Here is a 144,179-nt window from a genome sequence, read left to right as displayed (position 1 = left end):
ACACTTGTATTAAATTCAGCGATAACACTGAATGCATTTTTTCCTTACACAAACACAAAATATTAAACATGGAACATTAATATGGAAATAACGTATAAAGTTGCAAAGGAAGTATTTTCTGCAATGTGTAAAAAATCAAAATGTGCTATAAAATATCAATGATAATGAGCTTTACATTTGGGTCGAGATCGTCTTGTAATCTAACTTGTTTCGGTTTTTGTACTAAATTCATAAATTCAGCTATTTATATAACCTAAGCACTTAAAATTGCTTCTGATATAACAGCGTCTTTGGAGGATTTTATAATTTTATTATTTCATGAAACAGGAAAGCCATCAGCATAAAGCTCCATGTAAATGTTTTCGTCTGGCATTATTATTCAAAGAACGCAAAGGATAAATTTCACTCTTCCGTGTCACTCATGCGCTTCATTCAACAAAACAAAACCATAAGAACCTAAATGTCATTACGGCAAGAGAAAATGATGTCATTGGAAAATATACCTAATCATAAGTACGAATTTTTCCCATGCTTGTGGCGCGGTACGGAAAGGCTTATATGCTGTCCGGAATCATACATCACGTGTTCAGGTGAATTATTCAATTTAAAACTAACAAATTAGGTACTAAGATCATCCTGAGCGGGGACTTGGTGGGTGGAGGTTCACCGTCTGAGATTGTGCTTGCTTCCGATCTGTCTCTGCGAGTACGTCCGTTCAACGTGGTTTGCCTGTGCGAACACGTGCCTTGCTTATCTGACTGCATCAGCATTTTTTTAATGCTATTTTGTGGTTTGTATGATTTGTGAAATGCTGAAACGCTTTCACTAATTTTTTATTTTCGATTATTTTTTGGCCTTTTGAGTTTTATTATGAAATTTAATACCGCGTGTCTCGCCAAATAGCCTAATTGCTGGTTACTTGTTTTCTGCCATTTTACGTTATATTACGCTTTACTGCGCGATTTAAAATAATCAGATAAATTTTTCTCTGTTCTGCACGACTTTTTTGGATTTTATAACGCATGTAGTTACCCCCAAGCTTTCACTTCAGGTGACTGTCAGGGGCCTCGTGTGTTCTCCGTCTACACATCCGTCTGTGGAGAAGGCTGTCGAGCCAGGGCTCCATTCCGGGGTGTAGGACTACTGCCTTATGGGTGCTGGATTTCTGGATTTCTCTGCGTTTTGCTTTGGCTTAGCGCGACCATGGAGAGGCTCGTAGAAAGTTACAAATTACAAATACTTGAGTTGGAACAACTCAAATTGGATAAAGGTGAACTAACAGAAATTGAAACGAAATTCTTAAATTTTTTGTTAAGCTCACTAGAAATTGTCAATGCACTACTTATTCAAAGTAAAACTGAGTTTTAAATCATGATAAAACACAACCTCAAATTCCAACCACAAGTAAAAATTATGAGGAAAATGAGAGGGCACGTAGCCCAATTAGTATACATGATAGCACAATTGTAACTGATGATGAAAAAACACTTGATAAAGATTCTAGCTCTGAGGACGACTATCCACAACGTTTTGGAGACAAAACAGTCCGAACAAGAAATCCCAGACAGGGTATTAAGAAGATCAAATTAGACAATTTTACACAAATCATTTCACCAGTTATAACTCATAAAGATAACAATGGTACTAATGTACCGCAGGAAAATTCATAGAGTACTAGTCAGGAATCTGTCATTCCTGAACAACACACTACCTCTGATAACAATGAAATGGACACCACTAATGCTGAAGATCAGCAAAATATCACAAATGATAACAACGCACAGGTTAAAACACCTAAAAAGAACAAACTACCTCCGATAATTCTCAAAGAAACTAAATTCAAATATAAAGCGTTAACAGGGTTATTCCATCAACACAAATATAAGTTCATAGGACTATTAAGGATGGTGTTAAAATTATTACTACTGATCCTGAAAGTTATAAGAGAATTGTTAGGATCTTAAAAGAGATGAAAGTGGAGCATCATTCGTACATTTTGCCAGAGGATAAGAATCTCAAGGTAGTAATTAATGGACTACTTCTCACAACTGAAATTGAGGAAATTAAGGATAATTTAACAGAATTAAATTATCAGATAATTGAAATAAAACAAATGTCACGACGCAGAGGCGGTGAAGTTCAGAAACTTCCACTTTTCCTGGTTACCCTACCTAAAAATGAAAACTCTAAACAAATATATCATGAACGCTATTTATGCGACCTCAGAGTCAAAATCGTAGTAGAGGCCGACAGGGACCATTACAATGTTTTCGATGCCAGGGTTTTGGCCACACTCAGGCGGGTTGTAATTATGAACCGAAATGTGTCAGGTGTAGTAAAAATCATTATGTAAAAGACTGTCCGGACAAAAATAAGAAAGATGTTCCCTTAGTCTGTGTAAATTGCGGTGTCAACCACACATCTAGTTTCAAAGGATGTGAAAAATTCCCGAAAAATAAAACAGAAAAGCCTAAAACTTTTTCTAACAGAATAGTTGAAGGTAAATCTTTCACAGCTGCTCTTTCAACAGGTATCAACACAGATACAATTACTGAGGCCAAAAAAGTCTTCACTGATCTCGCTGAACTGGTTTCAGCAATAAAATCCGCTGGTTTTTTCCAGCTCACACAAGTTAAGGACTTGAACAGAAATCATCAAGAAAGCAATCAACGCAACAATACTGATAATGGGCCCGCACAGAATTAATAGAGCTCCTATCCAAATCATGATTTGGAATGCTCATAGCATCTTAAATAAAATCCAGGAATTTCATAATTTCTTATTGATCTATGATATTGATGTTGCTCTAGTCACCGAAACGTTTGCGACACCATGTTTGAATATTAAGATCGCAAATTACAACTGTTACAGGTGTGACAGACTGAGTCACCGTGGTGGGGGGGGCCGCTATCTACGTAAAGCACTCCTTGCAATAATGCTTGATTAGCGAAGATAGAGGAAACGGCTACGAAGCTGTTACAGCTTCTGTTTTGTTACCAAATTATGGCATAATTTATTTTGTTGCATTGTATAACCCTCCACACACTCCTATAGATGAGCATAAACTCGCACAGTTACTGCCCAATTCGGAACATATCATCTTAGCTGGCGATCTCAACGCGAAGAATGTAGAATGGGGATGCAGACGCACCAACAGAAATGGAGAACTTTTACTTGAATTCATTAATAATTATCCTATATATTTTTATGCTCCAGCTGACTATTCCTATCTTCCTGATGACCCTAGAAAAGGAGACATCCTGGATGTTATTCTTACCACCACTTCTATCCCGATTTATCTCGATGTGAAAGTTGAATTAACTTCGGATCACGTGCCTGTTTTAGCTACGCTAGTTACGAATAAAAACACTGATGAAAGGTTTAAAATCTCTACAGACTGGAATAAATATTATAATTACCTCATTGAAAACCCTCCGGCTATTAAGCACCTTAAAACAAAATTTGATATTGATTACGCAATTGATGTTCTCAATAATAGCATACTTAGTGCATATAACAGGGCTACTAAGAAAATTCCCGCTGATAAGTACAGTGCTAGATTGCCTAATAACATTAGAAACCTGATATCACAAAGAAACAAACTACGCAAAAGATGGCATATTGCCTGGGATCCTAGAATCAAAAAAGTAAACTCAACAGAGAAATAAAGAAAAGCATTTATAAACATAGAGATGAGTCGTGGAACGCAAAAACTGAAACATTCAATGAGCCGAATAATGCATTCTGGTCTTTTGCAAGGAATTTTCGCGGCAAAAAGCCGAACAATAAACCAATTTACGGAGATAATACTATAGCCGTCACCAATAAGGACAAAGCCAATGTAATGATTATTTAGAAAAGCAACTTGTTCCTAACCAAGATCCGAGCGACCCTTTATTTTATCCGAGCGACCTGTATTTTATGACACAAGGTATTTTATTCAAGACTGGATTAACGGCCCGGGACCCAAAAACAAGACTAATTATACTTCACCTAATGAAGTTAAGGAGATTATCAAAAGAATGAAGAATAGAAAAGCTCCCGGTTTTGATAACATCACCAACGTCGCTATCAAAAACATGCCTATTAATGTTATCACGAAATATGTCAGCATTTTAATTGCCTGTCTTGAGAGAATTATTTCCCCGATAAATGGAAAAATGCTAAAGTTATTTTATTACCCAAGCCTGGTAAAAATGCTACCTCCCCGGAGGGTTACAGACCAATTAGTTTACTGCCCGGTCTGGGCAAAATCTACGAACGAGTTATCTATAAGAGAATCGAGCCTTACATGGATAAGATACCTCCTGAACAGTTTGGCTTCCGCAAGAATTTGTCTACGACCAAGCAGCTTGTCCGACTGTGTGAATACATCGGTTCTGCACTTTTCAAACATCAGAGTGTCGCCTTACTCATGCTAGACGTGGCGAAAGCTTTCGACCGCGTCTGGCATGAGGGGCTTATTCTCAAGCTTATTTCCTTGGATTTTGACAGAGACCTGATCTTACTTATTTATTCTTTTATTAAAAACAGAAAATTCTTTGTCAATATTGGTAACGACAACTCTGATCCCAGAAGACTCAACGCTGGTGTAGCACAAGGATCAATTTTAGGACCTATTCTTTTTATATTTTATGTTGCTGATTTCCCTAAAATATGCACTGACCCAAATTTTTACTTAGGATGTTACGCCGATGACACGGCGCTTGCATATACGTCTCACAACCAAGAACTTGCCATTTTTAAATTGCAGGATAAAATTCCAGAAATTGAGCAATGGTGCACGAAATGGCGCATAGCCATCAATGCACAAAAATCCCAGCTTATAATCATAGGAAAAAGGCACTCTAGAAGTCCTTTTGTAAATAAACTTAAAATCTTTAATGTCGAAGTTCCGCTTGTGAACAAAGCTACCTACCTTGGTGTTGTGTTAAACAATAAATTCACATGGAAAGACCATATCCAAAAAGTCAGAGGCAAAACAGTTGCGGCTATCAGAGATCTTATTCCATTAATCGGAAAAAATTCAAAACTCGACTTACGAAGAAAGAGGCATATTTATACTGCCATTATTCGGCCTATCTTTTCTTACGCGTCTCCAGCCTGGGCGACTTATTCGAAAAATGACCTCAAGAAATTACAGATCACACAAAACAAATTTTTAAGACAAATCACGAATGCTCATTTTTATGTTTCTAATGAAACTCTTCATAGAGATTTAAAAATAGAGAATATCGAGAATTTCCTCAATAATGCAAATCGGAAATTTTTTGATAAGGCGAGAAACTGCTCGCACATGAAATACTTTAAAGTTTTCGACTATACCGTGTTTCCTGAAAATGTCAAAATCAGACCTTTAGCGGCCTTCCTCACCAGGGACACTAATTTTCCTACTTAATCAGTCTTTTCATGCAACATCATCTTTTCTGTATATATTGTACATAAACTTTCGTATTGCAACTCGAACTCTTTTGTATTTTGTATTGTATATGCTCATTTATTGTATTTATTTTATGTAATAAAATTGTATTTGCTAATATATCATGTTTTTTCTTAGCATACCTATCATGAACAACTTTAACTCTGACACTCCACACCTTGCTGCCTCTCCTGGTCTTGGGCTTTAAGTTCGATTCTCTGCTTGTGGCGTCCTGTGGTCACCCCCTCTTTATCTCATTTCCTATTGCCTCCTATCACTCGGTCCAGACACTTTTATGTCATGTGCCCCTCGGGCATACTTGTCATGAGCCGGACACGTTGCATCAAATGCAATATTTCGGCATAAATTGTAATGAATGAATGAATGAAGGTACTAAGATAATCATATTCGGCCAAACGTTCAAAGTGGGCCAAAGCGGCAGATCTGGGACATTGTAAGTTCCAAGGTCTACTAACCTTGGTAAGTTGCACAAAACACACCCCAGGGCTTATCACCAGAAACGATTCGATAATGAAGAGAGTGCGAGAAATTCAGACTTCAAATCATAGGCTCCGCAGTGGATGGCGTTGGGCCAATACCTGTTTATATATTTTAGTCATCAGGTGTGCCCGTCTTTCTTTACTTGTCACTTGCATACTTATCGCTTGTTCTAAATTTAACTTTAAATTAATAATTGAAAGTTAATTTAACCATACAACGACATTACGCAGAAAAGAGCGGAAAGACGGAAAATAAGATGGAGATAAACTTTAAACCTTGAATTGAAAAGCAAATGCAAATTAGCTAAACCAAGTACAAAAAAAAAATTGTACAAAATGTAATAGATTTAAGTGTTATTTTACTGTTTCCTTCTCTTCTAGCATGCGCGCAGAATGAAAAGAATTGTACAAGCTCCTTTTGTAGGTTAGTTCTTAGTTCATGCAAGAAAATATTTTCCTCTCTACCTTTTAGATACTTTATACATAACAGTAAAAAGTATATTACTTCCTTTGGGAGAGGATCAGAGGGCAACAAAACAACTTTTTCGGTAAGCGAAAAGACTTTTTGCTTATCTCTAAATGCCATGCAGGTATCCTGAGGCGGAGAAGGGGCAATTATGAACAAATAGAACTTGTAGAGAAATGCGCGATTCCTGTTTTCAATTTATAATGCTCCAATCAGAAGCTACTTCATTAACTGAAAATACTCCATAGAATATACGTGATCCTATTTCTTCACATTTTCGTGATCAGATTTTGCATTCTTGTTTCATTCTTAGCCTTTATATTTTGGTTACTGTATTATTATTACTTTGCTTCTGTACTTCCAAAATGGGTAGGCGTAAAGATGAAAGTAGTCGTCGGAGAGTTCATCCACTGCATTCTTTACATCATCAGATGTTTATGGGTGTATGTGATTATGGCAAAGCCTTGAGGGCTATCTGCCTAAGGGATGGGATGCTTTCGTGGAGGGCTTTTTAAGGGAAACTGGATCGTGTACACGTTACACACTGGGGAAAACCACGAAAACATTCATGCAGTTAGCACGTTAGCGAGATTCAAACATCGGACTGTACTACCAATGTTCAGCGATTTTACCGCTCATTCGCTGATGGGTTCATCAAATGTTTAATTTTGCATTTAAGAAATAGTTCTGTATTATCAGCATAGTGTTCTGTAATAGGTAGTTTTGAAATCAAATATAATAATAATGATATTTTAAAAGGATGGAGTTAAAATTTTTCTCCAGAAATAAAGGAAGATTTTTTAAATTTATTTTCCTCTGTCATTTTTACATTCTTTAATGTCATTTGATTATACCAAGAGGAGTGAGAAGTTCAAAGGCTGCCCAGGCAAACAAACTCAGAACCAGCCCCGGGCGATGAATGTTCTAGTTATGTCATTGCTCAGATATGACATATATATCATCTTCAATCTCTGATTTTTCATTTAAATTGAATAAATTTACAGAATAGAATATAGATTTTCTAAGACAATCTTCTACAATTCCAAAATTTCGTTTTCTATGAAGACGATAGCCTAAAAAGAAATGATATTCAATACCAATGTTTCATGTATATTTTTAGAAAGACTGGTCATTTTCAGAAATGGTTTTTTTAAAGGAATAAACAAAAACAAAAGGTTTAGTAACAAAAAGTTTGAGTAATACGATTCAGGTACATTTTTATTTTACCTCTCTTACTACTTTTAATTTGGTAAAATTTTATAATATTCGATGCTTAATAGACAAATCAAAATTCCTAAATAAGACAAATATTAGAATATTACCAGTACAACACATTTGCTTTCTAAAGGGACCTCCTTCCCCCCCCCCTAAAAAAAAAGAAAAAAAAGCTTTGATAATTAATAATTGTTATCCTGGAGTTTTTAATCCTATGGAAAAGCGAAGTATTGCAAATGAAAGTTATTAAATTTACAGAAGGCAATGAAGAGCAGAAGGTATTAATTCATTATAGCGCTTAACATTACACAAGTAGTAATATTTTCTGTGACTATGCCCGAAATTATTTTCTTTCTACTTTGAAAAAAGCCTATAGACCGGTATTCGTAGGTCCAAGTTCCGCTATTTTTGCTGGAATATCACACTATTTGTGCGACGTTGTCCAGCCAAAGAACATCCATACATATGCTTTGGCCCATCTCAGTTGATGTAGTGCCCTGGGGCGCATGACTAACAGTGTTTTCTGGAAGTGGTTCTCCAAGGAGAGAGGCAATGATGGGTAAATGAGAGGACAGGCCTGGGAAGTAGTATTCATTGCTTCAGGCGTTGCGTTATTTAAATCTTATGCGGTGTTGCTATGGTTACCCGAGTCATTAGCTTCAACTCTCTTTGGCAAAAAATTCCAAGCACCTGGCCCCAGCCGAAGAATATGTATTGTGTACGTGGATATTCTTTGCCCAAGCTCTTGTGATGTCATGCAGGGACGAACCGAATTTCCGGCGGCATTTTTGCGCGCGAAAAACGTGAGCCGAGGCCATTTTACAGCTGAAACGGGCGAAACAATGGACCACGATAGAATAATTTGCCATATTTTTGAAAAAAAAAAATCAATAAAAATAAAAATCAGCTTCAGAAACGTATTATTCATATATATGGTATTATAAAAAAAAAAGGTGTAATTCGAAATAGTATCAGAATTAAACATCCATAAAAATCACTCTTGCAATGACACAATCATTTATAAACTTAAAAAAAAAAAAAATCTCTCTTGTAATGAGAAATGCATAATTGCATGTAGAATATGTTGTTTCTTTGCATATAATTGTACTTGTTTCGATTACACAATTTCCAATACCATGTGCAGACATACATGCTGCTGTCATCTCAGAAAATCAGCAGTGTAATTACACTGACACATTTTAATACTTCTGCAACAAGTATTCCATTAGAAGTAAATAAAAATAATTCAGTTTCTTTCGATAAAGTCATTGATGAGTACAACTCAATATATATTCAATCAACAGTATATTCAAAATTAAATTCTGCACATGTTAATAGTATGTCAGCTCAAAAAATGATGGAAAATCTAAATGCTATTGAATATTTATTGCAGATTGGCCAACTCCCAAATACACAGGATTAAACTTCAAATAAGAACAATTTAGAACCTGCAAATAAACTTTTAACTAAGCAAAAATGCTTTTTTTTTATTTATGATACAAAACCAAACAAAAAAGATGAAAGTTCAAATCCCATTAATTCTGAAACCATAAAATTGAAAAAAAAAAAAAAAATTCATGAGCCAGCCACTTGTGATTGCTTGATTACTGATCCTTATAATGATCATTTATAATTTAAAAGGGAGGCTACAGATTGGAAATTAAACTTTAAATGTACCCTAGTCTTTATAGTTTCTACATATAATTACTGACATTTGTATGATTTTGCTTTTTGTATGCAATTATTTTAATGGGTGATAATATGTGATATCCTATTAATTCACAAGTATGGTAGATAATTATATATGCATCATGGTGAAAAGTTAACATTAATGTTTCTATCTCTATGTCCCAAGTTTGTTTTGTTATTTTTATGTCATTAGTTTGTTTTATTTTTATATAGCATTTGTTTAAAGTAGTTTCAATGATTATAAATTATATATATATTTTTTCCATTTGCTTGATAGTAAATGGAAGTATATTGTGTAATATTGAAATTCTAAAAGTAGTGGTTAAATCTTTGATAGAAGCAGCAAAGAAATTTTAAAATAATGAAGTTTTATTTTTGTAAGCTATCTCTAATCATCTAACTGAGTTATCTGACTTTGAGTGAATATTTTTGGATAATATTCTATTTTTTTATATGAATAACTATAAGTCTTTCTGAATTATGTATTGAATAATGTTCTTGTTATCATTTCAATTATCTGAAATCAGTTTATAAGTGACTGAAATGTAATTTTTACTCATTAATATGCATGGTTATCTTCAATTTTTCCATAAACTAATAAGTACTGAGAAAGAGTAGCAAATTGCTTGAGTTTAAAAACTATAAATAAAACTGATAGTTTAAGAAAATATCAGAATTTACTATTCAAAGTAATTGCGAAACATCATGTGAATGTAGTTCACTTTATATTCACCATACAAAAGGTGTGATTCATCTTTATGACCTCAATATTATAACAGCTATTCTAGAAATATCTGCCTTGGGCAGCAATATTTTTAGAATTTTGAGAAGCACTAAGTAGCAAAATTTTCAGGAGGAGACAATGGGCTGCAGAATTTAGGATTGCATTGGGCAACAGAATTTAAAACTGGCAGCAAAATGCCTAGTTCCAGCCCATTTTACAACTAATGTAGTTACTAAGGGTACTGGGTTTCATATATGCCAGATGAATAATGCATGTCTTATAAATACTGTTTTAATAATGGAATAAATCGCATACAACATTATTAAAATAATTAAAATCTAATTTCATATTAAAAAATTCATATTATTAAAATCTAAATTCATTACTGAAATTAAACTGAAGATTTCATTCAACTTTCAGTCTTCTACTGAAACATTTTGAAGTGTTGAGAATATTTCATCATGCTATCCTTTAGCTTTTCTGATATCTAACTTTAGAGAACATTGTAAATATAAACATCCACTTTCTAATAAAGAAATGTCCTATTTTGATTGTTCTTTCCTAGAATTCAGCAACAGAAAGTATCCTGGTCTTGCCTCAGGGAGTTCATGTAACTATACAAATAAAAGACCATTTGACATAGGTAAAAAAAAATTAATGCTCCATTTTTACTTAACATGTCATTTTTTCCAGAGTTGCAGTTTTCAAATTATAGAGGCATTTTTTAATCTACACTAACAAAGGCTGATACTAAAATTCCTATAGTGAAATATTGTGAAAACATTAGCATATTCAGTAAGCATTGGAAATGTGAATTTTTAAATGTTGGGCATTAACTTCATAAGCTTACGTGAAAAATAGGCATAATAAAATTTTAAACTTAATCAGCATGCAATTTTCATAATAGAAAAGGAAAATTATATTCAATTTCATAAGTTATTTTACCTTTTATTTATTTAACAGTAACTTTTCTCCAAATAAGTTATACATTAAAGAGACTATTAAATTTCTCACAATTCTAATTGCACAATTTTTTTTTTGGCAAGAATTCAATATTGTAAAAATCTTCATTAAGAGGAAAAATTAATCAAATAATAATAAAATTTCATTTTACATTTATTCATCTTATGTATGAATTTTACTTACATGGTGATAGCTTCATATCCACAGATTCAGTATGACTGGGGGGGAGGGGATTACTAAATGGTTTCATAAATTACAAGTTTCAAAATGTTATCAGAGTAACAATTCATACCATAGCTGAAGTACAGAACTTCAGACATGTACACTACTGTCTTCCCATACATCCGCATAATTTTTTGGGACTGATGTAGCTAAAATATAGGAAGTTAACATGTTCACTGCCAAACTGTGAGGAGTTGACTGTGAGGAGTGACAATTTGATGAAGAGCTTGTTGATGAAATCGATTAAAATGGGAAAAGCAGTTGTAAACTTACTGACTTGTTTCCTATTCAAGCACCAAAGCTCTATCTTCGAAGCCATGATGATGACTTTGAAGATAGAGCTTAGACATCGCCTTACACAAAAAAATAGTAATGGTGGCTATCCACATTATTGGTCATGTGAACAGTACATCACTGAGATATGTATCCAATGGCATTCTATACTAGCAAACCAGATGCTGGGCCCATATGACAAATGCAAGCTATCTACGTTCATTCTCCTCAGTGCTTCCATGTACCATCATGATGCTGTATGCATAACTGTGATTTATCTGACAAGACGATGTGGTACAACTCCTGTATCCAGCGTTGTCATTCATCATACCATTGCAGATGAACATGTGTCTGCTGTAAGCATCAAGGTAAGCAACAGCAATGGTTGCTGTGCTGACAGTCCCTGATGCTTCAGATTTCAGCGTGAACACTTGTCATCCTACATAGAAACCACATTCCTTTCCTAGGAAACATGATGTTGCTGTACAATCCTGAAATGCTAAGATGATATATCTGTTCTCATGGGTGCTAGTGGATTGGAGCCACTGAAATCCTGCATGACATTTAGTCTAGCCCTCCTGGACCCATCAATTCCATATTAGCTTAATAATCATAGCATCTCAACCAGTACTATCATGGAACAATAAACCACAATTCTGTGGCAGTTGAAATTTAACAGATGCTGATAGAAGTTTCTTCTTTTTACGTGAGGCATAACATAACCTTAACACAAACCACCAACATTAAAATGAAATTTCTGAATGAGAAACTCACCATGCAGTCTTTCTATTCATACATAATTCCCCCACAAGTCTTTCTATTCATACACACAATGTAGATTACTCATACCTACTTTATGTACATGCGCTGGAATGCTTATCATTTGCACCTCCCAGCATACAGTATTTTTCATGCAAATCTCTCATTGGTACATGCAACCTTCATGGTGCAGCAATCTTAATGGCCGCTGTGTATGTGTGTGTGTATATAGAATATATATAAGTAATTCAAAATGTTCAAATCAGACATAAAATTCATAATTTGCACTAATGCTGCAAATTAGCTAAATAACATATTTATAATGATTAAAAATAATATTAAAGAAAATTATCTCTGAGGAATTAAAGAAAATGAGAATCTTATTTAATATATATAAGCAAAATACATAAAATACATCAATTGTTATTACAATATTATATAATACTGACAATTATTTATTCATTCATTCTTTCATAACAGTGACAACTTTTTTGGCTAATCTTTATTGTACGGCACTCCCTGGTTTTTCTTAAAAAATCGCCAAGGGTTTGGTTTTTTACCAAATCTGGAAGCTTTGCTGTACCAAACATGTTTTTGGAAGCCCTAATGTTGATAATGCTGTGTTAATTTGTTCTGGGTACCATCATTTGAGTATGTGTGCTAATGTTAAGTATGGCTGAAGTAAGTACAAGGATGAATGTTGACGGGTTATAGTATGATGAAATTGTAAATTTGAGATTTTTGTATAGGTTAGATGATGGATGACAGACATTTTATTTTTGCATGAAAGCTGGTTTAATTGCTGAGAGATATGAATGTCCTATGTGTAGCATGATATGAAATTATGTGAAAGGAAATATGTTGTTTGAGTTATCGAAACGAAATTTACAGCGCTGTTCCTAGGCCATTGGCTGTGCACTTTCCTAAGATTGTCGCCCCTCAAATTAAAAAAGTGCTCAATACTTAATAAAATTTTAGAGTCCAGCTGCCCGTCAGGAACGGCCCAGAAAATTTATGTTACAAAAATTAAAATTGTTATTTTATTATCATTCAAAATTTATATTTTTGGTTATTTATTCCTCTCTATCTGTTAAGACAGCATTTTGATGCAATCTTGGATTTGGCAAGTTTTTTTAAAAAATTGCCAAGGGTACAGTACAAGTATAACACTTTTTTTGGAGGAGGTATTTTATAAGCATCATTGCCAAAACAAGTTTATTATTGGTGCCTTTCATTCTAGGTCACACAAAACTAAACTTGATTTAGCAAATTTCTGAAAATGATTCAACCTTGAAAGATCATTAGAAATAAATACAGACATTTCCTCTGCACTTTTGCACTTTTCTTTATACAATTCAGAACTCCTTTTTTTTTTGCTAATATTTAATTTATATGTGAATTCCTTGTAAAATACATTTTAAAGAGATGCTTTAAAATTATCATCAAATGTTCAATCTTATCAGAACAGTCATTACCAACAGAAAGATCTGCTTATCATAAATAGTCATACTGTGGTTTAGAGAAATAGTTGATCATCAAACATGTTACAAATAAGTGAATCATAGCAATATTGGAAAAAAAATACTACACGGTAAATAGCATTTACCTAACTTAAAATATGCAAGCTGTCTGTATATCCAGTCATATATATTCCAAAATATATAATTAATGTAGATACACTGAAAAAACACACAAAAATGTTTGTCTTCTTAACTTTCAGCATTCATTTCTTGTTTATAACTCTGCTTGAAAAGGAAACATTCAATTTTATTTCTGAGAAGCATAACAGAATGAGAAAAAATTAATATGCAGAATTCAAAATATTCATTTACTTATTTACATTTGACAGAAAATTGCAAATACGTGTCGAAACTGGCTAATATTCAGTCTTTTCATTTTTATTTATTTCCTAAATTATTATTATTAAATCAAACATTAATTATCTATCAGGAAGCAAATTTAAAATAATAAATGCTAGAACAAAAGCATAATAAAATCATTTAAATTATAGTTTAGCTTTACAGATGATGAAAGAAAAATTTCTTATATTATATTGATGGAGGGTGTACAATGTGGTGTGCATTACTCTAATGTAAGTATACCTAACCTAATTTAATTATGCAATATCAAATTTCAATCAAATATAGATTTTTGCAATCTAGATTAAAAACAACTGCTGAACAACAGACTGAGTTAGTACATTGCAAACCTACACAGCAGTAATAAAATAAAACATTACCCTCTATATCAGGGGCCTCCAAACTACAGCCCATGGTCCGAATTTGGCCCACGAGCCTTATCAATTCAGCCAACCAATTTGTAAATAGTTTTATAAAATTTAAAAGAAGCAAGATACCATACACAATAACTATTTCATATAACAAATAATCAATAAATATATTTACAGTCATGCATGTTCTTTCTAAAGCATATTATAAATATTATACTACTGTTTCTAAATTTACAATGAGTAAAATACAGCCAACACTCTATTATAAAATTTGTCATATTTTTTTATGAGAAAAAAGGTTCCATACCCACTTTCATAGTAGTATTCTAGATTTGTTCATAAAATTTTTTAGCAACAATTTTGTTTAAATATTCAAAAATTTTTTTAATGTATATGTTAAAATTTATCATCACATTTTGAGCCCCCCACAAATATGAAATGCCTATGAGTGAGTTTTCATCTGATCAAAATGTGATGCTAAATTGTTACAACAAGCAAGAAAATCCACTTATAAGTAAAATTACATCGCAAACCAAAGAAATCTTTGATATGCTGCGACAAGATTGTTTTTGCAAACGTTTAAACAATTTTAAGAAATTCATGTTAGGTGAAACAACATGAAAGTCTAAAAACCCCATTTCTTCGGATTATCATAGCAATATAGATTCAAATTCATTACATTACATCACCACGGAGTGATGAATTAACTACGTATTGGCCGTCAAAAGATAGTAAAAGAGGTAATATGTCCTACAGGCTAAAGAAGTTTGGAGACCCCTGCTATATATGAAGCAAATTCATAACATATAGAATGCTTTCATATTATGTAAAAAATACTAAACTGACAGTGCTGATTAATGATAGCTTTCATTTTAATTTTAAATGCTATTTCTGAAAACAAATGTATATTGTGTGCATAGAATAAACACATTTTATAAGAAATAAAAGTTAACAAAAGAACAAATAAAAAAAATCATGATTTCTCTAATTGATAAAGGTAAAATAAACTATGTTATTAAGTGCTTTAAAAATATCGCATCAGTTTACCTAATTTTTAACTATAAATGAACAGAAATTAATGCCTACACATAGCAAGTAAAAATTAATTTGATTATCAAATAATACTGATTACAAGCAATCACTACATAACAAAGAATTAACAAATAGAAAGAAATATTGTCCAGTTAACAAACAGTTTATGAATAACTAGCTTTTACATTTACATCGCTTTTAAACAGCATTTTTGTAAAACAAACTGCTAGTTTACGAAAACTGCTGGAGACAAGATAATTCTTAAATGCTATAATGATAAAACTTAAATATTCAACAGATAGCATTAACTTCTTGCATGCTAAGAAGCAAATCTTGTTTAATGTCTCCTCCTGTCTCCTTTCAAAATATTCGGTAACTGAAATGTTTCAACCAAAAATTAAATAACACGTCTAAATATCAGTATAGCGTGAGCACTTTAACTACTAATTGCATTGAACACACATGCTAGGCCAAACGATCTTTACTCACCATAAAAGTTTTATTTATTCCAATTAATATGATTAAAAAATTTTGATGAAAAGTACGTAATATGGACAATATAAAAATACTACCCCCGAATAAAAAGAACCCTTACTTACCAGAATGCTTTTCTTATACTGTCACGTTTGTTTTACTTGCAAATATTTTGTTACGTTGCACAAATTCATAATAAAAATATCTTGGATCTTGGATCATATCTTTACTGCTGGCTTTAGCTACTAGGAGCTCTTACCAGTATATTATCATTTTACCATAGGCCATAAAGTTAAAAATTTAAGAGGTGTATTTAAAATACACCGCGCCCGAAGGCGAGATCAATAAATGAGAGAACTCATAAAATAAGTTTTGCTAAGTTGCATATCATGGCATAGAATGGGTGATTATATACGTAAATGGTGGCGAGAAGCGAAATGAAATTCTAAGCTTCTGCGTGAGTCAAGAAGAGCAGGAGCACGTGATCAGCGTCCGGCATTTAGATTGGTCGAGGAGTCAGAGTTCGAAAAATGAAGTTTTTGTAGTTTTTGGAAATAAATAAAGTTCGAACATAGTAAAAGCAACATCTATTTGTGAATTTGAGTCTTATGTCTTTTGAAACACTTGAAAATCTTCTAAACTTGCGATATAATCATTAAATGAATAGGAAACTGTAAAAGGTGAAAATGAGGTCATGTAGCTCACTAGGGCTAATGAGTGAGAGTAAGCACTTGGTGTTACCACGAACTTTGATTTTAAAACACACGATACGAAATATTAAAAATAAAAAGTAAACATCTTGGTTAAATAAGTAGTAAAACGAAGAATTCATCGATGAAAAATAAAGTCCTAATTTTGCAAAGTTCATCTTTCTTGAATAGTAACTGCAAAGGAATAGTAATTTTTTTTTTTTTTTTTTAAATAATATACATTATATACACTACCACCACTTAGAATTGTGGTGGATCGTTCGAGGTCTTTTCACTACGTTCTCAATAGTAGGATCATAGTCTGTAAGCGATTTAATAGCTTCATAGGGAGAATTTCTCATATCTTCAAAGAAGTTGTGTGCAGAAATTAGGATTTGGTCGTGAATTGGATTGATATCCAGGTCTTTGTGAATTTGAGAATTTCGCACGAACCAGGGTGCGTTCACTATGCTACGTAAGATTTTGTTTTGGAGTACATTTAATTTTTGTCTGTCTATTTTTCGGGCAGTAGCCCAGGCTGGAACTGCATAGAGGATTATTGGTCGAATAAGTGAGATGTAGATATTTTTCTTGGTACGGAGGCTTAACTTAGAGTTTCTTCCAATTAATGAGTAGAGAGCAATGAAAGTAGCGTTAGCCTTATTTGTAACATATTGAATATGATCTTTGAAATTTAGGGTTTTGTCAATATAGACACCTAAATATTTATAGGAGTTGGCAACAGGAATATCTTGGTTATTGAGTCGGATATTTATATTCACTGGGATATTTTTTCTGTATCTGCGAAAGAGAACTACGCAGCATTTATCAGTATTTAGTTTGATTTTCCAGTCTTGACAAAATTTGTTAATGATGTTGACTTGGAGCTGAAGTTTCTCTAAAGCATTATTTGGACTTCGTGAACTGGTGAATAAAAATATGGCGCCAAGAGCTTGTATTTTAACATGAGCGAAAATTTCGCCAAAGATAGCAACACATAATTCTGACGTCAGAAATCCAGGGCAACAGTCAGCGCCATCTATTGTCAAAAGGTAGCATTCCTAATTCTCAAAACTTACTCTTAAAGGCTTTAATGTTATGCACATGCATTTAGATTTCGAACTATTTCTTAATGATTTTCTGTACGTAGTAAATTACGGATATCATCTTCATAACTTTAAAACAAAAAACTAAAAATAGCGAAGTATTTCATTATAAATTTTACATATTTTTGTGCAAAATACATGCACGGAACAGCTTAAAAACACGTATGTTTCACTGCCGTAATGCAATGTTTTGAAGTTACAAACATGGACGCCGCTTGTTCGGTGGAGTTTCATTCCCCGATAGTGGAGGAAACTGCGAACCCTCCATCCTTATATTCTAACCTCCTTGGAATTTCCCCTGCGTATTCTTCGCATCTGACGTATGCATAACACGATTATCAAGGTTCAAGGAACCTTTTATTTTTCTAGTCTAAATTATTATGGCTGCCCCTATCTGGCCCTTTTTCGGCGCAAAATTAAGACCTTCTGAGTTTTTTGCCTTTTTTTGACTCAGTGTGAAGGCACTTATTTCAAGTCATTCGGCTTTAATATACTACTTGTATCTATAAGGCAAGAATATACAGACTTCTGGTAATATAAAAAAATATTCTGAAGAACAATGGGAGCTGTCGAACTCTGAATCTCTATCATTGGGAAAAAAGATTTAAACATACGGTGCATCACAGCTCATCGTGCTGCGCATAAGTAAGAGGAATTTTTGCGGTTTGCAGAAGGCATGGTAACTATGAAGTTTGAGTATTTTCGATACCTATGAGTTATTGTAATCTTCAACCGTGACATGTATTAATTTACATTATATCCAAATACTTTATTTTACTGGTCTTCAAGGAGTAATTTTTTTTATTTAGGGACATACGTTTTAGGAGTACCTACCTATCCAGACCATATTTATTTTGCACGTCAAAGATACGAAAAGCCCATGCAATAATTTAACAAGCCTTTCTACAGTGAAGTTATAAATGTCAGTGGTTTTGATATTTCAATCAGTGGTTAGCATCTAAACTAATTTCTATATTCAGAAGTGTGTACAAGCCCTGTTTTAGTGGCTTTAGAATATCCAAGTGTTGATGAGATCAGATTTCTAAATCAAATAAAAATGAGTTGAACACAGTCCTACACCACTGTAAAACTGAATAAACTTGAAAGAAATATGATATTGTATACCTTGTTTCTGTGCAGATTACAAAAAAAAAAAAAATTCTGATATCCGTAGGCAATACTTTTCTCTATTGTTTTAAATTCATATTATTAACTGCCAGTGTCAAATGCAATATTTGATATACACTGATGGAAAATAAAATCCCATTGTCAAGAAGAAATAGAATTAGAGGAATGAAATATGGGTATTGGCAATATATTTAGTTGATTAAAGTTTTAAGGTCAGAGGTTAAAATATGTGTGAGAAGGAAGAGCCGTTTTAAATGTAAGTTGATGTTACTAACTGCTGTATACGTCACAGTGTTGAATATAAGCATGTAAACATGAATGCATTATGCTGCGCAGGTGTCGTATGTCATTTTGTGGGATAGACTGTTGCATTTAGTCAAATTAACAGTAGCTTAATTACAAGGTCTTGTTTGAACTCAGTAACTGTTGATACTGCCGTCTTTATCTCCTTAAAGGCTTTCCTGACTCAGATCTCATTCATAACACCCTTCCAGAAGATAAATAAAGCATATGAAATTAACATCACATACTTAAATCAAACACGATTTGTGAATTCATAGTGGCACTATTAATGCCACACTTGTGCAAAATTTAAATAGGCACATCTTTCAAATATGCAAGTATCAAATTCTGTTTATCCAGCACAACTGCTTCTTGGTTTTGGGATTTGATTTTCTATCAGTATCTTTAAAAAATGTTTTTAAGTTACAACCTTAGTTAAATGAATTAAAAAGTAAAGAAAGGAAGAAAAGGCCTTTTTAAAAAAATTCCTGTCTCAGTATTTTTGGTCTTATATGACTAAATGTAAAATCATGGATTATAAATACATGAATTGGTGTTCTGTGTTTGGATGGCATGTTTAAGTCAGAAATCAGTACATGCATAAAGTCAATTTTAGTTCTTTGTTTTTATTTGAGTTAATGATGAAAACTCTGTGGCACACAAAATTCCTTAACAGCATCCAAAAACTTTCTTCAAATCATGTTCCCTTTCTAATGAAATGGTGAGCATTTGAATCTTTCTTACGACACACCAAGCCATCTGAACGATCTTTAAGTTCAACTATACTCATTTCCTTCATACAAACAAGACACTTAATTGTGTTGAATTATAGCCAACAAAGTTTCTTTTCTTCTGTCATCAACCACTTAAAAGAACATCTGCTTTCTCGTTCAATACCACCAAACAACCACTTTACCACCGGCAGCCATTTTACGATGCAAAACACACAATATGCGACATATTTTCTAACTGACATCCAACAAACATTTTCCCATCAGTCACATTCACAGCAATCCCACAACCAATCACATCATAATAAGGTTTCCATAACATGCAACTACTCAGGTTACCATAAAGAAACAACAACTTGGCGATAATCCAAGGGGCCCCTTAAAATATAGGCTAACCCTATTTGTTACTTTCAAAGTTGCAACTGAAACTATCAAGAACTCATGAAAATTAGTTTCAGATTGTGACCTCGGAGTTTCAAGATGCTAATAACCAAAAATATTTGACAAAAATCCATGTACACAGTGATCTGTTTTAACTTAAAAAACATCAGAGAATTGCACAATCTCTGCAGCGTAGGAATCTAAGAATTATGCACACCTCGCTAAAATAAACTAACATAACAACAATAAATTTCAAACAATACCATGTACACACTGTTTTAACTTTAAAAAAAGTCAGTGAATTGCACAGCTTCGGCATTGCGCACAAATCAACAAAATAAACTAAAATAAGTAACAGACAATTAAAAAAAAAAAAAAAAAAGACAGAAATTCATAGCAAAAAAACAATGAACATAACATTCTACAAAATAAGAACAACAATAAAATAAAGTGCACTTTCCATTGTGAATGCTTCTTCAAACAACAGAAATATCAATTTCAAACATCAGCAAAATTCACCAATTTCCACCACTTTATCCTTTCCCCCTATCTTCTGAGACATAGAGCATACAAAGTCCAGCATACATTCGTGAATAAAATTTTCCCAGTCACACAACATCTGTGAACAATAGAGCCATATTTTTTATATATCACACGTCTTTCTCTGATTCAAAATTTTGAAAGAAACGATTTTATCTTTTGCACACAATCCAAAATACGCGACTGGAATTTTTCCATCACGTCTTTCATTGTAACATAAGCCATTTCAAAACGCCCACCAAACCAACCAACCAGCAAATAAAACCACTCCAACAAAATTAAGTTTCAACGTCAAGAGGGTTGCCATACAAACAACATAGTGCCAAAAACCATCGCAGAACGCACAATTGTGCCAAAAACCAGCACAGAACACATATTGCCACATTTGGCGACGCCATACATCTGAAGGTATATATAAGAGTAGTATCAAAATACATATACAGTACAAAGTCCGTAATCTGGACATCTATTATCCGGAATGATCTATAATCCGGACCTCAAAGCCACAAACTTATGCATGCACACTTTCGATAGTGAAGAAAGTGACAGAGAGGTTATTGAAAACGAAACAATTTCGATTGACAAGTTAGTCGGTATTCTCGACACCGCAATTACAGGACTTGAACAGTGGAACTTTGTAACTGAACAAAAAATTATGCCTGTTTATAAAATTAAAGAGAAAGTATTAGCACAAAAAATGAAGCAACTTAAACAACTTACATTGAAAGAAATGTTTAATAAAGTAAACAAATAAATATTAAGCTTTTTTTTTTGGTAAATTTTGATAACTGTAATTTATGAAATAAAGATCAATTATGATTTGATCATAATTGCTCTTTATTTCATAAATTACAGTTTCATATTTTTAATTGCATAATTTCTGCATGCCATCTTACCAGATTTAAATTGATGATCTATAATCTGGAAAAACCCCTAATCAGGAATCGCCGAAGTCTCGACGAGTCCAGATTACGGACTTTGTACTGTATTTGTAATAGCCCTTTACGTCTCCTACTTAATTTGGTTATTTCCTATTTTTGTTATAAAAAGAGTAACATGCTTATAACAAATCTGTTGAAACTCAGCCATTTCAAAATTAATCCCTGTCATTATTACTTACATAGTGCTTCAGCCAGTAGTAATATTAAAAACCAGTAGTAAATACTAATATTAAAATTTTCAAACCAAAATCCTAATTTACCACTAGGAATAAAATAAAAGTATAACTGCATTATATTTAACTTTATCTATAAATTATAATCTGCACATTTCTTCTTTGCTTCTCTCTATTGCTAACATATTCCTTCTTGTATCAAATATATTACTGTAAAGATGCAAAAAAGGTCTAAATATAATTGTTTTAAAATATGGGCACTGGCTTAGCTGTGTATATCTTTATGCACTAGCTTACCATGTTGTATGTCAACCATCAAGTATACCAGTGGTTCTCAATCTTGTTTGTCCCATGCACCCCTTTTACCATTGCTAGACAATCGTTGCACAGCTGCCTTTCCAAAACTCGAAAGTACATATACATTTATTTAAATTTAGATTATTTTTAATATGCTTTATAATGTAAAGAAAAAAGTATAGGAAGTGTTGATAAGTACCAAAACTTGAATAAAAGTAGTTTTTTATAATCAAACTAAAACTAAATATTGAACAGATAAATACAAATTTATATACAGTAGACGTTCGTTTTTACGAACCTCTTTTTTACGAACACTCTCGATTTGACGAACTAGCGGATGGTCCCGAATATACTCCCATAGATGTAATGTAATTTTGCACTCTTATTTACGAACTACAAATCAGGAAAATCTCTTTTTTGCGAACTCAGTTTTCATACTTCTGCGTGTTTCATTGGGACGAAGTGTAAAGGTCAAATAAAATCTCCAACTATTTTGAGGCAGCAAGTGCGAAACATTCGAAGAAGTACAGTAAGGAAGGAGGGGGCGGAGAAGAGGGGGAATTAGGACAAATTTATGGTGTTGCTTGTTGTGGGAGGCTCTCAGAAGAGCATCAGCCTGATGTTGTTGGGTGGGGGTGAGACCATTTGTGTTAAAGGGGTTTGGGTTGCTTCTAAAAGAGAGTTGTTGTCATAGTCATTTGATCTGGACAACTCAATCAGTGAAGTCTCATTAGTCGAGAGGGAGATTGGGCCAGTTTTTGTTAAGTAAGATTCTTAGAGCTATGTCGCAAATGAAGAAACGAATTTGTTTAGCGGTTGAAATAAAGAAGAAGATTTTAAAAGAAGTTGACGAAAAAATATTAAGCAAGACACAAATTGCTCAGAAATATGGAATTCCTAAAAATAGTTTATCAACGATTTTAAAGGCAAGAGAGAAGATCTTTGGAGCTAAAAATGGAAACGATGAATGTGGACCCTCCTCTCGAAAATATTTTCGAGAATCAAAACACCCAAATTTGGAAAGGGCTTTGCTTGTTTGGTTTCGAAAGATGAGAAGCTTAAACATTCCTATTGATGGAAATGTACTTAAAGAACAAGCACACTTTTTTGCTTCCAAATTAAACATCAAAGATTTTAAAGCATCGGATGGTTGGTTACAGAAATTTAAATTTCGGAATGGTTTGAGTTTCCGGAAAGTATGTGGTGAAAGTGCAGCAGTAGACACGTCATCAGCAAATGAATGGAAAGAAGAAAAGTTGAAATTGCTTCTTTCTGAATACGCTGCAGATGATGTTTTTAATGCGGATGAAATGGCTTTGTTTTTTAAGATTTTGCCAGAAAGAACATTAGCTTACAAAGGAGAAAAATGTGTTGGAGGTAATAAAGCTAAAGAGAGACTTACAGTTTTGATTGCAGCCAACATGTCTGGGTCACAAAAATTGCCTCTGCTCTTTATTGGATAATATCTGAAACCAAGGTGTTTCAAAAATGTTCAGAAGATTCCTGCTGCATATTATGCTAATAATAAGGCCTGGATGACTGGCAACATCTACGAAAAATGGTTGAGAGATTTAGATAACCGTTTTTCAGCAGAGAAGCGCAAAGTTCTCCTAATCGTGGATAATTGTACTGCACACATGGAAGTCACTGGGCTTCAGGCAATCCGTGTGGAATATCTCCCACCAAATGCAACTGCAGTTTTAAAGCCAATGGATCAGGGGATAATCAATAGTTTCAAGCGAAAATATAAGACAGTGCTCTTGCAAAGAGTAATCTTTGGTTTGGAAAGGGAACAACCTTATCAGATTGATATTCTTGGTGCAATGCATTTATCAATCAGTGCATGGAATGATGTTTTAGATGAAACAATTTCTAAAGCCTTTCGACATGCAGGTTTTATTAAAGAAACAGATGTAACTGAAGAAATCCATGACAATAGATCTCACGAAGATGAGGTTCTCATGCATGAACTTCGCCATAGAAATCCACAGTTGCCAGAACTTTCATTCGAGGATTTTTTAAATGTGGATTCTAATGTCATCTGCACGGAGGAAATATTTGATCACAATATTATTAGCAGCATAATCAACGAGAATGAGAGACTTTCAGATCCAGAAGAAGAAAATGAAGTAACACCAAGACCGACTTTAAAACAAGCTGCTGAATACTTGTCAGAACTTAGACGATTTTTTGAGGCCAGTGATAATTGTGAAATGCTAACAAATATAGAGAAAATGGAGTCTTGCATTATGCAATCTGTTATTTTAAACAGACAAAGATAAGTGATTATTTTGTTGCTCGATGACTTAATAAAGGTACGTTTTACAAATATTTTATATTTCTTGTTTGTTTAATAGAATGGAAAATGTAAAAATGAGCGTATACTGTATTTTATATTATTCAAAATATTGCTTCATCACTTGCTGAGTGCATTGAAATCCCCCCTTCCCTGGTTGTGAACCCCCTGATATATACATAGTGTATAACATTACTATGCTTCAAAGATTTGCTTTATAAAGAAAATGAGTATACAGTTTTGCATTATTATTATTATTATTATTAGCTTGCATACATTTCAAGTATTTCTTTATAAAGTATAAAAATTATATTAATTGTAGTAATGTGCCTTTTAATTTTGTTAAATATAAAGAAAATATTGACAAATTGTTTTCTCTTTTTAGCAAATTTGAAAGTGCTTAATGGAGCGAAATCTGGGTTTTCTACAAACTTGCAGAATTGATCCATCTCGACCTAGCGTAACAGAACGCTATTTCAAATCAAAAATTATTCCAGAAACTAATCAATGCATTCTTGTTCATTCCAATCGCCTTTCTATTATTACTCTGTCTCCAAATCATCCAATACTGACTGAAAATCTGGATTTATTATCTATAAATTTTGATACAGTGGGTAATATTAATCGCTTATCAAATAAAGTCTCTGGAAAATTTAAGAAAGGTGGTCAAAAGCTAAAAGAAAAGTCAGTTTTATGTTCTGTAAAATGTAGTAATAACTGTGAATATACCCTTTATAGCTGTGTTTCTGGAACTCTTATAGAAGTAAATGAAAGACTTATAAGAGAGCCCAATATTCTGAAGAAAAAACCATGGAGTGAAGGTTATATTGCCATTATTTTACCCCCTTTTCAGTCTGCTGAAAAATTATTAAAAAAAAATATGTGCTAATAAAAATAGATTGTTAATTAAAGGATTTGTATATTGAGTAAAATCTCAGATTTCTATGAATCGTTAAAAATTGTTTTCCAAATTTGTCTCTAAATTTTGATCTAAGATGAACACAATATTTTACAAAGTACATCAATATTGATATTGTATGACGAGTTAATTTGAAACAATTAAATTGAAGAAATAGTTTTCATTATTCTAATAAAAGTATTCTGTATTAATTTTATAGTAAAGTTATTTTATACATTTTTTTTTTTACTATCTTTAGAAAGATCTGTGAATTTCAGAATGTTACAAGGATAATATATTTAATAAAGTCATTGAGACTTGTAATTTTTTTGGTCCTCTTCCTTGTATAAAGGGTCAGTGAATGCAATCATAACACTTTTAATTATATCACTATGTTAAATTTTAATTTCATGTTTTTCTTATTTATTATATATTATTAGATTGCACACATTAATCATTTTCCAATCATGGTATAGCTTATGTTATTTAAGAGTTCAGGAGATGTTCTGTAATAATCTTCATGGTTTAAGGTCAGAAGCAATAGGAAAACTGTGTAGAAATATTTAGACCAGAGCTACAAAGCCTGCAAATTTTTTAGATACCAGTTGTAACCTTCCATTTATTTCTTTCAAATGCAGTACTATTTCCTTTTTATAACAAAATCTTCATGTTTTTTCTTCTCATATTCACAAAACATAATTATTTATTTAAATAAATTTTTTATGTGCAGCTAAACAATATCTTGCTTTATGAAATATGGCCTTCAAATTTAGAGGTTGCCCTGTCTTTGTCTAGAACTGCAACCTCAAAACAGATTGCATCATTAAATCTATGTAGATACTTTTTAAAACTGGAAATAAGAGTTTTCATTTGCAAAGAAACTTAATATATATATAGAGCACCTGCTGCTTATTAAAATCATTTGTGTTCCAAAAAGTATTTAACTTTATTAAGCGACTGAATTTAATAAACTGAGACTTGTACATTACAAACTGTGATATCAGTTTTACACTCTTTAAGTAAAATAACTCGCAAATAATTCATTAATTAATCCAAAAATAATAATTAAAAATTAATACTAAAATTAAAATATGCAGTTTTAAAATTCATTTAAAATTTTTTTTATAATTATATTCTTGATGAAATTTTCCTTCTCACAAACAACATATCAATTATTCAGTTTTATTTCATGTTGTTCAAAGACAGCTCTTCAGTTATATTCTTTATTTTATAAAACTGTGATCAGCATCTTTTAGTTCAAGAATTTTTTTTAGAATTTGCGGTGCTTTTCAAAATTTAAATGATTATGGCATGTCGTCAGTTTTTTTTCTATATCACTTTCACTGTAAGTTTCTGCAGTTCTTTTTACACTTCCTTAGTCAGTTTTTATATGTTTGTGAATTCGTACAACATACACTGGCATGCAAAAATTAAGGACGAAGTCAAAAAATTAGCATATCAGCTGAACGAAGAGGCAGAGCGGACAGAAAGACCAATCAGGAGATTAAGTAAGGTGATGTACGGTAGCACATGCACAGCTATGTAGGTAGACGTAATGGGGGAGTGTCAGAGTAGTATAAAGCATGTTGTCGGTGTAAGATCAGTATTTCTGGCAAAGAGATTGCACGCAGTATAGCAGTTAAAATCACATTAAGTTGCTGCCTCAGCAAGAAATGGCGAATAATCAATCTGTTAGACGACACCTGGATGCTTTTACCTGAGGTCGAATCATTGGGAAGTTGGAGGAAGGCCGCAGTGTGACAAGTGCGGCTGCAGAGTTCGCAATTACTCACAGCATCGTTTCACGACTTTGGAGACAATTTCAAACTACAGAAACAGCCATCCGGGGGTTCAGTAGTGGTCGTCCACGAGGAACCACACCCGCAGATGACCGGTATATTGCCTTACAGGCCAGAAGAAACAGGCGGCAGACAGCGGGAGAAATTGCTAGACACACGACACAGGCGACTGGACGACCGATATCGCATTTTAACGTGGCCAGAAGACTGCACGGTGGTGGTCTGTTTGCACGACGCCCTGTACGGTGTGTACCTCTAACGCCTGCCCATCGGAGAAGGCGTTCTCTGTGGTGCCGGGAACACCGGAATTGGAGAGACAATGAATGGGGACGAGTACTCTTTACAGATGAGAGCAGATTCAGTCTGAGTAGCGATTCTCATCGCATACTCATCTGGTTAGAACGGGGAAGCCGCAATCATCCCTCGAACATCATTGAAAGGGACAGGTATGGAGGTGGCGGTGTTCTCATTTGGGGAGGCATCATACTTGGTAGTCGTACAGACCTTCACATCTTCGACGCAGGTTCAGTCAATTATTGTAACGAGATTCTTCTTCCATATGTGCGTCTTTTTAGAGGCGCTATGGGTCTGCAGTTCCTTTTCATGGACGACAATGCACCATGTCATCGCACAGTAGCTGCCGAACAGCTCTTAGAGAGTGAGGATATTGAATGTATGGACTGGCCGGCACGATCTCCGAGCATGTATGGGATTTTATAGGCAGACGCTTGGCAGCTCGTACCTTACCACCAGTAACGATTCCAGAGCTTTGATTGGCGCTGCAAGATGAATGGGCAGCAATGCCTCAACAACTCATTGACACCCTCATTCTCAGCGTGGGCAGACGTTGTGAAACCTGCCTAGCAGTCAGGGGAGATCATATCCCCTATTAAAGACCGGATGTTTCTTGCTGGACACCCATCACAGGGATGTTTCGGCCTTTAGTCGCATTGCGCTCCATGCTACTTTTTCAATAAAGCTTCTTTTTATCCCTCTGATTTCTCTTTTAGTAAGTGTTGCTTACATTACTCATGTCCTTACGTATTGGGGATCTTACGGTATTAAATGTGTTGATTTGGAAAGCTTTTGTACAAAGTTATATTGAAAAAAACCGTCTCATCCTTAATTTTTGCACACCAGTGTATTCTAAAAATGAATCCTCATAACTCCGCTGATGCCTGAAACATTAGCTATAGTTTGTAATTCCTCTGAAGCTTCTTCTCCATAAAAGCCACATATTTTAAAACATGTTTAATTGGTATTAGAGATTTACTGAACATCTTTCTGTAATGACACTTGAAAGCTTTTAATAAAGACCCCAAAATTAAAGGTTGAACATTGCAAATTGTACAGTTAAAAGTCTTTAATCCGTACGTCCACAATCAGGACCTTAAAGCTACAAACTTTCTGCGCATGCATAAACGCATAATGCGTATATGCATGCGCGTTTAAGTTATAACGGATGGTATAAGCTAAGCTAAAATGATCTAATTATCTATTTCAGTTAATGTTGCAGATTGCGTTGTTCCTTAATCTTCCAATTGGATCCAGCTTATTATATTTTGCAAACTGTTAGAGCAATTTTACAAAGCTTGAACTTTCGATTATGTCAAAAAAAGTTTCCGATTCTGGAGCTGCCAAAGGATCTACAAAGCGAAAGCGTGTTTCGATGTCCATCAAAAAGTGGAATTGCTGCAAAAAATGGATAAAAGTGTATCCTTTGTTTCTCTAACCATTCCGAAATCTGTTTATCAAATTTCACGCTGCTCTGCGGGGGAAGGGGGGGTACGTTGTGCGTGCAATGAACTGGAAGTTGATCTGTCAGTACTATCCTCATCTTCAGGGCAGATGTTTTTATTTTATTCGGCTTATAATTCCTCACTAAATGTAGTGTTTCATCTTGATGTACTCCAGTATAATTTAAATCAATTTCCTCATCATTAAAAATATCACAAATACACATCAAATAGTTTTCTGGTTGCAATTTTCTAATTTCAACTATGTGTAATGTATGCTTTACGCATGAAAGTAAACAAATAAATATTAAGTTTTTTTTAAATTTTTTGATACCCTTTAGATCATAATTGCTCTTTATTTCATAAATTACGGTTTCATATTTTTAATTTTATAATTTCTGCATGCCATCTTACCAGATTTAAACTGATGATCTTTAAGTCCAGATGAGTTTGGATTAAAGACTTTTGACTGTATTATCATTTAAAATAAAAAGTGTAGTTGTTTGATAATCTGTGTTAAAGGTGAAGAGAAGAAAATGAAGAAGCTATAAAATTCATTGGACTTAATGGAATTCAAATCAGAGATGAAAATATGTCAGGATAATTTAAAAAATGACAAATAGTTTCAACATGAAAACCATATTCAGTTTACAACAGTGTTATTACAATGTACATAGGATTATTAGTATAAATTAAGAGTTGTTTCGGATTTTGAGCATTAAGAAATTAACTGAGACTTTTTATATCAGAAACTATAGCTTGTATTAAAAAAAAAGGGGGGATTTTATATTACCGGAAAACACATAATGCATAATTTCTACAGATATACATACCAGTGTTATTGCCTATTTGCCATCGATAAATTGTGTTATTCCTCTTGTAACAGTGTTCTTATTTATTAAGTAATTAACATGAATATGTGATAAGCATCACGAATAAACGCTGTTAAAAAATTGTATCTACAAATAAACAAAGAAGACCGGTTATTAAAACATTTGGCATCAAATGATTTATTGCAGTAGGATGATAATAATACTGCTTTTAAGCAAATCAATTAAAATATTTTATGTATGTAATCTGCATAGAATTTAATGCCACATGAAAAAGTCTTAGAATCAAAAACTGTTACTGTTTACAAATCCACATTCTCACTAGAAAGACTGTTTTTCATTAAAGCAAATAGGAGAAAATATTTTCAGAAGTATTCTTGAGAAATATAAAAATTTAGCTTTAGAGATAAATATATCAACAGAATTTATACCAAAATGAAAAACGTTAATAAATCAGATTGCCAAGGGATCAATGGATAAGAAAACAGATATTAAAAAAAAAAAAAATCATAGTAGAAATTAAAGAAATGTTGGACATTTTAGTCTCACAACTGAAATGAAGACATAAAAATTCAGTGAAGTATGTTCCTATTTTCTATTTGCTAATGGGTGAAAATTAATATCAATGTATTTAAGTAATTTAAAAACAACAGCCTTTGACTTAGCACTTATATATCCAAACGATATAAATAATGCAGATTCAATCAGAAACACCTAGTTTAAAAATTACACTATTTCAATAATTCAGACACTAGAACAGTTACTAGCTTAGATCTTTTAAAAATAATTCACAAATATAGTTTAGTTTGAATCAGATCAAAATTTGGAACAGTTAAGAATATTTTTAAAGTTGCCAGTTAAACTTAAAATAATGAGAAAAAATTATATAAAAATCTTCACTTGGTCAAGAAAAATTTTCAAATATGGTCATTTTTCTTATAACACGTAAATTAATCAAGCAGATTTTGAAAATATTATTGATGATTTTTGCTTCATTTAATAAGGTTATTAAAAATCCTTGAAGAATTATAATTTTTTTAATATAAAAGGGAAAAAACTTTTTAATGCTTTTATTCCAGTACTGTAATTTTTTGTATTATTTTTCTGAATATATAAAGCTATGATTAAATATTATTGTGAGAGTTATGGTATTATGGTTTGAAATAGTTATCTTTAATGAATATAAAAGTGTGCAGATATAGTTAACTTCTACTGGATTAGATGTATATTTCTTTTCTATTTTAATTATTTATTATTGCTGTCTTATTTATTTATTGTTATCAAATTTTTGCACACTTTGCACTGCATATAGAGGCTCACATTTACCTCTTTGTTTCAGACGAAAAGTACAAAATTGTATATTTTTTGGATTGATTATGCAGCAAAATATAAGATATTGTTTGAAAAAAAAATAAGAGAGAGAAAGGAAAATCAACTGAAAGTTATTGATCTAAATATTCAATGTCAACCCCTTTCTTCAGAAAAATTATGTTTGACTTGTTTTAACAAATCTAAATGAAATATTTAATGCTATTTTAACTCCTAAAACACATCTTTTAGTAGATAAAAGCTTGCTCAATGATTAGGATAGAAATAATATGAACAGATGAAAAAAGTGAGATTTAAGGTCTTAAGTTTTATGATCTGTAAATTGAAATGCAGTTATGTATGGTCACTTATTATTTATACAAGGAAAGGTACACTGTTGGTTCAATGATCTTTGCATGTCTTCACAAAATCATTTTACAGTCTGAGATAAAAAAGATGTCTCTTTATTTCCAACTATCCACATTAAATAATTGGTTGATGTTAAGGGAAATGAAACAAAGAAGAAACCAAAGTTTGTACTATAGTAAAAGAATACAATGGGAGGAGTAAACAGAGTTGATTGTGTGGTGATGGCGATAAGGAGCGCGCCTTGCGCCCTCCGATAAGTGTGGCAACCCTAGAGGAGAAGTTTCTTACGAGTAGCGAGCAGAGCGAAACAGGCAGGCTGTCGGGGAGTATGCGCGATGTTCCTAAATAAAGCTTAATTTTTATTGTGCACTATGTCTTGTTAATATTCATATTAATGCAGTAAGAACATAATCTGTGATATGGAATTCGAGGATTGGTGGTAAAAACATAACCGGAAATTTCCATAATGGTAACCCGGACTGTGTTAAATCGTATGAACAGTTCTCAAGCACTTTCGGTTTTGACTACAAGCCATCACTCAAGATCTCCAAACCAGAAGTAATGGATTACATCGGTTTTCATCCTCCGGATCACAGATGAGTAGTAATTATAGATCATTTTATAATTACGTTTTCTACTTATCATTTAATTTAATTTTCTTTAGTTAAATTTTTGCTTTTATTTTGGCTTAAAAACCTTGCACAATGTCTGATGTTCATGCCGTCCAAATTCCGGTTTATAACCGATCAGACCCATCTTTATGGTTTATTATGTGTGAAAGTACCTTTGCTCTTGCCACCCCCAAACCTATCACAGAATCCATTACTAAATATAATTATGTAGTTTCTCATCTTCCTCCAGATATCGCATCACTAGTACGGGATTTACTTATGAAACCAGACCCTATTGATCCATATGCAAAGCTTAAAACTGAGTTAATAAATCGTTCAGGAGAATCTTCTCAGCAAGAAATTCGCCAATTATTATCTGGAGAAGAATTAGGTTCTCGAAAACCTTCCGATTTGCTTAGAAATATGAAACGTCGAGCAGAATCTTTAAATGTTCCTGATAACTTAATGTTAGAATTATTCCTTCAACGTTTGCCTTCGACTGTTCGGTCTATTTTGGCAGCGGTGTCCAATTTAACTGTAGATAAAGCTGCAGAAATTGCCGACAGAATTTTAGAAGTAAATCCAACCCCAGGGACTTGTGCCGTTTCTCGCACAGTCGATCAGTCTCTTGAGGATAAATTATTTAAACAAATAGAAAAATTAAACAAACGTATTGATCGCATTTCTCTTTCTCGTGGTCGCTCGCCAAATCGCGGAGATCGCAATAAGGAAAGAAGCAATTCCAAAAGGAGAGATTATTCTGTTTGCTGGTATCATAGACGTTTTGGGAAAAAGTGTAGAGATGACAAATGTACAAAACCTTGTTCATGGCAGGGAAACGAAACCAGCAAAGAATAGAGGCGACTTATTCTTTGCCTCAAGTTTCACGTCGCCTGTTCGTTCGTGACCGTAGAACAAACCTTTCATTCTTGGTCGATACCGGCTCTGACGTGTCCTTACTTCCAGCAAATAATTCTCAAAAACGGAATTCGTCCCAACAAACACTTTTCGCTGCTAATTCTTCTACTATTCATGTTTATGGTCAAAAAACACTTTCTTTGGATTTCAAATTAAGACGACAGTTTACATGGACTTTTCTTATAGCAAATGTTAGTACACCCATTCTTGGAGCAGATTTTCTCCATTTCTTTGAATTGGTGCCTGATCTCAGAAACAAATGTCTCAAAGATTTAAAAACGCATTTTAAAACCGTCGGTTGCGTGAAAAATGCAAGCATTTATTCAGTAAAAACTGTATTTAGTGATACACCATATCACAAAATTTTAAAAGAATTTCCTTCAGTTACTAGATTACCAGATCCTAACCAACCTGTTAAACACAACACCGTTCATTATATCATAACTAAAGGTCCACCTGTGGTTGCAAAACCTCGTCGGTTAGCTCCAGATCGCTTAAAAATAGCAAAACAAGAATTTCAAACTATGATGCAATTGGGGCATTTGAGACCTTCGAGCAGCAATTACGCATCCCCACTTCACATGGTTCCAAAAAAGGGCAGTCTGGAATGGAGACCTGTTGGAGATTATCGAGCATTGAACGCTCAAACAATAAAAGACAAATATCCTATTCCATGCTTAGCCGATTTTACTGCTGCATTGCACGGTACTAAAATTTTTAGTCATGTCGACCTGATTAAGGCATACCATCAAATACCAATTAACCCAGCCGACATCCACAAAACCGCCATATGCACACCATTCGGTTTATTCGAAAGTACCCGTATGCAATTCGACTTTTCAACGTTTTATAGATGAAGTCACGCGGGATTTAGAAGGTGTTTACGCTTTTGTCGATGACTTGCTCATAGCCTCTAAAGATTCTGAGGAACATTGCAGGCATTTGAAAGCTTTATTTTCCAAACTTCAGGAATATGGACTTTGCATAAATGTTTCAAAATGCACCTTTGGTCAAACATCTATTGATTTCTTAGGTTTTCACCTTAGTGAAAACGGAATTGAACCTCTTCCTGACAAAGTCAAATGTATTTTAGATTTTCCTCAACCTACCACTCTCACTCAGCTTCGCCGATTTTTAGGCATGTTTAACTTTTATAGATGTTTCATACCTAAAGCAGCACATATTCTTTCTCCTTTAATAAAATTGTTAGAAGGCTATATTAATAAAAAGAAATCTCGTTCTCGTGTTCAGGATTCATCCCCACAAATAAATTGGAACGAGAATGCTGAACAAGCCTTTATTGCTGCCAAAAATGCCATTGCTCAGGCTACCCTTTTGAGACACCCTATTCCCGGAGCCCAGCTAAGCATCTGGGTAGATGCCTCAGACGTCGCAATCGGCGGCACACTTATGCAGTTGTCTCAACAAACATGGGAACCTATAGCATTTTTCTCTATGAAACTCAGTAAAAGTCAACAGAAATGGTCCGCGTACGATAGGGAATTATTTTCTATTTATTCTGCAATTAAGAAATTCCGACACATGTTAGAGAGCAGAAATTTTATAATTTATACGGATCAAAAACCGTTAATATACGCTTTTAAACAGAACCCTCATAAATGTTCACCTCGACAATTGCGCCATTTAGATTTTATTTCTCAGTACTCTACTGATATTAGGCATGTGCAAGGTTCAAAAAACGTCGTTGCTGACGCTCTTTCAAGAATCGAAATTGATTCCATAACAAAATCTCCATTTTTGGATTTTAAAAAATTTTCGGAAGCTCAACGGCATGATCCGGAGGTACAAGACCTTCTCAAAAACAACACATCATCTTTGAAACTGGAATTTAAACCGTGCCAATATTCTGATGGTAATATTCTTTGTGACATATCAACAGACATTCCTCGTCCATTTGTTCCGAATTCCTTTCGCAGACTCATCTTTAATCATCTGCATAATCTGTCACATCCAGGAATTGCAGCTACTACGAAGCTTATTTGTTCTCGTTATGTATGGCCCGATATGAAACGTCATATCAAAAATTGGGTGAAATCCTGTGAATCTTGCCAAAAATCGAAAATTACTAGGCATACTAAAGCACCACTGGGCACATTCTCTCTTCCTGATGCACGTTTTTCAGAAATCCATATGGATATCGTCGGACCGTTACCTCCATCAGAAGGCAACGTGTACCTTTTGACTCTAATAGATAGATTGATTCTCCAGATGGCCTGAAGCCATTCCCATCCCGGATATGAAAACGGAAACCATTTGCAGAGCCATCTTCAACTGTTGGATATCTCGTTTTGGCTGCCCATCGATCATAACAACAGACCAAGGTTCTCAAATGAGATCCGCACTTTTTGCAGAATTTACGCGCATTTTAGGTACGAACAGAATCACAACAACAGCCTATCATCCAATGTCCAACGGCATTGTTGAACGATTTCATCGACATTTAAAATCTTCTCTCAAGGCTCACGAGACCAATAACTGGACTGAAACATTACCAGTTGTTATGCTTGGTATTCGGACAGCCGTAAAGGAGGATCTACAGTCATCTTGTGCTGAACTGGTGTACGGCACAACTCTCAAGCTGCCTAGTGATATGATAACGTCATCTAAGATATCTCCGTATGACACACAATTTATCACGAATCTTCGGCATAGAATGCAACAGTTGAATCCAATAGCAACATCTGCACATTGCCAAGAAAAATGTTACGTAAGTGCTACCTTAAAGTCGTGTACGCATGTATACTTACGTGTCGATCGAGTAAAGCCACCTCTGTGCCAACCATATACAGGTCCGCATAAAGTCCTTTCTAGAACAGACAAAACTTTCACAATTGATGTTAACGGTCTGAAATCTACTGTGTCTATAGACCGTGTGAAACCAGCCTATTTGCTTTCGGACTCTAATTTGCCTGAACTGAAAACAAATAAAGACTTAAAGACAGTTCAGCAGAATAAATCTGCAAACGAACTCTCTAAGACACAAACTGTCACCAGATCGGGAAGACATGTTCACTTCCGTAAGAAACTTGCTTCTTACGTGACAATTTAAAACATTTCTTTTAAAATTCATAACTTAACATATTTCTTGTTATTTCATGTTTATTATATGTGTCAATACCTTGTTATATATTGAATTGCATTTTGATCTTTTCTAATTTTATATTCTAATTTTGTAATCATGTAAAAAATACCCGACAGTACGGATCCTCTAAGATAATTTCATAGCCTATGTCGTTCCTTTGAATAGTCATTAAAGGAACTGGGGGGAAACTCTGTGGTGATGGCGATAAGGAGCGCGCCTTGCGCCCTCCGATAAGTGTGGCAACCCTAGAGGAGAAGTTTCTTACGAGTAGCGAGCAGAGCGAAACAGGCAGGCTGTCGGGGAGTATGCGCGATGTTCCTAAATAAAGCTTAATTTTTATTGTGCACTATGTCTTGTTAATATTCATATTAATGCAGTAAGAACATAATCTGTGATATGGAATTCGAGGATTGGTGGTAAAAACATAATAGGAAATTTCCATAATTGACAGTTAATTAATTATCTTACAGTTAAAATTACAAAAATATATACTTTTATCTCTTTGATTGAATAGTGTGGAATTTGGATATTATGTACACAAAAACAGGAGGCATAAAATTACAATTTAGAACAGAATTGACTTAATTGAAGTACAAAAGCCTTTACTGAAAGGTTCATCTAGGTAATGAACTAAATTCAGTGTAGTTAACAGATTGCCATTTCTTAGAACATACACCTCCTACTGAAAAAAGAAAACCAGCAAGTTGGTGTGTAGTATGCTGTTCTAAGAAAAATGAACACGGCAAAAAGAAACAAGCTATTATTGCCAGAAGTGCAATGCGATGTAGGATTCTGAAGCATTCCTTGTTTTAATATATCAAATTGAGCTGAAGTATTAACTTCTTAAAAATTTTCACAAGTGTAATAATATGAAATGTAAAGCTAAGTAAAATAAATTGGTACTCTTCTGTCGTCAGGACCAAATTCAGAAATGGTACATACATATGTACACTGCGGGCGGAGGTAGTTCTATATCTCCCGTTCTACTGGGCCGATTGACAAAATTCAAATTGCATTTTTAATGTCTGGAAAGCATGACTTTTGATATATATTAGATTTATATATAGCAGATTTATTTATATATAACGATTTTTTCAATCTAAATTTCAGTATTATTTTCTCCCTTTATAATAATATTTTGATTTTCAAATGCTTTTTTTTTTTTTTCGTTTTCTTTTGTTATTTTTTCCATCTATTAAGACTCATTGTGGATATTCAACTTATCCCTGAATAAATAGCTATTGTTCAGATTCCAAAACAGATGAAGACCACCCTTTTGGGAATTGGAGTGGGTGAGGGGGGTGAAGTGTAAATGTATGCCTAGTCTCATTTCCCAGTAAGCTTTGGAATTCTGATAAGGTTTAAGGACATCTAGACCTGTCTGGTCACCTTGTCACAGAACAAGTGCCCTTTGTTAGAGGAACAGGGGGAGATGGAGGTGGGGTGTTGTTAAGTGACGTACTGAAAAGTGAGTTCAAAGGTTGTTTTATAGTCTTTAACGATTTTGAGTTCTACGCGAAACATTTGGTTTAAACTTTTCTTTCTTTCACGCGATATTGTTCCCTAAGATGGCAGGGCGAAAGCAACTATCTTTTCGAGATAAACTGAACGTTATCAATGATATTGATGAGGGAATGAAGCAGATTGATGCGGCTAAGAAACATGGATTATCGCAATCTACAGTTGCAACGTTCCTAAAGAAGAGAAAGCAAATCGAAGATGCTGTAACTTCAAATGAAATTAACCCAGAGCGAAAACGACTGAAAGTTGCGACAAATGAAAATATTGATGCTGCTGTTTTAAAATGGTTTCAAGAGATGAGAGCAACAAATGTCCCAATAAATGGACCTTTATTATGTACAAAAGCACGGAAATTTGCAGCAATGCTAAGGAACGAAACTTTCAAAGCTAGCAATGGTTGGTTAATGCGTTTTCGAGATCATCATGATCCAAGAAGTTCACGGAGAGAAAAAGTCAGCCCCGATAAACGACGCAAATGAATGGCAGCAAAACAAGATGAAAGAAATCTTAGAAAAGTATGCTCCAGAAGACATTTATAATGCAGATGAAGCTGGGCTGTTTTTCCAACTCCTACCCGATCGAACATTGGCATTCAAGGGTGAAAAGTGTTATGGAGGGAAGAAATCAAAGCAGAGACTGACTGTTCTTCTGTGTACAAATAGCACGCATAGAATACAACCTCTCGTCATTGGTAAATCATTGAAGCCAAGGTGCTTTAAGAACATGAAAAGTCTTCCCGTGGAGTATAAAGCAAATAAGAAGGCTTGGATGACGTCTAAATTTTTTTCTGAATGGTTACAGAAGTTAGACAATGAAATGAAGAAGAGAAAGAAAAAAATCGTTTTGTTGATAGATAACTGCGGTGCTCACACGTCATTTCCAAAGCTACAAAATATCGAAATCGCTTTTTTCCCTGCCAACTGCACTTCAATTTTACAGCCTCTTGATATGGGCATAATTAAGTGCTTCAAAGGATATTACAGAAAACGGTTGGTGGACTCCATACTTATAAACTTTGAAAATAAAGACCCTTTCAAAGCTGTAAATGTCAAGGAAGCGTGTGACCATATTGCTGGAAGTTGGTGGGAAGTAACAGAAAAAACCATTTGGAATTGCTGGAAAAAGGCCGGTCTTTGTGTTATGGAAGATAAGAAATCTGATAATGATGAAAATTCCATAGACAATGATCTCTCAGATGATCAAGAATGTGTTTTGCACATCAAAAAATTCGTATCCCAACTTGAGGAAACAAGCGGTAAAAAGTTTGGAATTAGTATAGAAGACTATTTAACAGCAGATGATGATCTTATGGTTTTCGCAGAGGGTTACTGATGAAGATATTCTCTCTGAAATTACTGATGAGATAGGAAACAATGATGAAGATGATGATGATAATACAGGTCTATCGCAGTCCTTATTGTCATCCCAGGAAGCTCTTCAATCTGTGAATTCTCTACGGACATTTTTTTCAAGCCTTCCATCGACAAATGAAGAACATTTTCGTGCACTAGACTCAATGCATACAGTATTGGTGAACTTAACAGTTAAAAAAATCAATAAACAAACAAAAATATTGGATTATTTTCAATAAAAAGTGTTTTCAGATATTTGAATATTTCTGTGCTTATTTTCTGAATTTATCTTATTTATTTATTTTTTTAGTATTTAAACCACTATTATTAGTATTTTACAAATTAATTTCTTCTAAATATAGACTTAAAAGTAGTATGTTATGCACCTTAAACTAATAATAATAATAAAAAAAAAACCTCTTATTAAATGCTCAAAATATGTGGGCCCTGGATATAACAATATGCCTCTCTACAACAATATATTTATTTGGTCCCTAAAATATTGTTGCAAGGAGGTTTTACTGTATATCAAATTCAATTAACATTGAGAAGCTAAAATTTTGAGAGCTAATTTTTTTAATGAATGGAGGAAAGTGGACAGGGAGTGAGAAATTATTTTTGTGTTCACTCATTGTTAGAGGTTACAGTGTCAAAAGTGGTTATACTAACACAAATAATATACACATTTTTATTGAAATACTCATATCTTTTATTAATATGGGTTATTTAAATATAAAATTGTATACTGTACTTCTTAAAAGTATAATAGTTACAAAGTGTTATTTAAAAACCACTTTTAATAGTATAAAGGTTCTATCAAAATTTCATAGTCTCTAAGCATTTTGTCTTTCTTACTAACCATAGCTACATAACCTGTGCCAAAGTGAAATATATCTTGAATGCTTCAGTGCTATCAAAACTTAATCATATTTTACACAAATAGGAGCATGAAAAATTAACATATTTAGAGATAAAGAAGTTAACTTTGACTGACAGGAGTCATGGAACCTCCAAATATCGTTTGATATATGGAGGCAATGCATATTTGAACAGTGCCATCTTTTGGTATATGCCATTAGATAATGTTGCACTTAACACTTCATGTAGATCTTCCAAATATAGGCTTGATAAAGAAGAAAATTTAAAGCTTTATTACAGTTCTAAATGCATGTATGAGCAATAACAGTAATTATAAATAAGTAAACAATTACAGATAGCTCCATCAGAATGGAAAGGTTATCATTCTAATCTTTCTTAACCAGAGCCATAGGTAGGGAGCACCTGGGGACACCTGAAGATTTTGTGCCCTCTCCTGTTTGCCGAGAACGAAAAGTACTTCATTTTAAAATTTTGTAACATCAGTTTGGTGCCCCTTGGATACTGCACCTGGAGATAGATAGTTCCCCTTGCCTCTCCCTAGCTATGCCACTACACTTAACACAAGTAGAAATATTACAGGTTCTTCATACGGACTCTCCACAATTAAGTATCTTTCCTCTGACCATTTCAATGACTTTCATTAATTCCAGGCAAGACAATTTTCATCTTAATTCTCTGAGAACCATGACAGACTTTATACCAGTTAATGAGTTTGTTTGGGGGCACTTGGTATATATTAAGGTTATAATTTAAGATATTTTACTTTCTTTAAGAATATTAATGCAATCTTTATAAATGTAAGTTTAAGAAAATAAGAGACTAAAAAAGTAAATATACAAATTTAGCTAATAAAGGCTGTTTAAATACAGGTCTTCGAAGGATCTAAAAACCTGTGTCACTCAGAGGGTTAAACCACAGTAGAACACATAATGGTTTTTCTACTATATTTGCACTAGGTACAGGAATAGCAAAGAACTGTATGGAAAAAAATGACACTTTTCAAAAATTTATTGAGACCTTTTATGAAATGGTCCTGCATTAGTTTGGTCTTGTACATTCATAACACTTTGTGTTCGATTGTCCCAAAGTGTGACATTGAATATGTCACACTTTGGGACTGTCATATTTTGAGGCAGTTGCTGTTAAGGATTTTTACTGCTCCAATAGCACAAACAACTCCTATGTAAAGTGCCCCGGCAATGCATTTTTGGACAGTGCCATCTTTTGATATTTCTGCATCACCTCGTCACTGACATTTGTACCATAACATACGGATTAGAAGCCATTGGGCTAATCATACAATATACTGATTGTTACATATTATTATTTGTTAGCACATATGTTGTTATGGTACAAATATCAGTGAATATCTTATGCTTTTAAATAAAATATCTTTAAATGCATTACAGATGATCTTAATCTTTGATTTTATTTTCTATAATTTGAAAAATATTGCAGAATATATCGTTTTAGTCACTTGATTAAAATCAGTGATGCGAATAATTATTTATTCAGCAAAAGTATTTCAAATGACAGCTTTTCATTAGTTTTCAGTGATATACAGGTGATTATTAAGGCTTGGATTATTTGATGCTTCACTAAATTTATATTTACTTGGCATAAGTTATTAAATGAAAAACTTTAACCAGAACAGTTTCTGGATTTGATATATCTAAATTTAGTTCTACTGATTTTCAGCAAAATAATACAGTGTGTACCAACTCATCAAAGATCCACGAAATATGTAACTTTTAACCGATTTTTCTTCAAAACTATGACATAAGAACTTAAAATTTTAAATGCTTAAACTCTGATTAAGTCATTTTGTTCATATTTTGAAGATAAGTGCTAGAGTAGCAAGAAAAGAATAGCCCAATTCTTAAGTACATGTTTAGTTACTGGATGCAGTAACTGCTTATGCCTTTTTTTTTTTTTTTTTTTTTTTTAATTTGTTTAATTTGGTTAGCTGATAACAGAAGGAATAGCTTTTAGTAAATAGATTTTAGCACACATGTAGAAAATAAGGCAAAATTTTTCTTTTTTTAGTCAAACTTTTGTTTTTGATTTTTACTTTTTTAATATGTATGCTATCATTCACAAAACTGAAAATAACTTTAAGGATATTAGAAAAAGGGAATTACTATTACTGGAAAAGTATTATACAAGAGTTTTGTGACTTAAGCATGGGCAACAATCTAAAACCAAGACAATCATACTATTAATGTCAAAAAAGCTTTTAATCACCCTCTCCCATTACATCCACTCTGTTGTGTTGCTATGATTCCTCACAAAATATTTTATTTCTGATTGCACAAATCAATCAGCATCTATTCAAAGTGCACTTAACTTATTTTTTATCAGTTTAACAAGTAGAACTATCTTTATAAAGTAAATCATCCTGCCATGAAAACATTCCTAGAAAAGTACTTGAAAAAAATTCATTACAGGTGAAAGTACCCCTGGAAAAAATTATCCAACACCTATCTATGATAAAACAGTGTCAAGTTAAGTCATTATTGAAGATTATTCAATATATGAGGTGTGTTCAAAAAGAAATTGAACTTTTGAAATAGTGCTTCAATCGGCAGAGGGAACGTGCTGTCATTACTGAACGCACATAGCAGCAGGTTTAAACACAAACTGCCATTTGTTGAATGTCACTCTGATCATTTGTTGGCAATCTACAGCCACTGAAGTGAGCACATAAACAAGCCATTCATCGGATTAATGCCAAAGTGATAATGAAAGAGCTTGAACAAATCTGCATGTGAAATTTTGCTACAAACAAGCGATGAGACTTGGGTTTATGGCTATGATACTGAAACGAAGGATAAATATTAAGAAAGCACAGAAGAAACACAAAATCTGAAATAGACTCATTGAAGAAATTTCCAGGCTGCAAAAAATTATTTATGATGGTGTTGGAGAATGAATGGGATAGGATGAAAATCGTTAGTCTGATTCCCATTTTGATGCTGATATTGTATCAGTGAATAATTGTATCAGTGAAATGATACAACTATTTTAAATGATAAAATGTAAAATGATACAACTATTTTAAATGATAAAATGTGAAATAATACAACCCCATTCTGATGATAAAATAGTTGTATCAGTGAAAGAGATGAATGAAAAAGTGATGATGAAGCGATGGAAAACAGAAAAAATAAAATGGGGTTCACAGTAAAGGACTAAATGTTGCTGAAGGAATACTATGCTACTTAGAGGTGCAGGGTTTATCTGCTGCAGATATTTTGTTTCTCTGTTGCCTGTGAGTTGAGGCTGACAAAGGTGAAGTGAGTGTGAGACACAGTCAAGCATCTAGATATTTTTTCCTACAAAGAAACACCTAGTTTTTCTTCATCTTTGTGCATGTACATTTTTCAAACTTTTTGCAATTATTTTAGGGTATGTTGTACTTCTCTGTGTCCTGTATTGTACTAGAATAATTATAACAGCAATATACAGTGAAATTTTACGAGATGTAAATAACCCAATTCTTATTCTGTAAAACTTCGGTAACTTGCTACAGCCTCATTCCATATTAAGTCCAGTTTGCGAGATTCTACTGTATGCACCTTCAGTTAAAGTGGAATGCTATTCTCTCAATACAAGTGCACATTCTCTCCAAACAGGTAGAGCTTAACAGTGTCTCATACTAAAGTACTAAATAGGATTACATTAATTCTTTTTTAATGATTCATTGTCAGGAAATGTAACATTTTTGGCCTGATCTGCAACATGTAACCATAAGAAATGATAGCGAAATGTGTATGCTTGTAGAGACATTAGGTATTTTTTTCAAGCAGGAGAGATGAAAAATGAGCAAAGCTTTCACTGGGAATCGAAATATGGACCTCTGGAATACATGCCCAGAATGCAGACCCCTACACCACGAAGGCACGCAAAGAAAGCGAGAGAGATATCTTATATACTCTCCCTTTTTTAAAGAGCGACTGCTGTTTTAGGGGACCCAATCGCCAAATCCTAGGTGTGGAGAATCACTATCCACCACCTTTTAGTTTGGGTGCCACTTGTAGAGACATTAGCTATTTTTTGGAAGCAGAAGAGATGAAAAATGAAGGAATCGCCAGGAATCGAACCTCTGGAATATGCGCCCAGCATGCAGACCATTATACCATGCTAACAAGGCAGGAGAAATGCCTTATAAATTCATTACTGACCAATAAATTGATACTTATGATGGAGCCATCCAAAGTTGTGAAAGTTTACTAAAATTGGCCAAGCAGACAGTATTATTACAGATGCAAAAAGAAAGATTTTCTCACTTCTGTTTCAATCAAAATACATAGTCAGTTAGTATACACTAGTAAAAGTACTTTTATTTTAAAAGAATAGAATGTACATTGAAAAATGGGTACTTACATATCATTCTGTTTATTGTGAAGCTGTTACCAAGTAGTATGATCTAGCATCAGTTATGGACAAACTCTTAATATCTTCACTTTCATTTGATTTCATTTTCATTTTGTAACCCCAATAGATTCTCGATAAACTACATTTTGTTTATATGAACAAGGACATAAATTAATTGTTAGCCCAAAATGCATCAGCCCAGAAGGGCTATTAATTTTGTTTCGGCATTCTGCATTGAAAACTTTACTGTACCAGTTGAATAGTTTTTCCATTATGAAGAAAAATCAGAAAGTGAGTAATGTACTTAGTTGGCTAATTCATGATAATCATGATGTATACAATAATGTGACCTGCAAAACTGTACTCTGATTACAACATAAAATGATAGACAATCATAAGCAATTTAAAATGTTTGGTACTTATGCATTCATGCAGCCATCTTGTTGCAGTCAGATAATTTTTTACAGATTAAAAAGTAAAAGTTGCTTATCTAATGGAAATTAGTGATTTATGCTACTTTTTTAAAGAGGATTTCCAAATTATTGATATTTATCGTAAGTTAACGAATATTATCAACAAATGAAAAGGAAACATACTTTAGCAATTTAAAACACAAATTTTAATTATTACATACAGATTACATGATATGTTAAAAAATAAAATGCTTACATTTGTCGCCCAATCTTCCTGCAAATGTGAATCCCAGCAACACTGACTATCTACTAAGCATATCTCCTAGTTCTTTCCTTTACACATTTTGAAATAAAATTCTGTATTCCCGAGAAAATTTTACCACAGTTTCTACCATTGTTGGCAAATTCTACTTGTGCATATTTTAGAATTATGTTCAAGGGAAAAAAATCACAACTGGTTTATGAAAACTATTGGAACTTCGAATATAACAAAAAGGATGCACATGAAAATTGAGACGTTGCCTAACTGATGAACTGTAATAAGTATGGTTGCTGGAATATATTTCTGAAAATTTGGCGACTTCTACTGAGATGGTTCCAGTAACACTTAAGTACCAAATGCTTTTATAGATTGCCACTTCAATCCTTAAAACTGTCAAATGTTGGTACTATTCTGTTAAAGCTGCATTAGTTAAAAAATGAGCGAAAATATCAAAAGAAAACAACCCACCAAATACCATGGCTTGAGAATTTAACGTTTAAAATGGCAAGGCTCGAGATTTCTAGTTTGCATTCAAAATATGATCACGCTATTTTTTTATTGCCATATTTTGCCATTTCATTAGTATGATGATTAGTATGATGGACTAAACAATTTGGAAATTACCTAATGACGAAGAGGCTGTACAAGTTTCCTTCAGGGCAAAGGAATAATTCATAGCAATTGACTTTGTTTTCAAAATCATTTGATGAAATTAACTTTTGACTCAAACGGTGCTCCTATATGGCATTGTTACGTGTGTTCTTGTTGTGGAAAAAAAAAAAAGGAGTGAGAAACATGGTTTGAAGGATCATGTCTTTCTTCAATAATGATTAAATTTTTTCTTTCCTCAATGTCATTCGTTTATCTATCTGTGGTGTCAAGAATTGATGCTGATTGAATTTTGCCAACTTCAGTTAGAAATCAGCCAAGTTTGATGTCTTGTAAAAGAAATCAAATCGGTCTTTTCAAAAAATGAAAAACAATGTTGGATGTGTTCTTCCAGAACAATGGATATTCAGGGGTTTATGCCAGGAAAGCAAAGAATGTTTTCTGGTCGCCATTCCCAGTTGTTAAGCTACAACATTAATGACTACCATTCAGGAAAACATTGCAGATGGCAGCATTATATTTTTAGACTGCTGGAAAGGATGTAAGAAATGCTGGGTATAAATATTTCACTGTGAATCACAATTATAATTTTGTAGACCCCCCAAACCAAATGCCATACCCAAACTGCGGAGCGATTGTGGGGCAGTGCTAAATGGAGTAATAAAAGTCAGCAGGGCACTGCTAGTCACCATTTAGAGAATTAGAATTTATGTGGCATTGGTTATATTCAGAAATTGAAATTTTTTTCTATAATAATGAATGATATTTGCAATTTTATGCCACCTGTTTAGATTGAATTTTGTTTTATTTTATTATTATTTTATTTATTCATACAATATTCTTTATGCCACCTGCTTAGATTAAACATTGTTTTGTTTTGTTATTTTTTATTTATGCATAGAATATTGTAGATTAAAAAATTAAAAAAAATATATACTTCCTTTAATGATGAAATTTTAAAAAATTACTTTTTACAGAACTATTTTTTTTAGTCTTTTGAACTCCATTATTATTTCATAATTTTATACTTGGCAACAAATGGAGGCAAAAGAATAGTGGCGCATTTTTAACTGACGCCGCTCTGACGGAATAGTACCCAAATTTTTAACTTTTATCGGCTAATCTTTGGAATGGTAACTGGTAGTTTGGCGACATTTTGGTAAGGCGATAAAGGTTACTAACTAGGGCTTTAGCAATAATCTGAGAAATACAGAGTTTCAAATTTGTCCTGTAAAAACAAATTTCTGTGCACATTTTGTTTCACTACTTTCCAGAAAATTTCGATCATGTTTTGGCTAAGGTGCAGAATCGCCCACTTATTTGTTTGGCACTTTTTACAAGAGTAAGAAGAATTGGATTTTTGTAAATTTTCTTTGACTTTTTAAATGACAATAGGTCGATGTGTACATGAATAAGGTCAAAAGTGTGCGCAATGCCATTTTTGTGCAATTCTGTGATTTTTTTAAAGTGAAAATAGGTCGACGCGCACACGGATACCAAGTATGTGCAATTCTTAAAAACGCACCAAGCAGTGGGCGATTCTGCACTTTGCCCCCATGATTTTAGCTAATAAGCACTTAGAAACAATTTCGCACCTAATCTTCATCATGATTAAGCACTTTTGTTCCATAAAAGTTCTAGCATAAGCTTAATTCGGCTAGTAGATTGTTGAGTTAAAAAAAAAATCTTCACTTCATGAAAACAAAATGACGTCAAGAAAAAAAAAAAAACCTAGCAGGTTGGCCACCAAATTTTCGCTAAAAAATCGCCAAGTTACCACAATCCAAAGATTCACCCTTTTATCATGTGCCAGTCATTATTTTATATGCTACATTATTTTCGGTACAATACAGTTTTGGGGACCGTAAAAAATTGCAGCAAAAATGCATGCGCAAAAGCGCCAAATCTAGCAAACTCGCCCATTAAACAGTACGCCAAATCTCGCAAACGCACTGATTTCAAATTGCGTAAGTTTTAGATAATTCTATATTTGTAAGTCGCCATTGAAATACTAGTTTAATTTTTTAATTCTCTTTTTGATAAAGATATTGGATTTTACAATTTGGGAATTGCCGAGTAAAGAAAAGTCTGCAATAGAATTTTTTCAAAAAAAAAAAAAAAAAAAAAAAAAGGGATCATTCATGATAGAAAATTATGTTTGAACAATCATGAGATGAAATTATGCTTTAGCGATAACTTGGTAGCAAAATGGCGGTGCAGGAAAGAAACCTGTAATGAGAAGAAAGGATTAAGAAGTCAAAATTGGTTTGAAGGATCGAAAATCCCCTTCCTTACAGCCGTTAGGTTCATCTATTTTTGGTGTCAGGAAATGATATCTGTTCAATTTTGTGAACTCCAGCTCAAGATGAACCACTTTACAGTTGTAGACTGGAACAGTTACACGCGTGAGGTGTGTGTCGCAGCTTTAATTGCTCGGCCCAAGTCTAAAATTTGTGGATGTGACAAAATTATTGAAGTAGACAAAAGCCTTTTCAGTAAAAGAAAGATCAATGTTGGACGTGTTCTTCTGCCACAATGGGTTTTCGGCGGATTATGTAGATAATCAAATGAATGTTTCTTAGTCGCTGTTCCAGATCGATCAATGAAAACCTTATTGAACATCATAAAGGATAATATCGCAGAAGGAAGCATTATTTATACTGACTGCTGGAAATCATACAAGTCAGATGAACTGCAAGATGCCGGTTTTGAACACTTTATTGTTTGAACCACAACTACAATTTTGTGGACATGGAAAGTAGGTGTCATACACAAACAGTAGAGCGGCTGTGGGGCAGTGCTAAATGGCGTAACAAACGCCATCGGGGCACTGCTCGATAGCATTTTGATTCTTACTTGTCCAAGTTTATGTACAGACGTTTGCACAAAAAAAAAACTGAAATTTATTTCTGCTATGTTGGAAGACATAAAAAATTTTATGCCTCCCGTTTAATTTCAAGTATATTTAGCCTTTTTTCATAAAGTAATACAAAATTGCATTATATGAAATTAACGTCTCATCTAAATTAAAATAAAAATCTGAAATAGGCATTTATGTTTAGCCTTTTTTTATATAAATTATAATAATAAAAAAGTACTGTATAAAATTAACTTCTCATCTAAATTAAAGCATCAATCTTAAATAGTTATTTATTATTATACGTCCTTTCTTGCGTTAGGGTTGCTGCAATTATTTTTGGCAGCATTGGCATCAACAATAGTTTGGCGATTTTTTACGGCCCTCAAAACCGAATAGTACCCAATTTTCAATGAAGTTAATAAGCTAATAATATACATAAATTTGAAATACTTACAATGCTAACTCTCACATATCAATACAATTTTTTTAGCTCTTTGTAGAAATTGAACTTATGCCCTGATTACTAGTGTAAGAACTTGCTACATGAAGAATTTGTCAGTTCAATAAGTAATGGAATAATGTGTTATTTTTCACAGTTGTCAGCTTACGTTCATTACACTTAATTATTATGCAAGACCAGCTCTTGTAACTAATTTTTGGTTCTGCAGCAGTTAGTTGCTGCTTGAATTAATCACCAGTTATATTATAGACATCTTAAATTATGATATGATTATTTCAGACTTGTCTGCATATCACAGGTGATTGTGATCCCATTTCAAAAAATCCCAAAAATACATTGGAATTAAAATCCAACCTGATAACTATTTTATTACTGAAGCTAATTTCTTAACTGATTAAATGTTAGTTTATGTTTTATTATGTCTTTTTGCAAAGTTACTTAGCTTTTGTAGTTTCTCAATACAGTGGAACCTCAAGAGACGAGTTTAATTCGTTCCAGCATTGAGCTCGTATAGGAAATGTCTTGTACCTAGGAACAAACTTCCCCATTGAAAATAATGGAAATCCAGTTAATTCGTTCTGCAAAAATATTAACATAAAATTCAATTTTTCTAATAAATAACAGTGGTAAATAATATAACCGTAATTAAGACACAATAACATGCCGAATTGTTGTTTGACTTCTGAATTAATATAACTGTAGTTTACTTTTATGATAGCTTCCGAAACCACCCTTTTAATTGCTTCTAATTAATCCACACCAACAACAGCTTTTCAACATCTTCTAGGAGTTTTGGACAGTGCTTGGAAGTAACGAAAACTCCTTTGGCTATGTCAAGTTTCTTAATTTCTTCCTGCTTCTTCAGAATAGGGCAAATCATCAGAGTCAAAATGCTGTATATCTTTATCAATTCCGTCACTCTTACACCATGCTTATTTATCTACGATTTCTTATTTTCAATGGCCATGGCTTCCTTATTTTTCATTGCAGCACTATCTAAGCCAACAATCTTCTTGGGAGGCATGGTGAAATAATTATTTTCACATTAAATGTAATGAACAATTGACTCACAAGTGCAGAAACATGTAGATCGAAGAACACCAAGTCATCTGATGAGGGGATTCCCCGAGTCGAGTCGTATCAGGAAATGACGCCACGAATATCAACAGCCTGGATCATTAATTGTTACTCGAGTCAATGCTCATATTCAGAGACAAATTTTTCGCTCATCCTTTCCTTGTATCTCAAATTTCTCGTATATAGAGGTTCCACTGTAATTCTAATAATTGCAAAGTTTGGCTTTCTTGTTCAAGAACGGGGAATTTTAATTTCTGGGAATTGCTCCGTTAATATTTTTCTCTGCCATCAATTAAAAGCTTAGCTCAGATAAGTAAGTCATTTTGATGCAATGATTTTTCACTTTTTAAGTACCAAGATTAGAGTTTGAAGTACACATCCAGTCAAAAGTCGTTAATCCGGACTTGTCGGGACTTTGGTGATTCCCGATTATAGATCATCAGTTTAAATCTGGTAAGATGGCATGCAGAAATTATAAAATTAAAAATATGAAACCGTAATTTCTGAAACAAAGAACAATTATGATCTAAAGGGTATCAAAATTTACAAAAAATAAATAAATAAATAAATAAATAAAAAATAAAAAATAAAAAAAAGCTTAATATTTATTTTTTTACTTTATTAAACATTTCTTTCAATGTAAGTTGCTTGTTTAAGTTGCTTCGTTTTATGTGATAATACTTTCTCTTTAATTCTATAAACAGACATAATTTCTTGTTCAGTAATAAACTTCCGCTGTTTAAGTCCTATAATTGCTGTGTTGAGAATACCAACTAATTTGTCAATTGAAATTTTTTCGTTTCCAATAACCTCTGTGTCACTTTCTTCACTATTGGAAGCGAATTATAATGACGAGGAACTTGATTTAAATCATATCAAAGATAGAGTATATCGAGATGAAATACTACATTTAGCGAGGAATTATAAGCCAAATAAAATAAAAACATCTGCCCTGAAGCTAAGGATAGTGCTGACAGATCAACTTCCAATTCATTGTGCACTGCGGCGTTTCCCCCCCCCCTCCTCGCCACAGAGCAGCGTGAAATTGATAAACAGATTTCGGAATGGTTATATAAACAGAGGATATGCCTTTATCCATTTTTTGCAGTAATTCCACTTTTAGTTTAATGGACTTCGAAACATACTTTCGCTTTGTAGATACTTTACATATTAGTAAATGTATATCGGAAATTCTATTTGACATAATCGAAAGTTCAAGCTTACTTTTATAAAATTGCTCTAACAGTCTGCAAAAAATAATAAGCCAGATCCAATTCGAAGATTAAGGAACAACACAATCTGCAACGTTAACTGAATTAGATAATTTTTGCTTAGCTTATACCGTCCGTTATGCATTAAACCCGCATGCGCAGCCGTAAAGGTCTTACGCACATGCATCAATGCAACGCATGCGCAGAAAGTTTGTAGCTTTGAGGTCCGGATTATGGGTGTCCGAATTAACGACTTTTGACTGTATTAATATGTGGGGAACTGTTAATACGACTAGAATGGTTCACATAAGAATTTTGGCAAACTATTTAGTTATTTAGTAATTATACCTGAAATCTTTATACATAGTATTTTTAGAGGGGTAAAATAAAAATGTGAAAAAAATTCCCATGTATTTTTGTTTAATGAGAAAAATTAGACTACAATTTCCACAGCATCTAAGTTGTAAATGTCCAAAGATATTCCATAATCTATTCATCCATGCAATTAAATACAGTTTTAATAGGGGGTGCAACACAGGAGACTAAAATGAATTTAATTAAAAAGTCAATACTATTCTATTTACTTTTAGCCTGAATACTTCAACTTAAAAAAGTTTACAATATTAGTGTTTTTTGTTTTATTTGTTTATGTATGAGGCAAGTAACTATCTATTTGATAGTTTTGAACTTCTTGGTGTAACAGAAATGTTTTTATATACCGAAATCACATTTGGCAGATCATTTTCTAATTTCATCAAATTATGAAAATAATTGTTTCATAATGCAGAACAGAATTCATGCCACTAAATTTGTTAAAACAGAGTTCTTTAAGGATAGTTTTATTTTTTTTCTCATATATAATTAGAACATTTTATATATGCTTATTTAAAAATACATTTAAACTCCCTTTTTCAACAGATTAACCTTTCCAGAATTCCTTATTATTTTTACAGCCTCTCCACCAATAAAAATTAATTATGAATAATAATCTTCAAAATTACTCTCTGTGAAGATTACTTGTCATTTGACTTCAAGTACAATACAAAATGATAATTACACACACATGCGATTTTTGAAATCTCAATTTGAGAATGTAAAAAATCTGGAATTCTAGCTATATCCAGACCACAATCACCCAATTTATGCATGTGAGCATATAGAAAACTATCAGAAGTGTGGTTAAAGGCAATCCAGAGTAAGCATTGCAGGATATCTTTCAGATGCTGTAAAGAAACTAACCAGTTTTGTTCACTTACTTATCTTTTCTATCTACCCTCATTTCCATTTTTGGATGAATAGGATATGATAGATATTTCAGTTTTGGATGATATGCAAATTAGTGTATACAGATACTATTTAAGCTGTTGTATGAGTTACTTCAGACAGAGTGTGTCCTGCTGTTCAGCCACATTGTTCACTGATTCAGGCTTGCTATTTTATGGCCGTGCATATTAATTGCAGTTTGTCAACAGCAGTGGTATGGATAAGAATCAACTCGCAATTTATCTCCTTGCAGATATTGAACTTGGACTTAATTTTATATTTCTATTTTGAGTTGCAACCAGAAGTATAGGCTAAGTTTCTAAGCACCAGGAGTGCTGTCTGTAAATTCCTTCTTGAATTGAATAAAAGGGTCTTTTCACCCTCCTTATATCTTGTCTTTGATACAGTTTGAACTTAGCGAATAGTCACTTCTTTATATCTTGTCTTTGATACAGTTCAATACGTAAAAGTAACTTCAAAGTAAAGATCTAGCCAGCAAGGTAAAGTTAATTTATCTACAATCTTAATGCAATCATAATACAATCTTGGCCTAATCTACCATAACTTTTTTGGATGTTCCTTTGTGGTACTACCAGCGCAGTGAGCAAGATCGGTACTTATGTATCATCCCATCTAATGTAAAAGTCGGCAGAGAACCCACTAAGTTGTGCCAATCACTCCTGCTTAATTCTGAAGGAATTAATGATTCTTTAACTAATAAACAATCAGTATTCAATTCACTTTGTTTCTGCTCTTCATAAAAAGGTTTTCATTGGTTTGACTATTTTGTTAGGCCCTCGGATTTTGTCAGAAACTTTATTTAGAACGCTATAAATACAAACCTTCCCCAGGTAATTGTTCTAATCCGTTTTGTTGCCCATATTCATGTCACCATATTCTGACATGAATATGGTCAACAATAAAAACACCTTTAACAAGACAAAGAAATATATCTAACAAATCTTAAATCTAATCCGTTTTGTTGCCCATATTCATGTCACCATATTTTGACATGAATATGGTCAACAATAAAAACACCTTTAACAATACAAAGAAATATATCTAACAAATCTTAAATCTTATTCGGACAAGGACAATCTTCTTGAAGATATAGTGGATGAATTAATAATTCAACTGGCAGCAGCGATTCAGATTAAAAAAAAAAAAAATGGAATCTTGTGACAGTAATTCAGATAACTTTTTAGATGTTACACCTCTATGAATACTTTAAATGTTCAATTATTTTGGCCAGAGTGGATAAGATTATTAACAAAGTAAGGCAGAATGCTGGTAGTTCAATTTGGCTCCAGTTCTGGCACGTGGGCTGGCTGCATGGGAGTTTTTGTGGTTTATTGCATGTGCAATGTGGATACGAGCCATGTGCTCACAGAAAATGCTCCACGAAGGCATCCTTCCTCTTCATCTGATAGCCTTTTCATGTTATGAGGATATTTTTAGATTCAGTATTTTCTTTACACAATATAAATGAAAGACTACCAAAAGTAGGCAACAATGAGTCTTTGGCATAGGCAAAACCCTCTTTGTGGATAATAAAGAACATTCTATGGTTGTTTCATTTCCCATTATTGTGTTCTTAGGAACCCACAAGCTATGGCATACTTTGCATAAAAATGAATTTTTAATCTTTAATGAAAACTAAATAAGTTTCATTTTATTATGAAAATATTAATACAAAATTATGTTAATGCAAGAAAGCTAACTGCAGTTATAAAATCCAAATTTTGTATAATTTTAAATATAAAATAGGGAACTGAATAATTTAAAAGATCTTGACTTTGTTCTGATTTTAATATTTTATTATGTTAAATGCCATTACAATGTCTATAATTATCAGCATAATACATAAATGAGCACGGGTAATTATAGCTCTGTTCACAAGAGCACATTCGACCGGTAGTGGAAAACGGTTCTTCCAACGTGCCCCATTCACATGGCGAACAAGCATTAACTGCCTATATCGTCCAAAAAAGTCAGATGGAACCATACAAAATACAGAAATTTGTAAACAAGTACACACAATGTTATCTGATGCTGGGTATTCCAGAAATACTGTTCAAAGTAAAACTAAAGATGTGCATATTGTCTTCGAGACAAGAAGACTCAATATATTTTGAACGATTTTTTTTTTAAATTTTTATTTAAGAACTTCCATCTACTTTTTCTGAATATTATTAAATGGTTTTGTAAGACAAGATGATTTTAAACTGGAAAAAAAAAAAAAAAATTCAAAAGGGCAATTTGCCCTGTAATTGAAAAATTCGAAAATGATCTGAGATTTATGGGTGGTCGATATGAAACTAAATTGTTATGGAAAACATTGCCTTCAGAATTAGAAAAAAATTTTTCCAAAGGTTGACGATTTGCGAAAGTGTTTTGAAAAAAAAAAAAAAAAAAATGGATTGCGAATGAGTAGAAGCAAATAATTTCCTACAAAGAGAGTAAGGAAATTATTGAAGAATGCGGGAGGGACTTAATGAATATTTTATGCCACATCCAGCAGTTGTAAACAGAAATAAGAACACTATGAAAGTTCGCATTGTATAGAATTGTAGTTCGAAACCTAAGAAAGCTATAGATTGAATGATTGTTTAGAAACTTGTCCAAATTTAAATCCTAATGTACGAGATATTACTGAATTTCAGAAAATTTAAAATTGTGTTTCACGGAGATATCGAAAAAGCATTTTTAATGATAAAAATTGTTGAAGAGGATCATAAATTTCTGAAATTTTTTTGGCTTCCTGATTAGAAAAATGCTGAATATAAAATTATGTATATGAATAGGTTGCCATTTGGTTGCAAAATTTCACCTTTTATACTAATACTATTTAAAACCACATTAGAAAATATAAGAAAATTAATCCTAATTCAGTATGCAAGCTAAATAGATTATTATATATGGATGACTTATAATTTGCTGCAGAAAATGCAAATGAGGCATATACATTATCAAATGATGCTGTTTCAATTTTGAAGACAGGTGGGTTTAACTTGTGAAAATTGAGATCCAATTCTCCTTAATTGGAAAGATTATGGGGTTTGAATACTCTTAATGTTGAGGACAGTAGAAGAACAGCTGAAAGTGCTAGGTGTGAATTGGATTCTTGAGGACGGTATCCTTTTCCTTGACATTAATCCGTTGCTAGTTAACTTGAGTTTCGTGAAGTGTAATAAATGTGGTGTTCTGCAAGTAGCTGCCATGGTTTTTGATCCATTTGGTAATTCAGCTCTGTTTGTGGTGAGATTAAAACGTTTGTTGCAAGAGATTTGGGAGAAAGGTATAAGTTGGGATGAAAAGTTATCAGGTGATCTCATAGAAAAATAGTTAATGTGGTGTTCCCAAATAAAAGAGTTAGAGCAAATAAAGTTACAAAGGCATTGTTTGTTAGGATATGTGAATCGTCAGGAGGCCGAAGTTGAATTGCATATATTTTGTGATGAGTATGGAACCATTGCTTATTTCATTATCAGGATAGTTGTTGCAATTTAAAGGTGTCATTTTTTATGTCAAAAAATAAAACTGTTCCATTGAAGAAAATTACACTGCCTCGTTTAGAATTAATGGAAGTTTCAATCGGTGCTCGAGCTAGAAAGTATATTTTCAGTCTTTTTGGAGAGTTGATCACTAACAGGTATATTGGATTGACCTTGGAATAGCTCTAAATTGGGTCAAGGGAAGTGCTAAATGTTGGAAACCGTTTGTCGCTAATCGGGTTTTGGAAGTTCAGAAAAAAAAACATATCCTAAAAGTTGGTTTCATTGCAGGTCTGAAGATAACCGTGTATGGCAAATAAGCTGGGTCTGGGTGCCTCTTTTCCCTATTGAGTTCTCCCGTTTTTTAAAGAAGCAGCACGTATAAAAATATAATTCATTCCTCAGACAGAACGTAATTCGAGCCAGAGCACTGTAGCAGCTTTTCTCCCCCAGTGGATTTTCCAGAAGAGACTGCTGACAGCAGACAGACGTTTGTGGTGTAAAAACATACACATCATGTAAGCCTCTTGTTAACCCTTTCAGGATGGGCGTCCTATATACGAATTCCCTAAGAACGTCTCTTAAAGACGGGCGTCCCATCCATGCATCACTAGAGATTGCATTCAGAGGACAGGTGATGCATATACGCATTTTAAGCTGGAACGTTTTTCTGAAGGCCACTAGATGGCATCCTATATTCATTACTTTTGAAATGAACACAGTTTTAAGTTCCTGACCTTGAGCTTGATATATTCTGCTTGACTTTGATATTTTACTCATCAGCTCTTGTGAGGGTGGGGGGAGGAAGGGAAAACGTAAACAGAGGTGAGCTCTTTAAATTTGCCGCATGCTAATGAAAACATTCTTGTGTCTGATTTATATCTAATACCATTTTTTATTCTATTTTTTCTCTTTACTATATACGGTCTTTTATGGTTAGTATGTGGAGTATTGTTACGTTTTGCATTGCCTTCAGATATATTTTCATTTCTTCTCTTTTTATTTCAGAAAGCCTCACTTCCAGTCTATTATAACAGGAAGGAGCTATTTATCAGAGGAAGAATACCCTCGTATGGTCAATGAACCATTTACTAACGCAGATGAGAGTGATGATTCATTTTCTAAATGGTTAGAAAGTGATACTTCTCTGTGCTTTGAGATTTACCACACTCAGTCTTCATTTTAAATTTTCTTACTTCTTACTGTAAATAGTCTTTATTGTGTTGCTTTATTAATTTTAAACTTTATTGATGGATTTTATCAATTAAAACTTTGGAATAATTTGAATAGCGCTTCCGAAAATTATTTTACAAGATAAGCAATTTTTTAAGTATATTTTCATGTAAAATAAAAAAGAAAAAAAAAAAAAAAGAAAAAAAAAATGCTATTAAGCCCTAATTTTAACATATATAAGATCTCAAGTAATAACTTAAAATGATACCAAAAATTACGATGCTAGAAGCGAAATTTTTTTTTTCTGATTTTTTTTTATAAAATTAGGCTTAGCGATGCAAAACCTCTGTCCTGTACGGTGACTGCCTTCGATTCCCTTCCACCCCGCACGAGCGTCTTAAACAAAGGTGCGCCATCGCGAAAAGGTTAATGTTCATCTCTCGCTCGCATGAATGAAATGCTGCCATACCTGGGTTTGGGAGATATCTTTATAACTTAGTAAATGATTAATGTTTTAATTCAACTATTTGTCCTTTGAGCTTTACTTCAAAATTAATTTGCAACTAAAATGTCTAGCAAACAGTGGTTATCCTGAATGTTAGAGAGAATTTGACAAGAATACAAAATTTATGAAATTATTGGGCCAGTTCATAAATTTATGTGCATTTTTTGGTAAATTTTAAAATAATATAAAAAACACAATTTAACATTTTAATCAATTATATATTTTCCTCCATTATCTACAATGTCTCGCAATCTTACAGGCAGCTTTTCTATGCCATTGCTGTAGCAAGACTCTGGTTTTGATGCAAAAAGACCTTGAAAGTTCATTGTATAAATCCTGTTCAGAAATTAATTTTTTTTTTCTCAGAAAAAAATTTTGTAAGGCACGAAATAAGTGAAAATCACTTGGGGCAATATCTGGGGAGTAAGCAGGATGTGGCAAAAGCTCCCAATTAAATTCAAAAATTTTCTGCAGCGTTGTTCGAGCCATATGCAGTCTAGCAATATCATGATGAAACAACACTTCTCGACACTCACCAATCGTGGGCGTTTTTTGATCAATTCTGAGTTTAGGCAGCAAAGTTGTTCACTATAAACTTCTGAATTAATCGTTTGATTTGATTCTAACAGTTCAAAACGTACTGAATGGGGTTCATCATCAAAGCTGCTTTTTCAAACTTAAAATTTTTTAAACCATTTCTGGGCAGTCCTTACACTAATAGCATGCTCACCATGCACACTATTAATTTTTATTACTGCAAACCTGGCAGATTCACCACACAAAAATTAAAAATGTAGCACAGCACGTTTGTACTGATTATATATATTCATCTTCTATGGGTACTAAAATGCGTTCGATATTAAGAAAGTTGGTGATGACCTGAATAATATGTTAGTCAAACGATGACCAAGTTTCAACAGGTTTAAAATTGTATTGTTTTAATAAATGTGTCATAGTGAATTCCACGCATACTCTTAATGCACACAAACTTATGGACTGACCTAATATGTATGTTTCTTGCAATGTGATAAAACAATGATACCTACAGTTATCAAAATTTGAATATGTTATCTTCCATTGAATATGGGCATGTGGATGTCCTAATTCGAATTTGAATTTTGTCTTATTACTGATTTTATAGCGAGCAATATCAACACTGTACGAAAAAGAAATATATCTCCAACGTGGGAACGCCGCAGCGTGCAATGAATTGGAAGTTGATCTGTCAGCACTATCCTCATCTTCAGAGCAGATGTTTTTATTTTATTTGGCTTATAGCTCCTTACTAAATGTAGTATTTCATCTCGATGTACTCCGTCTTTGATATGATTAAATCAAATTCCTCGTCATTATAATTCGCTTCCGATAGTGAAGAAAGTGACACAGAGGTTATTGAAAACGAAAACATTTTGATTGACAAATTAGTGAGTATTCTCGGCACAGCAATTATAGGACTTGAACAGCGGAACTTCGCAACTGAAGAAGAAATTATGTCTGTTTATAGAATTAAAGAGAAAGTATTATCACATAAAACGAAGCAACTTAAACAACTTATATTGAAAGAAATGTTTAATAAAGTAAACAAATAAATATTAAGCTTTTTTTTTTTTTTTTTTTTTTCCTTTTTTTTTTTTGTAAATTTTGAAACCCTTTAGATCATAATTGTTCTTTATTTCATAAATTACAATTTCATATTTTTAATTTTATGATTTCTGCATGCCATCTTACCAGATTTAAACTGATGATCTATAATACAGAAAAATCGATAATCCGGAATCACCGAAGTCCCGACGAGTCTGGATTAACGATTTTTGACTGTATATATACACTCATGTCCATAAATTAAGGATAATGCAAAATCAGGCAAAGGAAGAGTTGGAAGCAAAACAAATTTGACTTATTTGGAAAGCTTATTTATTAAACAAAAGGTAAAGAGAAAAGATGCTATATGTTTGATATTATTAAAAAAATTAGCCATTTTTTCTCCCTGGAGCAAATTACAAAAATAAAAAAAAACCTATTTACGAAAAATCAATATTACATGGTTGGTATGATTGTTAATACATTGTATGGCTCCCAGACGATGCAATACAGTTCGTACAACGCCTAGGCATGCTGAGTATCAAATTATCGATCTGATGTTGGGGGATATAACACCACTCAAAAAGCAATGCTCTCCAAAGTTCCGGTAGACATGTAGGAGGAGGTTGACGGGCTGCAACTCGTCGGCCAAGCATGTCCCACACGTGCTCTATTGGATTCAAATTCGGTGCGAATGCTGGCCAGTCCATACGGGTGATATCCTCAGATTGAAGGCATTCGCTTACGATGTTTGTATGGTGAGGACGGGCGTTGTCATCCATAAACACAATTTGTGCGCCCATTGCGCCCCGAAACAAACGTACATGTTGTTCCAGAATGATGTCCTGATAGATTTGGCTTGTCATGGTTCCAATTTGAACATGCAGGTCAGTTCTGGAACCCAGAATAATTCCACCCCAAACAAGCACTCCTGCACCACCCTAACGGTGTCATTCAATGATGTTTTCTTGGTGGTAACGGGTACCTGGAGCTCTCCACATGACAGTCCGGCAAGAATCAGACCGCAAGCTAAACCTGGACTCATCGGAAAACATCACACAAGCCCACTGTTGCATTGTCCACAATGCATGTTCTGTACTCCAGGCTAACTGCAGGCGACAGCGAGTTCCAGTAAGTGGAATGCATCTGACAGGTCTACGAGCATATAGACCAATCTGCCCTAAGCGTCTGTACATGGTCTGCCTTGAAATTGTCGTACCAGTGGCTGAAGAGGTCTGACGCTGTGCTTCGCCTGTTTCTTTTGGCAGTAACTGCCAAATACCGGCCCTCATTCGGCGTTGTAACTCTGGGGCGACCTGTGCTGTAACGTCTACTCACATTCCCATCATCTTGGAATCGGGTCCAAAGCCTGGAGACGACACTCTGGGCAATTCCAAGTTCGTCTGATACTTCCAGTTGGGTACACCCACATTCCAGATGGCTGATAATTCTACCACAAAAAAAATTATCCAAATGCGTCTTTTGTGTCATAACTGTTCAGTTATTGCACTGAAATGCTTATAAAGCGCCTGCGAACAATTTTACTTCTTTGCCTGTATTCCTTATATACCACTCTCTTACACTCTCGTCATTGTGATGTACCATCGGTGTCATTTGGTTACTTCCTGAAATTTGCATATGATTCTTGAAGATGTGTGTAGTGATTTTACAGGTGATATATTTATTTTAGAGTTCAATTTCCGCGTGACTCCGAATTATCCTTAATTTATGGATATGAGTGTAAAATAAAAACTAGTGCTATTCAATTGGTTAATATAAACATAAATTACAAGCTTTTATTTAAAATCTTCGGAAAGCACGTTAAAAACAATTCTAATGTATGAATTAATTATAATATATTCTCTAAAATATTTATAATTAATGTAAATAATATTAATTTGTTGTTTTATTTATTTTTTCAAAAAGCAAAGTTTGAAATTTTAACAGTCTGAAAACATTTTATTTAAAACCGTTCAGCAGTATACGATTTCTTTTCTTTTTTTAAACATTTGGTCTTGTATATGAATTGTATTTTAAATTAACTAAGGTGTATTTTAATTAATTAAAGAGTTAAACTGGCATTCTATAGTAGTAGTAAACAATGCCAAAAAAGCTTGTGAGCGACGTTAGAAATCCACCAATCCGATTCATGTTTGTGACATTACACATTGCTTGCAGTGGTATGTGTAAAGTACATATGAGCCAGTTTTCCTTACAAAGTCCTCAAGAAGGCATCCCTCCCCTTACGTATATAACACTCGAGGTCTTCCGTAATCATATAAACCAAACTAGTAATTAAGGTGAATCAGTTTTGATTTTAATTTAACTTCTCCACTTCCTTTCCCCATTAAATAGACCAGCTTTTGATTTAGTCTGAAGGTACAAGAAAAGAAGTAATGTTTGTAAATAGTACTTACTGAAAGCATGTTATGTAAAAAACACTTTCAGATTATTCCTTATCCATTTAATGATGAAATTTTTAATCATTATTAAAGCACAAGCACTAAATTAAGAGAAAATTATGAAATAAAAACGTAGCAGAACATAATTCAAAGACTAAAGAAATTGGTTTGAATGTTCACAGTAGATTTATTTTACATTTCTGAAGTGTGTCTATACTATATCACAGAAAATGGGGCAATCAAGTAGACCTACCTCTAAGATGTCATCTATGGTTTTGCAAGCAAACAAACAAATAAAAAAGGTTAGAGTAGATTTAAGGGTGCCCCTTGGATTAGTGCCAAGTTGCTGTTTCATATATGGTAACCTGAGCAGTTGAATGCTATGAAAACCCTATTATTATGACATAATTGGTTGCATGATTTGTGTATAACCACATGGACAAAAACAGCCAAAATTATTTATATACAATAGCAATATATTAACATTTTATTTTGCCATTTGAATAAGCTAAGGTATGAAATTGCACATTTATAAATGAAATACACAGATTTACTTTTCTAGCATAAACATTGGCATGAAATCTTATTAAATGACGGGAGCCTTAATGATGCATAAAGCTTCATGGGAAAAAAATTGTAATAACAGTAACGTATTATATAATACATCATTTATACAAGATCCATCAGAAAAATGTATGCACACATTAATGAAAGATTCTTTATTGTGTGTTAGTATTAAACTTTACTGTAGGTTAGGTTAGGTTTAACACAATCTTTCTATAACCTACAGCTACTCCTACTTCCTCTAACTCTGCAGTGCTCCTTGGATCACAGTGGTGGCCATTAGCTGCCGTAAATAAAATGCAATAACAAGTAGTTGATTAAACATTGATGACAATTGTTGCGAATGACACTATAATTTCTTGGTGAAGGATCTCTAGTATTTCTGATTTTCCTGCACTTCAAGGTTATTGTGATTCATTATCATATATCATCATCCCATATTACTATGCTGAGAGTGTCGACCTATGTTAAGCAAACACCATACTACGTAGGTTGATCCAGAGCGACAGTAATGGCACGACGTCTAGAAAAGTGGTCTTGCATAGAGTTGCGAGCAGTAATTCGATTCTTATGGTCCAAGAATGTGGTCGCATCCGATATTCACAGAAAAATCGTTGAGGTATACGGGGACAAAGCAATGAGTAGATAAAAGGTAGCGAAATGGTGTCGTTCTTATCAAGTGGGCAGGGAGCATATGGAAGCGAGCGGCCGTCCAAGTTCTTCAAGGACAGATATCAACACGGCACGTGTTGAAGAAATCATCCAAAGGGATCGACGAGTAACCGTGCATGAGATTGCCTCAGAGTTGGACCTGAGTTATGGTAACGTTCAGCGTATCGTAACCGACGAGTTGCGATATTCCAAAGTTTGTGCCCGTTGGGTTCCACGTGCGTTGTCCGCGGAGCATAAGGCCACTCGAATGATGTGCAGCCTCACATTTCTTCAGCGATACCATTCAGATGGCCAACACTTCATTGATCGCATTGTTACCACTGATGAAACATGGCTTCATCACTTCACCTCCACATCCAAAAGAGGCACGATGGTGTGGAAACACGCTGGATCACCGATGAGGAAGATGTTTAAGGTCACACCCTCTGCCAGTAAATTGATGGCAACCACTTTCTGGGATTCGACTGGTGTTATCCTAATCGAGTATTTGCAGCGTGGCCATACCATTAAGGCCGATCATTATTGTGCCACCTTAACGAAATTGCGTAAAGCCATCCGACACAAACGACCTGGATTACTGAGCAAAAGCATCATTCTTCTGCATGACAATGCCAGGCCCCATACAGCTCGCCCGACTAAGGAATTGCTGCAAAGGTTCAAGTGGGAGGTCTGGAATCACCCCCCATACAGCCCCGATTTGGCTCCAAGTGACTATTTCATTTTTCTGGTGTTGAAGCGATACTTACTGGAACATGGTTCACCTCAGACGATGCAGTGAAAACAGCTTACGAGAAATGGCTCAATGAGCAGGGTCCTGATTACTACCAAGATGGGATAAACAAGTTGGTCGAACGTTCTGACACATGCCTAAACAGGTGTCAATGGCAACTATGTGGAAAAGTGAAGGCCAGATGTGTCTATTGATTCCCATTTGTATCTTGTTTCTATTGTTAGTAAATACTTTTTCATTTGCCTTGTAAACTTTCTTTGAATCACCCCTCGTACATAAGTCAAAGATAATTCCATTCAAATTTGAAACTAGCATGCAGATACCATCCGTTAAAACATGTATACATTTTTCTGATGGACTCTTTATGTACGAAGATTTAAAATGTTCAGTTTCATTCTTTCACCTCTTCTTTTCAGTGTTGTGATCAATCTGAATGCTCCAATTGTTTTGAGTAATACCAGCTACAACTCAACTCTTTAAGTTTTATGTTTTAAAAATAAGCTCTATTGTCTTGGTAAGAATAACTGCTTCTAAATTTTTGTAAATATCTGCAATTAAAGTGTTTTTTCATATTAAATCCATAGTTACTTTCGAATCCTTTAAAATACTGGCGTCCGTGGGACAGGACTATAGATAATTTAAAACGGGAAAGAACATGTTTACGGCGATATTTGATAACTTCTTTGAAAGAAGTGGACACTGTTCTAAAAGACGAAGCAGTAAGATTAATTTGATATCTGTATTTCATATATTTAATGATAAAGATGACAGATTATTTCAGTTAGATGAAAAAGTTAAAGTAAAATGGCTAGAAATAGAAAATTTTAATGAAGACGAATTTTCTAATGATATGGATTTAACGGAAAGCTATCGAAAACAAAGGGAACAACCACTGAAACAAAGGGCGATATTTCCTGCGTAGTAAATGAAACCAAGCAAAATTTCCGTCTTCCTAAGTTAGAATTGAAATGTTTTGATGGTAATATTAAAAAATGGCTAGGATTCTGGAGACAACTTAAAAAGATTCTTGATGATACAGTCAAAAGTCTTTAATCCGGACTTGTCGGGATTTCGGCGATTCCGGATTATAGATCATCAGTTTAAATCTGGTAAAATGGCATGCAGAAATTATAAAATTAAAAATATGAAACCGTAATTTATAAAATAATGAGCAATTATGATCTAAAGAGTATCAAAAAAAAAAAAAAATCTAAAGAGTACAAAAAAAAAAAGCTTAATATTTATTTGTTTACTTTATTAAACATTTCTTTCAATGCGCGCATGCGTAAAGCATACATTATGCATAGCCGAAATTAGAAAATTGCAACCAGAAAACTATTTGATTTGTATTCGTGATATTTATAATGACGAGGAATTTGATTTAAATCATATCAAAGACGAAGTACATCGAGATGAAATACTACATTTAATAAGGAATTATAAGCCAAATAAAATAAAAACATCTGCCCTGAAGATAACGATAGTGTTGACAGATCAACTTCCAGTTCATTGCGCACCGCCACGTTCCCCCTCCCCCCCTGGGCAGAGCAGCGTGAAATTGATAAACAGATTTCGGAATGGTTAGATAAACAAAGGATATGCCTTTATCCATTTTTTGGAGCAATTCCACTTTTTATTTGATGGACATCGAAACATTCTTTCGTTTTCGTAGATCCTTTGGGAGCTCCAGCATCGGAAATTCTATTTGACATAATCGAAAGTTCAAGCTTACTTTTATAAAATTGCTCTTACAGTCTGCAAAAAATAATAAGTCGGATCCAATTCAAAGATTAAGGAACAACGCAATCATCAACATTAACTGAAATAGACAATTAGATAATTTTAGCTTATACCGTTCGTTATACATTAAACGTGCAGCGAAAACGTATTCTGCGCTTGTGCACATGCAAATGCCCAGTCGTAAAGGTCTTACACGCATGCTTAAATGCCTATGCGCATGCGTCAAAGCGGCGCATGCGCAGAAAGTTTTTAGCTTTGAGGTCCGGATTATGGGTGTCCGAATTAACGACTTTTGACTGTAATAGCATTGATGGTCTTACACGCATGCAACTTCAGGTAACGTCTGAAAAATATGAAGCAATGTTATATCCTTTAGCAAAATCAGCTCTGCCAGAAGTTCTTATCAAGGAGTGGGAAAGCATACATGTAGTATCCGTAAGTGCGAAACAACCACCTCTCTGATGCGCCAGCAGCGAGGTGAAAGGGAAGTATGACAGAGACTTTCTTCTGCTATCCCACGTGAAGGTGGTGAGATGTTTGTCTACACGTAAAGGTGTAGAATAAGGAACTGTAGTTCCCCATGCGAAGGTGGTAAATTGAACTGTATAATACATCAGCAAGTGCGAGTAGGCACTAATCGGTTAAGCGATAAGACTGGCAAAAGCTATACAGAATCCTGTTTGTATCAAACGGCACTTGTATTCAATCTAATTTGTACCTTCTTCTGTTTATCTTTATTAAATGTTCTGTGGGGTGGAAAACAATGTTGGAATTGTTATCTAGCATCTTCAACTCCCCCACTACAGAAAATCTGGGGGCTCTGACCGCGATATTTGGATACTTCATACTTGGATACATCAGAGAAGGTACTGTGAAAACTTTGCTTTATTTCTTTCTTGAAGATAGTGATACTTTTGTTTCGTTTTTAAAATGAGTTTCTTAAATAATTTAAAGAAAAGTGATTTAATAGTACTTGTGGAACAGATTGGACAGACTGTTCCAGAAAATGCTAAAAAAGCTGACATTAGAAAAATTATCGAAAATTCTGATATTTTCAAAACGAATATTGAATTTGTTCGTGGCGTCGTCAAATTGATCGCAGAGGATCGGACGCCTAAAACAAGTAATGAACACTATCTTTTAGAGATCGAACGTCTTAAATTAGCTCAAATTGAGAAGCAGATTGAGTTAGAAAGTTTAAAATCACAATCATTACCAAGTGATAGAGGAAACTCTAATCTTGAAAGAATTTCAGCCAACACCACGTGAATGTTTGAGCAATTTTAAAAATGCGCAGAGACATTCATCTGAATCACATGTTCAGTTCGCATCTCGACTCAGTGCAACTTTCAATTATTATTGCAAGTTAAGAGAGGTAGATGACTTTAAGAAATTGTGTGATCTTATAGTATAAGTTGTATGAAACTCTAGATTCTAAAACAAAGGAACATATTAGTGTTCGGGAGGGTCAAAGTTGGTACCCACCTAATCAATTGGGAAGAGAATGTGATTTATTTTATTCATCCACGGGTAAATCTTCAGTTGATACCAGTAACACACGAATCGAAAGTCCAGAAAATAAAAAGCTTAATTTTTCCAAAAACAATCTTAGGAAAGCTCAGAGCAATTTCAAGGATTCAGGGAAGCTTGTAAATCAGAATAGTAGTAAACCAGAACGTATTTGCTACGTATGTGGGAGTAAAGGGGAATTATTTCACTTTGCGAGAAATTGTCCCAAGCGGTTAGCAAAGGAGGAGAATTTGTCTCCAAAAAAGGTATCTGGGTTAGAGATCGAATCGGATAATGCAGCTAGAAATAAGTTAGAATTTATTGAACTGTTGATTGATGGTAAGAAAGTAAAATGTTTAATAGATTCTGGAAGTGAATTGATAGTTATAAAGAAATATCTTTTTCCGAATAAATTATCAAATGGTTGTGTAGAGCTCAAAAGTTCGTTTGGTTACGTGGTTAAAGCGGAAATGGCTAAGTTTATTTTTTCTTCATGCAAAAGCAAAAAACAAAAAGAGATAGAAGCAGCGATGGTTTATGACTTGATAACAGACTGTATTTCTCTCCCCCCTTCCTGTCTAAAAATGATCTGTTGTGACCAGGTGATGATTACACAATATGAAAATGATTCCGTCTCTTCGGAAAGGAATTTTTTGTCTTTTATTTCTGCAGCCATTGAGGCAGACAGCGAAAGAGATTTATGGCATATTAAAGATGAAGGATTACGCAATACTGTATCCACTCTTATTGATGAGTATAAACCGTTAGAAAAGCCGTGCAGTACAGACTTAAAAATGAAAGTAATATTAAGTGATTGGAAATGATGTTTTTAAATGTAAATATATCTATATTATTTTCCTTGATAAAATCGTTTAAGCAAGGGAACATGTCGGTGTTATTTTTATTCAGTTCAGTTTGCCAGAGACTAAGCTTATTCTTAAAAGCTTCAATTTTACTGGCTGAAGTTATGATAATTGAATTCTCACCCTGCAAGCTCAAATTTAAGTCATAAGTTTTTCGAAAATATCAACTAAATAGCTCAGCTTCCCTAGCCAAACTTCATTGATATAATAACTTGCCAATCTAGGTTTCTTTTCGATTAAAAACATGTACACTTCATTTCTCAAATCAAATATCCGTCAGTATTTTCCCACATGAAAGCCATCTGACTTCGGTGTGTAACAGTAATCTCTCATATGTTGAGCCCATCTCATTGCAAAGTATTGAAAAGAGACGGCTGTTGCATTTAATGTAGTTAATTGAACTAACAGCGTCTTGTAATATGTTAAATCTAGTGTTGTAATACATTAAATCCATAATTATTTTCGAATCCTTTAAAACCAATCATTACCTTATAAATCAGGATTATGTTATACACTTCTTTATGCACAAAAATAATATGCAGGGGAAAAAATTAAACAAATGTTATACCTCTACATGCAATATTAAATATGGAGCAAATTCCAAACTTTGGGAGTCAGTAGTGGTTTTACAGCTTGCTGGTTAGCAGAAAAATACCAACCTCCATTCTCCTTAAAAAAAAAAAAAAAAAAAAAAAAAAAAAACTTAGCAAGAGAAGCTAATTATTGGAGTATAAGGAATGATGCCGAAGAACAAGAAAAATAGTACAATTTATTAAGCAATCTACTTGAAAATATTACTCTTCATGGATACAAATTGACAATAAATATTTGCTACCTGTATGACAGACAACAGTAGCTACAGAATTTCAATGATACACGTGAAACCAAAATACCAAGTAACCAAAATGTTAAACCACATATAATGTATTTTATACAACTTTTTTGAAGGTATATCAACTTCCATATATGTTATGAATATATTTAATATTTTGTTTTAAAAACAAACTTTCTTAATATTTTTTAGTAGAAAATCTGTGTTAGTATTCTATTCTACGATTAAAAATACATTAAAAAACTATCTAATATAGTTCTATTTATTTAAAACACGACATAATTCGCTGTTTCATTACTGTGTATGATTTTATCATTATTATTTATAAATCGTTCGAAGAAGTCCGATTTCTTAGATTTAGAATGCTTAAAGATATCATAATACACATTCATTGAATACATAAAGTTAATTATACACGAAATAAATCTACTAAAACATGTAAACATGCAACTGCATTACACTTATACACATTATAATGTTTTTTAATGTTTCGCTTTGTTCAATTTTGACATTTTTTTTCATAACAGTACACTAATTAAAAATAGAGCGAACAAGTAAAATATTTGTTAAACCAGTTTACAAGAATAACGAATGATTTGATGATATTTCTCGTCTCATTTATAACTTTCAAAATTAAAAAAAAATTGTCTTTTACGATTAATAATAACTATATAAAATTAAATGACCTTCAGATTGCACATTTAAATATACCTTTGAAAAACCTGAAACAAAATAAAATTCATTATTTTAGCTTTCAATATAATTAGAATGTTATTTCTAGAAGTTAATCAACATTTTTTAAGTTTATGTTACTAATACTTTCTCGAAATTTTATAATTAACTATTTATTATGGTAAATATTGATAATAATTGAAAAAAAAAAAATCATGGCGGAATAAAACACGAGTTTTGCGGTTCCAAAGCTGCTTACATCTATTTAGAATTTAGTCCTGTAAGTAAAGTTTATATTAAATGTGGCAAAGAAAATCGGTTAAGATTATTCTTTTTAACTTTGTTGGCAAATAGGAAAACGAATGGTATCCTTTATACAATTTTAAGTTGCAGCAAATAAATATTAAATGCATTACTTTTTGCTACTAGAGGGCGCTATTTCATTCTAAACCAATGGAATGGTCCCAATTCAGCGGCAGCGCACAGTGTGTGTTCGACTACGAAACCGTCAGCAAGTGATTTTGTTTATACTGTAAAGACGTGCGTTCCACATGGCCATACGCATGTTGTGGAAGTTCATAGTTGGTCGCGGGAAGAGAATATTTAGAAATTATAATGTAATAGAAAGAGCAGAAAATGTTTTGGAATCTAATAAACATGCACCTCCGCGTCATCCTGGAACTGAAGCGAAATTTCAAGTACTTATTAAAGGTAATTAATTTCAAAATGTGTTTTTCTTTTTAAATTCTCTGAAAAGTGTGTTGAGCTTTTTCTTGTTAAGTAAATTTTAATTTTTTACAAACAATCTCAAGAAGCAATAATCTGTGTTAAAGAAAAAATATTTTTCTTATTAAGTAAATTAAAAAAAATTTAATTTTTTGAAAACGTTTTAAAAAAGAAGCAATAATCTATGCAAAAGAAAAAAAAAATCTTTTGAATACAGATGTGTTTTCATATTAGTGTATATTTACTAAAGTATAAATAATGAGTTAAATAATAACTGCTTGCATTTAAATTTATACATAGAAAATTTAACTCAAAACTTTGTTTTAGAGTCACAATTTTGCTTTGAATACTTATATAATATGATGATTTAGAATTTTTTTAACTACTTTAGAAATCGACACTTAACTATATACTGACTAATATCTGAAAAACTTAGCAATGTTTTAATAGCATATTTATTGCATTTAATATTTTTGCTATAGATGAATTGATATTTGTAGTGTTTAATATAAAGATAAATGTAATTGTCCATTCATAAATTTAAAAAAAATGCTCTTAAACATTGCTAATTCTTCATTGAAAATGGGCATTCATAAAAAGGGAAACTTTAAAAACTGTTGAATTTAAGATGGGGGAAAAGAAAGACTATGAGTGTAATAAAAGATAAAGATCCATAAAAATTATATAATATTTAAAATTATATGAGCCATTTAAAGAATTTTACCACATTGTTGACATGGTAGGAGAGCTGGCTTGTCCTTTGTGGCATGGAGGTTTCTAAATACTGTTGAGCTCAAAGTTCTCTTGAGAGATTAGGAGAACATGGCTTGGAGACTTATAAATCTGTGCCCTTGGATCTAATGTTTCCAACAAAATTATTAGGGTGGCATTTATGAGTAATACCAGGGGTGATTTTAATTTGGATATACCCAGAAATCTGCATTTTATATTTTCTCAAATCTGGAAGCTTCAGGCTTTGAAATCGTACGTACCATATCATTATACACACAGGTAATTTTCATCAGCAGTCATCTTGAAAGGTTTAAAAAACAGGATCTTAAACATCTTTTAAAAGAGCTATCTGCAGAATACCACTACTACTGAAACCACTACTGATAGTGAAGAAAGTACCAGAGAGGTTATTGAGAATGAAAAAATTTTCGATTGACAAGTTAGTGGAAATTCTCGACACTGCAATTACAAGACTTGAATAATGAAACTTAGTAACTGAATAAGAAATTATGTCTGTCTACAGAATTAAAAAGGATATATATTTATATATATATTAGGGGAAAAAAAACTTGAACAACTTACATTGAAAGAAATGTTTAATAAAATAAACAAATGTTGAGCTTTTTTTTTTTTTGCAAATTTTGTTACCCTTTAGATCAGAAATGATTCATTATTTCATAAATCACAATTTCATACTTTTAATTTTTATAATTTCTATATGCCATCTTATAAGCTTTAAACTGATAATCTAATACAGTCAAAAGTCGTTAATTCGGACACCCATAATCCGGAATGATCTATAATCCGGACCTCAAAGCTAAAATCTTTCTGCGCATGCGCCGCATTGACGCATGCGCATAGGCGTTTTACTCGTGCGCGCAAGACATTTACGACTGCGCATATGCGTCTGCGCAAGTGCAGAATACGTTTTCGCGTGCGCGTTTAATATATAACGGACGGTATAAGCTAAAATTATCTAATTATCTATTTCAGTTAATGTTGATGATTGCGTTGTTCTTTAATCTTCGAATTGGATCCGGCTTATTATTTTTTGCAGACTGTAAGAGCAATTTTCTAAAAGTAAGCTTGAACTTTCGATTATGTCAAATAGAATTTCCGATGCTGGAGCTTCCAAAGGATCTAGAAAATGAAAGTATGTTTCGATGTCCATCAAACAAAAAACGAATTGCTACAAAAAATGGATAAAGGCATATTGTTTGTTTATCTAACCGTTCCGAAATCTGTTTATCAATTTCATGCTGCTCTGCGAGGGGGGGGACGTCGCGGCGCGCAATGAACTGGAAGTTGATTTGTCAACACTATCGTTATCTTCAGGGCAGATGTTTTTATTTTATTCGGCTTATAATTCCTTACTAAATGTAGTATTTAATTTCGATGTACTCCGTCTTCGATATGATTTAAATCAAATTCCTCGTCATTATAAATATCACGAATACAAATCAAATAGTTTTCTGGTTGCAATTTTCTAATTTCGGCTATGCGTAAGGTATGCTTTACGCATCCGCGCGTTGAAAGAAATGTTTAATAAAGTAAACAAATAAATATTAGGCTTCTTTTTTGGTAAATTTTGATACCCTTTAGATCATAATTGCTCATTATTTTATAAATTACGGTTTCATATTTTTAATTTTATAATTTCTGCATGCCATCTTACCAGATTTAAACTGATGATCTATAATCCGGAAAAAAAGATAATCCGGAATCGCCGATGTCCCGACGAGTCCGGATTAAAGACTTTTGACTATTAATGAGACAAATTTTGGTAAAAAATTAAAAACAATAAAGAATGATACTTTTAGTTAGGCAGACATTATAAAAGATTTAGTGAAATCAATTTGCAGCTTTAAGGAGTCAATAAAACTGTTATCAGTTATAAAAATATTGTATCATTTTAATTAATACAGTCAAAAGTCGTTAATTCGGACACCCATAATCCGGAATGATCTATAATCCGGACCTCAAAGCTAAAATCTTTCTGCGCATGCGCCGCATTGACGCATGCGCACAGGCGTTTTACTCGTGCGCGCAAGACATTTTCGACTGCGCATATGTGTCTGCGCAAGTGCAGAATACGTTTTCGCGTGCGCGTTTAATATATAACGGACGGTATAAGCTATAATTATCTATTTCAGTTATGTTGATGATTGCGTTGTTCCTTAATCTTCGAATTAGATCCGGCTTATTATTTTTTGCAGACTGTAAGAGCAATTTTCTGAAAGTAAGCTTGAACTTTCGATTATGTTAAATAGAATTTCCGATGCTGGAACTTCCAAAGGATCTACAAAACGAAAGTATGTTTCGATGTCCATCAAACAAAAAACAAATTGCTACAAAAAATGGATAAAGGCATATTCTTTGTTTATCTAACCGTTCCGAAATCTGTTTATCAATTTCACGCTGCTCTGCGCTGGGGGGGGGACGTCGCGGCGCACAATGAACTGGAAGTTGATTTGTCAACACTATCGTTATCTTTAGGGCAGATGTTTTTATTTTATTCGGCTTATAATTCCTTACTAAATGTAGTATTTAATTTCGATGTACTCCGTCTTCGATATGATTTAAATCAAATTCCTCATCATTATAAATATCACGAATACAAATCAAATAGTTTTTTGGTTGCAATTTTCTAATTTCGGCTATGCGTAAGGTATGCTTTACGCATCCGCGCGTTGAAAGAAATGTTTAATAAAGTAAACAAATAAATATTAGGCTTCTTTTTTGGTAAATTTTGATACCCTTTAGATCATAATTGCTCATTATTTTATAAATTACGGTTTCATATTTTTAATTTTATAATTTCTGCATGCCATCTTACCAGATTTAAACTGATGATCTATAGTCCGGAGAAATCGATAATCCGGAATCGCCGAAGTCCCGACGAGTCCAGATTAAAGACTTTTGACTGTATCTGGAAAAATCCCAAATTCAGAAATGCTGAAGTTTCGATGAGAGTCCAGATCTCTGACTTGTACTGTATATAACTCTTTTTGAATTTCAAGAAATATTTCAGATTTTGACTCCCTTTCAGGTATAATTCCATGTTAACAACATTAGTTAAAATTAATTTTATTTGACTTGAGGGAAAGACCTGTGTGTAATTTACATTTTCATGGTTATAGGTATTTTGTAGACATTGTTTGCAATACTTAAATTCTGTTTATAAAACTCGTTGTGTTTTGATTTTTGTTTTGCTCCAGTATCAACACCAAATCAGTTCAGAATAAAAATAAACATTAGAATTTGTTTTTAAGAAGGAAACTTGGGTGAATCTTTACATTATGGTAACTTGGCGATTTTTTGGCGAAACTTTAGCGACCAACCCTGCTACAGCAACCTGCTAGTTTTGTTTTGGATGCCATTTTGTTTTCACGAAGTAAAGGCATTTTTTTTTTTTTTTTTTTTTCAACTCAACATTTTTTCCAGCTATCTGCTAGTCAAATTACGTTTATACTAGAACTTTTATGGAACATAAATGCTTAATCATGACGAAGATTAGGTGCGAAATTGGGAGAAAGTGCAGAATCGCAAACCGCTTCCCGCGTTTTTAAGAATCGCACATACACGGTATCCATGTACACATCGACCTATTATCACTTAAAAAAAAAATCCCAGAATTGCACAAAAATGGCATTGCGCACACTTTATCTATGTACACATCGACCTGTTGTCACTTAAAAAGTCAAAGAAAATTGACAAAAATCCAATTCTTCTTACTGTTGTAAAAAGCGCCAAACAAATAAGTGGGCGATTCTGCACGTTAGCAGCGAAATTGTTTCTAAGTGCTTATTAGCTAAAATCACGATCGGAATTTTCCGGAAAATGTCACATGACATGTCTCATGATCTCTCATTTCTCTGAGACAAAATTATCTGTGATTTGAACTGTGTAGTTCTCAGATTATTGCTAAAGTCCTACCTAGTAACCTTTATCGCCTTACCAAAATGTCGCCAAACTACCTGTTACCATATTCTAAAGATTAGACGAAACTTGTTATCATTTGTTTTACGCCTGTTCTCTCATTAATTTAAAGAAGTTTGTTCTCTATACTATAATGTTAATATTTTTGTCCTTAGTCAGCAAATCTATAAGCGTCTTGAAATTTGCTACAAGTTGCGACATTGGAATTTCTTTAGTATTTAATCTTCCTTCTCCGTTAAAAATCTTTTTCCTTTTTATTTATTTTTTGTGAATGGTAATTTTCTTTTCCTGTTTCACTTTCAAGCACAAAATTAAGAATGAAAGGAGGGGTTCATCTACATTTTTTCGAGGATTGCCTTCCCTGGAAATTTAATATGAACCCTTAGTAACCGGCATTCAGTTTCTTGTCTAGGTGTTATCTGAGCTTTTATGCTAGTTACAGTTCTTATCAACTGTAACCCTGTTTTATCAAATGTATATCTGCAATTTGATTTCTGAGGATATGCATCCTCCTCTCTAATTATTGCAACTTGAGTTGGTTTGATGCTAATAACTTTATGTTCTACCTATTTTAATGAAAGGCATTTTGCTTTCAAATGGCTCTTTACACATATAGTTTCACCTTTCAACATTTTTTAACCATTATCAGTATGACCAGGGCCATGCAGTGGATTATCTTGGTATGATATAAGTCTTTCAAATGTTTCGATTTCGCTTATGTTCGATTATAGTGTTGCGTGATGGAACTATCTCTGTAACATAATACTGTGCGGCCCTGGTTATGGCTTACCAAGTTGATACTTTTTCTATATCCTGTAGCAATGTCATAAGATGCTGTTTATGCTTGCATCTCAGATAAATGAAGTCAGTAATTCATCTGCTGTTTCATATTGATATGCCTTTTTTATCACAGCTGTTGACTGACAACTGAAATTTCATTTTCTATAGCCTAAGGTGCTTCTCTGAGTGACCTTTGTAACATTTAGAAGCTTTTTGTTTCTCAAGCGCCTTATTATGGCTGTTTCACATTATTCTGCTCAAACTGGATTTTTTTCTTTTTGTTGTTCTCTCAATTTCTTTTTCTCTCTTTAGCAGGAGAACTTAGGTGTCGTTTTTTAAATTCCTTTTTCAATCTTGATACCCAGATTGATCGATTTCTTTCAAATTCCTCTGATATCTTCATAATCATCAAGCATATCTATCAACTTGGCCACCAAGGTAACTTTAACCCATTTGACCACCAGATGTTTCTGAATCTTGCTTCCAACTTGCTGATTTATTTGATTTGTAAATAGTAAGTCCTCTAGTTTCTTGAAATCTCAAATTTCAGACCACATGGACATTCATGTGAATAATTTTTCAGAGCAAACCTGTTCCTCCGATAAACGTGTTATCCAAAAAACGTTTATCGTTAACTATACTCACAGACATCTTGACCAGCGCAAGACCCTCCTTGAAGATATAACCTTCAGGTCTGTTGGCAGTCTTTGGGGCTGTATTTTGCTACATCCTTTGCGATTGCCTTTTTTCATCTGTCCCCTTGGTTTTTTTCAGCCCAAGTACCTATGGCAATTTTCAGTTCTCAAGCATGTTTTTCCCCCTCCAGACATTTTCTTTTTGATTTTGATTTTATCTAGAGAGGCAGTCATGCTTTTAATATCTTTCTGTCCTTCTTCAAATGTTGATTAACTTGAGGTCATTTCTACCTCACTCGATGAAGGATTTACTTCTGCTCCTTTGATTGATTTCCTCTGGGTTTCCTTGTTTTGAGAACAAAGGTCTGATTAGAGCTTTTTCCTGCAGAAACAGAATTTTTAGTTATATTGCCATTTTCAGCCATATATAAACTAGTAAAGAAAGTACATGATTAAAAATGTCGACCCAGTATTGCCTGTTGCTGGGTAAGGCAAAATACTCTAGAAGTTGCCAGGCAATCTAGAAGTTCTGTTAAGACACTATAACCGCAGTGTCATTCACCCTAGGCACAGGTTTCATTACACCAGGGTTATGAGAGGAGGTTCATGGCTTCTTGTTTAGTATTGGAAGCTATTCTGTCAGATAATACAGGACATCCAGCTATCCACCACCTGCTAGCCAGTCAAGACTTAGGAAGTTAATTTTTAATATTAAAACCTTTATTTCCCCCTTTTTTTTAAAAAAAAAAGTACTTAACATATTAATTCTACAAATTACTAAAATTATATTACTACAGTTCATTACAAATAATAATTTTATAAGTTCAGTCTCATAGCAGTTTTAGTCTCATGACCTCATGTAGATTGTTTTGGTAGAGTTTCATTTCTTTCACCTTTTCTGTTGTCTTCTGGCTCTTATTGCTTTTAATATGAGCTAAGTCTTCTGTTGCTTCAGCAGCATCTTGATGCCCAACTATTTTTCAATGATTAGATTCTTTGAATTGGTTGTAACAATATAATATACCAGATGTTGTCTTGACCAGTACAATTTTAATTTTATCCTTGTGACTTGAGATAAGCTGTGACTTTCGCAAGTAGCCATTCTAACATTCAAAGAATTCAAATTAGAACCAGGCAAAACGACAATCTTTCATTGGTCTCCATCTTTTAGCTGACCTCAGTATTTACTACGAAATCTTCACAGTAACTCTTCTCTCAATCGTAGTCTGTACAACCATATATTGAGAACTGGAGTTTTTATCTAGATCAGGTACTCCAACTAGATCAGGTACTCCAAAGAGCTTTTTATCTTTTCTCTTATGTTCAATCAATCCAGCAATGTCCACCATTATGTCTTTTTTCCCCCCACGTAACACCTGAAACCATTTCACGTAGCCCTGTTGTACTTGTACCGCAGGTTGAAAAATGCTGCCAAAGAGTATATGTTGGGACAACGGAGAGCACGTTGCAATGTGCCGCGAGGCACCGTCCGCAGGCTCCGACTGCCTTACTACAGGAATGTGCTGCAACAAGCGATCAGTGACAGACACCATTGCCAGCTTGCTTCGCTGTTGTCAAGCGTGCACTTCAGCTAGAGTCTATCATACCTGTTATTAGCAGGATGTTTGTTTACATTGCAGATTCTTCTGACCTATATGGTCATTCGTGATGTGATGGTTGTAATACATTTGTTTTTGTATTTCTCTGCTTAATTGCTTGCTGTGGTAATTTAATAATACCACACCAACCTCTTGAATCAGTTTCACATCTATCCATTAAATAATTTTTGTTTTATTCAGTATTTTGCCTTTGTTGCTTATTTTTTTAACTGGACTGTAATATACATAATACACCATTATTTTACGAATGAATGGTTTAAGTTATTTATTGTAATGTAATTGTTTCTATTACAGATGTCACATTTTATAGTAATTTTTCAGAAATTATAATTCATACAAAAGTTCTGTTCCATCTACACCTTTTTTATTCATTTTTGTCAGTTTTTTTATAAAAGTTTAAATCTTCAAGTTTCAAGCTTCTTCAACTTTTTTACAAAAAGTTTAAATTGATTTTGGTCATAATACTTGCCAAAATCCTCAGTTTTACACAAAAATTTGAAAACATCAGAATAAAAGAATAGTGGCTCAAATCTTTCATTTGCAAATGAAAGAGTAATGCCTAGTATTCTAAAAAAGCAACTGACTTTGAATTTTAATCCTTGGTTTTCAATTGCCTGGTCTTTACTTTCATAAAAAATTGCTTTTATATTTTTCATGACATTTGAATTTTGCATCTACTTCGAAGCAAGATGCTAATTCTTTGGCAATTTTGAGCATGTCACTGCAGACTTTATTTGATCGATATTCTTTTAAAAAGGTATTCAGGTTGTTCAAACTTTCCCAAGTCTGAAATAATGAATTTTTGTACCGCAATACTAATGCAAACTCATAATTTTTAATTTCTTTGACTCGAGAAGTGTCTCAAATATTTTGCAGTGTTATCAAAATTATTTCCAGACAAAATGCCTGAAAAGCATCGTAAATTTTGCACAATTAGAATCTTAGAGGGGTTATTGCATCAATTCTGCTAGATCATCTGTTACTTGACAAAGGTTATACCGTTAAATTTAAAACTTTATTTTTTAAAACAGACCACTCATTGATTGAGGAAGATAAAAAATTATATAGCTCTCGAACATTTGAGGAAAAACTTGTACTAAACATATTGGATTTCACAGCGTCATTCATGACAAAATTCCAACTGTGATTAGAGAACAATACAAATATTGTTTGTGAATTAAATATCTAAAATTCTTTTTGTATACCTCTATGTTTATCTTTCATATTTGAACTATTGTCGTATCCTTATTTGCATGTATTATAAATATCTAAACCATAATTTTCTAAAGTTTTCAACAAAAAGTTGGTTAAATCTTCACCTGTTGTATCATTTACAAAATGGAATGGTGAAAAACGCTCTTAGACACTTTGTTTTTCAAATTAATGTATCTTATGTAAAAAAAAAAAAATTGCTTCTGGTGGCTCTTATTTAAAATATTATTTCTTATATTACCACCTATTAATGTAATTGTTATTTTTAAATTTTATCTTCAAGATAAAGTTTTTTTTTTTTTTTTTTTTTTTTTTTTAAAAAAAAAGATCAGTTAATGTGTAGAGACATGACTGAATCAAATTTTGCCATCATTTCTATAAATTTAAAAACCGTTCATTATTTCTTTTAAATAATTTGTTACTGAACCCATGAAAAGCCAAGTTTTGTTCAGCCACAAATTGAAATGTATAAATTATTCTTTCAGTGATACTGAACCAGTATTTAGTTTCACGTTTTCATAAATTTTGCATTTTGGAATCTGTGATTCAATTAATTTTTAATCTTCCTAATAAATCTGACCAGAAATGTAAATTTTGAAAATAATATTTACTGCTTTCGTGAATTTCAAGTGTTCGCTTAAGTGATGCCAATCATTGAAACTGTCTTAGTTACTTTATTTAGTATTTTTACAGGTTAATGGATTATTGATGTCGTTGAACATTTTACGATAGTAACAGAAAACTGCATTTTTCTTAATATAGTAATCAATCTCGCTGAACATGCTGCCAGATATGGAACTATCATATCTTTATCATTTCGTATCATTATCATTAAGTACAAGTCATATTTGTAAAAACATATCATAGTACAAGGGGTCAGAAATGAACTATCATGCTGCTAGATTAGAACCATCATTTACTTCCAGTTCTGTTGCAAAAAATCAGCTGCAGAATGTTACCAAATCATATATACAACTTTAGGTACTAATGTTGCATCATATGACACTGTAAAGGTTTAGTGCTGAAAGTTTAAAAATAAGGACTATGATATTCTAGAAGCAGAGTGCACTGGCTGCCAGACTGATGTTGATGAGGCCTTCCTGCAAGAACTTGTAGAGGAAGATCAGTATGCAGCCACTCAAAAGATTGCTAAGGAGTTAGACGTTAGTGACATAACATCTAATTAGTAATATTACTGACATAACATCTCTAACGAGACATATTAGTCTTGCTATGCATCGTACAAGTTCAGTCGCTGGGTAATATTTACTGCTTTCGTGAATTTCAAGTGTTCGCTTAAGTGATGCCAATCATTGAAACTGTCTTAGTTACTTTATTTAGTATTTTTACAGGTTAATGGATTATTGATGTCGTTGAACATTTTACGATAGTAACAGAAAACTGCATTTTTCTTAATATAGTAATCAATCTCGCTGAACATGCTGCCAGATATGGAACTATCATATCTTTATCATTTCGTATCATTATCATTAAGTACAAGTCATATTTGTAAAAACATATCATAGTACAAGGGGTCAGAAATGAACTATCATGCTGCTAGATTAGAACCATCATTTACTTCCAGTTCTGTTGCAAAAAATCAGCTGCAGAATGTTACCAAATCATATATACAACTTTAGGTACTAATGTTGCATCATATGACACTGTAAAGGTTTAGTGCTGAAAGTTTAAAAATAAGGACTATGATATTCTAGAAGCAGAGTGCACTGGCTGCCAGACTGATGTTGATGAGGCCTTCCTGCAAGAACTTGTAGAGGAAGATCAGTATGCAGCCACTCAAAAGATTGCTAAGGAGTTAGACGTTAGTGACATAACATCTAATTAGTAATATTACTGACATAACATCTCTAACGAGACATATTAGTCTTGCTATGCATCGTACAAGTTCAGTCGCTGGGTGCCATGTGAGCTGAACTCAAGCACATAAAGTCAGACATGTTCGGACCTACACTAATCTGCTCTAATATTAATGCAAGGACAAAATTCTAGACTGGATCATCACTTGTGATAAAAAGGGATTTACCTCAACAAGACAGTCCAAAAAGGGGACTGATCTGCACCTGGTGAGCCCATTGGCAGTGTCAGAAAGCACAATTTGACTAAAAAAGATAATTTTTTGTATATGGCGGGATTTACGTGATATTATCGACAAAGAGTATCTGGAAAAAAGTAACGTCCTTGACAGTAAGGTGTGCAGCAAGATGCTAGTCGGTGTTAACACTGCTATTGAGGAAAACTATTGAAGAGAGTTTTGGCACAAAAAAGTAATATTCCATAAAGAAATGCAAGACCACATGTGTCTGCATTCACTGGCTGGATTTTGTACAGACTCGAATGAGCTCTTTTGCCACACCCACCATATAGCTCTGACATGTAGCTACATCTTGCTGGTGCTATCTTCCATTCTGCACATTAGGACATCCTAAATGAGGTTGATCTGTTTTTGGACTCATGGCCACCAAGTTTCTGGTCAGAAAGCTTTGAAAAAACTACCAAAACATTGGCAGAAAGTCATATATGTGGGGGGGGGTTACAATGGCGTAGCTAGGGTGGGGCAAGGGGGACATCCGTACCCGGGCGCAGCATCCAGGGGGCGCCAAATTGATGATACACATTTCAGAATGAAATGTTTTCCATTCTTGGAACGCGGAAAGGGGCGCAAAATCTTAAGGTGTCCTCGGGCACTGAAAACCTTAGCTACACCTCTGGGTGATTACTACTTTCATTAAAGGTACTGCTTCGTTACAACCAGATATAAAAATCTCATGTCCACTTTTTTCTTTAGGATACATAGTTTTATTTTGATAATACATAGGAACTTTTTTTGATTAGGTCTTGCGTCTGAGTTAGAAATAACATACTCAACCAAAGGACCTAGGTCTTTAGAGCTGAATATGTGGCTTCTGATAATTCATCTTGCTCATTTGAACATGTTGGTACCAACTGATAAGTATCAGAACCTGGATCTTTCAAATCATTTGCTTGCTTTCCTAATTCTGACAGTAACTTTGATGTTGATGGAAATGGAAAACCATTGTTATAAGTAAAAGTACTGTCTTGAAAATGTGTGAGCTTCCAAACAAGTTCATAACTTTAAATTGCTCTTCTCAAAGTTCCTCTCATTTTCATTTGTTAATTTTTTCCCCCTTTTCTTCTGGCCATCTAAGTAAATTAACTAAATGTTAGGAAATATACAGTTTTATTTGTGTTATATTAAAAAAAAATATTAAAGAAAATTCAGAGTTTTAAGTTTTATAATTATTGTAATGCCGAAATTGTTTAAGGTTTTTGAAAAAATTAAGTAAGTGTAGTTAAAACTATGTAAGTTTCTTGAAAACTGAATGAAATGTTATAATTATTATTATATAAATCTAAATTCACTTAATCACTTACCTTATTTTTTAATTATTTTTGCAATCACTATATTAGCAAATTAAGACTTACGAATATATATATTTGTACGCTGATACAGATCATGTGCTCATGATTTCAATGAAAAATTAATAAACCTCTTGACTGCAAATTAAATAAACCTAAAATTCTGCAAGTTTAAACCTGAAAATGTTTGATTGATTGACAAATCGAGTCCCTAGAGATATAGGAGTAGCACAGTTTCACCACCTGTCAGTACTTAGTAGGTAATAAAATTACCCTAGATGCTGTTTAAAGTCTTGATAGTTGCTACATGACCTTCCCCGTATGGACGGCGCATCCCTTATTATAGGTTAAGTACAGCAAAGGATGTGAGAGTTATTTGCCTAAGAAGAGGAATGCCTTGTGGAGGGCTTCCGAAGGGAAACTCACTTGGACTCGTGTTACACATAGAGAAAACCACAAAAACAAATAATGCAGCAAACCTGTTTCGCAGAGATCAAATCTGGGCTGAACTTCCATTCTGCGATCTTAACTGCTCAACTAATAATGCATGTAAGTTATTTTTGAACAAATGAATTTATATTATGCTTTCTTATAAACAAATGATTTTGTTTATCAAACATAGTAAAATGCCTCAAATTATGAAAGCTATTTACAATTCAAATTTATTACTTAAACTGTTGTACATTCAAATAAAATGTAAATTTGAACTTCAAGATTAAATATATGATAAAGGATGCAATGATATGAAGCAAACATTAATTTAAGAGGTTTTCATTATATGCATAAGGGCATACAGTTAAGTGTTTCATATCATTTGTTTTTAATTTGGTCTGCAAGCAGAGTTGGGCAGAACATATAAAAGCTACATTCTAGATAATAAATAAATTTTATTCTCATTTGAATTGGCCCCAAATCCAAATTTATAAAAATACTGCTGATTTAACATAAACTCTCGAATCAAAAATATTTTATCTGAATTTTTCATAAAGATTTTTGTATTTTTTACATTTGATGAGATGACACCTTTTGAAGTTTGCAGAATTTATAAAAAAGGGGGGGGAATCTTAAACAATGCTTTGGTTTGCTTGTTAAAGAAGCACAATTTATATACCAAAACATAAAACTGCCAATTTTACTATAGCATCTCTGTGACCATTTGTATTACACAAATTACATATTGCTCCTTCTTTATATAAATACATATCTGTATCAGAAAGTTCCCAGATTACTTTTGTAACAGCACAGGTCTGCATTAGCTGCTGTAGTTTCCTTTAATCTTGCTAAGGCAATATGCTAAGAAATATTGCTGTATCAACATTGGGAGTTAGCCCTCTAAAATTTTTAAGTTATACACAGATAAGTAGCAAGAAAAAGTTACCTGTTAGTTTTGAAAATATGAACTTGTTAGTGTAGCAAATGATTTTTTATTGGCCAGTTGCAAGTAGTTTCACAGAGAATAAATTTTAGGCAGAAGGAAAAATGGAACTGATGCAAGAACATTGTCACGCTATGATTTTAAAGTGGGATTAAATTAAGAAGAATGCATTCAACATCTGTTAGCATTTGGAAATAAACTTCCATCTGATGCTTCTGTATTCAGATGGTTTACAGAATTTCACAGAGGTCGCAACTCTCTTCAGGATGAAGAACATGCAGAAAGGCCATTGTTAGCAGTAATTCTGGATAGCCATATGAAAAATGTTAATTGATGATAATCGCTGCACCTTTTAAATGATACAGAAGGAACTTAACACTGGATCCACAGCCATACATAAAATTATTAGTTAAAAATTGCTTATGAAAAGACTATTTTGTCGTTGGATTCCCCATAATATAAAACTGAGCATTAAAAAGAGGAGCATGTCAGAATCAGTAAAGAAATCCTTAAATTATTTAAAGATGGTGACCATTGCATTATTTCTAAAACCGTAATTGGTGATGAAACGTACATACAATATTTTGACATTCCAATATGTGAAGAAAGTAAAGTGTGGGTCTTTGAAGATGATCTCTTTCCTACAATAGCGAAAAGGCAACGTACTATGAAAAAAGTAATGTATCCATTTTCTTCCAAACTACTAGACTGGTCGAAGGCATCAAGCTGGAAACTGGTACACCACTTAAGTTTCCAAAAATTCTTCAAAAATTGTATGTTAGAGGACTTGTGCTCCACCATGACAGTGCATCTTCTCATTCAGCAAGATTGACATTTGAGTTTCTTGAATAAAAACACATCAATTGATAAAACATCCACCTCTTCGCCAGATCCGGCTTTGTGTGGTTTTGGGCTATTTGTGGCTAAAAACAAACTTATGCAGACATAGTTTTCATTCCAAAGATGAGATAGATGAGGCTATAAATACATTATTTCTTCATCACTTCCAAGAAATTAATGGTTTGAGGAATTTAGCCTTTGAAAAATTCATCTATGGAAGTGCACTGATGCTGGAAGAGACTACTTTTGAACATTTTTTAAATTTCATAACTTTAAAACCTATGTGTATCTCAAAAATTTCAGAATGAACTTTATATAGTGGTGCTTTTATGATCACTTATGTGATAGTCTGCAGTTACATCATGGAAAGAAAGATGGAACAATAAGCCAACAGGAAATTATGTGTGAAACTGTACAAATCAGCCACAGAGGCATTTAACATGCTTCCATATTGTTACACTATGTTTTGAGTTGCATAAATGCTTCAAAAGCAGAACATACTTTGAAGAAAAGTGATCTAGAACACCTTTTATAATCATCATTCCAAAAGTGTGAAATGAAGTCGAGAATTTTTTGCATGGGATGTTGGAGGCTGAACCTTGACATTGTAGGCATTGTTGTACCATTTGAGTCTGTTCTAATATCTTAAATCTAAATGGCGTGCACACTGGATGCTTCACAACAATAAAGGGTGCCTTGTTTGCGAGTTCCTCATAAATCGCAGCATGTTATTACTTCTGCACCTACTTTCCATATGAGATTTAGCTCCTGCCAACTTCATCCTTTTCCTGAAAGTGAAGTTGCTGTTTTGGCCTTGTTGCTAAGATTTAATGTGAATCACAGAAGGTTATGGTCTCATTTATGCAAAATGATTTTGAAGACACACAGTGGCAACAATTGTATATATGCATTGGTCCGTAAGATGATTATCCTCAAGATGTATTAAAATTTAAAGTAATATATTTTTTATCTCTAGAGCTAGTGTGGGAACTTTTTGATACAGCCACACATTGTACCAATCAGTAATGTGATTTTTTTGTCTTATTTTTATATCATTATTGTTGTTATATTAGTCCATTTTTCCCCCACCAGTAATCCAAAACAAATAAAAAAATTTCGCCAAAAAAGCAACAAACAAACAAAGAAGTGTAAGTAATAGTTCATTTGATGAAATGATTTCAGACTCCATTTATTCAGATAACATGGAGGTAGAGCAAGGGTTAGAAATTCCCAGACATCTACTTCCACGCAAAACCAAAATGCAGCACAGAAAGATTAAACACCATTCATAATGGCCACTCTCATATGGAACTGTCGTGGTTTCCACCAAAACCTCGTTCGCATCAAACATCTGATCGAAGTCTATCATCCTGAATGCTTGGCAGTCGAGGAAACTGTTGAAATCAGAACATCAGGTTAAGCTATGGAGTTACAGTTCAAACAGAAAAGATAATCCTGATCGCGATCGTTTCTGGGGAGGCATAGTTCTAGTGTCACTTGACTACCCCTCCAGCTTAATCTCATTACATATGAGCCTCCAAGCTGTAGCTGTGAGAGTCAATATTAGAAATTTAGTTTTCATCTGTTCTCTCTACCTGCCTCCAAATCAGCACAGTGATCAATGAGATTTAGATTATTTAATAGAACAGCTGCCTGAACCCTTCATCATAATATGTGACTTTAATGCCCATAGCCCACTCTGGGGAAGTAAAGATATAAATTCTCAAGGTAGACAGAGCAAATGACTGAAGATCACTGCCTCTGTCTCCTCAACTATGGACAAAATACCTTTTTCCACGAACCTACTAGAACCTTTCATGCTACCGATCTTGCAATCTGTTCACCTTTTACTTTGTTCGCGATAGGAGATGATCCTTATAATAATGATCATCTTCCCAACTTTGTTTACTCTCTTGCAAGAAGGAGTAAATCCCATGTTTAGAGCCCCTTGCTTCATATATATATGACAGGGCAGATTGGGAACTTTTCTCATTTATTGCAGAGCTCACAGAAGAAATGGTTACAGATGTGCCTGTTGATGAAGCTGTGAAATCAGCTACTGATATTATTATGCAGGCAGGTGCAGTTTCTATACCTATGACTTCAGGAAAAGTAAGAAAATATCCAAAGCCATGGTGGAACCGTGAGTGCCAGGAAACTCTATGACAGGAAAGAAAAGCTTGGGGAACTCTCCGTAGGTACCCAACTTGGTCAAATTTCATAATCTTCAAAAGAGCCAAAACAAAAGCAAGGAAAGTAAGATGTAAGAGCCAGAGAAATTCATGGATATCCTATGTGTCTGGGATAACATCATCAGCGCCATCTAAACAAGTCTGGGAAAGTGTTAGAAAAGCATGTATAATATATAATGAGAACTTACTCTCATTTCTAGAAAAAGATGGCCGAGTGATAAGCTCCACAGAATTAATTGCGAACACTATTGGTGAAACATTTACTGCAGTTTCTTCCAGCAATAATTATCTACTAGCATTTCTTTCTGTTAAGTTGCACTCGGAGAAAATTTCCATTCCATTTAACTATTCCAACTCTGAGCCTTATAATAGCATTTTTATGATGCACCAGCTGAAAAGAGTTTTATTGCAGACATGTAGGTCTGGTCTGGGTCTAGATGGTATTAGTTATGAAATGCTGAAGCATCTGTCTTGTAAGTCATTGACTGCCCTTCTCGCTCTTTATTACCAAGTATGGAAGGAGTAGGTAGGTAGGTAGGTGATGGAAGACGGGGACGCCTGGTGGCTACCAGAGATAAACAGGCATGTGTCCCTCGCCTTCCACTAATGGCAACAACTCCCTGTGGCCTCAAGAGTCCACACCGGGAGATTATTAAGGGTGCAGGAGTTTACATGGCCAAACAGGGGTGACTTATTAACATTGCTTGACTAATTACATAATTACAGGTATGAGACTTGTGGGACGTATTTACAGGTGAGGGGGCTCAGAGCTAGGTACTAAATGTATGAAAACACAAAAACATGAAAATGTACAGAAAACACACACGCAGAGGGGAAAAAAGGGGGGAGAGCGATACACTTGATTAACACTGAAGACTTATGACAAATAAAACACACTTAAAAAAATAATAATACACATATACCACATGTCAGATACATATTTGGCCTAATTGATCACATATACTGTACATTGTGGGGGTGTGTTTACAGACGAGGGGCCATAAGATGGGAATAACATGTGATTGCTGGACATTGATATGGGGAACACGTAGAGGTCCAGCAAATATATGTTTGTGGAGCGCATAGGTTGCTGAGTATAAGAGCATGTCGAGTGCGGTGACATGTTAGCAGCACAGGGTGATGTTCATGTTGACTTCTGTTAGTGGCGGACGTTGTGGGATTATGCAGCGTCTATAGTCTAGGCCATCAGGGCCTGGTGCTTTCTTCTTGGGCAGGGTACGATAGATTTGTGTAATTTCTTGCCTGGTGAAGGGAATGTCGTCTTGGGTCATCGGTGCTGCGTGGTTGTTTCTAAGAAGCTTTTGTTCCGGTGAATCATCAGCTGGGTTATCTGAGGGAAAGACAGTGCTCAAGATAATTGCAGCAGTGTTTGAGGTAAGGCACTTGTTTGAGTTGGCAGTTTGTTGCTGCAAGTAGATTTGGTGGGGTCGAAAAACTTTGCTTGTTGAGATTTTGTGGAGAATTCCGAAGGGATCAGAGTTCTCGCTGCAAAATTTCTTCCAGGTGGTAGTTTTTGCAGTCAGTATGCTTCGTTTGTATGTAGCTCTCTCTTTTCTGAACTGTGTTAGGAAGAAGGCGCGTTCCTCTGGGGTGTCTGCTTTGGTAAGGCGGCGTCTTAGTGCCCGGCATTTTTGGCGTTGCTGGCGAAGGTCCTTCGACCACCATGAAAGACCTTGGATTTTCTTGGCTGTGCGGATGGGGAGAGTACTGTCACAGCATTTTTGCTGCGTTAGATGGTTTGTGTACTGGTCGAGGTCTGCGGCGTTGTGGCAGCTCTGCAGTGATGAAAGTTCTCTGCTAAGTAGGTCGTGAAGTTGCCTTTTCAGTGTCTTGATTTTTGCTTTCGGTAGTCTGTAGCGTTTAAGTATTGGGATGGTGGTGCTTGTGCTGATACTGAAGTGGATGTATTTGTGATCCGACAGGCTACAATCATCTGACACCTCCCAGTTTTGCAATAAGTGGCTGGCGTTGTTGTTGGTAAGGGTCAGGTCTGGCCATCCTTTGCTGTAGGTGTTGTCAAACGTAGGGGGGGGCATCTATGGAATTGTGAAGGTGGAGGTTGTTGGCGGCTATGTAGTCTTCAAATTCTTGACCTTTCCTATTGATGTCGGTATAACCCCAGATTGTGTGATGGGCATTAAAGTCACCGCTGAAGATGGTGGGAGCGGAAGGGCATTTGAGACGAATTCTGTCATTGTGGCAGTTGCTTCTGTGATGGTGTCCGCGGGGGAGGAGTAGATGGAGCTGAGGATGAAACTCATGTCTGAAGTTTCAAAGAGGATAGCGACACAGTCTCTTTCTGTTGTTACTATTACGGGAGTCCAAATCGGGTTGCATATTATGATGGCTGCTCGTGGGGCTTGGGTATTTTCGTTCACTTGGATTGTTCTCCAGGAAAGCGGGAAGGAAGCTACTTGGCCGTTCTTGCAATAAGGCTCCTGAATGAGAAGGATGTCGGTATCGTTTTGGATGGCATGTGCTGTTGCTTGTATGATTGCCGCCTTTGCTCGTTGCAAATTTATTTGAATGCACTTGAGGAGGCTGTCTAGAGTTGTGACTGTTAAATTGCATATAACTGGTGGGGAGTGACCTGGCAGCAGATTGTGACACAATCTGGAGCTCTGAAGTGGGAGATTGTAAGCTTGTGCAGAATTTGGGTAAGACTGACTTGGTTGGGGTATGGTAGGATTAGTAGTTGGTGCTGCGTCGAATCCTCTCGATGTACTTCTTGTAGGTTGGACAGGTGGGGTGGTATGCTGGGTGTCCACAAGGGATTGTGCCTTTTGTCTTGTGATTGCAATCTGCGCAGTTGATGCATGTTGGATGGATCGCGGCGCAGTCTTTGACGTTATGTGCGCCGGAGCAGAAGTCGCAGTATTCCTTGTTGTGGCAGTCTTGTAGGTGGCCAAACTCTTGACATCTGTAACAGCGTTTGGTACTGAAATATTCTGTGATCCTGTGCGCATGCCATCCAATGTAGATGCGGCCAGTTTGCATAATTTGTCTGAAGGCAGGTGGTTGGCATTCGGCGATCCACTTGACATTATTATTCTTGTCTTTAAGCCGGTGTAATAGTTTGAATGCTGTTTTGTTGAGGCTGAATTCCAATTCTATGATGTTCGCGAGTTCTTCCTTCTGCAGGGAGGTTGGGATATTGTGTATGGCTATGCGCGGGGATCTTGTGACAGGAAACTTTGTTGAGACGAGCTGTTTGCCTTTGTCGCTTTGAAGCGTGGTGGAGAGGTCTGCTTGGGTGGCACACTCAACAGCGATACCTCCGTTCTGTATATGCCGGATCTTGCGCACCTTGATGCCAATCTGCGAAAGGGGAAATTCTTCTGCGAGTTTATGTCGTAGTGTATTGCTCGTGGCTTGTTCTTGTGGGTAGATGAGCAGAGTAGGCGGGGGTTGAAATGCGTGGGTCAGAGCCTGAGCGTAGGTTGGGTGACAGGTTGGTTGGAGCCTGCTGTTATGGTTGGTGCTAGCCAATTCAAAGTCCGTGGTATTCCTTGGTGGAGAAGGGACGTGGTCGTGTTGGTCACGCAATCTTTTGCTGTCTTTATATTGGGGCCACTTAAGGCTAAGGTCTTGAGCGCTTGCAGGAACCGCACTAAAGTTTCTCTTAAGTTGGTTGGCAGTAAGTGCCGGCCGTTTCGTTTAGATGTACAGATTTCGAGGCACTCCTCGTGCAGGGCAGAAATTTTCTCTTCGTGAGAGTGTGTGTGTGTATTTAATTATGGCAAAGCTCACTAGGGCTATCTGTTTAAGGGGAGGGATGCCTTCGTGGAGGACTTTCTAAGGGAAACTGACTCGTATACACGTTACACATGGGGAAAACCACGAAAACACCCATGCAGCCAGCCCGTTCGCGGGATTCGAACCTCGGACCGAACTACCAGTGTTCAGCAACTTGACCGCTCGGCCGCTGGTGGGCCTTCGTGAGAGAGAGAGGTGGAGTCTAGGATTGCGTCCAAATTGAGTTTGCTGACGTAGTATGAGGTATCTGTATTTGGCATTTTGTGAAGGAGCACCGTTGCGCTGTGCACTGCAAGGACCAAGCTTAGAGTCACTAAATGTGGTAAGCACACTAGGAAATTGCTTGAGAGGTCGAGTCACTAGAGTTGCGCATGCACTATTGCACGCGCATTTGCTGAAGAGCCCCAGTTGAAGTGCTATGTAGTTGGTAGTCACTAATTCACAAAGTCACAGAGATGATGGCAGACACTGAGGAGTTGTTATATAGTTGGAAGTCACTAAGTCACAGAGTCACTAGTTGACAGTCACTAAAGATTTACAGATGATTAATGTGTGGTAAGTTGTGTGCTCATCGATTGCGGGTGTTTGAATGGTATGAAATAGGAATACAGGGAAGAACAATAAATTGCGGGCAATCAATTAAATGTAGCTATACAGATTAAATCAATCATATAACGATAAGAACAATCAATAATAATCTGGATACGGTATAAATCAAATATGAAGGACAAGGAATGGATTAATTCATATATAAGAATCAGATATGGTGAGATTAACCAGAATACAGTCAATTAGAAAGTATTGCTTACTATTATAATTGCTAATGGTTTCAGTAAATCCTGGCCTTTGATATTGAGGACACACATATTCGTATAATTAGTTAGCCAATTAATGCAATGGTTTAGACATTACATTTGTATGCATAATCCTTGAAAATGGCGTTTGTACCGGTAATCCGATCAAAATAAACACTATTTATGCAGAAACAGGTAGGCTATACAAAAGACTAAATTGCAAAACTTAACGCTAATTACACAAGGACCAGTCAGATCGTAATTTCAACTATGCAAGAAGTAGCTTATGGGAATTCAATTTGCTATACTGAAAAGTTACAAAGCTAATTATTGCATTAAAAAAATTCTTATAATGATTTAATAAATGGTAAGGTAATGAAATAAAGCTAATAATACTGGATAGATGAGTTGTGTCCTAATAAACCAATTAAAGTTGTCAGCAAAAGAACTATATTGTCAAAAATACTTAGATGTAATATAAACACATAGATTTAAAATTTGAATGAAAGTAAGCATAATCACTATTAAGGCAATTTGAGAAGAAATTCCAAGATTCTGGGTAAAATTGAGATAATTAAAACTAGCTGACAGCGTAATTAAATGTATGTAAATAGTCGCATACCTTGGCCACAAAACTTCATCTGTTCTATTGTGCTTGTAAGTATAATGGTAATACAGTAAGGAACATACAAGAAGTTAGAAACACACAAGTAAGCTGAAGAAACACAGAAAAAAAAAACTATATAAATGACCGATTTTCTTAATTTTTTTTTTTTTTTTTAACTTGTGTTGCGCAAACGATGAGATCGACTTTAGACATTACTCTGTGAAGGTACGATGCTAATTGGTTGAGTAATTGAATTAATTAAAATCTTCAAGTACCTTGTATTGCCGAGGGAGGCAACTTTCTTTGGTTAACAGTCGCTAAGTCCGAAAATTAAGCGAAAAGTTGTAAAAATTCAACTAATTGTCCGATTAACTTGAAATTTAGAATCTTGTGTCATTCAGGTGATGAAAATAACTTCCGTTCTGGTACTATTAAGATACGATTGTAATTAGCAGGGTTATGAAGATAAGTAAAAACTCTCAGTTCCCTTTGTTGCTCTGATGGAGGGGAGCTTCCTTTTGTTAACCGTCGTCAATGGTCGCTGAGGTATGCGATGACTCGTGCTTCAGTGTGCTTGCAACGTTTGCAAACCATACTTTTGCTCGTAATTAATTAACTAATCGACCGATTCACTTGAAACTTGCACCAAATTATTCCTCAGGATGTCGTGCGTATATTGATGTAAGACACTCAGACGTCGAGAAAGCAAGGGCTTCTCCAGGGGCTTCTAAGCTCTGATGAAAGTCTGTGGTGAATGGTAGATATTACGAATATTTGAAAAAGTTAATTAAACAGGAACTAATGATCACAGCACCGAAAATTTGGTATTGTTATGTTCCTTACGTAATGCACTTCCGTTGATGTTACTTTTGGCAGTGTGGACTGAAGTAATCCGCTGAAAAGGACTTGGAAGACGGAGCGACAAAATGTTGACCTACAGCGCTAACGAAAGACGCGAACTCTAGTATGGAAGGAGTATATTTTCCCTACTGCATGGAAGAGAGCTGTTGTTATGCATATACCTAAACCAGGAAAAGACCCGAAGCATCCCTCCAACTATTGGCCCATTGCATTTACGAATTGCATGTGTAAGGTGTTTGAAAAAATTGTAAACAGCCGCCTAGTCTATTTCTTGGAAAAAAATTATATCATATCGCCTTATCGGAGCATTTTTCGAAAAGGAAAAACAGCCATGGATAACATGCTCCTTTCAGAAACATCCATTTGTAAAGCCTTTGTAAAAAGAAACCATCTTGTCTCCCTTTTTTGACAATGAGAATGCTTATGATAAACATGGAAATATGGTATACTGCGTGATCTTTACGACTGTGGCTTGCATGGCAACCTGCCTATTTTCATTAAAAAAATTTTAAGGGCAAGGACTTTTCAAGTGAAGATTGGTGCTGTCTTATCAGACATCTTTTTACAAGAAGAGAGTGTGCCTCAAGGCTGTACGCTCAGTGTTACTTTGTTCATATTAAAAATCAACTCTGTTTTAAAGCACCTTCCTCCCACTGTTTCAGGATTGTTGTATGTTGATGATCTGCAGATTAGCTGTCATGGGGGAGACATGTAGAAAGACAACTGTAGATAACTCTGAACCGGATTCAGGACTGGTTAGACAAACAAGGATTCTTGTTTTCGAAGCAAAAGACTGTTTGTTTGCACTTCCTGCAGGAAGCGAGGTCTTCCTGAGCCTGAGTTACATCTTCATAGATCACTGATTCCAGTACAACCTGAAGTAAAGATTTTGGAAGGGCTGTTTTACTGAAAACTTACCTTCCTCCCTCATGTGTTACATCTATGGAAGAAGTGTACCAAAATGTTGAATATTCTCAAAAGTCTTGGCGAAAAACCTCCTGGGGCGCAGAGTGCTGCTCTTTACTTCGCGTTTACAGTGCACTTGTCCGCTCCATACTAGATTATGGCTCAGTTGTTTATGGATCTGCATGGCCATCAGTTTTGCTTGAAACTAGACCCAGTTCATCATCAGGCACTGCAGATATGTTCTGGGGCATTCAGGACATCTCCAGTCCAGAGCCTGTATGTTAATTGTTATGAACCAGCCCTCCATTTGTGATGTGAGCAGTTGTCTCTTCTACAGTATTTTAATATATTATCTCAACCTGACCATCCTAGTAAGCTATGTTTGCTTGATGACATGTGTGACCTTCTGTTTGAAGCATGACCATCTTGTGTTCCTTCCTCCATAAGAGCTTGCTCATTGATTGAGGAGTATTCCATATCTGATATGTCCACCCAAGCAGTACATCGTCTTGAAATCCCACCTTGGGAAGATGCGGGAATCAAGCTTCTTGATATTTTCCAGCGTCATGATAAGCAGAGCACTTGGGAGATTGTATATAAACAACTCTTCTTTGAACACAGATATGAATATAGCTGTCATGTGGCCGTATATACATACAGATGGGTCAAAAATAGCTTACCATGTTGGAGCAGGATTTGTAATGGGTGACCACATGGGGGGCAGATGCTTGCACTACGCTTACTCAGTCTTGACATCTGAGCTGATTGCCATATACTCTGCACTTATTTACATATCAAAGATATCCCAGAAAAAGTTCATAATTTATACAGACTTGTACAGTGAAAGGAAAGCTTTAGAAATTTTTTCCAACGATCGCAATCCTGTAGTAGTTGAAATTCTAAAATTAAATCTAAGCTTACAGTTGCATGGATACCAAGTTCTGTACTGCTGGGTTCCTGGTCATGTTGGGATCAAAGGAAATGAGCTTGCAGATATCGCAGCGAAATCTGCTGTTGATCTGTGCAGCCAGCATGTTCCTCTGATGGATATTAAAAAGGTTATCAAGGGAAAAGTCCTAAAGAAGTGGCAGCAGCTATGGGATGCCCTGGTTAACAATAAGCTTAAAATTGTGAAACCTCTAAGGAAACCAAAGGGAGGATGTAATTCTAATCCATCTTCATATTGGTCACTCTCGTGTAACACATAGTTACCTTTTGAAGGCCGAGAGTGAACCTTTTTATTTCCACTGTGAGAATATTTTTATCAGTGCGTCATATTTTAATTTAATGTCCGTATTTTAATTCGCTTAGATTGAAGTACTTTAACAACTCTGACCTGCCTCTTGACCATGTAATCGGGAAAGTGGCCAATGCTAATTTAGTTCAGTACCTCAAGGAGAGTGGTTTTTTTGTTATTTAATTTGATTTTCTTTTGATGTGTATTTGGATTTTAGTGCTATAAATTTTATTGTATATCATATTTTATTACTTCATCACATTTTATATCATTACCCAATTCATGAGTTACTTCATCTTAACTTTCACCATTTTTATTACCTCTTTTTTATTTTATAAGTCTGTTCGTGTTTTAAACTTATGATTGTGTAGAATTTATGTGTGGATGTGACTGTAACTTGTTTTTAACTGTCATGTGTCTGGCGCTAATAACCTGTACAGGTTGTGCGCCATAATAATTACCAATATACCATTTTTTTCACATTTAAATTAACATCTTAAAGGAAAGAGTCCCAAATTTGGTCTGTCTTGGACTCTCAAAGGCAAAATCCAATGCAGAGTGTTGTTGTGGAGAACTTGGATAACATTAAAAGATTTATTACAGATAATTAGCATCAGATACATATGAATTTTCTTGTAGAAGATTTTTTTAAAAAAAGCTCTCTAATAGTACTTGTTTAATAATAATTGAAATAGTGCACAGATATTTTTAATTACACAGATTAATAATTGAAATAGTGCACAGATATTTTTGCTAATATTGTGATACTTATGCAGTGATTTCAGTGCTGTTTTTAAATGCTAGATATTTAAACACTTTCTTTAATGTAAGATTTTGTTTAGGTTAATTTTTCAATATTTTATCTGTGATGATTCAAGTGCAGGACCTTAATTTTATTATTTCTTCACACAAATGTTTCTGTTATTATATGTATGTCATGTTATAGTTTAGAGGTTTGCAGTCATGGTCGAAGTGGTAACAGATGTGCCACACAATGTAGATGATGTAATAGATGTTGTGAACTCTTAAGAACCACAGGATTCTTCGATAAGTGCATTATATCTTTATTACTTGATGATTGAGCTATTCAAACATCATATTGAGTATCACAACATAATGGGAGTAGTCCGGTTCCCAAATTTTTAAATATGCCCTCCTATTTTTTTAAACAGTAGAAAAAGAAGACAAAGTGAGAGACTGGGTTTATTTAAGCAGCAGCAGGTGAGAAAAAGTAATGCATACTAACTGCAGTTGTATTTTAATTAGCAAGTCTTAGTGTCAATCCTGAGCAGCATTTGGGCTGAAGGTTTCACAGTGGAGAGAAATTGGGATGTAACATGCTGCAGAGCGACAAAAAATAGTGCAAAGCACATTGTTGAAGCAAGAATGTGTTTAATTAAAATTTATGAATTTAAAGTTTTTTCCAATTGGTTCCAATTAATTTTAATAATTTTGTATCAGATTTTATGTTTTACATGTGTAAACTTGAATTTGAGTATTGTTTTTATACAGATAAATTATCTTTCTTGTATATGTATTATATGCTTATTAATCTATTGAAAAAATTCTTAGTAGAAATTTTCTATACCGGGTTTTCCTACCATTTGACATTTAGCTGGTGTTATTAAGCAATTATTTAAATTCATCATTTCTGATTTGAATTCTAACATATGTTTAAGCAACATGAATCAAAATTCACGTAGTCGCATAACTTATAGTTAATTTTCTTATAATTGTTTTGTTTCAGTATGTAATATATCTTTGTGTATGTATATAAACTGAATTATTTTTTCTGCAGAGCAGTAATTTACCATACTGTTGTCTTCCAGCCAGATGTCTTAACTTCAGAAGTCGGATTATGAAAGAGAAGCATGGAGGAAGATGGATATGTAAATAATAATGGCTTTCAGTCTGAATTTTCTACAGTTATGGATTTATGTGTTATGGATAAAATATCTGAAAAAACTGCAGAACCTGTTATACATGAAAATTTGATTAGTATTGACTCTGAGAACTCTGCTGTGAATTGCTTTTCAAAAGAGTGTATGGTGACTGAGTCACCAGATATTGCGGATGAGGATAGAATTACTCAAAATAAACCTCTTGCATATGTTCTTCCAGCTAAATATCAAAATGTGGATGTGAGAGAATTTTATCCTGAATTTCGGGAGAATGCAACTTTACGATTTTTAAGGTTGGGTCTTGGGAAAAAGTGTAATAATCCTGATATCTGGCGCAGTGTTAGAAAAAGGTCTGAACTTAAGAAGAAAAACAAGAAGCCTGTTACAGAAGAAATAATTTCTCCTGAATCTGATTGGAGTGTAGAATCTGATGAAGAAAAACTGTTTTTGCAACAGAAAGAATATGTTTCTGACATTTCATGTGATGTGCCATTAAACAATAGCTGGAGATTTGGTCCTGCAAAATTATGGTATGATATGGTAGAGGTGCCTGAAACAGCTGAAACTTATGATTATGGTTTTAAATTGAAGCAGTCCTCAGATGAGCATCTGCCTTGTGATGATGATTTGCATGATGATGCATTTTTGATGGTTGCTCAGCAAGACTGGGAAAATGATGTTATCTGGGATGGAGATGAGGTAAAAGAAGAAGTTATGAAAAATGTATATAACCCAAACAAAATTGCAGGTTGGGTTCCAATTAATGCAGATCGAACAGTGTCGTCATACCGTGAACATCTTAAACCTCTCTCTAGTCAGCCTGAAAGGGCATTCAAATTTGGATTTTTAAATTTTAATAAAATGAATAAAGTTAATACGGAAGAGAAAAGAGAAATGTATTCAATATTTCCAGAAGAAAATCCACATCTTCTCTATGATCATTGGGAAGATGATGTCATTTGGGATTATGAAGCTATGAATAGAATATCTGGTCCCAAAAATTTAGAAATAAATGATAGCAATATAATATTAGAAATACCAGAAGATTTGCCTTCAAAAGTGGATAATTTTGAACCTGTAAAAGATCATAAAGATCGAAAATACCGTCCCATTATGAAACAGAATGAAGAAGAACCTGAACTTTTGAACCCTGTAAATAAGAAAAGTGATTTTTATAATATTTCTAATGATGAGTATTATAATTCAAAGATGACGGAGGATACTGCATTAAAATTAGGTTATGCTGGTAGTTTATTACCACATTCTATTCCAGCTCTTGAACTGCATGCTTCATTTTTTCCTACTTATATGGGACCATTGAAACTCCGTCGGTTTCATCGTCCAGCTCTAAGACAATATTCTCATGGACCATTATCACAAATAAAGTTCCATGGTGTTTATTCCCTTACCTCTTTTATAAAAGAGAAAAAAAAGCAAAGACAACGTGAACTCGAGGAATCGGGTGGAGGTGAAATGTTTTTCATGAGAACACCATATGATCTGAGTGGCAAGGATGCAGAATTAGTTCTTTTTGAATTTTCTGAAGAACATCCACCGTTAATGAACCAAATTGGTATGGCATCAAGGGTGCGGAATTACTATCGGAGGAAACCTGGGAAAGATTCGGCGTTAGTAGAGTACAAGTATGGGGAAACTACTTATGCTCATACTTCTCCATTTCTTGGTTCCCTTCTTCCTGGGCAGAGTTTGCAAGCATATGAAAATAATTTGTTTCGATCACCTATTTATGAGCATGCTACTGAAAACACTGACTTTCTAATTATACGTACAAGAACTGGATATTTCATCAGAGAAGTAGAAACTGTATTCACTGTGGGACAACAGCTTCCTCTTGTTGAAGTGCCTGCACCTAAATCTGAGAAAGCTAATAATTTTATCAAAGATTTCTTGATGGTTTTTATTTATCGTTTGTTTTGGAAAAGTGAAGATAATCCACGAAGAATAAAAATGGAAGACATTCGCAAAGCATTCCCTTCTCACAGGGAATTTAATATTCGCAAACGCCTCAACTTATGTGCAGATTTTCAAAGAACAGGCTTTGATTCCAAATTTTGGGTTTTAAAAAGCAGTTTTCGTCTCCCAGGCGAAGACGAAATTCGAGAAATTATATCGGCAGAACAGTGTTGTGCTTATTACAGTATGCTTGCTGCAGAACAAAGGCTGAAGGATGCAGGATATGGTGATAAATTTTTGCTCATGGATGAAGAAGAAACAGATAATTTACAAAATAAAATTGATGATGAAGTGAAAGCAGCTCCGTGGAATACTACACAAGCTTTTATATCTGCTGTTAGAGGAAAGTGTCTTTTGGATCTTTTAGGAGCAGCTGACCCAACTGGTTGTGGGGAAGGATTTTCTTATGTGAAAATTCCTAACAAACCTCAGTGGATTAAAGAGGAAAACAATATTCTGAATCCTGCCAAGAGGTTGGTTAAAGGAACTGATGCTGATTTGCGTCGGCTTTCTTTAAGCAGTGCCAAAAAACTTTTGAAAACTTTTAATGTACCTGAACATGAAATTAAGAAACTGACACGATGGCAGATCATTGATGTTGTCAGAACTCTTTCAACTGAACAGGCTAAATTAGGAGAGGAAGGAGTAACAAAGTTTGCAAGAGGTAATTTTTTTAGTCAGGCTGAACATTTAAGGAAATATAAAGAAGAATGTCAACGTTTATTTGATTTACAAAATAGAGTTTTATCATCAAATGAAGTTTTATCTACTGATGAAGATTCAAGTTCAGAAGGCGATTCAGATTTGGAAGAAATGGGAAAACATCTTGAGAGCATCATTTCAAATAAGAAATCTCTTCAAGAACTATCACATGAGTGTGAGGAAGCTGAAAGGAAAGAATTACAGAAGTTAATGACATCAGAGTCGACTTCTGAAGAAAATCAAAAGTGCAAATCTGAAAAAAGTAACTCTGGTTTTGAAGGTAAAATTTTAAGGATATATCGTACTTATCAAGAAAATGGATATACCTATGAGCGAGTAGAAACTGTCCGAAAGTCAGAAGTAATTAAACTGTACACTAAAATAAGAGACACAAAAGATGAGGAATTTATAAAAAATTTTGCTCTTGATGAGGCACGAAAAGAGGAATGTCGAAGAGAAAGAAGGCGTCTACAAGATCAGTTAAGAAGGTTGAGGAGAAAAGAGTTAAAAGAAAGAGAAACTAAAGAACCACAGAAGAAAAAAGTGAAAATCGAGTCGCCATCTTTGTTCAAAGTAAAATGTGGTGCTTGTGGAGCAACTGGTCATATGCGAACAAATAAAGCTTGTCCATTATATCAGTCTTCACCCACACTGCCACCTATCCAGGTTGCAATGACTGAAGAACAAGAAGAAGCCGAGGAGAAAGCTGGATTAGTTGATCAAAATCTTATAAAACTGGATGAAACTAAAATCATTGTATCCAAGCAACTTCTGAAACGGGCAGATGAAGTTCGTCGAAAAGCTTTGGTTTTGAAGATTCCCAAGGAAGCTGTCAGTTCCTCAAAAAAGAAAAGAAATTATGAAGTAACATCATCTGACTATATGAGTGCTCCAAAATTTGTAAATCGTAAAAGAATAGATCCTGTTGTTTCTTTAAGTGTCATATTTGAAAACCTTATTAATGAGATAAAAAGTTTGCCTGATACACAGCCTTTCTGGTTTCCTGTTAGTGTCAAACAAGCATCTAATTATCACTCGATTATTACAAAGCCAATGGATTTGCAAACCATGCGAGAGAAGGCTCGTAAACAACAGTATAAATGTCGTAAAGATTTCTTAGCTGATATTAATCAGATATTAGAAAATAGCAGTACATATAATGGCAATCACAGTTTTCTTACTATAACTGCACACACAATGTTAAATCATTGCATAAAAAACTTTACTGAAAATGAAGAAAAGCTAATGCAACTAGAGAAAGCTATCAATCCTCTCTTAGATGATGACCAGGTAGCATTCTCATTTATATTAGAAAGGATAGTATCTGATCAGTTAAAAGCAGTACCTGAGTCATGGCCATTCCATAAACCTGTTGATAAACGTTCAGCCAAAGGTTATTATGAGATAATCAAAAATCCTATGGATTTAGATTCTATCATAAGAAATTGTAAGTCTCACAAGTACAAAACTAGGTCTGCTTTTCTATGTGATGTAGAACTCATTTTTATGAATAGCAAGACATTCAATGGCGCTGAAAGTCCATTTACGAAGATTGCACAGAATATTGTAAATGCTTGTAAAGTATCTTTAGAAATGTATGAACCACAGTTGCAAAGTCTTGAGTTAGGAATAAAGAATTCTGAAAACTCTGGTTTGAATAATATTACGATATCAAAAAAAGATAAAACTTCTGAAAATCAAATTGAAATATGTTCTTCTGATAACTTTAATGGTTCAGCAGATATAGATTCTTGTGTAGATGTAGAATCTGTAGGAAGTTCTCATAAAAGTTATGAGAAAGAAAATATGTCCTCAGATAGAAGTGATTTTGATGTAGAGATTGTTGATAAAAGTAGACTTCAAATATCTCCTTACGAACAATTTCCTTTATATGATTGTCATGAAGAAAGAAGTAATTCATCTAGTCCTCCAGTTTTCTCTGAGTCACAGAGCTTATTATGTAATGGTATTCAAGATTCAGAGAGCATTGGAAGTAATATTAATATTTTGCAGCATTTCCCCCCAAGTACCTGTGATAACATCTGTGATGATTTAATACTAAGTGAATCCGAGTCCGATAATGAAAATGAGTTGCACTTCTAATTTAACTTTTTAATTTCTCATGTTGTCACAATATTTTCTGCCTTTTAAAAATTGAATTTTAAGGTCATGTAAAATTGAAAAAATTTTGCATAATAGGTAAAAAAAGCTTTTTGTTTGAAAATATTTCACTGAGTTTTATATTGATACGTGATTCCATTTTGACTATGATTATAAATTTGATGAGTAGCAAATTGTAATATTTTTATGCATGAAATATATTTTAGTTATTCAGAAGGTGTAAAGTTATAATAGAATTTAATTATCTCAGGTGTTTCAGTGTAGTGCCTATCACATGTTAAATTTTTTCCCCATTTTATGTGTTTAAACAAATTTTGTTATGAAATGTTCCTAAATATTCAGGTGGTGCTGAATTTTCTTTGTTATTTATAATAAATTGTGTAAAATGTAAATATTTATGTAAAAATACTGTAAATATGCAGCTGATTTATAATTATGTTCAAAAGCAAGTGTTGTAAGTATATGCTTCAGTTTAAAATGTGATATATTGACATTTATTGCAGAAATGCTAATTGTATATACACCTTTTTTTTCTTTTTCATTTTGTACATTGCATTTAGTTTTCTTTCTTCTAAATTTTGTTAGGACATATTCATATATATTCATTTGTCATAATCTTAGTTATGCATAAAAAAAAATAATTTCAAAATGTTCTTGTTATTTAATTAACACATAATTTTACATTAATACAGTAAAATTTATTAGTTAGTGCTTAAATTGTTGAATATAAAAATAATTGTTTTTAAGTTTCAAATTTAAGAGTAAGCTTAAAAGAAATTTTCAGCTTTATAATATTTTTTAGTAATGTAATGTTTTAAATTTAAGTATTTATTTCATATATAAGAAATATATGAATCTGATCTGTGCAGGCATTTGGAAGAAGAACTGAATCATTTCATTTATGAAATCTGCATACATCATTGAATAAACAATTTTGTGAAGTATTTGAAGTTTCAGTTATTTTCTGATTTTGTTTTAATACATAACAGTGCTGAAAACACGAAAAGTGCAACAATATATTTGCAGCATTTGTGTACTAAATTTGTATAATTAGTTATTTTAGTCTGTTTTCATGAACTTTCATTAAGATAATATATAGATCATTAAAGAAAACAAAGTATTTTAAATAAATTAATACACACCAAATTACCCCCCTCGAAAAAAGATGTCTCATGACTTGAATAAGGTGACTATGCCATTCGGGGATTAAAGAAAAAAATTTTTAAGTTTAGAACCCATTTTGATTTTTTATGACCCTCTCTCTTTGAATATATGCCTAAATTGTTCCAAATCGCAATACATTATAATAAGCAGAATTTAGAAAGATGAATAAAACTATAAAAAAATTCTATGTATATAACCTAAATCTAAATTAAACAGTGGAATAATAGTTTTGTAGTGTTTGCTAATGCAGAAACACCAAAAGAATGCTTGATTATTATTTCTGTATTATATAAATAATAAGATACTTCCTTAAAATTAACTTTCTGAGAGGGGAACTATATACATTTCTTAATAGAACACTTGTTCTTTCATACCTTCACATGTAAAATTGAACTGACTCAGAGTTGGAGGATGTTGAATTCTGAGTATTGCTGGTTTGAGGATTTGTCACGAAGACCTGTATTTAAACAGCATCTATTAATTAAATTTGTTTTATTAGTTGTTTTAGTCTCTATTTTCATAAACTTAGTTCATTAAGATGACATTTATATTATTAAAGAAAGTAAGAAAGGAAAGTATCTTAAATTATAAGCTAATATATACCAAGTAACAAAAAAAAAAAAAAAATCTGTGTCCAAATAAAGTCGGATGTACCACTCAGAGGGTTAATAGTTCCATAACACTGTAAACTGCTAGTGAAAGCATCTTCCCGTGTTTGCTGTTTTGAAGCTGAGGACACATTTTTCAATCATGTTCAAATTTGAGTCTTTCATAACTGTTTGTTTAGGTTCATTATTTTCCAAATCTTAATTCCTTCCCTTTACATTCTAAGCACTTTTGAATATGATCTACCAAATCTTGTACATATCTGTAAAGAATTTTTTTAAACTAAAAATTTTATTTTGAAAAGAAAACTATAGATCTTTATTTTATTGATAAAATCTAAATTTTACATTTAAAAAAATTCTTGTTCCGCGTGCATTTGGGATATGTTACAACTAGTCATAGTTATCACACATTTCACAATTCTCACTTTTCTGCTGTTTTTTTGGAACAGACAACTTAATTTCTCTGAATCATTTTTAAATGCATTAAATTTATTAACTACTTGAAAAGTTTTCTTTTTCCATTTTTTAACAGCGGAAACAAAAACAAATAATTCACGATCATTGAAGTGCCATATAAAACCCAGATACTGGCAGTGTCCCATACTAAGCTGTTATACATGTTGCCAGTGGAATTATGTTGCTATAGTGGCACAAATGAAATGAAGAATGTTAATGGAAATCACCAGTTTTTATGTTTTTGACCTGCATTTCAGCAATGAGATTGCCAAAATATTGAATTGGAAAATTCAGATGCACAATGATAATCTTATTTGTCCAGTACATGAAGTAGATAGTAGTCTTATCAATTAGCTTCTAAGGTGTTATTCAGGGTTTGCTTATTTCAAAGAACAAGCTTGACTGTACATACTGGGACAAAACAAAGCTTTTCAAGCAAATTTTATTTATATTCTGCTAGGACAAATTATATGAATGAGCTAAGTCCTTTTACATTAACTGCAAGTTAGTCTTATTCATGACCATTAAAGGATTAATGCATATTAAAATATATCTGTCCTTCCTTCTCTCCCACAAAAAGTAAAATAATAAAAGGAATGCATGTACAAATTCGAAAAGTGTCCATCTTTGCCTTACATATATGTATGTGGCATATAAAGGTTTGATACAATTTTTAGTGAGTCTCAATTCATCTGCTAAAAGTTTCCTTTCATTAAAAAAAAAATTAAAACTTTTATGGTATTTAGTGCAAATTTGTACTGAGCGTAACTATGCCAAGTAATTCATAGGGTTTAAATCAAGAGAGCAAACTGTATTCTTTCTATATTCATTGTGCTATAGAAAGTCTGCAAATAGTTCCATGCACCATTCTTGAGCACTTTCAACTGAAGTCTTGTTTTCCAGAATGCTTTTTTGACCAAAGAAGCAAAATAGTTTTCCAAGTATGCTTGTGATATATATGTTGGTTATTTTTATCTCTTGATCAACAGAAACAAAAGCTATTATTCTGCTAACACATATTCCAAATTCTTTTCAAATTATTATAGATACCTATAATAATGACAGTATCCATAAATATTTGCAGGTTAAATTCTGTCATTACTTCTGTGAACTTGTTCAATGGTTTTACCATCGTTTGTAAGGTAAATTTAAACAATTAGGTAAAATTTTAGGGGTAATAGAAGTTAGCTATACCAGCGATATTAATCATAGAATCTATGGTAGGAATGCAAACAGTGAGCCGCTAGGTGTCATTGTAAATGGTATAAAAGGGTCAGTCCTTGTAAAGGAACCTAATGACATTTTTTACCATGGATTGTCGAGAGGATGGCTGGTTCTATGAACCACGGAATTTCCAGGGCGATGAATTGGTGGAGGTGGTCTCGTAGCTTAGTCACCAAGATCATCAGATCTCTTGTGTTTGACCTTTTTCCTGTCGAGTTATATGAAAAGCCTAATCTTTGAGTGCCCCGTTATAATCGATATGGATTAGTCATTCAGGAAATTCCTGGTATCTTTGCAAATGTGTGTCAGTCCCTATCCCAAAGGTGTGAAGCCTGCATTAAAGCTAATGGAAGGTATTTTGAGCATGTACATCAGTTACATTCCTGTTAATAAAATGCTTTCTGAAATATCTTCTCTCAATCTTGTGTTAATTCCTTAAATGTGACAGTGGAAAACTACTCTAACTTTTCACCATTTGCGTTCCAACCATACATTATACGATGAATAATGATAATATAGCTGCCTTCTATCAGCTCCTGAAGTTTTGCCTACTTGTTCATATTCACCCTGTATATTTGAGTAGTGCTGAGTATCACTGAGATCTTGCATGTTTGTTTTCAGTAAACTTCTGAGGGCCCCCCTCCCCAATTTTTTAAGGTTGAAGTCCAAGTGTTTCCACGTTCCCTTCAAAAAGAATTAAACAATGTTTCTTGGCTGATATGAATCTCTCTGGTAGTTTTTCTCAACAAAACCTAGAAATTTCTTTTAGCTCTCTTTTTGATAACTTTTCAGTATTTTGGGATGTATTTTCTCTTGTTGTATCAAGGCTGAGTTTTTGAAATTGCTAGATTGTGTAAAAGATAGTTTGCTTCATCACTTGGCAGATGAAGTGATTTCACATTGCCTCTTTCCTTTATAAATAAAAATAATAAATTAATCCTGATTCATATGCTAAACTATTTGAAATTGCAGTAGAGCTTCCTTAGACAATTCATTTGCTTTAACCAGAATCTGGATGAGTGAGCTGATGTTTACCTCCTTTTTATTACATTTTTAAAATTTTTATATATTATTTTAATTGTATATATTATGTGCCATTTTAGATAGATTATAAGATGTCTCTTTCCTTGCATGTGCAAGTCCAAAATTGTATTTAATTTGTTAACCATGGCAATTAAGTAAAAGGAACTGAAGAGTTCTAAAAACATGGAGATTATTAGATTTAAGATATTTTTAAATTTTAGTAAGACATGCATTTTCTTTCAGTATTCAACTAAATTGCTTATTTTTACATTGTGTTTTGCATATACATATATATTATATATGTGTATACATATACATTCTAACAAATTCATAATTATCAAATTTTGTGTAAAAACAAAGATTTTTTTTAAAAAATATCTTCAGTTTAATTCAGGCATCTCCAGTTCTTATATTATGTCCATAGTGAGGGTATGAGTTTTACTTGAGAAAAATATTCATAAAAAAGATTTAGTTTAGCATTTGAAAAATTTGGCATCTTGTTACATTGTTATTATGAAACATAAAATATCTGCTGTATTTTTATAAGAAGACTAATTTTTCTAATTTGAAATTCATCAATTTTAAATATATTTTAAAATTATTTCTCTATATTTTATGCTTGTTTCAAATATGTGAACTGTCTCCTACATTTAACTAATGGTGCATATATTAATCATTATTTACAATTTTTATTAGTTCAGTTATTTGTTCTATAAAAAGTATTTGTGTTGGTCTGTGTGTTTTTAAATATAAGATAAATTTACCCACTTTTAGCATTTTTAGTTTGAACTTTTAGCTTTAAAACTAAAAAATATTTTATTTGCTCAAGATTTAAAATTTTTCTCATATCAGTGAAAGAATCAATTTTTTTGCGATTGTCTCTGTATATTTATAAAAATAATATATGCCTACAAATAGGGTGGGTGGCTAAATATCTGAAACATTGTTAGTTTGTTCCAGTCTAAGTAGACAAGTTGTACGTGTTACTAATTTTTCTCAAGAAAGATAAATTTCCCTTTAAAAAAAAAAAAAAAAAAAAAAAAAAAAAAAAAAAAAATTAGGCAAATGTTCTTTGCCTATTGCACTTTACCAATTATAATTGTAAATGTTAGTTTTGTTAACAGCAAATATGTTTGGTACAATTTGTCATATTTTCACATAATATCATATTTTCATATAATATTATATTTTGCCCTATTTTATAGTTGTTTTACAGTAGTGGAGCAATTTTAGAAGTTTACCTGTAGTTAGTTTATGTAAATCAGATAGATGTATAATATGAATTCCGAGTACATAGATATGAAATTCTATAAAACTACATCTCCCTGCATTAACACAGATTTATTTGATATGCATGTTATACCAAAGTAGGGAAGTGATTTTTCTTAGTGCCATTCTAAAGATTTGTTCTTGTATTGAAAAAACTTTTAATGGATTATAAATTCCTGGTCTGAAATAGGAATTTTGAACAGTTGTTTTGGAGATTATTCAAAAGTTTTTTTTAAAACAGTGCCAACATTATAAGTGTTTTGAATTGTTTGAGTCTTTTAAAGATTGTATCTAGCTTCAGTGGTACTTTTGTTTTGTTTAATTGTAATAATTATTTTTTAATGACAAGATATAGTTGTTATAGATTTTGAATGTTTAATCAAGAATTATTATTGAAAAATATGTAAGTACTGGGTCTGCATATATATAATGTTCTTATGTTTAAAACTTTTAGCTAAGTATTATTGTGAATTTAACACATATTATTTGGGAAACGACTAAAACTTATTTTGCACATATAGTTATAAAAGCACAGGAAATAACTAAACTCGTTTTGTGCACATTGTTATTAAAGCAGAGAAGACAACAAAGCTTGTTATCTATGAATTATCAATAGCTTATTGTTATTGATGGGTTTTTTAGGTTGCAAAGTGATTTTTTGCAATAACTTTTTTACAATAAATTCCTAAAAATGGACTATGATAGAATAGAATGTGATGAGAAATTTGCAGCTAGTTCATCAAATTATTCCTGCAAGAATGAGCTTAGCGATGATGATTCTAGTGAGGACAAAATTATACAATGTCGTATCAGAAACATACAAATCCAGGCTTGAATCAGAATTTCAAACAGTCCTAAGTCAACCCTAGATTTTCATGATTCTGAAGGAGAATGGTCATCAATAGACAATCCACCAGTCTTAGAAGAATATTTTGGCTGCTCAGGAAGAAATACAAAAAACATTCTTTTGATATTTTAATTAAAATGTATGATATTTTAGTGTAACAGATGTACACTACACTAAAATATCAAATTTATCACTAAAAGTACCACAGAAAAAGCTAACATGAAGCAGTAAAATTGCTTCAGTAATTTTATAATAATTTTGTGTCTCATAATGGTCTAAAATTGCAGACCATTGTATGACACCATTACAGTGCTGTCTGAACAATGAGACAGGCATAACAGATCTATAGGCATAACAGTCCTCCTTTCCCCGATGTCAGGCTTCAGCTTTTTGGGAGATCCACTATCTGTACCAGCAAGAAGTCAATTCTCATTTTTTTTACCAATAAGCCTGGCTCCTGTAGTTATCTATTAATATTAGTTACACTTTATACCATCAGCATCTAGCATTAGAAAATAACTAAGTATAATTCTCGAGGGAGACTTTCTAGGGGCATAAGGAAACATAAAACAAAAGAAAAATTCTTTCCAACAATATCGTGTGTGCTTCTCCAAGAAATATGCAGTGTAATGTGGTATGTGTGTAAATATTGCAATGTGCTCTTGCCCAAAGGAAAATGCTTCAAAATATTATTAAGTTTTTGATTAATGAGAAAGACTTTTTACAGTTACAACAGTTTCATCAAGAAGCAGATATAATTTTGCACACTAATTGCAAAAAATCATTTGCTATATGGTGAGAGTTTAAGATGCATTAAAATTGTGCTTATTCAAAATTTACTTACAGTATGAAGTAGATGTTTGTATTATGTCTGCAAAATGGTCATTTGGAAGAGTATTTTTATCGTAAGGTTTAAGATTTTCATATTCATTAATAGTTAATATTATTCAACTTTTTAGGTTATAAAGACCTGCAAGAGGACTTGGAAGAAAAGCCTACAGATTTGCTTGATAGACTAAAAATTGTGAAGGTTGCATCAGAAAGTGTAAAACAGGTAAATTTATTCCAGCTGATTATTTCTAAATAATATTTTGTGTGTACAAATTTCCTTACAAAAGCTTAAAAATGAAATATTCTTGAAAACTATCTTCAATACTTTTACTTTTTCAGTAAACTGCCTTCCATTCTTCAAAGTAATTTTTAGGAAGAGGTGTATTCCAATTTATTTTTAGAAGCCAAAGGTTTTGTAAAAATATTTTAGCTTTTATCGTAACAGGTCTGATTAAACCTAACGGATCTAAGAGGTGACCTATCGTTGATAAGACATTTTTTTTTCGTTCCTGTTTCTTCAATGTCAAGTATCTTTAAATTGTAACAAAAACAGTCTGTAGACGTATTCCATGACATTCCTAAGGCCTTTGTAATTTGAGGCTTATCCATAACTTGAAAGGAGTAATCCTGAGTTGCACTTTATTTATTCTTTAATAATTCTGTATTATTTGAACACCATTTGTGTAACTGCATTACAGCACGTTCTAGAAGACATATGGCTCTTGAGGCATGAGGGAATTCAGTCGCTTCATCCATTGCTAACTGCTTCAGCACCCTTTTTGCGAGGAATGGTGCACTTGCTGTTTCGTATGTTACATTCTTTGGGCGATAAGTCTGCACAGGATTACGAACTGATTCTTTCCACTAGATCAACTGCAGGTTTCATTGAGATGGTTCAATAAGTATTTGTCTGAGGTTTTTTCTGGCCGATAAACTCCATGATGATGAAGATAATTGCAAGTCGATGTTTCAGTTTCTTGAACTTCTTCCGTGTTATTTAGATTCTTATATCCCTTGATAAAATTCTTATATAATGTTTTCATATTCGAATCGCTTTCTAGTCGATTCCACACTTGATGCAACCTTTCCTCAGCCATTTCGATTTCCCATTTCTACAACCTCCCTAATGCGTAACTGAACTACATATCTTCTATCATTTTGTCTATAGTGAGTATGCTTGGAATGTTCTTCACAGCATTTTTCTTCTTCTCTCAAAGCATCCTCGATATTTTCAATGGATTCAACTTCCCAAACTCTTTGCAAAATTTCTTCAACTCTTTCTTTACTATTTAGAACTAAACCACAATAATTTACTTCTGAGTTACACTTGCATGCACCAGACGCGATATATCCAAAAACCGTTTATTGGAATATCAATGGTTGATTTTCTAATTGAAATTTTGCTTGTTTTAAAATCTCGAAGAACAATTCGGCCCCTAGTAACATATCTATTTTGTTAGGTATTCCAAATTGCGGATCTGCTAATTCAATATCAATGGGAATATTTAATGACTGCACATCTAAACTCTTTGATGGAGTTGCACTTACTTTAGAAATACCCAAACAATTAACTGATCTTACATATGTTAAATCCTTATTCGAAATCTGTACATCTAGTTGATAAGTAATATTTATAACATTCTCATTTATTTCAGATACAGATGCATAAATTCACACAGGAAACAACTTATGCTGCGGTTATCAAGTATTGCACGAACTGGAATTCTTTTTCCTTCTGAATTGCAAACATATACTATTGCAATCACTAATAACACGTTTTGTCTCCATGATTGAAGACACGAAGACAACTTGATTGATTTTTATTAGAGACATCCACATTCTTGTTTATAATTTCGTCACTCCTTTCTTCCGTTTTAGTTTTGTCTAACTGTTGATCGATGGCGTAATATCTGAGCAGGCGATGGATTAATGAATTATGTTTTTAATGGCATTCCGAACATCTGAACTTAGAATTACATTTTGTGATTAAATGTTCCTTACTGAGACAGTTTGAACACAATGTATGGTAACTATTTCATATCTTTGATTTAAATTTAATTTTAAAAATGAATCCCATTTTTGTAGTGGATGATTATTATTTTTACATATAACAGAAGTCGAAACACTATCGATTTTAACCATCAGAGCCTTTGATTTCGAACTTTTTTCTGACAGATATTTCACTTTATTAGTATTATAGTTAATGTTATCCAATAGCTGACATCTTTTCTCTAAAAACGAAATTAATTCATCAAACGTAGGAACTTCCGTAGTATTAATACTTAATTCAAATTGTTTGCATGTTTCATAATCTAGTTTCTGAAGTACAATATTTAATAATAGAATGTCTGATAAATTATTTTTTTCATATTTTAAAACATTCAAAGCCCTAATGTTAGTACATAAATCCATTATTGACTTTATATGCGTCTCAATTAATATTCTTTTATTTTCATATCTATCTTGAAGAGCTTTAAATAGAAAACTGAAAGTATCATTAACAGTTTCAAGATTTTTTGCTTCATCAGTTAATGCAGCCTTTAACTCTTTGAAATCCAGACCTTTTGCTAACCTGTATCCTCAAAATACCGGACTGCCCAAAACAGTTTTCCAGTTTCACAGCAATTTCCTCCCCTCCCCGTCCATTAACACTGAAAATAGGTGTGAAGATTTCCATTGACATCCTTTGTACTTTCTAACAAAGATTCCATTAGCCTTTGACCCCATTCTTTATAAAACTATTCTGAAGGTCAGACCAACAAGCCTTTCCGGCTTTGTTATGATCACAACTGAGACTTTGTTTATTTCCGTTATTTTTATAGGAAGGAATAAATTGTTTAAAAATAAATATATACTTAAATTTTTAAACTGCTCTTTTATTGCTGTTTAAAGCTTAAAAGTACACTGTACCACAAAAGAATCAACAACGAGATGTCACGATCAACCAAAAGATAAGAAACTTCTTAGGACAAGCTGTCTGCAGTAAACTGATACAATGCATTTGGGGAAACTGCACCTGCTACTGCATACTTTAGGGGAAGGGAAGAAAACAAGATTACAATCTCAGCCTTTTTCGGGCAGTTCTGGCTGTTTCAAGTAGGACCGTGTCAGGCGGATTGGATGTGAAGGAGTTAAATAGTACAGTTTTTGAACTTCTGTCAATTGAGTGTTATTCGCTATGATGTTTTCAAATTGAAGCTTAAAATTATTCCATTTGGTATATTTACCAGAAAATTAGGAATTGGTAATTTTGGCAAACATATTTGTACTTTAGGATCAAGTTTATTACAATCATTTTTATGTTCAGAATGAGTGATAGGTGATAGAATTTCCATAATTCTTACCTCGAGTACTTCAGTTCTTTCTTCCATTTCGGCGATTTCTTCATCGATGGCTGTGACATCTTTTTCATCAACACTTTCAAAATATCTATTCCTCAAGTTTCTAATATCCATTTGAATGCTTTGAAGGGATCTATACTTTATTTGAATTTCATTTTTACTCAAACTATCATCATATTCCTTCACTATGTTTTCTAACCTAGTTAGTTTCGCTTTTAGCAAAGTTTTATTTCTATATAATACCAGCATTTTATTTATTTTTCCAACTGTGCTGACCATGTACTATGATTCTAAACTAATGAGTGGACTGTATAGCAAACGAACTAATTTATTGACAGTAATTAACTACATTCAGTTCTAATACATGCTCTGGCAGGTTGCTTAGCCGAATCCAAATGGCCAAGTGAGAGTTTCTCTCCATATCCAATAGGTGGCACTGTATTCTAACTTAATAGATGGAATGATTACAATTACAGCTGAATTCCAGAATACAAAGAAATCAGTATTTTGTGTTGTCACCATGGGCAGCAATAAGTACTGCTCTATAGTGTGGTATAGAGAGGAATGGATATTAGATTTGGGTTTAGGGCATGTTTCAGTCCATGTAGTTTTTGCAAACTGCTGAAGATCATCAGCTGTAACTACAAATGATCTATGGCAGTGATATTCAACCTTTTTTGGTGCTAGGGCACACAAGGTAGTTTCAGATAGCAAAGTGGGCACCACATAACATTTCTGACCCGGGTGATAGTCAGGCTATCCCTTGGCAATATTATTATGTTACTAGTTAATGCTAGCCCGTAAGAAAAAAGCGTGCCCTCCTAAAGAAGATAGAAAAAATGGATCGAGATAGAAACAAAATATACATTTCATGCACAATATTTTCATTACTTAAAATATAGTCGTGCCTCTTCTTTTTATGGTGTTGCACTTAATGCAACTTGACATGACACTGAATTTCATCCACCAACATACACTGAATTTCATCACCAACATATGTACGTTTTTCATTCAACATGACACTGAGTTTCATCCACCAACATATGTACGTTAGGTGAATACGCAGAGGTTCCCGCACACAAGCAATTGTCAAGATGCAAATCAGTGAGCCTGCTCCGGTTCTTCAACATCGTAATGTTCATGGTTGAAAACAGATATTCGCAGAGGTAGGCAGACCTAAAACAAGATTTGATTTTATATGCAGCACTTCTTAACAATGGAAACCTGTTCTTTTCAACAAGTTTCCAGAAATCTACGTCTGTGGCGTTGTGCTTGCAGGATAATATTATTCTTCAGTTTGACTATTTCCAGCTCGAGGTTTTCCACTTCTGCGGCAATAATTCTTAAAAATGCTGTGGTGGTTTCAGGGTGTCCGCCGCTAACATCGCGGCAAAAATGTCGCGGAGAAAACAATGCAAGGCGAAAACGCCGAGCTACAAAACATCGTGGGAGAAAACATTGCAAAGACAAAATATCGCAGTTCTAAAACATCGTGGTACAAAACATCGTCGTCGAAAATATCGCGATAAAAAATAAAGTATCTACAAATCATCGCATGACGATAATATCGCAGACATGCTTTTTTCAGGTCTTAATAACTGTAAATGGTTATTCCCATAATAATTTGTGAACACAAGATGTAAAGAAGGATAATTTTTACTTTCACATTTTTTTATTAACTAATAAATTTTTTGCTTAAAAAGTAAGAAGGCAACTTAAACATAGAAAATTAAATGCAACTTATAGATTATACTTTTCATGAAAAATTAACAATAAAAAATTTATAAAAAATGATTTATTAATGGCCTTTGTTAGTTAACTATGTCGGTTTAAAATTCTATTAAGTGGTATAAGTTGCATTAATTTTCTATGCTTAAGTTTCCTGCTTATTTTCTCAGCAAAAATTTATTAGTTAATAAAAAATATGAAAGTAAAAATTATCCTACTTTCCATCTTGCACTCACAAATCATTATGGGAATATCCATTTACAATTATTAAAACCTGAAAAAATCATGTCTGCGATGATTTGTAGATACTTTATTTTTTACCACGATATTTTCGAAGACGATGTTTTTAAACTGCGAAGTTTTTGAAATCATTTTTTATAAATTTTTTATTGTTAATTTATTTTCGACGACTATGTTTTGTACCACGATGTTTTAGAACTGCGATGTTTTCTTCCACGATGTTTTGTAACACGACGTTTTCGCCAGGGCCGGCGGAAGCGGGCCCGCAAGGCCTTCTTTGCAGGCGGGCGCCGACCAGCGAACGACACAGAACATTTTTTTTTTAATGCAAAAGAATGTGCATTTATCGGGGAATGTTCCTTGAATGCTTACACAGGACAGGGACCATGGGAGTTTGCGCCCCCTCCCAACACCTCCTAACAGAAGGTATTGCCCCTCCCCACCTTTCCCCTTCAGCTCATCCATCAATGCCTTGTCACCCATCCGTCAATCGTCAGGGATATTCCATTTTCGTATTTACTGAGTCACTGAGTGGTTGACGAAGAAAATTTTCGATGCACAATAACCTTACTACTATTGGAAAAGAAAAGTCCATTTGATGAAGTACGTTCTTATTTTATTTTACTTAATATAATTTCTATTTATCTATATTTTATCGTTTATATTATATTTTTATTTAAAATGTATACAGTGAAATACTGGTTTTTTTTTTCTTGAAAATTTCTGTGAGGACGGGAAGGGGGGAACGGATTAGCCCTTTCTATCAGGGAAAATTTGCCATTTTGCCATATGTCAGAATGAACACAGGCACCAACTTTTCATTTTTTTCACGGGAGTTGGAGGGGAGGGCAAGATTTGCATGGACGAAAATGCAAAACTCTATAGAGCAGTGCTTCTCAACCTTTTTTCACTGGTAAAACCTATGAAAAAATTCGCGGACCAGTGTGTTTTTTCCCTCCACCCCAAAAAAAACTTTACAAAGTATTCAAGAATTACTACATAAGTGAGTTATAATATTATTACCATTTGCCTACAATCGTATTTAAATATATGTGCCTTTCGTTTCCTTCTTACTCATCCTGGTTATTGATTTTTAATATACCTATAGTTAAAGAAATAGTAGTTATAGCACAGTATTAAACTCCATGGTTATTAAAAACTTACGCTGATGTATAGTTTTCAGTTGTCCAAACACGCAGAATAATGTAAGCAAGATAAAAACTGAAACCTACCCTAAGACGCCTTAAACAATACGATAGATATTCATCGTTCAAGTAATCAGCAATACTCGAGGCAGACAGGAGCACACTAGCTGGTGTACTAAGTGTACGGCACAGCAATTTATAAAAGGCGATTAGGTACCTAGTTGCCAGGTTGTTATATTTTTATCACCGATCATATTATTTTATAAACTAGTAAGCTATTGTTATTGTAATGTGGGTGCTCTTGTAATACCGGTAATTTCGGTTTTCGACAGATAGCTGGATATTTTGCTATCTGGACACTTGTATAGAGAGTTTATTTTCTATTTCGGGGAGGGGGGGGGGAGGTTGCCGGTGTTTATAGTCTAAGTCCAAATTCTCAACATTTATACAATTTATTTAATGACTAGACTCCCCAATTAAGCATCTTGGTGTGTTCGCGCCATGTACCTTATAAGAAATAGACAAACCCAAACGGGTTTTCTCCCTCGTCTGAGGCCCTGCTGGCTGTCACCTTGATCACATCCGGAGGAGTAGGGACGACTTGCAGAAATTTAACATTGGTTGCCTATTGCAGCGTGTATAATTGTCAAGAAAAAGCTGGTTGTAGCGCCTCATTTCACAAATTAGAATTTCTACATACTTTTATTTTTGAAATTGAGATTGATTTTTAAAAATTTAGCATATTTATCAAGCATAATTAACGTTCCAAATAATTATAAAGCTATTGCATGGTTTCAGGGCTGGATATTTTTTTAGCATTTCCTATGTTGTAAGGAAATTTGTAACTACTTCCTTTAGAAAAACATATTTTAAATCTGAACTAATAGAAAATTTCAAACAAGCAATTTTCTCTTGCAATTTTTATGCTTTTATTGATGTAAATAAGTAAAAAGTACTAAAATATTTAAAAACGAATTTTTGAAAGTTTTGTTTAAAATTCTAAATTGTGCTGCTTTTTTTAAATTATAGATGAGTATTATAGCATAATTTCTATAAAGGAATTTTATTTCAATTATATTTCATAATACATCACAGTGATAAACACTTTTGACTCCTTAAAAGTTTTTTATACATTTAATTCTAATATTAAAATTGTATTTAACCGTACTAATTAATTTTGCTTGTATTTTATAGCGATTATTTTGTAAAGTTTATTTTTAGTTCTATATAACATTTTTTTTTTATTTACTGTTAATTTAATTTGTTAGCCCAAAGCGGTGGTAGCCTAGAAAGGCTGTTAGTTTCGAAACGGAATTTTGCGCTGTTTTACTATAAGTGTCCGTGTCTCCTTGCAAATTGTTGTTACCAAATATTATCGCCCTGTATTATATGTAAGGAAATTAAATAATGAAGAATCTGCATGAATACATGTATGTTTCTTGCACTGTGACAAAAACGACAGTATCTAGAGCCATCAAATTTTGAATAATGTAATCCTCCACCCCATGGGCATCTGGACGGCCGAATTTCGAATTTGTTTTAATCTATTTCATATTTTGTAAAACTTTAGCGAATTTTTGATTAAGAAACTCAACGAGTTCAAAGCGAGCGAGCACTGTACGGAAAATAACAGTTTTATCTCCAGTGCGGAAATTCTAAAGATATGCTGTATTCAAATGTATGTGGTTTACGAAGAACATGATATTCAATAAACATAGATAACACACTAAACTTTAAAAAAAGGTTCCTTTTGGGCGTAATATAAAATCTGAGTACTTCTAGATTTTATTTTATCTTTTTCTTCCCTTCATTACGCTCAGAAAATTTTATGCTCTGAATTTTATGAATTATTAAAGTAACTAATCCACTTTAATGTTAATAACTTAATGATCACATAATCAAATAAATATGATGTTTTTGTAATGTTATTATAGTTTGGAAACTCATTGCCTGAAAATGTTCATTAAATTTAAAAAAAAATAATAAAAATATCAGATCTTGTTTAATTTTACCTTATTTATTTCAAAGCATCACGTACTATCAATCTTATTTAATTTTACTTTATTTTTACGCAAAATTAAGTTCATAAATTTTGGGCTTAGAATTTTTACCGTTTTACCAAAGTAAAGATGTTTGTACAAGAATTACGCGTGAAAAAAATGCGCGAAATGCAGTTAAAAAGTGCTTTAATGAGATAGATTAAATCCTATTTGGAAAAAACTGTGGCTTTCATAATCTAATCACTATGCAATATATCCCATTTAATAATTAAAAAGAGTTATGTGATACAAACGGCATAGGTTTCAGTGTTAAAGTTAAACAGATCGTCCCTACTCTTTCTTGCCGACATGTCAGTGACGCGCGCTCCGCCTACTGGGTTAATCTATCTCTTATAGGTCCATGGTTCGCGCACGCTTTTGTACAGAAAGACAAAAGGCATATAAAAAGCCGCTTGAGGACCTTACCCTAGGCGCATTTGACCGCGTCTGGCATAGAGGACTTACTTTTAAGCTCATCAATTTGAATTTCCACTGGAAATTATTCTCATCCTCAGCTCATTTTTGAACTCCGGAACTTTTTTAGTGCGGCAAGTAGATTCCAGTTCAAACCCATATCAAATTTACACTGGTGTCCCACAAGGAAGTATCCTTGGACCAATATTTTATATTTTATACGTAAATGACTTTCCAAAATTCAGTCAAGACCCTAATATTATGTTAGCATGCTACGCGGATGACACCGCCATCATCGCAAAGTCCAGACGACCAAACCACGCCTTGAAAAAGATTCAGCAGATTATTCCTAATATTGAAGCATGGTGTCAACGATGGAAAATTCAGATCAACCCGGAGAAGTCAAAAGTTTTAGTTATCAGAAAATTCAAGACCACAGACCCCCTCACCTGTAATATTACATTCTTCGGGAAAACAGTCCCTACTGTAAGTAAGGCAAAATACCTAGGAGTCATTTTAAATCGATCGTTTACCTGGAATACACAGATAAACAGTGTGTGTGGAAAAGCGTACGGCATTGTGAAAAAGCTTTACCCACTACTTTCTAAGGACTCTGGATTAAACCTTGCACGCAAAAGAAGGCTTTACACTGCAGTTGTCAGGCCTGTTATCATATATGCCTCCTCGGCCTGGGCAAGTGCTAAGGCAAGTGAAATTCATCGGCTCCAAGTTCTGCAAAGTAAGATCCTGAGAACCATCACTAACGCCCCATACTATATTAGAAATGAAGATTTACATCACGACCTTCATATTGATTATATCAAGGACTATATCCAAGATAAATGGAAACTTTTTCAGGAAAGCAAAGACCAACAGTACAGCTAACTTTGAGTATATTCTGAGTTACGAAATCATCCCGGACGATTTGCTCATCCGACCTTATGCTGCACACTCAATTAGGCAAGCCAATAATTAAGTGTTACTCGTCAGTACTCCATGCTGACGCTCTGTGTGCATCTTTCCACATCATCTTTTCTGACAAGGATTCCAATCTAGATTTCGACCAATCACAGTGAAGTGCCAGCAGGCTACGAGCATCTTACGGACTTTGGAGTAATTACTCTGGACTTGTTCTTGGTTGGACCAGTGTTGCAAATAGCTCGCGTCAGCTCCTGAGCCCAGGCGAAAATTGCACCGTAACCCCCTTTTCTTCCCTCAGAGGAAACTCAATCAGATATTTTCTAATACCAGGCTCCGCATGGAACTCCTTGCATGACTGGGAAGTATTGCTCCGGCAATAGAAACCCAGTACAATACAGTATATCGCAGTACCCTAGGCACGTCAGCTGAGATGGCCGAAGTAAAGAACTGAAGTTTTATATTCAGTTATTTTCATTAAACGTTGAAAATCTTTATTAGATTTTTAATATTAAGTTGGCTTCTGGGGCTACACCCAAGGACAACTAGATATCTACAGGCCTCCTCCATCGATTTGTGACGCCACAAGCGAAGGCGATCAACATATATTCATGTCACTTTTTATTTCAAACACAAAAGTCAAGTGAAATTAATTTTTACAACTTAATATTTTGAATTTTAGGAATCTTTTTTAGAATTTTGGATACTGCTTGGACATCATTAAACGAAAGATATGATGCAATGAAAAATCGCTGCGATAATTTTAGTTTCCTGGGTAATTTATCAGAAATCGATAACGCAAATTTCAAAATAAAATGTGATAAATTAGAAAAATTGTTACAGCGTGATGACAATAAAGATATTAACGCAGAAGAACTCTATGACAAAATAGTAGCTTCGAAAGACATTTTTACAGCCGGTACGAATGACCCATTCGATATTTTGAACTTAATTGTGTCAAATAATTTGTGCTTCCTGAATTTGAAGATCGTACTGAGCATTCCTGTTAGTGTTGCTAGTAGCGAAAGATCATTCTCCAAATTAAAATTGATCAAGACAGATTTACGTTCAAGTATATCGCAGGAAAAACTCATAAATTTAGCTTTGATTGCCATTGAAAATGAAATCTGTCAAAAAATAGATGGAAAAGAAATTATAGAAAAATTTGTAAATATAAAATGCAGAAAAATAAATTATTCTCAATAAATTGTTAAAATCAATTTCAACAAATGCTTTCTTCAAAATTTTCTTCTCCTATACAAAAATTTAGAAAAAAAAGGGAGGGCGACTTCAGCTATTTTGCAGGCAGGCGCCGGATAACCTTGCGCCGGCACTGGTTTTCGCCTTGCGTTGTTTTCTCCGCGATGTTTTCGGCTGTAACCGGTTTCAGTTGCTTCATGGTGTGAATGAGTTGACAAAAAAGCTCGCTTTTTGGCTCCAGGCAACTGAAATCTTGAAATTACTTTTCAGATTAGTCGTCCAGAAGCGTATCAAGATGGCCGGAAAACCCAAAATTGTCATCATTCACCATTTTTTTTTATTGTTTGGAAAATGAACCAGGGACTTTGATCTCATTTGAGACATCCATAATGCCAATTTGGCTTTGAAAGCTTTCCCAGATCCCATCATTTGAACCAGCTCCTTGTCTTTACACTGAAGATCCAGATTTAAAATGTCGAGTTTCTCAGTGATATCGACTAGGAAACCCAGATCAAGTAGCCACAAAGAGTCAGTTAGTTTTTCAATGTGTTTACTGAGTTTGTCAGGGTTAGATTGCATGAACTCTTTTATCTGCTCGATTAGAGATAAAAACCTCGATAGAACTTTACCCCTGCTGAGCCATCTAACTTCTGCATGTAAGATGAGGTCAGACTGTTTTATCTTTGGAGTCTTCCATCAGTGCTTTAAAAAGCCAGTTTTGCAAAGGAGCTGAAACGAATAGAATTAATAATCGACGTAACAGCATTGAGGACGTGTTCAAATGGAAGTATCTTTGTGCACAGTGCTTCTTGATGAATGATGCAGTGATGAGACATGAAGTTTGGAAAACACCCATCTCTCTTGCACAAAGTGACAAAGCCGTTGGTTCTGTCATGGCAAGTGCTTCATCTGTGATACTTGCCAATAGCTTTTTAAGCAGCAAGGTAATTTCTGCCGTAAACGTCTTAAAAATATTGTAAATGTCCTCTCCTCATGTTCTCATCTTCAAAGACAGAATTTTTAACAATTCTTCTCTAACAGAAAAGTCTTTAAATACCATTCTTATCATAATAGTTAACTGCGACATGCTGTAGAAGCACCACACAGCAAACACACACTTCCCTTTCACATCAACAAAGCAATACGTTTCTTCTCAGCTGGAATTGTAATTGTGTATCTTCTGCCTTTTGCTGGGCCCACTCATTATGCTGCAGCGGTAAAAAAACCCAAATCACTAAGCCCCGATGCAGAATGAGGATGCCGAACAAGATTGGATGCACCACTAACACTGTCACTGCCAGAAGCTCAAAGTAGACTGGTGAAGAACACTGGTGAAATGCTGCCCTTTGCACCTTGTTAAATACTTAATATAATTGTGTCATACAGTCAAATCAAGAGTTGACTCTGACTTGCAGTTTCTTCCACTTTTTCACTCTTTGCCAGTTCTTTTTGGTGTGGTGAGCCTTGTAATATCGCACCCACAATCATAAAACTTTATCATCCTATTAGCGAGGACGCGCCCGGTCGCTACAAAAATATAACACAGAAATTACTTCTTTCATTGAAATTTTTTGCCCTTCTCAGAAGCTGCATTTAAAGTAATGTCCGTGTCATTCACGTGCATTTCCGGAATTTATCTCTCCCTCTTTTTTCAGAAATTGGGTAGCCAGGCCTCCAAAGCCCGAGGCGCGCGTTCGCATTGTCATTTTAAACTGAACAGGGGCGATAGGAAAGAGCAAGTTAAGACACGCCATCACCCTCGATGTTTCCGAAACCCAAGACAAGACCATCCAAGTTTCTGATCCCTTCCCCGATGAACCCCCTCTGTGTGCAATCCAAAGAAAGACTGTTGCAGAAAAAAAAAAAAAAAAAAAAATTACCAAACCTTGGCAGGCACTATGCAAAGTCACTTCAGTGCCTGCGGGCACCGAGTTGAGTACCCCAGATCTATGCCATTAGTTATTTGATCATAAACAAACAGTTTCAAATATTGTCACAATTGCTGAATTTAGAGCTGTGATGATTCATGTGTTTCAAATGAATATTTTAGAGTTTTTCCTAAGGTCAGTATCTGGTGTAATCTAATGAGTAACGGGATTTTAGTTGCCCCCTTTTTTTAAATAATGCCAACTGTAATGTGTGCTTGAATCTGCTGTGGATCTTTTTGTTTCCTCAACTTGAGCAAATGGAAATGAAACACATAGATCTTTCAACAAAATGAAGCTCTGTTACATTTTGGAAATTGTGTGTATGATGAATTTAATTGTGATTTCCAGGACCACAGATTGGCAAAGACCTATGACATGGCCCACAAGAAGTTTTGATATTGTTTCCCTCTACTACTTCCTTTTGGAGCTATATCAAAATTGAGATTTATACGGTAGAGTTTCACTTATCTTATATTCCATATTGTCCAACATACCATAGCATGCACACACACACAACAACAACAAAAAAGGCATCAGTTGGCAACAGAACTGCAAGCTGTGTATGTAGTCATTGTTTTCTTCTATTTTTTGTTGCTCTCAGCTCTATTGAATGGCATATCTGTTTACACTATGACTCGCGTCTCAATCATTCAGTACAGTGCAGTTTATCATTGCAAAATCATTTATTTATGCAGATCGATGTATGGTCTGATACTGTTCATGCGTATGTGTGTCGAGTATCTAATTTGAGAAATACTGTTATAGTATTTAAAACAGTATGAAATAACTGATGAAGAAATTGTCACTCTTGTCATTCGGGATAAAAATTAAACTGAAGATCAAGATCAAGCACCAACTGTTGAGTCTCGCAGAATTTCACATAATAATGTAGTTAAGGCTCTAGAAACTGCAATTAAATATATTGAGCAACAAGAAGGTAGAGGAATTGATATAGTGATTCTGCAAAGATGGCATGACTTGGCAGTACAGAAACGGCACTCATCAAGAAAGCAGACTATGATCAGAAATTTCTTTCAGTCATTATACTTTTAACTTTTAACTTATATGGTTGAACATGACTACTGTATGTACTGTATTCAACTTCAGACATAACTTGTATTCATGACGTTTTATTCTGTGACTTAAATTCATTTCAGTTAATTTTTTTTATTTTGGTTAAAAAGTTATTATTAGGCTGGTAATATGTAAAATGATGACAGTTTGATGTTTAATTGGCTTTTTCTTAACACCTTCGTATTATCTGACATTTTCACTTCTGCAGCATTCTGCCTACCTATCCGTTTACGTCAGATAAGCGAGACTTGTGAAAAAAATATCATTTCTACCACTAGATCACACAAACAGTTAAGTGTCACACACATATGTTTTTGCTAGAGTATTGACTGAAGGTGAGTACTCTTATGTAAGTATCTTGTACTGTTTATGGTGCAAACACTCAAATTTAAAATTTTATTCATGATTTTTTTATGACCAAGTTAAGCATTTCAAACTATTTCACATTGTATATTTTTTACAAAGACTTCTTGAAATATTTATCTCATTATACAGAAAGATTGAAAAAGAATTATAATGAGTACACACACACAATAAAAAATAAAAAAAAAAAAAGGCCAGTTATTTACATTGTCTCTGCAGATGTCTTAACTCTTGTCTTTATTTTCACTATCGCTGGTTTTAGGCATACACTTCAAATTGCAAGGAAGTTTTAAATGATGCAAATATTCATATTTTGGTATTTTTTAAAGGAAACAATTTTGTAAAAATTACTCATAACTTGCTAATAACTTTTTATATGTTCCTTCGATCTCTATATTTAATTCAGGAATATTTTGTACTCATTATGAAATATGAAACAGAAGTGCACATGACAAAAACTGGCTGAGATACTTAACTTAAAAATTTGTGATTTTTGAGATGATATTCAGTTTGTGTTAAGGGGTTGGTTAATAAATAGATTAAAATATTTCAAGGTTGATTTTTTCCTCCATGTTAACTGCCATTCAATGATATTCTTTTGTGATTACTACTGTCTTCAATTTATATACTTTTTTTTTTATATTTGGTATGCCAAAAGAATTTTACACAAATTATTTGTTTTATTAAATTATTGTTAAAGTATAGACTATGTTTTTAATATTTTCATGACATTTTATTCCTTAGAATCATAATCTGGTATTCATATAAAAAATTTTTTATACTACAGATATTTAAGTGATATTTTATTTTTAGGTATGGACGCATACAAACATTTAACTCTTCAATTTATACATAGCACATAGGTGACCAAACTTCATGTCGTTTAGAGCTGCATGTTGGAATTCAGTAAAGTTCGACAACAACAAGTAAATTTTCCAAAAGCCACAAGTCCATATTTTCACCATTATAAAAGTAGTGGAATATGTTTCAAATGGGAAGAAATATCTCATTCTAAACAACCATTCAGTGACATTTTTCCCTCAGCATGTGATCATACTTTGAAGACAGTGCAAAGTTCCTTGGTGTCTTTGTTTTCTCTAAGTACTGCTTGATGTGCTCTTTTTGAGTTTTTAAATACTACAATTCTTTCTTCTGAGGTGCCGTTTGTAAATGTTGACTTATCACTACTTGAATGAAACTTCAGATTCTTCTTAAATCTGTGCTACAGTGACTTGTATCAGTTTCTTCTACCTCAAAATTATCTCATAATTCTCCTGCATACTGTTCTACAGTAAATACCTATTGTCCTCAGATTTTTACAAATTTTCAAAATTTTCTTAAGGTATCTTCTAATAAGGTGTGACTTGCCATCAAGTTTATTACATAGTCCCAAAACTTCCAATTGCTATAAATTTTTAATTAATTCAGATGTTAAATCATCTTCTAAATAACTTTTTAATTGCATCAAATTCTATGTGATATTAAATGTTTCTGATGCATTTCATACGCTTTCTATTCTGCTCACAGACCATTCTAGTTTACTTTCTATTCTGCTCACAGACCATTCTAGTTTACTTTCTACTGCTATTAATCATTCAGAAATTCGGCAGACCCTTTCTGTAAAGCATCTATCCATCCAGTCCTATAGCATCCACAAGAAAATGTAACTTTTAAAGATTTTCGTTGTTTCTTTTGTTTTAAAGATTGTCTTTGTTCTCTATTTGTGTTGTGAAATAAATTTATTTTCCCTTCCTCCACATCTGCTGAGATGAAATGTGAAGTGTTTTCTGAGTGGGGAACCTCATAAATCTGTTAGGAGACGAATTTCTTATTTATTTCTGTAAAATATTAATTTAAATAATGGGATTGACAGATTTACTGCTTAATGAGTCTAAACATTGTGGCAGGATAATCCCCTTCATAAGTAGGTCACAACATAACACCACTTCGAGGTCAATTTGAGTTTCACATAATTATACAATGACTTAGTTCGCTCTTATTCAACACTGTATTTACCAAAGCTAGACCTTTTGTTTTGTGAGTTTTTGATTTGCGAACTGTAGACAGTTAGCTCTTTTAATATGTTGAAATCTTTAATACTTCTTAGATTACAGTAGTTCTCCAACATTGCAGTTAATCATGATGCAAATTAAACAAAAAGTCTCATTAATTAAGACACAATAACACGCCGAATAAATACTAATTCAGAAGTCAAACAACAAAAATCAGCGTTATACCTACAAAATTTTCACAGGACTAGTTTTGATGGTTTTACCGAACCATCATCTTCAGCTGCAAAACCGCAAATGAACAAGATAAAAAATAATGATTAGATAAAAAAAAGAAAGCCTGAACAAGAATAAGCCAGTGGCGCCATCTGTTGGCGAAACCAGAACTAAAACATAATTTCTCTAAAAGCCGAAGGCAAATTTGGATTGGAATTAGGATCGTTAACTAGAACAGAAAGATTTTTATGAATGTGAAATGCCTCTAGAAAATCCAGTTCTCCAATGGAAGATGTTTTTTGAATAATTTTGGCAGCAGAAAAATTGAAAGTGTGATTTTCGGACCAGCAACGTTGAGCAACAGAAGACTTCTGTGTTTCCTTTTTTCTAACATATGTCTCATGTTCTTTGACGCCAAATTTCTCTTCCGTTTCTCGACATTCTGGTCACACGTAACACATCAAACTTCAGTACTACAGTTTACCGTAAACCTTCATCGGTTTGCCTTCCACCACACTTTAAATCATGTCATCCGACTAAACAAAAGTTAGCTTCATTTTATTCCTATGTTTTCCGTGCTCTTCAAGTTTGCTCCTCCAAACTAGCCCTTGATGAAGAACTAAATTATTTAAAAGCAATAGCTATTGACAGGGGCTTTTCACCCAACATTATTAATCAAGCAGTTAAAAAAATTCTCATCTGAACACACTAAAAGCCACATTTTTATTTTAGGAGATTATAAAAATTCTGTTGTCATTCCCTTCTTTCCATCAATTAGCTGTAAAGTTGCACATATTTTGCAGAAATTTAACTTTCGGGTTGTTTATTCTCCCATCAATAAAATTCCAACTTCTATACTCAAGAATCCCATTCCGGATATGAATTCCTGGGGTATTTATAGGATTCCTTGCCAGTGTGGTTTAATTTACATTGGCCAAACTAAGAGAGCCTTAAAATTTCGCGTCAAAGAACATGAGGCATGTGTTAGAAAAAAGGAAACACAGAAGTCTTCTGTTGCTCAACATTGCTGGTTCGAAAATCACACTTTCAATTTTTCTGCTGCCAAAATTATTCAAAAAACATCTTCCATTGGAGAACTGGATTTTCTAGAGGCATTTCACATTCATAAAAATCTTTCTGTTCTAGTTAACGATCCTAATTCCAATCCAAATTTGCCTTCGGCTTTTAGAGAAATTATGTTTTAGTTCTGGTTTCACCAACAGATGACGCCACTTGCTTATTCTTGTTCAGGCTTTCTTATCATATCTAATCATTATTTCCTATCTTGTTCATTTGCGGTTTTGCAGCTGAAGATGATGGTTCGGTAAAACCATCGAAACTAGTCCTGTGAAAATTTTGTAGGTATAACGCTGATTTTTGTTGTTTGACTTCTGAAAAAGTCTCATGTTGTGTTCTCTGAGCATTTTTAAAACTCCTTAAACAATCTATGGGAGTTGGTTAAAATTCTTTTAATATTAAAGCCATAACTTTATTCCATCCTTTAAGTCTTCCTCACTGACAAAAATTAAAATATTCTGTGCTTTTTTCCCTAATATATTATCAATACTTCCGCTTTTAATTCGTCTGGAACTTTTTTGTTTTACAATAACCTCTCAATTGATGTAAAGAACAGATTCAACACTTCCACATTTGCTGGAACAGATATAGTTAATGTTTCAACATTTTTTTTTTTTATTAATTGTTCTAAATTAATCCCTAAATGGTCATTTTCTGACAAAGTTGACTTAGTGTGTTTTGTTTTCGTAATTTCTATTTCAAGGTCATTTTGTGGCTTTGTTTCGATTTTCTAGTCTGCCTTCTGCAGTTATGTTAATTAAGTTGAAGACAAAGTTACAGTCTTTTTAAACACATCAGAACTCGATTATATTTCTCAGTTCTATTAGTCTCGGATTAATAGATACGATTAGGCCTATTTCCTCACACACTTTAAATAAATCCTCTTTCCATGTTTTGGCAAATATTTAACAAAACTATTGATAATTTCCTCATGTGCCTGCGTATCTTCGACCATCCTAATCCTGCACGGGCCCTCAAATGTTTCTCTAAGTGTCTTCTCAGATTCTTAAGGAAGAAACTCAGCTTGCAGACATGCATGTACTTATTACATTTTATGCACAATGGGTGTTTAAGATATTACAAGTAGATGAAAAAGTAGATGCAATCACAACTGATTCCTGAACTTGCATTTAGATGCGCAATTCTTTTATTTTAGTTTATTTGCGTCATTGCTTTTATGAAATTTTCTTTCTTTATTAGAAGATACTTTGCATAAAGTGAATACATATTAATTATACTTTAATGTGTGGGTATCAAACCTAAGTTCTTTTTATTGAAATGTTAAAAAATATATGTATAGAAACATATAGATTAAACCACATAAGGAAACTTGTGTATGAAAATATAGATAGTAGCACTAAGAAATCATATTTTAAAAAATCACATCCGTAATGAACAGCAATAGTGGAAAAACAAGAAATAAATAATTTTAGTGCCAGATGCCTTCTGATAAATTTTTTATATCACCTCATGCAGAAATCAAGTTGAAATTCTTAAGATTAGTAGAAATTTTAACTTTATTTTTGCATGTGGTAAGGGAAATTAAATATTTATTTTTTAATCCATAAAAATTAAAGCAGGTTTTTTTGGGGGGAGGGGGGTAAAAACTTTTATATCTAGCTTCTCAATCTATTTTTGAAGTGTATGTGACATTAAGACTAAAATTTCTTTATTGGACATTATTACACTTTTTTGATTGATAATTTTTAGTCTGATGTACTAATAAAGGTTTGATAAAACTACTTAAGGCAGCAAAATTTTCATTTTTCAGGGCTTTTGAACTCTGAATTTTCATTTTTCAGGGCCCTGGAAATTTTGAACATTTCTTAAAAGAAAAGATCTGGGTATTTTAAGAGCATGCAGCTTGTTATACAGATTGTTATGAAATATTTTATGCCATTTTATTCCATGTGAATATAATTTTAGAAACATATTCAGTATGCTTATTGTTGTTTCCATGAGTGAGAAAGAGAAGCATTAGAAGTATACTGAAGACTATTTAACTTTATATTTCATACTTAATAACTGCATGTTTATCAGGTGAAATTTATGGGCAACAACTGTTAAATTTTAGTTAACTTTATTAGGTGACTGTTAATTCATTTTGTGTAAAACATTAAATCACAATAAATCTTGAATAAGTCTTTTTTGTATTGACTTTTTAAAATTGTATTTTGAAACAAAATTGTTAAAATTACTTTATCTTTCAAACTTTGAGACATGATTTTAATTAACATAAAATATATAAAAATGGTACATGTAGACAATTTTTAAATTTACATGCCCAAAAATTTTATTTAGTTTATTAGTGAAAATGAAATTAATAAGCTTTAGAAATAGAAGCTGTTTAGTTACAGTAAATTTTCCACTTATTGACAAATAGCAAAAGTAATTTGCTGGTTTTATCATCAATTAAAAGATGTTTAACTTATGCAGTTTCTGTTTTAATTCCAGGTAAAGAAAGAATCACGTGCTTTGCCCCATAAAAGAGAAGCCCACGGAGTGCCTATTTTTGGCTTTGAAGAACCAAAAGTAATACCAGAAGGCAGATGCACACTTAGACAAGCTTTGGAGTTCATCACAAACAATCAAACTGATTCAACTGTACATTCAGTTCAATCTATAGCCAGAACATACAGAATGAAAGAAGCGGATGTGGAAAATATTGTTAAGAATTTTCATGTATTTCAACTTTATATATCTAGGGATGCAAAATCAAAAGTTGTAGGAAAACAGTTAGAGAGTTTGGGAGTTAAAGATGTTGTACAGCCATTATATAAATCTAAGTTTGCTAACGAAAGTTTTAGTCAGTCAAGTCTCCCAGATGAGAAAAAATGAAACTATGAAAAGACATATTAAAATGATATACTCATTGAATATCATATAATTTTCTCATTGTAGATTTAATTGACATCTAATAATGGCATGCATTAATTATGTAGACATCTTTATCTTTATAATGATGAGACATTTAATTATGTTTTAATAAAAAGACAGTACATAGTTATATTGTTATTTTATGACACATATTTATTTGGACATAGGATTTTCATTTAGCAGTTTTCAACTATTATGAATTGAGACTAAAAGTTGTTGACACTCATCAGAACCTAAGATTTTTCATTTATATCTCTACTGTAAAAGTAGATTAAAAAAATAAGCTTAAAAAAATAAAACATTTAAAATGTAATTTTATGTGTATTTCTTAGCAACTTTAGGCAATAATGTCTAATAAATTACATTAAATTTGATTCTGCAATTAGTCTAATAAATTAAGTATATTTTGAATGTACTATATAGTACAAAGGTTGAGATCTGGAATCGTCAGAACTTCAGCAGTTCTGTATTTTTGGATTTTAGATCATCAGTGTAAATCTAGTAGGATAACACGTAAACATGGCAACATTACTGCTTCACTTACTGTTCATATTAGGTAGGTATAAGGTGGCATAATTCAGACGTACGAAAAGTTTTAGAATTTAGGATCTGCACAGATTGCACTAAGCAGCAGATTCATAGCACCCACCATCCTTCCCAACCAATCAGTGCAGATTCATAGCACTCACCATCCTTCCCAACCAATCAGTGGCTAAAAGTGAGATCCTGCAAGTACCAATTGATGTATTGTTATTGATTATGGTGGAAATCACAAGCCTGTAGGTGTGTGAAAGTGACATGCAGGAATTTCAGTTAGTCGGGAGAAAAAATCACATTCACGGCACACCTGCTTATTTTGACTGAGTATTATATTCTTCATTCCTAGATTTCATGACCGGGGGGGGGGGATATTTTATTATTTTATTTATTTATTAGTGGTCTGGAGGTTCAGATCTTGAACTTAGTAATGTAATATATCATTTGCAAAATTTCAAACTTTTATATTATTTATTTAAAAAATAAAATCTAATGGTAATGATGAAATTTTGTAGCAATATATAAATTACAATTCTCTGCATATATGTATATATTTTAATTTTCTCCATATGATAATCTTATTTTCCAAATAATCTATTTTTTTTAATAATGATAGTAATAGAATACATAAAAAATAATTAACTTCAAAACTTGGTAACTCAGTAATAAAATTTTAAAAAAAATTAAGCAAATAGAAAAATTTCAAGGTTTTTCATGAATTGAATGCAGAACAATTTGACAGTGCATGTGGTTTATTGTGTATCTAACTGGTATTTCTACAGCTGATAAAGAAAACGTCTGGAACATAATGTAACCATCTTTGAAAATGCAAATCAATTTAGATTAATGAAAATTGTGGCTTAAAGTGAAACAAACCACATTTCTGTGGTAGAATGTTTGGAACCAAGCTGATTCTGAAATTAGTTTGGACACAATGGAATCTGCTAGAGAGCTGCTGCCTTTAGAGCCAAGACAAATGGTAAATCACGTTCTGCTTGGGGTTACCAAACAGACTTGATGGGCAATTAAAAAAAATACAGCCTTATTATTAAACAAAAAAGGCAAGACTTCAGTGGTATGCAAATGCAGACCCTGGTTTGAAGGCTATAACATCAATTACTGGATTCACCCATCTCATTTCTCAATTTTAAGTCCACATGAGTATGTTGGTTTTCATAAAGGTTCATTGGTATTACACCTTATTTTAATGCCCATTCTTTGTATCTAGGCCTGGTATAGAAATTCAAAATGAGAATAAAAGTCCAAGACACTTATTAAAATACAGTCAGAGCATTTATTGCATAATATTGGATTTTGCAAAAGAAGGGTATCTTAACCGTTTGCCTGATTATCTCGGATTCGTATATATTGCAGTTAATTATTGTTCTGTGAAAACTCGGGCGAAGCAGAATTTGTTAGTATGTACGATTTGTTTTATCACGGTTTTACTCGGCCTGAAGGAAATGAAAGGAAATATTCAGCTTTGATTGGCAGTTTGCCAAATTTTGTTGGTTGCGCGGTTCTTTTGGAGGGACTGGTCATGTGTTTCCCTATTGTATAGTATACGTCGGCTTGTGGATTAGTAATGTATAAAGAAGGAAACATGCATTGAAAAAAAAAAATATTGGCAATGATGCAAGATAGCAGAAGCAATGATTTTTCAGATAGTAATTATGAAGAGGTGGAAAAAAAATTGAAAAAAAAAATCAAATCCAACAAGACAATGTACTCTGTGCTCCTCTGAAAGAGATTCCAGCGGTAAGCCAGTAAGAAAAGAGACCAGATACCAGCGTAGAATGTCAGGTATCACTCTGTATTGTCCCTTGTTTGAAAAACTATCATACAAAGACTAATATTTAACTTTTTTTCCTTTGCCCAAGATAACTCGGGATAGTAAACTAATATTAAAACTAAATGCTTTAACACCTTCAAAAAATTAAAAATTCAACTTAAAACGTACATATTTTGATTTGTTTCATTTTGTTGTATCTAATAAGAAAATAAAAAAATGTGAAGATTTTTTGCAAGTTTTTTCAAAACAATTTATAAGGGAAGCGGTTAAACTGAGAACTCTTTGTACATTAAAATCATTTAACTGCTTTTTCAGCTGTAAGTAAATGCAAGCAAACAGTTTTATGTAATTTAAAGAAAATTTTTAAAAATTAATATTTTAAACAATTTTGTAAAGGATTGGATTTAAAGCCATTAAGTGAAGTTGACAGATTTTGATAGATGTAGAAGGCTTCATGATAACATAACTTTACTTTCTTGAAGGAATTTTAAGGGACCAATGATTGGCTACCAGAAGATTTATTAATTTTAACTGTTTCAATTTAAAATTTGGGTTTGTCATGTGAAATTTTAATGCTTAATTTGGTTGATGTATGTCAAATTATACTGATAAAGAATTTCATAAATTTCCCAAGCATGAAAATTTGAAGGCAAGATCCTTAAAAGGCAGAGGAGGAGGGGGGGGGGAAGAAAAAAAATTATTTTTTAAGCAATTAACAATGTATCTAAGAATACAGAAAATAAACTAGTGGAGAACCTGGGCAATTTTACAATTGATAGCAAGGAAAAATGTGTTGACGACAAAAAATTATGATCAGCTTCAAAAAGAATGTTACTGAGCATATTCTGAAGATACAGTATAATTTATCTGACTCTTATTCAGTGGACTGCAACAGAATGTTTTCTCTCTTATCATTAACAATTTTTGGCATATATTTGAAATTTGATTATAGAGCCACTGGTTAAAACTTCTTTTAAAGTCTGAATTACAGTTAGTTGATATATCTAAATGTGGTATATGTATGAAATGATATGAACAGACAGTACACAAATTCAGGACAAAGTAGAAATCAGACTGTACATTTAGAATGTTAGTATTAATATATCTAAATATACAGACTAATTTTTCATATTTTTTAATGGCTAAACATAGGAGGGCTATCTGCTTAAGGGAAGGGATGCTGGCTTGTATTTATATTACACATGATCATAACAAAAATCATTCTTAGCTATTCAGCCATTGATAGACCTCTCTTGAACTTGCACATCTGAATGTGAATAGAAATGTTTTATTTCTAGAATGTACTTTTCCCTTATATCTAGCATCTTAGATTTTATATTGATGAATCAGATAAGATCTAAGTTATAATATTTACGTATAAATAAATATAAGAACCAGTAAAATGCAAGCAATATGTTATACGTGCTTGTACAAAATGCAGAATGTTGTGAATATAATGTATTATTCAATCATGATATAAAAAGTCTATACTGGGTTATAGTATTAAATACCTGCCAACTTTTACGAATTTTTCGTAATTTTTACGAAAATGCGTTTGTTTTTTCGATTTTACGATCGTAATCCATTTTTTACGATTTTTTTCTTTTTTTCAAGTGTTTTTAGTGATTTTTGTTGAAATTTTAGAATTTTTTGCCAATTCAGCGATTTTTGCCAATTGCATCGTGTTTTACCGCCAACTACCGACTACTTCGAATCCAGTAACCTGCGTTTCTCCAGCGCCGCCTAACCAGCCAATCCAATGCGCTGAACTTGTTTCTCCCACTCTTTTTTTTGTGGGCGCCAGATTATTTTTTTCGCGTTCGCTTCAGCAAGGGAATTACTCAGTCATGCTTAGAAGACTCCTCAAAGGTCAACTTTGTTAAAGAAGTTGAAGGGAAGAAGAAACAATCTTTTATTAGCCGGGAGGAATGGATTTTCTATCTTCTTTCTTCGGATTTGAACAAAGCATTTTGTAGTTTTGTGTTAAGTACCATTAAGATTTTTGAAAGTGTAAATACCCTTTTACAATCAGCTTTGCCAAAATCTCCCCTGCTTATCCAAATTCTTAATGATCTTTTGAAAGAACTGTATACTAAGTTTGTAAAACCATCCGTTGTGAAAAACAGTGTGTTGATTCGTATTGCCTATAATAGTTTGGCAAATCAAAAGGATAACAATGATCTTATAATTGGAAATCAAACCAGGGAACTTGTAAATTCTTTGAAAGACCATGAGAAAAAAGAATTTTTTCAATGTGTTTGAAAGTACTTTTCCTCAGCCTGTGATTACATTGTAAGGAAGTTTCCTTTTCAAAATGAAGTTCTTTTAAATGCTGAAGTGGCAAATTTGAAACAAATTGAAAATTCATCTTTTGAAAAGATTCGTTTTTTTAATGATAAATTTCCATTTTTGTTAACAATTAAAGAAAATAAATGCCATAATGATGCTTTAGATGAACTACAGAGCCAATTCTCTGCTGCACAGTTTGAAGACTTTGCCAGTTCTGGAGAAGATAGACTTGATGTCCTCGTTGGTATCTTAAAAAGAATAAAAAGAGCTGATGGAACACCAAAATATGATAGACTAGCAAGAGTTTTATGTGCTATTTTCGTAATTCCACACAGTAATGCTGAGTGCGAGAGAGTCTTCAGTGTTGTGAAGAAAAACAAAACTATGTTTCGTTCTTCAATTTCACCAAAAACTCTAGAAAACATTTTAATTGCTAAATGTTATGAAGAAACTAATTGTTATGACAGGAAATTTTCCAAAGTTTTTGGTTAAAGCCAAAAAATGCACTCTAAATTCATTGCAATAATTTTTTTGTGTAACATTAAGTTCTTGTTTTATGTTTCCTAATAAATTTTTTAGTTGCTACTTAATTGAGATTTACTAATGTAAGTACAATTTTCTTTTTTCTATTTGTATAAATTGTTATTTTTTTAATATCAAAGCATGATATTAATTCTTCATGTTCTTTTGAATTTTGGAGAAATCTTCTGAATTTTTATCTTTAGAGGTTGGCAGGTATGGTATTTGAATAAAATAACTTTAATTATTGCCTACAGACATTAATACTTAAGAACAAATATATGCAATTTTTTTATTTGGTCATCAGTGATATAGTTGTAGATCTTGAAAAGCAAGGATACTTTCGAGGTTAGAAAAATTACCCAAAATAAGCAGAATTTTCAGTGTTTTCAGTAGAACAATTACAAAATTTAAAAGTAGATAACTAGCAATAACAAAATGATTATGCAGATTTTTTTAAAAAAAAGTACTTTTTGAGATTTCATTAAAGAAAATTTCATACAATTTTAAACTGCATAATTAAAATAAAAACAAAGTCATTTCCAGCATTCCTTTGTCTAAGACAAAGATGAGAAAAGAAAATTTTAAAAATTGTACTCTTTACAGGAAATAATTACATCATTAAAAGTGTTCTTAATGTATATTAATTTTACATATGCTGTTACATATTGTAATTACGAAAAGATAGACTTTGATAATAGACTTTGAATTATCAAACATATCAGGCCAAAGCATGTTTTTATCACTCAGTTAAGATCTTTTAATAAGTAATGTTATGCCCAAGTTATAAGATCTCTTACTATGAACTGATATATCATTTTTCTTATAACAGATCACAATCTTTTTAGAATAGTATGTCATTTAAGTGCAAAAGAACAAAGGATTGCAATTATTTAAAAAACTTGTGTAGATGGCAAAATAGGTCTCATTTTATCATCACATTGGAGATAGATATTTGTAGTAATATATTTGGATAAAATAGCATATTTCTAGTAAAATAAGTATATATTTTGGATCTTAAGTAATGGAATACAAAATAGTGCTCCGGTGCTAAATAGAGTAAATATTGAACCTGTTCTGTATAAGATAGTGTGATTTGTCTGAATAACTTCTCAAATTTTTAAGACTTATTTAATTGAGGTGTAAATGAAATTACTACAGAGTTAAAATAATAATAACAACCTATCCATCATATTTATTAATGCTGGAGAATATCCTTGGAGTTTCTTAAGGCAAACATTTCAAAATTATTTTATGCCAAGAAGCCATGATAGGCAATTTTATATGAACTTGACATACTGACAATAAATTTAGACAGCATAAAGTAAATTGAAATGACTTTTGAAATGAAATTACAAAGAGAATAGCAGAAAAATATGATCGAAACATGAAGTCTGCAGTTGAAGATATTGGTTGAAGGTAAAGTGTAAAAATAATAGATTGTTTTTGTAAAAATTAAATTTTGGAAATTTTGAACTGGAATAAATGACTTTGAAAAATGTGGCAAAATTCTTTAATCATCTATGGCTACATTTCCTGAAAGGCAGCCTGTTGTCTGCATTAGGTGCATATTCCAGCCTCCATGCACTTTACTCAAATTCCTCAGATTTTTTCAGATAATGTGAAAAAATAGTTATGTGCATATTTGATACATAAGATGTTTAAATGTCAAGCATTTATTTAGTATTTGTTTTATTTTGTGTCAGCAGGATTGGATCCTGTTATTTATAACAAACATCTCCTCACAAATATTATTGCCCATATATTCAACATAAGAAGAAATGTACTTGAGGAAAAAAAAAAAAAAAATGTTGTTTCCTTGTTCTTTTATTTGCATTACATGTATGTAAATAATTTGGATTGTAAAGTATGACTCACTTTTTATGTTTACTTAAATTTAAAAATCAAACTTTGGATAACTGAGGCAGTTGTCTAATTAAGTAATTTGATTCCTAAGGAGTAAACTGCAACATTAATGTTTTCCAATTTTTCTGTTAGGGTTCATTCAATTTTTATAATTTATTTTCAGTTTAGTCATGTAGAAGGCATACTGCAAATGTTCAGATATCATATAGTTTGGAATAATTAATTGTTGGAATTTTTTCAATTGCCAGAGGCTGAAAAATCTTTGTAAATATCTCATTCCAAACTGTGCTTGTTGTATAGACATGCTACACATACAGTTGCTAACTGGTTGGAAAATTCATATTTGGGTTGCTTAATTATATGCTCAGAAATCTGTAAACTTAATATTTCCGAAATAAACTCAGGAAAATATATTAAAATGAATTTAGAAAATTTGTATGGATAATTTGTTCAATTGATATTAAAGACACTGAGTAAGGTGCTTCCTATGATTCTATCAAGAATAACAAATTATGATGCAAACATTTACACCGCTCGACATTGAAAATGCAACACCAAGAAGGAGTGGACAGATATTTATGCAAATTTTAGAGTAGACGCACATCACTAAGTTATGCGAATGATGTGAAATGCGCAGCTCTCCAATGCACGTGAAGTAAGATATAAAGGAAGGAAAGTGCAGAATGGGCAATATTAGTGTCATTAGTTCTGCCAGACGAATTATCGAAGAAAGTTGGTTTTTGTCCCGGTGGAAACGTGTAATAGGAGAGAATGCCAGGCCGCCGTCAACGAAGGCACTACCAGCAGATAGACGATTTTACGAGGGGTATGGTTATCAGACTGAAAAGGGCGGGTTGGTCCTTACGTCAAATCGCAGCTGATACCCACATGGATGCGAGCACGGTGCATCGGCTATGGTGAACATGGTTGGAACAAGAAAATCTGGGAAGAAGGAGGGGTGCAGTCAGAATGACGTCAGCACGCGTGGATCGACGTATCAGCCGACAAGCTTTCGCGGTCCCGCAAGTCACTTATACCGTGATTCTGCAGCATGTGCAAGATACCCTGGATGTTCTCGTGTCGACTAGAACTATTTCTTGTTGATTGGTTATTTTCAATATGGCTATAACTGCATTATCTGCACTCACGGTGTCCGTTAAGAAGACTGCCATTGACCCCACAGCATAGATGCCAACATTTAGAATGGTGCCGGACTGGAGTGATGTGGATGGTAGAATGAAGAAAAGCCGTAGTTTCAGATGAGTCACGCTTCTGTTTATCCAGTGACAGTCGGCGCATACGTGTGTGGCGTCGACGTGGGGACATATCTAATCCGGCAGTAACTGTGGAATGCCCCACCGCGTGACAATGTGGCATAATGGTTTGGGGCGCTATTTTGCCTACGATTTCAAGTCACCTCTAGTTCGTATTCAGGGCACTATGGCGGCCCAACGATACTTGGGTAATGTACTGCGGCCGGTGGCAATCCTCTACCTTCAGGGGCTGCCTAATGCAATTTTTCAGCAGGATAACGCCCGACCACACAGTGCTCGCATCTGCCAACATGCTCTGCAAGGTATACAGATGCTTCCCTGGCCACCGTACTCTGCTGACCTGTCACCAATCGAACATGTGTGGGATGTGAATGGATGCCATTTGCAGACTCTGTCCCTGCCTCGTTCAGAAGACAAACTGTGGCAAATGGTTGAAAGGAAATGGAGAGCCATTCGTCAGGACACCATCCACACTCTTATTGACTCTATGCCTAGACGTGTTTCTTCTTGCATCGCTGTCCGCGGTGGTCCTACATCCTACTGAGCCAGAGCCGGTTTGGACAGTCGACCTGTAAAGGCCACGCTGCGTTGCGCTCATGCTATTTTTCGATTTTTCAAGTGGAAGTTTCACAGTGCGAAGTGCGTGTGATAAATCAAATTGTGCGTGAATGTGTGCTGAATCCAAGGATACATCGCATTAGTATGTGTGCATCGTAGTTTTCAAAAAATTTGTGAAAAAGTGTTTTCAATAATTTTGTTCACCTCATATGCCGTCCTTGTAACGGAAGGGTGCCGCCCGGCCACCACGTGGTTGCCGTACTAGGCTTAGGAAGTCCGTCGAAAAAATTCTAAGTCCAGAAATCTGTGATTTCTTTTCAAAAATCAATATCTTCGTAATTAATGCACTTAGGATTACCGGGTTTTCGGCAAATTGGTAAGTTCTTCATATATTATTATATTATATTTTCAATATGGCTATAACTGCATTATCTTCGATATTAGTATTTTAAGACTAACCTTTTCTGGAACCTAGCTAAAATCTGGACCCAAATAAACTTAATTTTCTGATTGCTGTCTGAAACTTTATAAAATATGCTAGTAACCGCAAAGGGTCTGTTCATTGGACTCGGAATACTAGTTTAAACATGATACTTGATTTTGTCGAAACGTTGTGGATTTCGACACAACTCCTTCACGTCGTCGAGTGCAATTTCGACAAACTCCTTACAATGTATTCTCCATAGTTTTTAAGACTGTTTACTGTTATTTTAACTGTGTTATATCTTTGAGCCTTTTCTGTGTGCCTTTACATATCGTATACATATTTTTGATTGATTATATATTATTTTATATAATAATATATTATTTCTCTGTTTATATTGAACATTCATTATGTTTTACTGATATAAAGCATATTAACGTCATTTGTAATTATATTATACCAGTCTGTTTCTTATGGGAAATTAATTACCTAGTGTGAGCTTATGTAATATTCACGCATCGCTATGCCTCAACAATCAGTTTCGTTTACGGATGACCCAGTGAATGACAACTTTGATCCCACTGCATTGCTTGCAACTGATAACAATTATAGTGACAAAGTTAATTTGTTATAAGATCATATTCGTGCCATTGCAACTCTATCGAGGAGGAAAGTATACACTTCCTTTCGAACCATGAGAAAAATTGCTCCATTCATTGGATGCGTTATGGCAATTGGTTCTTCAGGGCCCGGATTACATCCCGAAACCAGCCACAGTTGAGGCTGAGGTGAATACATCAACAGTGGTCTGCTGTGAAGTTATTCATAACCCACCTATTATTTCATCTCTGCAGCAAGTTCCTTTAGTTCCAAATCCCCCTGCTTTGCCTTCTCCAGCTCCTGGACACTTACGCATCTGCATTACAGCAATCCCTTCCGCCAGCTCTTACACCTACTTTACTAATGTATCCAAAAGAGAACACAACTAGCAGGAAGCTTAGAGATAAACCTTCCCAGGAATTTCCTTTGCCGAAACTAGGAAAGTTAAACGGAACAAACCTATCCAACGGGGTGGATTGGCGGTCGTCTGCCAGTCGGAAGAAGATCGGAAAAAATTAGCAGCTACTTTAACGTCTGATCACGCAGCTACATTTGTTGACGTAAAGAATCCCACAACAAAAAAAACCCTTATTGCAATTCATAATTTATCCCCAGATCTGACACAGGAGGATTTACAGCTTACCATACAAGAAGACTTTGGCCTCACTAGTTAAACTTATATTTCGTCTAAAGCAGCGACGCAATGTCAAGTGGTTTGCCGAGTGCAGCCCAAGGGCATATCAAACCTTCATGTGCAACCCTCGCATCTACATCGGCTGGGAAGGCCACCTTATCACTGAGCACGTTAATGTCAAAAGATGTTTCAAGTGCCAACGTTTTGGGCACCTGCAAAAAGACTGCCCCAGCGTCCACTATTGCGCATTGTGTGCTGGACAACACGATACCAAGGACTGTTCGGCCGATGTCGATACAGCAGCATGCATCAATTGCATCGATTATAACAACGGCAGCAGATATCAAGTCCCGATTGATCACGCAGCAAACTCCAACACCTGTTACTGCTACCAAAGTAATATTGACAGAATCCGAAGCATCACCACCTATGAGTAGAGATGCTCAGTATAATGTTTCATGTAATTCTGTTCCTAACATCAAATTCTTGCAAATTAATCTTCAGAAAGCTCAAGTTGCAACTGCCCAGGCAATAGAGTTTGCGTTAAGCAACAAAATTGATTTTCTTCTCGTTCAAGAGCCATATACTAGACATGGCAAACTGGTTGGTTTTCCTTTATTATGGACTGTATATCATCAAGAAAATTCAGAAGATCCTCCACGCTCAGCAATAATTAATTGTAACCCTCTATTCTCTCCATCAATTATTACTATTACTAAAGATCAAGTAGCACTTTTATTAGAATTAGAAAATTTTACTATAGCATTATTTTCGATCTACTCCAGTCCCTCAGATGATATCAACACTACAATCTCTTTCCTGGAACACTATACAAGAGTTCTTGGTAATAAACATCAGATTATCAGCGGCGATTTTAACGCTCACTCTGTTGCTTGGGGCTATCGAACAACAGACCTCAAAGGCCGTCTGTTAGAAGACTTCTTATCTTCTAAAAATTATGTATTACTCAATGCCACGAATACAATTCCTACTTTCGACAGACTATATGCTGTAGGTTGGCCGGACCTGACCTTTACATCCGCCAATACCTCTCACTTAACAAGTAATTGGAAGGTCAGAGATGAGATTTCATTATCTGTCCATAAATATATCACTTTTGAAGTAACACAACATAGTTCTTTACCTATCTTACCTCGTTATAATCTTCCTGGCAGGAAAATTAATCAGTTTAGTCGAAAAGTTCGTGGAACTCTTAATCGTCTTCGTCACCAAATCAACTCTTTAACCATATCTGAAGATATTGAACGTTTTTCAGAGTCCTTAATGCAAAATCTTCAAGATATTTGTCACGAAATACTTCCAAAGCGAACTACCAAGCAGCTCCATACTTTACATTGGTGGAACTCTGATCTTCGCATATAGCAGCGGAAGTGTCGTGCGCTTAGGCGACGATTAAAATCTGAACGACGCAATGGAATAACATCTAGTACTCTTCAAGTTTTTCAAAGACAGCGTGCTCTATATAAACGGATGATTATGCAGAGCAAAATAGAAGCTTGGAGAAAATACTGCACATCAAATAGAGAAATATTTGGCTTACCATATGAGATCGCTCGAGATAAGCTTTTCCAGCCTGCATCAACGTATCTTTCAGAATCATCACTTGCTGGGTCTAGCCTAATAGAAAATACTATTAATGATATTCTAGCATCAGTTCTTCCTCAGGGTGATATTACAGATGACTCCCCAGAGCACTTGTCAATTAGGCAGCAAACTTCTATTCCTAACACAGAGGATGATCCACAGATTACAATTACAGAAATTAAAACCACTCTTCGAAATATTCCAAAAAAACGGGCCCCAGGCCCCGACGGGGTTGACTATTCTATAATTCGTTTAATCATTAATTCCCACATCTTCTTCTGTGATTATTTTAATAAGTTATTTCTTAATGGTGTATTTCCTCGTATCTTCAAAGCTGGAAAGCGGTTCTTTTTCTCAAAAAAGGCAAAGATCCGCAATTATCCACATCGACCTATATGTCTATTATCTGCTCTGGGGAAAGTTTATGAAAGAATTATTGTCTACCGTTTAAAACATTATCTTCACAAAATTCACTTTTTAAGTGATCACCAATATGGCTTTAGACCAGGTAGGTCTACTCTACAAGTATTATCAAAAATTACAGAAGATATACATCGTAATCGCAACAATGGTCACCACAGTGCTTTCATCAGTATAGATCTTAAGAATGCTTTTGACTCACTGTGGTGGCCTGCAATACTGGAGGCACTTCGACAAGCTGATTGTCCTCAGAATTTATTTCTTGCATTTCAAAGTTACTTGTCGGAAAGAAAAATTATCTACTCCACTAATCATGGCATTATTACAAGACAACAAAACAGAGGCTGTCCGCAGGGTTCTTGTGCTGACCCTGATTTATGGAATATAACATTTAATTCTGTTATTGCCGCAAACTGGCCAGCACATACCCGGGCATATGCGTATGCAGATGATACAGTTTTTATCATTCAAGGACGAACTCGAGAAGAATTGCAAAGAAATGCTATTGAAATCTGTGATCTCTTTTATAACTTATGTTCTAGAATTAAATTAGCAATTTCCGAACCAAAATCGCAAATTGTATTAATCCCTAAAAAAGGAGGATCTTTGGTTCGACGGCCTCGAATCACCATTCATGGTGCACGTATACCTATCAAACCGCAGCTCAAATTTCTTGGCGTTATCTTTGACGAGAAACTGAACTGGATGCCGCATGTTTTGGAACTAAAGAGACGAACTGTTATAAATGCATGTAAATTGCGTCAAATGTAGGGTCGTGGATGGGGAATTAGTGCCTATATACAAAAGGTTCTTTATCTCACCGTTATCGAGAGAATGGTCACCTATGCGGCTGCTATATGGACTGAACCCATGCAGGGTCGCAAAGTCTCCAGCGTCAATTTTCCTTACAGATAACTAGGGCGTTTCGTACTACCTCATCCAGTGCATTAAATGTCATGGCGGGACTGATCCCTCTTCATCTACGTACTCTGCAGGAAGCAGCAATACAATCCGTCAAGGTTTTGAAAAAAACCTTTCATCCTATTTGATGAACTTTTCACACCATTGCACTATGAACAACCGTCACAACATTTGGATGTGCATCCAGTCCTTCAAGGAACAGGACTTCGGATTTTCCTTAAAGACGTAACACTGCCACCTATCCCAAGCATTCAATATTACACTGATGGATCTAAAATAGATCATCAGACAGGCTGTGCCTTGTAGCCTTTCATAATGGTCAGTCAATTTATCAGTGGCTGGGTCATCTCTATGGAAATAATAGTGTATTTCAAGCGGAGGCCCTAGCCATCCTCAAAGCAGTTCAACACTGTAAAACAAGTGGTGCTATGGAGGCAATAATTATCACTGATAGTCTTTCGTCGCTTCAAGCGATTCAAAACCCCAGACATTCTTCTTCGCTTATCTCGGACATCCAATGTGAACTTCGTAATCAAGTGGGAAATAACATCACGCTAGCCTGGACTAAAGGCCATGCTGGGGATCACGGTAATACTTTGGCAGATAAGTTAGCCAAATCAGCTACCGAAAATACCGATGCGAAGGCTGAAGAAGTGATTCTTAAGTGGCCAACATCTCACTTAAAACGAGCTCTTCTTTTAAAAGTTATATCCCAATGGCAACTAGAATGGGATACTGATGAAACCGGTCGACGAACGTACAATCATATTACGTATGTGGATCAATGTCGTCAGATAACAAATCATCAACTAGTAAGATATATCTCGGGGCATGGTCCATTTCCAAGCTACTTTTACAAGCATGGAATTGCAAATAGTGAATATTGTGTCTGCGGAACTCTAGGCATACCTGAACATTATATTACTACATGCCCGTTAACGGAGGAATTTCACATTCCTTTCCCTGTGGATAATCAACTAGCATTTAGTAAATTTTTAATTAAGCAGAAGTACCTTATCAGAAAACTCTCAAAAATTATGGACATTCTCCACAGTTATGGATCTGATCTATGTCAGGTTGTCTAATGTTAATGGTTTCGTCCTGTTTTCATAATACAACTGTATTCTTGTACACTCCAGTTGCATTCTTGTCTGTTTACATAGTGTTTTCATAATACAATTGTATTTTTTTTGTACACTCCAGTTGCATTCTTGTCTATTTACATATTATAACTATATTCTTTCTTTTTAATAGTCCCAGTATTGTTACAAATATTATTACAAATTGTATTGTATTT

General features: G+C 33.8%; 3 protein-coding genes across 5 annotated transcripts; all 3 read left to right on the top strand.

The window, feature by feature from the left end:
* Positions 1–18,297: 18,297 nt before the first annotated feature.
* On the top strand, positions 18,298–25,626 carry LOC118191250 (protein Abitram). Of its 2 annotated transcripts, none has more exons than XM_085823348.1 (2): positions 18,298–18,440; positions 24,916–25,626. In XM_085823348.1, the coding sequence occupies exon 2, from the start codon at positions 24,934–24,936 to the stop codon at positions 25,417–25,419; it is 486 nt and encodes a 161-aa protein (XP_085679474.1). In that variant the 5' UTR covers positions 18,298–18,440; positions 24,916–24,933; the 3' UTR covers positions 25,420–25,626. The 2 variants fall into 2 exon arrangements, with proteins under 2 accessions (XP_085679474.1, XP_085679475.1); XM_085823349.1 differs by lacking the exon at positions 18,298–18,440 and adding an exon at positions 18,564–18,711.
* Positions 25,627–69,596: 43,970 nt separating this feature from the next.
* LOC118204619 (NADH dehydrogenase [ubiquinone] 1 alpha subcomplex assembly factor 4) lies at positions 69,597–129,571 on the top strand. Of its 2 annotated transcripts, XM_035376927.2 has the most exons (4): positions 69,597–69,834; positions 96,584–96,643; positions 109,003–109,097; positions 129,021–129,571. In XM_035376927.2, exons 1-4 carry the CDS (start codon positions 69,675–69,677, stop codon positions 129,402–129,404), a joined length of 699 nt encoding a protein of 232 aa, XP_035232818.2. In that variant the 5' UTR covers positions 69,597–69,674; the 3' UTR covers positions 129,405–129,571. The 2 variants fall into 2 exon arrangements, with proteins under 2 accessions (XP_035232818.2, XP_085679473.1); XM_085823347.1 differs by lacking the exon at positions 96,584–96,643 and having other exon boundaries at positions 69,599–69,834.
* Positions 96,652–102,396, top strand: LOC146995328 (transcription initiation factor TFIID subunit 1-like). The gene has a single exon (XM_085823345.1). The coding sequence runs from the start codon at positions 96,683–96,685 to the stop codon at positions 101,432–101,434; it is 4,752 nt and encodes a 1,583-aa protein (XP_085679471.1). The 5' UTR covers positions 96,652–96,682; the 3' UTR covers positions 101,435–102,396.
* Positions 129,572–144,179: the final 14,608 nt, after the last annotated feature.

The sequence above is a fragment of the Stegodyphus dumicola genome, chromosome 9, assembly GCF_044657685.1.
Source record: "Stegodyphus dumicola isolate Sdum_Otavi_A_Nest chromosome 9, ASM4465768v1".
NCBI lineage: Eukaryota > Metazoa > Arthropoda > Arachnida > Araneae > Eresidae > Stegodyphus > Stegodyphus dumicola.
Note: the sequence above shows the minus strand (reverse complement) of the source record. Positions and strands in the feature narration are given on the sequence as shown.

Excerpts from the sequence above, each read along its gene's own strand:
- LOC118191250 (XM_085823348.1), top strand. The coding sequence starts at position 24,934 with ATGGAGCGAAATCTGGGTTTTCTACAAACTTGCAGAATTGATCCATCT.
- LOC118204619 (XM_035376927.2), top strand. The coding sequence starts at position 69,675 with ATGGCCATACGCATGTTGTGGAAGTTCATAGTTGGTCGCGGGAAGAGA. Across the intron at positions 69,835-96,583 it reads ATTTCAAGTACTTATTAAAG|CCAGATGTCTTAACTTCAGA; the intron begins GTAATTAATTTC and ends GTTGTCTTCCAG. Across the intron at positions 109,098-129,020 it reads CATCAGAAAGTGTAAAACAG|GTAAAGAAAGAATCACGTGC; the intron begins GTAAATTTATTC and ends TTTTAATTCCAG.
- LOC146995328 (XM_085823345.1), top strand. The coding sequence starts at position 96,683 with ATGGATTTATGTGTTATGGATAAAATATCTGAAAAAACTGCAGAACCT.